Source organism: Stomoxys calcitrans, chromosome 2 (assembly GCF_963082655.1).
Source record: "Stomoxys calcitrans chromosome 2, idStoCalc2.1, whole genome shotgun sequence".
Classification (NCBI taxonomy): domain Eukaryota; kingdom Metazoa; phylum Arthropoda; class Insecta; order Diptera; family Muscidae; genus Stomoxys; species Stomoxys calcitrans.
In genome coordinates, this window is record NC_081553.1 from 56,359,636 (window position 1) to 56,503,814 (window position 144,179).

At 39.0% G+C, this 144,179-nt stretch overlaps 13 protein-coding genes across 13 annotated transcripts in view; 5 read left to right on the forward strand and 8 right to left on the reverse strand.

Annotated features, from left to right (window-relative positions):
• The first annotated feature begins 8,058 nt into the window (after window positions 1–8,058).
• On the forward strand, window positions 8,059–14,366 carry LOC106096212 (D-beta-hydroxybutyrate dehydrogenase, mitochondrial). The gene is made up of 4 exons (XM_013263855.2): window positions 8,059–8,269; window positions 13,162–13,561; window positions 13,627–13,988; window positions 14,052–14,366. Exons 1-4 carry the CDS (start codon window positions 8,166–8,168, stop codon window positions 14,197–14,199), a joined length of 1,014 nt encoding a protein of 337 aa, XP_013119309.1. The 5' UTR covers window positions 8,059–8,165; the 3' UTR covers window positions 14,200–14,366.
• Window positions 14,367–21,725: 7,359 nt separating this feature from the next.
• LOC106096246 (zinc finger protein-like 1 homolog) lies at window positions 21,726–23,218 on the reverse strand. Its single transcript, XM_013263894.2, has 5 exons — window positions 22,939–23,218; window positions 22,734–22,845; window positions 22,471–22,664; window positions 22,166–22,397; window positions 21,726–22,083 (listed from the first exon to the last, which is right to left on the reverse strand). Exons 1-5 carry the CDS (start codon window positions 23,038–23,040, stop codon window positions 21,782–21,784), a joined length of 942 nt encoding a protein of 313 aa, XP_013119348.1. The 5' UTR covers window positions 23,041–23,218; the 3' UTR covers window positions 21,726–21,781.
• A 2,792-nt stretch (window positions 23,219–26,010) lies between these two features.
• LOC106096247 (probable DNA-directed RNA polymerase III subunit RPC6) lies at window positions 26,011–29,589 on the reverse strand. The gene is made up of 4 exons (XM_013263895.2): window positions 29,464–29,589; window positions 26,817–27,213; window positions 26,511–26,762; window positions 26,011–26,306 (listed from the first exon to the last, which is right to left on the reverse strand). Exons 2-4 carry the CDS (start codon window positions 27,207–27,209, stop codon window positions 26,070–26,072), a joined length of 882 nt encoding a protein of 293 aa, XP_013119349.1. The 5' UTR covers window positions 27,210–27,213; window positions 29,464–29,589; the 3' UTR covers window positions 26,011–26,069.
• On the reverse strand, window positions 28,018–29,134 carry LOC106096248 (uncharacterized). Its single transcript, XM_013263896.2, has 2 exons — window positions 28,440–29,134; window positions 28,018–28,372 (listed from the first exon to the last, which is right to left on the reverse strand). Exons 1-2 carry the CDS (start codon window positions 28,845–28,847, stop codon window positions 28,106–28,108), a joined length of 675 nt encoding a protein of 224 aa, XP_013119350.2. The 5' UTR covers window positions 28,848–29,134; the 3' UTR covers window positions 28,018–28,105.
• On the forward strand, window positions 29,308–30,244 carry LOC131994902 (uncharacterized). Its single transcript, XM_059362022.1, has 2 exons — window positions 29,308–29,542; window positions 29,696–30,244. Exons 1-2 carry the CDS (start codon window positions 29,453–29,455, stop codon window positions 30,068–30,070), a joined length of 465 nt encoding a protein of 154 aa, XP_059218005.1. The 5' UTR covers window positions 29,308–29,452; the 3' UTR covers window positions 30,071–30,244.
• Window positions 30,121–31,727, reverse strand: LOC106096245 (26S proteasome regulatory subunit 4). The gene is made up of 3 exons (XM_013263893.2): window positions 31,620–31,727; window positions 30,581–31,552; window positions 30,121–30,513 (listed from the first exon to the last, which is right to left on the reverse strand). The coding sequence occupies exons 1-3, from the start codon at window positions 31,620–31,622 to the stop codon at window positions 30,169–30,171; spliced, it is 1,320 nt and encodes a 439-aa protein (XP_013119347.1). The 5' UTR covers window positions 31,623–31,727; the 3' UTR covers window positions 30,121–30,168.
• A 581-nt stretch (window positions 31,728–32,308) lies between these two features.
• LOC106096244 (signal recognition particle 14 kDa protein) lies at window positions 32,309–38,574 on the forward strand. Its single transcript, XM_013263892.2, has 4 exons — window positions 32,309–32,417; window positions 32,474–32,546; window positions 38,156–38,256; window positions 38,320–38,574. The coding sequence occupies exons 1-4, from the start codon at window positions 32,394–32,396 to the stop codon at window positions 38,449–38,451; spliced, it is 330 nt and encodes a 109-aa protein (XP_013119346.1). The 5' UTR covers window positions 32,309–32,393; the 3' UTR covers window positions 38,452–38,574.
• On the reverse strand, window positions 38,560–67,722 carry LOC106096243 (endoribonuclease Dcr-1). Its single transcript, XM_013263890.2, has 10 exons — window positions 66,986–67,722; window positions 58,458–58,899; window positions 50,367–52,142; window positions 49,751–50,287; window positions 45,638–47,030; window positions 42,311–43,662; window positions 39,966–40,092; window positions 39,255–39,892; window positions 38,946–39,187; window positions 38,560–38,881 (listed from the first exon to the last, which is right to left on the reverse strand). Exons 1-10 carry the CDS (start codon window positions 67,609–67,611, stop codon window positions 38,716–38,718), a joined length of 7,299 nt encoding a protein of 2,432 aa, XP_013119344.2. The 5' UTR covers window positions 67,612–67,722; the 3' UTR covers window positions 38,560–38,715.
• A 1,046-nt stretch (window positions 67,723–68,768) lies between these two features.
• Window positions 68,769–70,632, forward strand: LOC106096213 (uncharacterized). Its single transcript, XM_013263856.2, has 2 exons — window positions 68,769–70,425; window positions 70,490–70,632. Exons 1-2 carry the CDS (start codon window positions 68,830–68,832, stop codon window positions 70,550–70,552), a joined length of 1,659 nt encoding a protein of 552 aa, XP_013119310.2. The 5' UTR covers window positions 68,769–68,829; the 3' UTR covers window positions 70,553–70,632.
• Window positions 70,633–73,627: 2,995 nt separating this feature from the next.
• Window positions 73,628–78,676, forward strand: LOC106096263 (twinfilin). The gene is made up of 4 exons (XM_013263918.2): window positions 73,628–73,889; window positions 73,977–74,054; window positions 74,160–74,935; window positions 78,471–78,676. The coding sequence occupies exons 1-4, from the start codon at window positions 73,865–73,867 to the stop codon at window positions 78,615–78,617; spliced, it is 1,026 nt and encodes a 341-aa protein (XP_013119372.2). The 5' UTR covers window positions 73,628–73,864; the 3' UTR covers window positions 78,618–78,676.
• Window positions 78,677–83,135: 4,459 nt separating this feature from the next.
• On the reverse strand, window positions 83,136–84,303 carry LOC106096215 (RPII140-upstream gene protein). The gene is made up of 5 exons (XM_013263858.2): window positions 84,040–84,303; window positions 83,810–83,975; window positions 83,657–83,745; window positions 83,318–83,588; window positions 83,136–83,255 (listed from the first exon to the last, which is right to left on the reverse strand). Exons 1-5 carry the CDS (start codon window positions 84,222–84,224, stop codon window positions 83,163–83,165), a joined length of 804 nt encoding a protein of 267 aa, XP_013119312.2. The 5' UTR covers window positions 84,225–84,303; the 3' UTR covers window positions 83,136–83,162.
• Window positions 84,304–87,329: 3,026 nt separating this feature from the next.
• LOC106096251 (DNA-directed RNA polymerase II subunit RPB2) lies at window positions 87,330–91,542 on the reverse strand. Its single transcript, XM_013263901.2, has 5 exons — window positions 91,364–91,542; window positions 90,987–91,210; window positions 90,002–90,923; window positions 88,920–89,942; window positions 87,330–88,854 (listed from the first exon to the last, which is right to left on the reverse strand). The coding sequence occupies exons 1-5, from the start codon at window positions 91,383–91,385 to the stop codon at window positions 87,515–87,517; spliced, it is 3,531 nt and encodes a 1,176-aa protein (XP_013119355.1). The 5' UTR covers window positions 91,386–91,542; the 3' UTR covers window positions 87,330–87,514.
• A 21,021-nt stretch (window positions 91,543–112,563) lies between these two features.
• Window positions 112,564–144,179, reverse strand: part of LOC106096216 (uncharacterized) — a 205,290-nt gene continuing 173,674 nt past the window's right edge. The window contains exon 2 of the mRNA XM_059361341.1: window positions 112,564–113,137. Within this exon, the coding sequence (XP_059217324.1) occupies window positions 112,694–113,122 (429 nt within the window). The 5' untranslated portion in view covers window positions 113,123–113,137 and the 3' untranslated portion in view covers window positions 112,564–112,693. The remainder of the gene's footprint in view (window positions 113,138–144,179) is intronic.

Consider the following 144,179-nt stretch of genomic DNA (forward strand, 5'->3'; position numbering starts at 1 on the left):
CCTTTTCAACCTTGCTTACCGTGCGGGAGTTTCCCGGCTAAGGTTAGAAGGTTGCGAACGTTCAGTCCATCCGCAAAAAGGGTGGGGCGAACAACCCTGCGAATCACCGGCCAATTGTGATATGCTCTGCGCTCTCCAAGGTTATGGAGAGTATGGTTAACCACCATCTTGTCAGATACAGATACTTTGAGCCCAATGGCCTTCTTAGCGACAGACAGTATAGGTTTCGTAGAAATCGCTCTACGGGAGACCTAATGGCATTTTTGTCGGAACGATGGAGTCTCTCTATCCACTAGTTTGGTGAGACCATGGTCGTGGCTCTGGATATCTCCAAGGCATTTGATAGGGTCTGGCACGGTGCACTTTTACCGAAGCTTGTCGCTTTGGAGTCGGTTATAACTTCGTTCGATTTATATCGAGCTTTCTCAGATATCGCACTATACGAGTTATTGTATAGATGGGTTCTCATCAGATGAGTATACATTTTTCCCCTTCCCTTTTTCTTATTTTCATTGACCATCTATTGGATCTATTGGTCGAATCCAGTCTACTCATTTGCCGATGGAAAAGTCTGTGTAATTCATATTCATTCCACCATAGGCCCAGTCCTTAAGAAATTGTGGACAGAAGGTGCATTATGGATGAGACGCTCTGCCAGGATTTTTTGGCCATTTTAGGGTGGGGTAGAATGAGCAGACTAGACTTTAATGCACAGAGGACGCAGTGCTTTTGTTTGTCTCACAAGCGATTCAGTGACCCACTTCAATCGTCGATATCTATCGACGGTATAGATATCGAACAGTCAGATGCTCTTGATGTTCTGGGCATGAAGATACAGTGTGATGTCCGTTTGTCAAAACACGTATCACATTCAAGTGTTTGGGCTTTCTTAAGCGGTGCAAGAAATATTTCACCTTTTCTGAGCTTCTCAATATCTATACTACCTACATCAGGCCGAGGATGGAATATAACTCTAATATATGGGCAGGAGCTGCAAAATCATCCTTGGAGCTACTTGACCGGGTTCAACGGAGAGCGATGGTGTTGATTGGGGACAGTAGGGTATCCAACTCTATTGCTACTCTTGAACATCGTCGGAATGTGGGTAGCGTTGTATTGCTCTATCGTTATTTTCATCGGATGTGTTCGAGGTATATTCGTCTTCTTATCCCTGTCGACTTAACAGGAACTCACACCCGATTGTAATTGATTGGTCAGTAGACCGAACAATGCATTACCGAGAAAATTCATTTTTCGTCTGAACTTTGTATGTGGAATCGACTTCCGGCTAATGTCTTTCCCACCGACATTGCCGTTCAGAAATTTAAGACGAATATCAATATACACTACTCCCTCTTTCCCCCCTCCAACCCTTAACTTTCCTAATTGCCAACGTAATGCACTGCATATATAGGGGACATCCCCTGCGTGTTGGTTACGTGAAAAAAAAGACTTAAATAAAATGTTTAACATAAATTCATGTTTTAATATTTCTGCAAACAAATAACTAATTTTTATTCACTTTAAGTAACAGCTTCTTACGAAATGAAAACATTTTTTAAAGAATTGACTTTATTTCGCACAACCTAAAACTGGACTTTTTGTGGCAATAGTGCTTTCTTGCGAAATATCAGAACACGTTTGACATTTTCGTAATGGGAATTGTTTTAACAGTGTATATGCAATAAAAAATTGCTATAAAGCATAAACTAAGCTTTTATCTTACGCGCTTTAGAATCCTTTATTTGTCTGTCCAGTCGCTGCCGCTATTTTTTCGCACACAATTATAGTATGTTTACACAGTAGGATTAAAAGTGGAGAATTTAATGTATTGCAAACGGAATGACGAAATGGGCAACGTTACGATAGTGGGTATAAATACATAGACCGCATTTTTGGCTTTTAAACATTTGGTAGGTTTTGGTCGGGTTAAGTAGGATTTTTCTTAAATTTTGGTAGGAAATAATTTTCTTGAGTGGCAACACTGGTAGGGATATATTTAAAAAGCATAGAAAAATATAAAAAGAAAAAAATTTTTTTTAGAAAAAAAAATTCTAAATAGTTTATATTTTTAGGTTAGTTTTAGATACATGCATGTATAAAGCTGTAGCAAACATTTGTTTTAATTGGTTATATTGGGTTGCCCAAAAAGTAATTGCGGATTTTTTAAAAGAAAGTAAATGCATTTTTAATAAAGCTTAGAATGAACTTTAATCAAATATACTTTTTTTGCACTTTTTTTCTAAAGCAAGCTAAAAGTAACAGCTGATAACTGACAGAAGAAAGAATGCAATTACAGAGTCACAAGCTGTGAAAAAATTTGTCAACGCCGATTATATGAAAAATCCGCAATTACTTTTTGGGCAACCCAATATTTCCTTCTTATTATTTCAATTTGTATCAAGTACCCTTAAAACCTATATTGTCTTTAGGGGGAAATGACATTTGTATCAGCAGGGGGTAATCAAAACACATATAAACGTCTTGCCACTTAAAGGATCTCTCCCAATATGTATTCTTACTTTAAACTAAATACAAGGATAATTACACTTGTTTTGCATACACATTTGTATTCTACAATAATTCTATTTTAAACACTCTTGTATGAGAATAATGTTTGTTCTTTACATGGGTTTCAATGTTTGAAGCACACACAGGTAATCAAACACACAGATTACTATACTTCAGAGTGTATTCTCTGGTGTAATGTGAGACCACTTAAAAAAGGAACGCCCCCATTCATTTCAACACACATGACGACGTTTTGAGTTTTTTTTTTTTTTGTTGGTTCCCCTTAGACTCCCAAGTCAATGAGTAAAAATATTTTTGTATCACAGACCGGATTTCGATCCCGAATTTTTTTTTAAAATATTCAAGTGAATGTTTGTACAAATGTTTTAGGGGAGTAGCAAAAACCCAATAAGACTAAAATGCGAACAGCTAAACGTTCATGGGAAAATGATTCATTTTTTGTTTTATTCCAAAAGTAACAGTCAAGCAAAAAAGTTTAAACTTATTTGTCTTATTAAAAGATCAATTCTGACATGACATGATTTTAGAGTCCCCCCTGACCACTGCAGTGTGTATCGAGAAGGGGACCTTGCAATTAAGGAGGTGGTGGAATGGCTCAGATATAATGTCATTACGACAATTGGCATAAATATCTTCTCAGACAGTCAGGCAGCCTTTAAATCCCTGGAGAACGTATTTCTGAACACAAAAACCGCTCTCAACGAGATAGCTGAACAGTTCAAAATTCACCTGTTCTGGGTGCCGGGCCACAGAGATATCCCAGGGAATACTGAAGCGGACAAGCTTACGAGACTAAAAACTATCTTACACATTCCAGGGATACTGGAATCTGTGGGTATGCCTCTAGCTACACGTAAGCTTAGTTTTCAGGACCAGGCCCGGAGGGCAACGAATAATAGATGGTCACAAAGAGGGGGCTGTGAGCATTCCAAAAATATGTGGCCTCATCTAGACTTGAAGAGGTCTAGTGTTTTGCTGTCATTGGCTAGAACAGACGTCATCTAGACTTGAAGAAGTCTAGTGCTTTGCTGTCATTGGCTAGAACAGACGTCTCAGGCATTGTGTCCGTCATGACAGGTCACTGTCTAATCGGAAAACATGCTGACAGACTGAAGATTGCCTGCAACAATTTTTACAGAAGCTGTGGGGACATCGAGAAAGAAGAGACTACAGAGCACCTCCTGTGTGTGTGTGTCCAGCACTAGCAGTTAGAAGGAGTTCCACTTTAGGTTCTCATTTCTTTGAGAACCTGCCTAATTTAGCGGATGTGAAAATTCGCAAGTTACTGGGCTTTTTAAAGCGATCTAGATGGTTCAAAGGTAGGAACTAGAAGGCATTTCCTTCTTCTGTTCCTGTGGTATCACAATGGACGAAAACGTCTAAGTGAGTCTGATGATAGACTGCCACTTAAACCTACCCTAACCTAACCATAGTCTCAATAGTATGGATTTATACCAATCTCTTCATTCCAAATATTACCCAACCATTGAATATGGCTCCCATATATACCTATCCTCTCATTTGACCTGTTGAGCCCCTAGAAGCCTAATTTATTATCTGATTTGTTGTCCAAATAGTACACTTAGATAAATGGAAAGATGAGATGTTCAGGAGTCAGATATGTTCAACAGTCAGAATGAAGTTCGAAAATGTTCTCAAAGCATAAAACATTAAACCGATAGCTTTGATACAGGCACTCCTCCTGCAGAGAATTATAGTAACTTATACAGTTATATATCGTGGTTAGGATAGGTAAAGAACTTTTTTCCGAGCTGCTGGTATCCGATCGTGGTAGTGACGTGGATACCTTAGAACAAAATCCCAGATGGTGGTTTTGAATGTTTACCATCTAGTAAGTCAGTGAGCGACTGATGAACAACAAGGCAGTAGGAGCCGATGGGTTGCCGGCTGAACTGTTTATGAACTGTAGACACACACACACACCCGATGATTGTAAGCTCAGCATACTACGTTTCGTACACAAGAAACGAGACACAAAAACCACAGAGATGGTGGTTTTGAATGTTTACCATCTAGTAAGTCAGTGAGCGACTGATGAACAACAAGGCAGTAGGAGCCGATGGGTTGCCGGCTGAACTGTTTATGAACTGTAGACACACACACACACCCGATGATTGTAAGCTCAGCATACTACGTTTCGTACACAAGAAACGAGACACAAAAACCACAGAGAAATAAGCCTTCTTTCCATCGCATACAAGAAAATTTTAGTTGTTGTGTGGTAAAACCACCATAGACCCAATATTCACAAAACGCCGTATCCTATAAAGATCCAAGAAAAACAGATAGAAACTTACCATATTTTCGTCGACTTAAAAACCGTCTTCGAAAGCCCTATTTGTTCAAAGGTATGTCAAGGCATCTCTAAGTTTGCCAAAACTGAAACGATTTGCAGAATGACGCTAGCTGACGCACGTTCCTCAGTTAAAATGGAAAGGACTTCACCGAATCGTTTAATACCAAACGGTCTGACATGTGAACCTGGGCGAACAAAGTAAGTTCGGAACTAGAATTTGAAAAAAAGTCAGAGCCACAAAGACACCAGTTTTGAAATATGACTAATAATAGATGTTACTTTGGATTAAGCAGGCAGACCGAAAGCCACGCCATCTCTCGAAAATTATACTATAATCATAAAAAGCCTGATAAGTTCGGCCGGGAAGGCCGAACCAAGCACCCATCACCATGGATTATGCAAAAAATATCCACAAATGAACTTAGTTGAATGGCAAATGAGAGCTTTGTAAAAAAAAAAACCTTCTCACATGTCTATGAATTTTGTCCTATCCAAGTTTAAGCTCAATGATAAGGGACCTCCTTTTTATAGCCGCGTCCGAACGGCGTGCCGCAGTGCGACGCCTCTTTGGAGAGAAGTGTTTTACATGGCTGTCATACACCCAGAGAAATTAGTTTGCTGATATCAGCAAACACTGTCTGCTGATATTAAATTAAAAATTTAAAACTTTAAAAAAAAAATAAAAACCCATACAAAAGTTTTGAACTTCTAAACAACAGTTGAGGTATTTGCTATATATTAAAAAAAAAATTGTTGTTAGTGGCTAATTTTTTGTTAAAATCGCACACTCAGAGAAATTTGTTAGTTAAAACAGCACAAATATTTGCTATAACAACAGAAATTCTGCTGAAAATGTGACATCAGTAATTTGTTGCTAAAGCAACAAACATTTTCTGCTGTTAAAAAAAGTTAAAAAATGTCAATTATTAATTAAAAAAATTGCAAGTTGTAGAAAATTTGGGAAAAGTTTGCGTTATATGCTTGTAAGGTTTGTTGAGTTTTTTCTTTATGAAAATAGCAAAAAATGTTTGCTATTTTAGCAGCAAATTACTGCTGTCCCATTTTCAGCAAACTTTCTGTTGTAACAGCAAACATTTTTGCTGTTTTTACTAATAAATTTCTCTGAGTGTACTATTTTTTCCAATGGCCTAGTTCCTCACAAATGTCGCCAGCATTAAGAAGGGATAACCACAGCCAAAAATGTTTCTAATGTTCTCGCCAGGATTCGAAACCAGGCTTTCAGCGTCATAGGCGGACTTTGTATACCAAATTTCTACAAAATCAGGAAAAAAATTAAACTTCTATGGAACTCAGAAGACAAATCAGGAAATCTTGTTATAGACCATGGATGTTGGAAGTTGTAATAAAACAACGCATGTAAAATTTTAACCAAATCGGATAACAATTACGACTTCCAGGGGCTCAAGATGTCATATCGGGAGATCGGTTTGTATAGGAGCTATATTAGGTTAACGACGGATTTGAACCGTACATGGCACGGTTGTTGGATGTCGTAACAGAACACCATGTGCAAAATTTTAGCCTAATCCGATAACAATTTCAGCTTACAGAGGCTTAAGAACTAAAATCAGGAGATCGGTTTATATGGGATCTCTATCGGGTTATATTTACATCGATTTGGACCTCACTTACCGTAAATGTTGGAATTCATAACAAAATATTCTATGCAAAATTTCATCAAAATCGGACAAACATTGAGCCTTCTAGGGGCGCAAGAAGTTAAATCGAAGGACCACTTTACATGGATCTATATCTAAATCTAAACCAATATCGCCCATTTGCAGCCCCGAGCGACCTAAACCGATATGATGTATATGTGCAAAATTTCAAGCGGATATCATTATTCATTCTAACGTCCGTCCGTCGGTCCGTCTAAATTTCGAAAGACGGACGGATAGACATGCTAGATCGGCTTTGAATGTCAAGACAATCAAGAATTATATATAGTTTATAGGGAGGCCACCGTAGCGCAGAGGTTAGCTTGTCCGCCTATGACGTTGAACGCCTGGGTTCGAATCCTGACGAGACCATCAGAAAAAATTGTCAGCGTTGGTTTTCCCCTGCTAATGCTGGCAACATTTGTGAGGTACTATGTCATGTAAAACTTCTCTCCAAAGAGAAGTTGCGGCACGCCATTCGGAATCGGCTATAAAAAGAAGGTCCCTTATCATTGAGCTTAACCTTGAATCGGACTGCACTCATTGATATGTGAGAAGTTTGCCCCCGTTCCTTAGTGGAGTGTTTATGGGCAAAATTTGCATTTATAGGGTATCCGATCAATATTTCCGGGTTATACAAATAGAATAGACTAGGTTGGAGAGCAGACAAGTTAGTATTTGGAGTATTTGAGAGAAAGATTCTTCGTAGAATTTATAGTCCAATCTGCTAGAATTCTAAAAGTTAATGCCTTGCCTTTACATGTATCTCAAAAGTTTATAAGTTTCCACTTTTTGGCGTTTTGGACTACTGCGCGTTATTCTAATTAATTAAATAATTATTTTTTCTCAAGCTTAAAACACTCATAAGAAAATAAAAAATTAAATAAAATTTTCAGTTTTTTTTTTCGAGTGTATTTTTGAAGAAACATTCTTGAAAAACAAAAAAATTAAATTACAAATTGAAATATAAAACACGAAACGAAAACAGAAACACAAAACCAAACCGGTGTTCATTACACATTCTGAATAAGATATGGGGACGAAAACTAAAACACCAAAATCCAACCACAGCGACCCAACCCACACGCTTTTCTTCATAAATCTCAGATGATTGATGGCAATTGAAATCCTTTGGATGCATTTCTTCAATTTAAAAAAAAGTCACAAAAAAACCCCTTCTCAAATCGCAACATGAGTGAAAGTATGAGTGAGAAAAGACAACGAGAAATGAGTCAATGATAAATGATGCTCATGACTTGGGATTTTGTTTTGTCCGCAATAGGGTCCCTGACAAGTCGGCCTATAAGACATCTGTCACTGTGGTTGTTGCTGCTACAGCCACTGCTTCTGCTGCTGCCCTTTTTAAATGGAATTGATGGTCTATACTGTTTGGATTTTCAGTCAGTTCAGTATGCAAGTTAGACATCCACTGATAAGAACGCGACGTATTATTCAGCTTGAAAAATACCTTTTACCCAGTCATCAAAAATAAAGTCACCAAACAAAGATACATACGTACATACGTCGTTCGTTCGTTCATTCTCCAAAAGAAAAGTTCAAAGGCCTTTTGCACGATCTGAGTTATTGCGCAAAAACTCTTCAGAATAGATCAAAAATATTCCGATTAGTGAACTATTATGCTGCGCCATGCTATCAAACGTTTACTGGGTTGGGGTGCACATCAGGTCAAGGTTACACCTCGCAATGTCATATTAATTACAGGCTGTGATTCTGGCCTAGGGTAAGTTTGTGTTCTGCTTCAGTTTAAAAGGGATCAACAAAAAATAAAATAAATAAATAAAATAAAAGTTTATATAGAATATGCAAAAATAACTTCAGAAAATGAAAACAAAACAAAAAATACAATACAAAAATTTTTGTAAAAAAAAAAAATTGTTTATGTGAGAAATGTTTTTAAAAAAATTCATAGATGTTTAAGAAAGTATTTAAAAATACAAAAAATGTACAAAAAAATTATAAAGGGTGATATTTTAGAGCTAAAGGGAAGTTTTTCGAAAAAAGCACATAACAATTAAAAAAAAAAAAAAAACAAAACACGAAACGTGCGTGAGCTGTTAAAACCAGTGTTGCCAAAAAGATCAAGGCTAAAAAACCCCCCTTTATTTGGCAGATGTGGGTGGAACACCAGGAACACAAATCTGAAGTCCGTTTTTGGGGCAAAGGCCCGTGAACCTCCCTAGTGGCCGAACACTCCCCTTCGATGGGGAGTACTCAAACCTAGGCAATGTGCACATCCCTTGACCATGGATTCTGCTAAAATATAGGAGCTATATCTAGTTATAGACCAAATTGGTACTGGGTTGTTGAGAGTCATAACGGGAGTCATGGCAGTTGTTGGAAGTGATGACAGAACACTATATGCAAAATTTCAGCCAAATCGGATAAAAATTGCAACTTGTAAGGGATCAAGAAGTCAAATCGGGAAATCGGTTTATATGATAGCTATATCAGGTTCTTGACTGATTTGAACCGTACTTCGCACAGTTGTTGAAAGTCATAACAGAACATTATGTGCAAAATTTCAGCCAAATTGGACAAAAATTGCGGCTTCCTGGGGCTCAAGAAGTCAAATCGGGAGATCGGTTTATATGAGAACTATATCAGGTTCTTGACCAATTTATACCGTACTTTGCACAGTTGTTGAAAGTCATAACCGAAAACTATGTGCAAAATTTTAGTCAAATCGGACAACAATTGTCGCTTCCTGCGGCTCAAGAAGTCAAATCGGGAGATCGGTTTGTATGAGAGCTATATCAGGTTCTTGAACGATTTAGACCGTACTTCGCACAGTGGTTGAAAGTCATAACAGAACAAGAAGTCAAATCGGGACATCGGTTTATATGGTAGCTATATCATGTTCTTGACCGATTTGAACCGTTTTTGGCACATTTGTTGGAAGTCATAACGGAACACTGTATACAAAATTTCAACCAAATCGAATGAAGATCGCGGCTTCCTGGGGCTCAAGAAGTCAAATCTGGAGATCGGTTTGTATGAGAGCTATATCAGGTTCTTGAACGATTTAGACCGTACTTCGCACAGTGGTTGAAAGTCATAACAGAAAACTATATCGAAAATTTTAGCCAAATCGGACAAAATTGTGGCTTCCTAGGCTCAAGAATCAAATCGGGAGATCGTTTTATATGGGAGCTATATCCAAATCAGAACCGATATGGCCCATTTGCTATCCCCAACGATCTACATCAATATAAAGTTACTTTACAAAATTTCAAGCGGCTAGCTCTACGCGTTCGACCGGTATCGTGATTTTGACAGACGGACGGACGGACATGGCTAGTTCGAATCAGAATTTCAAGACGATCAAGATATATATATATATACTTTATGGGGTCCTAGATCAATATTTCGAGGTGTTACAAACGGAATGATTAGATTGGTATAACCCCATCCTATGGTGGTGGGTATACAAATTTGAAACATCTTTTTTTTATACCCTCCACCATAGGATGGGGGTATACTAATTTCGTCATTCTGTTTGTAGCTCCTCGAAATATTCGTCTAAGACCCCATAAAGTATATATATTCTTGATCGTCATGACATTTTAAGTCGATCTAGCCATGTCCGTCCGTTTGTCTGTCGAAAGCTTACTTTCGAAGGAGTAAAGCTAGCCGGTTGAAATTTTACACAAATACTTCTTATTAGTGTAGGTCGGTTGGGATTGTAAATGGACTAAATCGGTCCATCTTGACTTCTTGAGCCACTCGAGGGCATAATTCTTTTCTGGTTTGGGTGAAATTTTGCATGAGGTGTTTTATTATGACTTCCAACAACTGTGCTGAGTATGGTTGAAATATGTTCATATCCTGATATAGCTGTCATATAAACCTATCTGGGTTCTTGACTTCTTGAGCCATTAGAGAACGCAATTATTATCCGATTTGGCTGAAATTTTGCATGACGTGTTTTGTTATGACTTCCAACAACTGTGCTAAGTATAGTTCAAATCGATCCATAACCTGATATAGCTTCCATTTAAACCGATCTGGGATCTTTACTTCTTGACCCTCCAGAGGGCGTAATTGACTTCTTGAGCCACTAGAGGGCGCAATTATTATCCGATTTGGCTGAAATTTTGCATGACGTGTTTTGTTATGACTTCTAACAACTGTGCTAAGTATGGTTCAAATCAATCCATAACCTGATATAGCTGCCATTTAAACCGATCTGGGATCTTGACTTCTTGACCCTCCAGAGGGCGTAATTATTATCCGATTTGGCTGAAATTTTAGTACAATGGTTTCTCCCATGAACTTCAATATACGTGTCAAATATGGTCTGAATCGGTCTGTAGCCTGATACAGCTCCCATATAAACCGATCTCTCTATTTTACTTCTTAAGCCCCTAAAGGGCGAAATTCTTACTCGAATTAGCTGAAATTTTACACAATGGCTTCGACTATGGTCTCTAACATTCAATTCAATTATGGTCTAAGTCGGACCATAACTTATCCTTTGTTTGCCTAAAAAGAGATATCGGGAAAAGAACTCGACAAATGCGATCTATGGTGGAGGGTATATAAGATTCGGCCCAGCCGAATTTAGCACGCTGTTATAACAAGGAAATAGTTACAATTATTTAAAAATTGTTTTTAACCCACCACATAGGAAGGGGGTATACTAACCTAGACATTCCGTTTGTAACACCTCGAAATATTATTCTACGACCCCATAAGACCCCATAAAGTATATATTGGGTTGCCCAAAAAGTAATTGCGGATTTTTTAAAAGAAAGTAAATGCATTTTTAATAAAACTTAGAATGAACTTTAATCAAATATACTTTTTTTACACTTTTTTTCTAAAGCAAGCTAAAAGTAACAGCTGATAACTGACAGAAGAAAGAATGCAATTACAGAGTCACAAGCTGTGAAAAAATTTGTCAACGCCGACTATATGAAAAATCCGCAATTACTTTTTGGGCAACCCAATATATTCTTGGTCGCCTCGATTTTATGAGTCGATCTAGCCATGTCCGTCCATCGGTATGTTGAAATCACCATAGCGATCGAACGCGTAAAGCTAGCCACTTGAAATTTTGCACAGATATTTAATATTGATGTAGATCGTTGGGGATTGTAAATGGGCCATATCGGTTCGGATTTGGATAAAGTGCCCATATAAACCGATCTCCCAATCTGACTTCTTGAGCCCCTGGAAGCCGCAATTATAACCTGATTTAGCTGAAACTTCGCATGCGGTATTCTATTATAACTTTCAACAACTGTGACAAGTACGGTCCAAATCGGTCAAGAGCCTGATATAGCTCCTATATATAACCGATCTCCCCATTTGACTTCTTGAGCCCCTGGAAGCTATAATTTTTGTCCGATTTGACTGAAATTTTGCACATATGGTTCTGTTAAGTCTTTTTACAATTGTGCCAAGTTCGGTCCATATCAGTCAAGAACCTGATATAGGTCCCATATAACCGATCTCCCCATTTGACTTCTGGAGCCCCTGAAAGCTGCAATTTTTGTCCGATTTGTCTGAAATTTTGCATATAGGGTTCTGCTAAGAATTTTTACAATCGTGCAAAGTTCTATCCAAATCGGTAATAAACCTGATATAGCTCCCATATAAACCGATCACCCGATTGGGCTTCTTAAGCCTCTGGAAGCTTCAATTTTCTTCCGATTTGGCTAAATTTTTGCATATAGTGTTTTTTTATGACTTCCAACAACTGTGCTAAGTATGGTTAAAATCGGTCCGTAACCTTAGATAGCTCCTATATAAACCGATCTCCCGATTTGATTTCTTGAGCCCCTGGAAGCCACAGTTTTCATCCGATTTGGGTGAAATTTTCCATTAGTGTTTTGTTATGACCTCCAACAAATATGCCAAGTGCGGTTTAAATCGGTCCGTAATCTGATATAGCTCCCATATAAACCGATCTCCCGATTTGACTTCTTGAGCCGCTGGAAGCCGCAATTTTTGTCCGATTTGGCTGAAATTTAGCACATAGTGTTCTCTTATGATAATTGTGCCAAGTACAGTTCAAATCGATCAAGAACTTGACATAGCTCCTATCTCTATCACCCTTGTTCGGTTCCTAGAGCTTTAATTTTTGCTGGCTTGACAGAAGTTTGGTATGTATTGGGTTGCCCAAAAAGAAATTGCGGATTTTTCATATAGTCGGCGTTGACAAATTTTTTCACAGCTTGTGACTCTGTAATTGCATTCTTTCTTCTGTCATTTATCAGAAAAAAAGTGTAAAAAAAGTATATTTGATTAAAGGTTATTCTAAGTTATTATTAAAAATGCATTTACTTTCTTTTAAAAAATCCGCAATTACTTTTTGGGCAACCCAATAGAATAAAACTATGCCCTTCAACTAAAATTATTTTGTATAAATTTTTGGCAGAATCCATGATGGTGGGTTCCCAAGATTCGGCCCGGCCGAACATTCCCGGCTTTTACTTGTTTAGTTTATTTTGTCACATGAGATAGCGCAGATGGAGTTCCATAAACAAAACGGCAAAATTTATTTATTACATTTTAAAGTACGCACTGTTTGACCATTGGTATTCTGAGTTCTTTTTTTAAACTATTTGTTATTCGTCATTTTCTATATAACAAAAATCTGCCTTTCAGATTCTCCCTGGCCTTGTACTGCCATTCTCTGAATATGACCGTTATCTCGGCCTGTCACAATGTCAACTCTGCAGGCGCGAAAATGTTACAGCACCTGAATGATCCCAAACGTATGATAACCATAGAATTGGATTTACTTCAACCGGAAAGTATAGAACGTATTCAAACCTATTTGGAGGAGATGTTGAGTGGAGAACGCAACGATTATCAATTCACAGCGCTGGTGAATAATGCGGGCGCTATGTGCTTTGGCGAATATGAATGGCAAACATGGCAACAAATTGAAATGCAAATAAATGTAAATTTATTGGGGACAATGAGATTGACCAAAGTATTAATGCCACTCGTGCGACAGCATCAGGCTCGCATCATAAATGTAACAAGTCATTGTGGTTTACAGGTAGGTTTATGAATTTTGAAAAAAATAAAATTGTATAAAAAACAATTTTCATTTTTTATGTAAAGGCTTTGCCTGCCTTATCACCATATGCTGCCTCAAAAGCTGGTTTACGCTGCTGGACCGATTCCTTGCGCATGGAAATGAGCCAATATGGTGTGGAGGTCATCAATTTCATACCTGGTTCATTTGTAACATCCAGCAATATATCGGCTCGCCAGCAGGAACATGCCAAAGCCATGTATGAAGCATTCAACCAGGAGCAACGTGAATTCTATGCCCACTATTTTAAGCGTTTCAATGATTACTTAACTGTGATTTCTGGTTTTAAACCACCAAATGCTGTCAATGATTTGGATTTGTTAAACAAATTTAAAGACTCCTTGACCAGCAGTCAACCTAAGGCGATGTACATACACGAGCCTTGGCGGTAAGTTGCTATTGGAGAAAAAAATTTCCAATCTCTTATTGTTACATATGTTCTTCGTTTAAGCTATAAATTTTATCGCTTCTTATTCCGAGTCTGTCCCACTCCTTTGGTGGATTGGTTGTGTGTGAAATTCTGTGCCATGCCTACCTATCGTCAGGTACAACAAGAATTGCAATCATCTGCGGAAAAGAACTGTCTGCAAAATAATTAAGAAATTACTTTTTCATACACATTGTGTTTTTTTTTTCATTATTTTTTTTTAATATTTGTTTTATTATTTTTGCGTTTTAGTTGTATAAATATGTACGTTTGTATCTAGATTTTAAGAACAATTTTTGGGAGTAATAAAAACGAAATTATACTCATATCTAAAAACAATGATAGTATAAAAATAATCAATATAAGCGGGGGGAAAAGCTTAAACATTCAATGGTTTGAGTGAAGTGTGGCTCATTTATTTTATTAGAATAGATCGGAAATTGGTGTCTTTTTGAAATATTGAAACTTTCCAAGGAACTAAACAAAAAAAAAGTATCTACTACTCAATTTTCCATGCTCTATAGAAGCGTGATTAGACCAATACTTATATACGCCTCAGTAGTTTGGTGGACTGCTATGGAGAAAAAGTGTAACATAAGGACCATACAACAGGTTCAGAGAACATGTTATCTTGGCATAGGCGGAGCGATGAGGTCCACGCCCACTAGGGCACTGGAGATTATTCTAAATATCCGACCCATAGAAATACAGATTAAGTGTGAGGCAGCCACTGCGGCTATGAGACTTCAGGCGATGGGAGAATGCTAGCAGCTCATATCATCGCGGTATAATCGAGGCGACGATAGTAAACCTGGAAGGAATGAAAGAGGTTTCCGATCGGATACCCGAGATGAACCTTGAAGTCGGGTGCGAGGCATTGCTTCCATCGGCACAGTGTTGGATTGACGGAACCCTAGTATTGCCATCTGGAAGATCATGTTACACGGATGGATCAAAGCTAGAGGACAGAGTGGGCCTGGGGGTCTCCATTGAGAACCCAGGGACTGAGATCTGTTTTAGACTGCCTAACCATAATACGATCCTGCAGGCGGAGATCCGGAATGCGTGAAGTGGTGCGGTGCTTACGCGAGAACGTCGAGTGTGAACATCTTTACCGAGAGTTAAATTGCCATAAGGGCAATAACAAGCAGGACGGTAAGGTCACGAAAAGTCTTGCAGTGTAAGAAGGAGATTAACGCCTTCTCTGAGGATGTCAAAATCCGCATCGTTTGGGTGCCGGGCCATAACGGAGTAAGGGGAAATGAAAGGGCAGACGATTTGGCGGTGAAGGCCAGAGGACTGCCGTCAATAAACTTGGTTAACCCGAAGCCTTTCGGCTGGACGCAGTCCGAGTTAAGGGAGTGGCCAACGAATGCGCATGCAACATTGTGAAACAGCAAAACGGTCGTTAGGACGGCGAAAATCCTATGAGGGGATCCAGATCGTGAGAAGATGAGGCTATTGCTGAAAGGAAGCAAGAAGGAGATCAGTATAGCTATTGGTATCATGACGGGACACATAAGACTACGAGCTCACTTATGCAAACATCGGTGCGGCAAGTGATAGCATGTGTAGGGCATGCGGGGAAGATGATGAGACGTTGGAGCATTTCCTTTGTCATTGCCTGGCTTTCGCGTCTAACAGATACCGGCACTTAGGTGGAGACACAATACCAGACATGAACCAACTTAGGGGAGTGGCATGGAAAACAATTAGCATTTTGTAAGTAGCACGGAATTCCTAGCTTGAAATTTTCTGTTTTAGAGATTACTTTATAGTTGAGGCGGATTAATATCTGCACCCTCTTTTCAACCTAACCTAACCAAAATTTTCCATGAACATTCCATTTAGGTACAGGGAATACTTCTCTCATACCAATAAGTGCAGTCAGATTAAAGTTTAAGCTCTATGATTAAGGGGCCTCCTTTTTTTGCTAAGTCCGAATGGCATGCCGCTAGCAGCACAACTTTGTAGAAAAATTTTAACATGGCAGGATATCTCACAAATGTTGCCAGCATTAGTAAGGGGATAACCACCGCCTATAATTATTATGAAGTTCACACCGGGATGCGACACGGTGGCGCCAAAATAACTATCACTGCCAAGCGATAGCAAGGCTGTAGAAGTCTATGGGTTACTAGATGAACTTTGTATGACAAGAGACGACACGCTAAAAAGGTATATGCAATATTCACCCTTATTCCTGTTGTCGAAAATCGACAGCAGTCATAGTCGAAGGCGAATATCGCATTTCATGGTATAGAAAAATATTGTGGTAAATAAAAACAAGTAAAAGCGTGCTAAGTTCGGCCGGGCCGAATCTTATATACCCTCCACCATGGATCGCATTTGTCAAGTTCTTTGAATGACATTTTCATAGAAAAATACCAACTCCAAAATTTTAGGCAAATACAGTAATAATTGCGCCCTCCAGAGGCTCAAAAAGTCAAACTGGGAGATCGGTTTATATGGCAGCTATATTAAGTTATAAACCGATTTAGACCATACTTTGCCAAATCGGATAAGAATTGCGCCCTCTAGAAGATCAAGAAATCAAGACCCAAGATCGTTTTATGTAAATTGCAAATTTTGCCCATGAACATTACACTAAGGAACAGTGCCACATATCAATGAGGGCAGTTCAATTCATGTTTAAGCTCAATGGTAAGGGCCCTCCTTTTTATACCCGAGTCAGAACGGCGTGCAGCAGGGCGACACCTCTTTGGAGAGAAGTTTTACATGGCATAGTACCTCACAAATGTTGCCAGCATTAGGAGGGGAAAACCACCGCTTTTTTGATGGTCTCGCCAGTATTCGAACCCAGGCGTTCAGCGTCATAAGCGGACATGCTAACCTCTGCGCTACGGTGGCCTCCGTAGATCGGTTTATATGGCAGCTATATCAGGTTATGAAACGATTTAAACCATACATAGCACAATTGTTGGAAGTCATAACAAAACACGTCGTGCAAATTTTAAGCCAAATCGGTTAGGAATTGTGCCCTCTAGAGGTTCAAGAAGTCTAATAGGGAGATCAGTTTATATGGCGGCTACATCACATTATGGCTGATTTAGACTATACTTGGCACAGTTGCTGGGAGTCATAGCAGAACACTTCATGCTAAATTGTGCCCTCTAGAAGCTCTAGAAGTCAAGACCCAAGGTCGGTTTATATGGCAGCTATATCAGATTATCCAGATTATCAACCGATTTAGACCATACCTGGCTCAGTTGTCAAAAGTAATACAAAAACATCACTTGCAAAATTTCTGCCAAATCGGATAAGAATTACGCGCTCTAGAAACTCAAGAAGTCAAGACCCAAGATCGGTTTATATGGCAGCTGTATTAAAACATAGACCGATTTGGCCTATTTACAATCCCAACCGACCTAAACTAATAGGAAGTATTTGCGTGCTTTCGACAGACAGACGGACATGGCTAGATCGATTCAGAACGACGAGACGATCAAGAATATATATACATTAAGGGGTCTTAGACGCATATTTCGAGGTGTTACAAACGGAATGACGAAATTAGTATACCCCCATCCTTTGGTGGAGGGTTAAAAATAATATAAAAATAGGTTCCATACTCTTTCGATAAACATACGCGATGTAGTTTATATATCGATCGGTTTTCGTCAAATTTGACAGTCGAATTCGATTTATGTGATACCAAAAATGTAAACGAATTTTCGTCTTCGACAACCATAATACCATTTTGTAAAAATTTCGACATTCGACTACGCCATCGCCAACCGGAATAAAGGGATTTATGTTTATAGAATATGTCGTTGCCTAGAAAAACGCACACCCTATTATTGGAACTTCAGTATATAATGAGCAGTGTACAAGAGGATAGCCAATTACATTTTTTAGAAGCCACCAAAAGCATTTGCTTCTGAATTTTTTTGTTAAAGAAAGTTATTGGTGATGGAGATCAAGCGTAATAATAGAAAATCACAATCGGCTATTGTTGACAAAGTTAAACACCTCAAAGCGAAAAAATGTTGGTTATCGCATTATAAATCGTTATAATGACACTGGTAGCGTTGCCAAACGCAATGGTGGTTGTCCAAAAAAAAGACTGTAACAACACCGGAAATGGTTGGCTTTATTTTTTACCAACTCCACGCCATAGTGGCGGTCAAATGGCTGAAAATCTCAAAATGTCCAGTAAAACGCCACAAAATATTTGGAAAAAGGGTCTCATGGTAAAGCCTTACAAGCTCCAAAAGGCACACGATCTTGCACCAAAGCAAAAAAAGTTCGACTCAAAAGAGAAAGGAATTGCTGCACTTGCACGAGCGTGGTAAATATGCGAACATCGTGTTCTCCGACGAGAACAATTTTCCAATTGAGGAATTCTTAAACTTCCAAAAAGATTGTGTTTACTTAACCGAGCGCAAGTACAAAAATTTGAGCCTACGAACGGCCACACGAGTAATTTTCCATATCAAGTGATGATATGGGCAGCTATGATCGCCGATGGCCGCTCTCCCACCGTTTTCATCGAGCCTGGCGTTTTGGAAGCTGGAGTTGGAAAATTCTTCGTGTCAGCTACCCTGTAAAGTGTGGAAGGAGAATTATTTTTGGACCATAGAAAAATTTTCTTCAACCTCTTCGGAAGGGCCAACTGAAACAGCTACATCGAGTGCGTTGTCGTAAAGCTGAGAATCATAATTACCAGGTTTAATGATAAGATGGAGGTTAATTGGCAGCGAATTTGATGTAGAAGCCAAGTTATACTATCAGCCCAATACTGAAAAATCTCAGGGAATAAATTTCTCCCTCGAAAAAATTTTTTAATCCTAGGCCTGTTCAAGTACTTTTCTACTAAAAATTTGCAGGAGACTAGGAACAGCCTTTACTCTTTTTTGTTTTTTTTTTCAATTAAAGAGCGGAATTTCATAAAACAGCTGTTATATGCTGCAAATTTCTGCTGGTAAAAAAGCCTCCAGTAGATGTTTGCAAGCTCTCAATTACCAAACACTCAAAATTATGCTCGCTCTCACGCACTCTCCCACTCTCTTCTGCTGGCAAATAAAGTACGCGAACGACTTCCAGTAACAATTTGTGCAAATTTTCACAAATTCTGATTGAATGGGGAGAGGAAAAATTTGGGAGAGGGAATTTCGAATTTTCAAAACAGCTGTTTTCAGCTGTTTTATTTTGGCTAAACATTTGATTATTACATTTTGAAAAGAAGAACATAAAATGGAGAGGGAAAAAATGGAGTAGGGAGTAAACTTCCAGAGAATTGTTTTTCAGAATAGGACTATACATCGCAGCTTTGTTCAATTAAAGAGCGGAATTTCATAAAACAGCTGTTATATGCTGCAAATTTCTGCTGGTAAAAAAGCCTCCAGTAGATGTTTGTAAGCTCTCAATTACCAAACACTCAAAATTATGCTCGCTCTCACGCACTCTCCCACTCTCTTCTGCTGGCAAATAAAGTACGCGAACGACTTCCAGTAACAATTTGTGCAAATTTTCACAAATTCTGATCGAATGGGGAGAGGAAAAATTTGGGAGAGGGAATTTCGAATTTTCAAAACAGCTGTTTTCAGCTGTTTTATTTTGGCTAAACATTTGATTATTACATTTTGAAAAGAAGAACATAAAATGGAAAGGGAAAAAATGGAGTAGGGAGTAAACTTCCAGAGAATTGTTTTTCAGAATAGGGCTATATATCGCAGCTTTGTTGATAGAATTAAAGATCCTGTCGTTGGTTGACAGTCCCCTTAATAATATTAGACAACATAGAAGGGAATTTGAGGATGGTCTTCCTGGGCGTAGAAAGGTCTTTCAATAAAGTTTGGTCCATACATACATGCGACATGAGCATTAATACGATGTTGAAGGGCAGGATAATCAACACATCCACAGTAGAGGACTCGATAAGGACGATTGTGAAAACCAAGAGCCACAAAAAATAAAATAAATTGGATTCTCAGATCTTTTAAATTGAAAAAGTTGATGGTGCCGCCCGGCCTCTTACTGAGACTCTCCGCTCGATATATCAGATTGTCCGCAATTGCCGTTGCAGCCACTCCGTATGGAGCATTCCGTTATCCGAAACCTGTGGGGACACGACCGATAGCTCGCAGCTAAGCTTTTCGTGACAGCAATGAACACCACACAGATCGGACCCCAATGTTCCAGCCTGCGTGGTGCACACAGCTGTCCCGTGCCGGGCTGATGACATTGTCACTGTGCTTGGGTGGCCGCTTTCTCTCTACTATTAAAATCCTTGTTCAGAAAGATTGTGCTTTGATGCTATTCACCAGAGAAAAATATTTATGTGGTTTCAGGGGAACTGTTTTGCACAGGGTAGAGCTAAAACTTTCACGAGAGAAAAATGGGGACGTAAAAACGGAATTGAATGCGCCTAACTTCTGTCGCAAGGCTTTAGGTAAATGTTAGAGGCTTAAGTTGGGAACCGGTAGGTAACCGGTTAAGTAACCGAGATGGTAGCGATCTTCGACAACCAATGCGGAGGTCGTGAGTTCGAACTCCTAGTCCGTCGCTGCAGTAGTATCACAATGGACTAAAATAGTCTATGTGAGAAATATATACTGTCAGTCTAACCTAAACTTACCTACGTCGGAAAAGATGTACAGGATGTTTAAGACGGTAGTTCGCTTTCTTACTGTACAAAAGGTTTAAGGTATAAAAGAAATGTTCATATAGAATGGGTAAAAAGTCTTCCTAGGAATCAGGGAGTCATTAAAGCTCTTGGACAGGTGTAGTGTATTTCAGGCAGAGATTTTGGCGATCTGAAAGGTCCAGGAAACAATTTTGATGTCAGGGCCAGTGGCTGATTCGACTATAACGATATACGCGGACAGTCAAGCGGCGCTGAAGAATCTGGCGTCGGGCCATGTGAGGTCATGACTGATAGGAGTCCAATGAGTTATTTCTTTGCTTGGTATTTGACGTCGACGCTATACACAGGAATAGAGGGGTTTCTGTAGCGGTTGTGACAAGGAGCGTAGAGAAAGCAAGGGACCAACAATATTTCCCTGATTTCTCTTCAGGCACACAGCCCTCTCGTCGCTACTGTGAAGGCTTAAAATGTCTGACTGGAGGAAGCGCAGCCTAATGAGCTTCTATCGTGTTAAGGAGGCGCTGCCGCAGAATAGGTTTAACTGAAAAGGCCAACGGGGTTGGATTTGTAGTCCGGCAGTAGTCCCAAAATACATCATCCCAAAATATTGAGGGTGTAACTTTTACAATAAGGAATACCTAAACAGTTTGCTCAACTTCTCATTAAATAAATTCACCTCGTACAAAAACCAGATATCAAATAAATTTGTTAAAACAAATGAAAACTCCTCAGCGCTCTGAAAATTGTCACAATAAGAAAAAGAAAAGTACAAATTCCATATGTCATTACACTAATTGTAAGTCGTCAAATTATTCTATTTTTAAAGCAACATTTAAAAATACATTTGCAAAATGTTGGTATACGAATTAAAAAAATTTAAAACGAATTTGCAAACAAAACATTTGTTTAACGACGAATATATATGAATTGAAAACCTAATTTTTTAAGAAACAAATCAAGGGTAAGGTCTCTAAGAATTTCCATTCTAGCATCACGATTTGCATTTGATAACTTTTACACACAATTCACAAAATATCACTCAAACCATCTCCCTCTGGGAAAATAAGTGGAAAGAATAGAAGCCGATATTTAAAAAATAAGGATATTGTATAATTTTTTCTCAATGTAAATGACAAAATGGCATTTACTCATAATGAAGAATTTTCTGTGGTTGTGGATTGGGATTTTCCCAACCACTATCCATTGAGTCTTGTGAACCTCCACGACCAAAGACTGCCATTAAATAGATGAGTACCACAAAAGCTAAGACACCACTTAGTACTAAGAACCATGTGCGTCTCCAAGGAGGTCGAGACGAGGGTGCATAGAATCTTCTGGACCAACGGGAGAAGATTTCCGCTGGCGTGCGTCTGGCATATTTATTTTCATCCCGATCCGAGCCTCCTATGGGCGATTGCCTAGGCAGCAAAGGGCGACGACTGCTGGCTGTTTATTTGATGTAAAATAATTTGGTATTTTCTTAAGTTCATCTGGGTGGTGCTATAATCCGATATTCAAAAAAACTTACCATGTATATCATTGCCTGAAGGCGGGTTAAATGCATCCATAAGCAAAACGGAATGTGGACTATCATTTTTCATTGTGGTGTTGGCAAAAACTCCACCATTATTAGCTTTGGAACGTTCTACCGAACTGTTACTGCTATTTTGATTACTGTGATGGACTTTTGTCATGCCGGGTGGTATGGAGGATGAGACATTGGAAAGGATTTTAGGATTTGATGCAGATTCATCGCTTAACTGTGAAAAAAATAAATGAAAATTAAATCAATACTTTTTCTTTAAATATAAAAAAAAAACAAACGCCACCTACCAAAGCCAAACCTAGGCCATTGCGACCCCAATTTGCTTGAGATAATTTCTGCTTAAGGGCTTCTGCAATGGGAGAAACTAGATTTGAAGTCGGAAAAATCTCAGTATCACATACAGGGCATTGATGTCCCCGAGGCGCTGTGTTTGCCGGTAATGCACCCTGACGGGCATTTAAACAGTCCCAATGAAATACATCTGGAAAAAAAGCATAGAAAAGATTAACAGTCTGAGCTTTAACCATATGAGATTCCTGACGATACTTACGATAACACACCAATCGCACGCATTCACCTTCCTCCAAACCCGTGGAGCATAGAGTACAATTGGACACATAATCACTATCTCTGAGCCACTGCAGATATGACTGGACTATGCACTGCAAAAATTATTACAATTTCGCATAATTATGAGCTCACTTTCAAATGGAATGTTAACTTGGGTGGGTGTGGTGGTATAGTTGGCCCCTTACCTTTGGATGACTCTGAACCATACAATGTTCGCAAACATTTACTCGATGTTCAAAACAAAACTGATTCGTAACTTGTCTTTTTGGACACTTGCACAAACCCATTTTAAATACACTTTTTTCGTTTCTCTATACCTTAGTTGTTCAATACTTATTAACACATTGATAGTATTACTAGCGAGTGAGTTGTTATTGAATATATTTTTGCTGTAAATGTTGTTTTCGTTTTAATTTTTAATTAATAAAGGAAGAAAAATTGTCTTTCTTAAAGAAGTTTGTCATTTGTAAATGACAGGCCACGTCAAGATAAAAACAATGAGTCAATAAGATAATTAGTTGAATACGTAACGCATGTAAACGCACAAGAGAGATTCTTCATAAGCCCAGTAGGAACAATGTTTAACTAGAGAAATTTACAACTTTTTTCTTTTGAAAAAACTTAATTATGTTATAATTAATAAAAATAAGTATTCAATTTGAGCTTGGGTTTTGGACGTTGCGTTGAAAAATGCAACTCTGCAAAAATTCCAACAAATGCAAAGAATTAAACGTGAGGTGGTGTTTAGGCGTCAAAATTGAAAATAGTTTAATATTTGCGCCTTGCTTTTGTGGGACTTGTGAGCAAGATCGTTCTGGTCCAAGGGACCAATCGCCGCGGACACATGATGGCCATTGGCTATTTAAAGGCACCAATAACTTGCCTTGTCACATCGAGCATCATATTTATAGTATTTAGTGCCGCTCGGCTCCTAGAATCTCCGCTCGATACCGCTCATTTTCGCAACTGCCGTTGCAGCTATGGAGCATTCCACTATCCACAACCTACGTAGCTCGCAGCTTAGCTTCTTTTGATAACAATCAACACCACAGGGAGTACTGTATATTGATATTCGTCTTAAATTTCTGAACGTCAATGTCGGTGCGAAAGACATTAGCCGAAAGTCGATACCACATACGAACGGTACGAGCGAAAAATAAATTTTCTCGGTAATGCATGGTTCGGTCGACTGGCCAATCAATTACAAACGGGTGTGAGTTCCTGGCAAGTCTTGTATTTCTGGTGAACATCCTAACGTCAGTGATAAGAAGATGAATATCCCTGGAACACACGCCATGAAAATAACGATAGAGCAATACAACGCTACCCACATTCCGACGATGTTCAAGAGAATCAATAGAGTTGGATACCATACTGTCCCCAATCAACACCATCGCTCTCCGTTGAACCCGGTCATAGATGATTTTGGAGCTGCTGCCCATATATGAGAGTTATATCCCATCCTCGGCCTGATGTAGGTAGTAAAGATATTGAGAAGTTCAGAAGAGATGAAATATTTCGTGCACCGCTTAAGAACGCCCAAACACTTGACATCACATTGGATCTTCATGCCCAGAACATCAAGAGCATCTTACTGTTCAATGTCTATACAGTTGATAGATATCGACGATTGTTGTAGGTGAGTGAATCGCTTGCGAGACAAGAAACAGCACTGCGCCTTCTGTGCTTTAAAGTCTAGTCTAGTTCATTCTACCCCATTCGAAAATGGCCAACAAACCCTGAGAGAACGTCTCATCCATAATGCGCCTCCTGTCCACAATTTCTGAAGGACTAGGCCTATGGTCGAATGAATATGAATGGCACAGACTACTGTCATCGGCAAATGAATAGACTGGATTCGAAGTCTGATCCAATAGATCGTCAATGAAAATAAGAAAAGAGAAGTGGAAAGGACAGAGCTTTGTGGCACACCTGCGGACAATGTATACTCATCTGATGAGAACCCATCTACAACAACTCGTATAGTGCGATCTCTGAGAAAGCTCGATATAAATCGAACGAAGTTATTACCAACTCCAAAAACGACAAGCTTTGATAAAAGTGCACCGTTCCAGACCCTATCAAATGCCTTGGAGATATCCAGAGGCATGACCTTACTCTCACCAAACTGGTGGATAGAGCGACTCCGTCGTTTCGACAAAAATGTCATTAGGTCGCCCGTAGAGCGATTTCTGCGAAACCTATACTGTCTGTCGATAAGAAGCCCATTGGACTCTTAGTATCTGACAAGATGATGGTAAACCATGCTCTCCATAACCTTGGAGAGAGCACAGAGCATATCGCAATTGGCCGGTAATTGGCAGGGTTGTCCACCCCACCCTTTTTGGGGATGGACTGAACGTTCGCAACCTTCGAACGCGCCAGGAAAACTCCCGCACGGTAAGCAATGTTGAAAAGGTTGCGTAGTAGACGAGCAAGCGTCGAAGAACACTTACAAAGGACAAGTGTTGATATACCGTCCGGGCTCGGAGATTTATTAACGTTAAGATCTGCAAGGACCCTTTTGACTCCACGTGTTCGAAAGAATATCTGAGGCATCGAACTAGGTACACTATCAATCACGGCGAGTGGTTGATTGCTAAACGGCAAGGAAGAATTTCCTGTAAACATTTCAGCCAGTAGATAAGCCTTATCAACCGGGTCAGTGAATACCGGATCGTCCTTAACAAGAGTTGGGATTGTCGATGGGTTGCCCTTTACTCTTTTTACGAATGACCAAAAGCTCTTACTTCCCCTCGGAGAAGCAATAACTTTAGCATGAAGACGCTGTTCGTAAAGAAAATTTTCGTGCAGGATATCCATCATACAACTTTAACCAATGCGACTTCATCGTAAAGACGAATATTGTCCTTGGTGGAAGCCAACCACCAAAAGCTGTTGACGGAAAAGACCTACCTAGAAAAACCAAAGCTACTCTGGCCCAATTAATGTCTGGATGGTGAAGCAAACTGAATATATATTGCTCAATTTCAGAATTATACCACCCCCAACGACACCAATCACCCATTTATATGTCCGTAGAATTTAGCCAATCGGACTGCTCCAATTAAAGCTACCAGATTTTCGAAGCTGGATCTAAAAACAGTGGCCGTGTCGGAATAATCTTAGAATGTATCAATCTGCATACTTATAGTGAATGTGACTACAACAACAACAACAACGCCAGAAAGCTGACACGTTCTTCTACATTTATGTTACTTACGTTTACGAGAACCTTTAGTCTTGCAATTGTCTAATTTTCATTTCATTTGTTACGAATATTTCGTATATTTTTTATGTGAATCTAACCAACTCTTTAATCAAGCCATTCCCTCATGTATTGGCATTTAGTAGGAGTAACATCGCCAAACGTTGAACAATTCTTAATAACTGGGCATATACCACATGGCATTTGCACTAAACCGGGAGGAGCCAATGGAGAATTTATGGCTCTATATACTCGACTACCATCAGACATTAAAATTCTTTCAGCATTACCATCATAGACCACTGTTTTGAGAATAGTTTCTAAATCGTCCTCATCCAAATTAACCTAAAAAATACAAAAAGAAAAGTTGATAAGCCTGCATTCTATGGAGTACTTAAAAACCCCACACAGTGGGATGGATGGAACAAAACGTAAGGGAATATGAATATGTCTTTAATGCTTTAAAAATGAACCTAGTTCCATTATCATCACAAAGTATGTTGTTTTGGCAACATTGATAGCCTTTTTTAGTCTCGAAAAACCAATTACCTTACTAATGCCCAAATCAGATATAAATTTGTGAACTTCTTTAACCGTGCAGCATGACATCTGTTTAAATGTCAAAGGACCTTCACGTTTCTTTTCGGCATTATCACGTTTCATTTGTAAGAAACGTAGACACTGTTGATTTAAAACATCAACAAACTCAGCTTCAAAATCTTGGTCCTGATACCAAGCTCCACCGGTCACCGAACGATCCGGTTCAAGGTTGTAAAGCATATAAACTTTCTTTTTACTTGCCTAGGAGCATACAATTTGTAGTGAAATTTTTTTTTTTATAAAATAACAACTTACGTTGACTGATTTCACAGCTTTTATAAGTTTCTTGGTTTCCAAATTTTTCAATATCTTATTGAGTTGCGTCATATTTAAGTTGGATTGTATGCGTATGTCTCGAATCCATATGCCTTTACTGCCACCTTCTTCAATAATGCCATATACGATCTTCTCTTCATTGTCAGCATCCTTTGGTAGAACGCTCTTCTTGGGATCCTTCGACCTGTAGACAAGTTTGTCACCCTTCTTCAACACTTCTATGGATCCTTGTTTAAGAAGTTTATTTAAACCTTCAACACGGATGGCAGCTGTAATGTCGGGCAATTGTTTTTCCAAATCCTCGTTGGTGGCGCCAGCTGGAACAGCTTGGATGACAGCCAAAATTTGATGAGATACATCATCACCAGACATAATACTACAACGAGATGATAAACATATACCAACAATGATATTTAAAAACTAGGTTAGGTTAGGTTGAAAAGAGGGTGCAGATATTAATCCTCTCCATGCCACTATGGACATACACCTAAGCTAGTAATCGGCTTGTTGTGCGCTCTAAAAACTATAAAGTAACCTCTAAAAAAACCTCGTCTTCTCACGATCTAGATCCACTCATACGTCTTACCGACCGTTTTATCGGAACCGACCGGGAGACCACCGTAGTGCAGAGGTTAGCATGTCCGCCTATGGCGCTGAACACCTGGGTTCGAATCCTGGCGAGACCATCAGAAAAAATTTTCAGCGGCCCATCGCTCCGCCTATGCCAAGACAACATGTTCTCTGAACCTGTTGTATGGTCCTTATGTTGCACTTTTTTTCCATAGTAGTCCACCAAACTACTGAGGCGTAAGTAGGTATTGGTCTAATCACGCTCCTGTATAGCCAGTGGACTATCCTCGGAGTCAGGCCCCATTACGAGCCTACGGCCCGTCTACATAATGCCCAACATCTGTGAGCCTTCACAGTACGCTCCTGAATGCCACCCTGTGGCGTGCCCTGTGACACTTTCTCCCTTATATTAATGCCATGGAACACACAATTTATCCACCTGTTCCTTAGCATATGGTTTATCCAGTCTCTAAGGATCGGGTCAACCTGGGTTTTCATCGAAAGCCTCAACATGTCCTCCGTCTCTGCCCTCACTCCCATGTCGTCTACTAAAGTTTCAGTTTGGACATGGGTTTTTGAGAGAAAATTTTTTTTTATCTTGGCGGCGTCATCTACTTAAATATGAAACTTTATTATAATTAAATTTACAAATAGTTAGTTCTATGCTAGTTAATTGAAGTAGTTCCTCAATTATATTTCTAAACGGAGCTATTGTTATTGTTATTATGATTCAACTGTTCTATTTCGATTTTTATCTTTTTCGCCTGTAAAGCTGTTAAAAATTTTTGTAACTTAAAATAACCGGCCTTTTGGCGGTAATATTCAGCCTCTGCAGCCACAAGTTCATCATCTAATTTAGTTTTTCGTTTGTTCTTTGAGGTTACGGAAATGTTTGGAGGATCCCAGGTATCATCATTATTCGGATCATGCAAGAGCTCATCCTCACACATATATTCCTCGAAGGGCTACACAAACGAGAAATAATATCTTAAGGAATGCATTTAAAACAAGAAAGCCTATTAACATTTGTACCTCTTCCACCGGTAGAACTGTATTTGTTGCAGTTGGTTTTACAGGTACATCGCTTGTATCTTCTTCATATGGGGTTATTTTATATGCTTGAGATTCACCGAGAGAATTTTTATTTGAATAGCGACGTTCAATTTTTATTTCAGTTATTGGAATGGTAAGTGAGGCCACATTATTTAATAACAATCTTAAACGTTCCTGATTTTTCGGAGATTGTTGTCCCTTAATGGTGGCGTCCAGTTCATGTTTAGATTTCAAGTGGGCTAAAATGTTTCCAGTGGTTCCCTGATAATTTTGTTCATGGCAACACATGCGGCAGCGCACACGAGTGCGACTTAGCTTTTCGAAAAAGTGCCAAACCAAGCTGCGTTTTCTTGGCCGCAGGCAGTCATCATAATCATTTTCACTCATTTCATTAAAAATAGTGTTGGAAACAATGGAAAGCTGCAGTTTTCAAAAAAAAACTTTGTTTACAGTCGTTTACTGAAATCTCTGGAAATTGAACCTTCAATCAAGCAAAGTTTAGCACGCAGCATGAGTTATTGAAAGTTAATTTTAGTAACTTCAGTTATGCCAAGTTATAGTTATATACAATATAAATAAAAATATATCGCCAATCGAATATTTCTAAAATAATTGTTTGTTTACTAATGAGATGTCAACAAAGGAGATGCCAGATGTTTGCCTATAAACGCTTCTAAATGTCTTAGGTATTCTGGATATTCCCAACAAAAATAATTTATCAATTAATCGAATGAAAAAAATAATTTTTGTTACCATTATCCTGAGTTAAATGAAGTGTTTGACATATAGCAATTGATATCTATGTAGTTTGGCTTTGGTAAAAACCAACAACTAGGACTTTCCTTCCGAAACTTAATTCAAACGAACCATGTGGCAGTACTGTTTTGGTAAACCTTGAAATCATATGTTCAACAAAAAAAGTAACAAACACGCCGCCGTCAACTTTTGATAAAGCAATTACTATTACCCCATTGATAAACAATTGTAATAAAATGCCACTTACCGATGATGAAGTGGAATCTGGAGAAAAGTTAAATGTCGGCGAAAATAGTTTTAAAAAAATTGAAGATAAAGCCACCAAGGTAAAAGTTTAAAATTACACTACCCCCACAACAGTGATTAAAACTATATTCGGGTATCCATACATAAAGTTGCCAATGTATTATATTCGGATGCCGAAAACGGCAAGCTTTGGGGAAAATCCAAAATACACAACAGCTACTTTTTAATTTCAGATCGGCTATGCAGATGGAGTTGCTGGTGGTCGAGATAGCGTTTTCCAAAAAGGTTTCGATTTAGGCTATATGGATGGACTCAAAACTGGCTTTGAAGTTGAAAAAATTCGTAATTTTTTCAAAACTCTAAACTTGGATAAGTTATCTGAAGGACACAACATCAATGGACTGAAATCCGAAAAAGACCAATTTGAAAAGCTTCAAGTCGAAGAATCGAAATCCCAAAATCATTTTCAATATCTACATCGCAAAGAGGAAGATCTTAAAATTGTATCACAAAGACAACATGAATATGTTAACAAAATGATGGATCAATTTGCGCTCAAAATACCAATAACTTTTGCTTTATTAAACGCGCAAGAGAGTACAAATTAGTTTTGTTTTTAATGGGATTTTTAAATTTTCCATTTTAATAAAAATTATAATTTAAAGTTAATTAGTTATATATTTGCATGTAAGGGATGACAAGACATTTATAAATAAAGTCCTTCGGGTGTGCCTTCTTTTTTACGATAGAGCACGCTTTCTTTCGATTTTTTGAAATCTTCATTGGTGACTTTCATACGACGTTCACGCAAAGCCATCAAACCAGCTTCTGTACAAATAGCCTTAATATCAGCGCCGGACAGATCATCTTTTGCCATAATTAATTCACTAAGATTCACATCCTCGGCCAATGTCATGCGAGAAGTGTGTATATTGAAAATGCGACGTTTTGTTTTCTCATCGGGCAGGGGAAATTCAATTTTACGATCAATACGTCCAGGACGAATAAGAGCTGGATCCAAGGTCTCAATTCTGTTTGTTGCCATAATAACCTTGAAAATATTACAAAATTAAAATTTAGTATCATCGAGTACATTCTGAATTTTATTATCTATATACCTTAACATCACCCCTAGAGTCAAAACCATCCAATTGGTTCAACAGCTCCAACATAGTTCTCTGAATTTCGCGCTCACCTCCTGAATTTGAGTCGTAACGTTTTGTGCCCACAGCATCGATTTCATCAATGAACACAATGGAAGGAGCATGTTCTTCAGCAACACGGAAAAGTTCTCGTACCAATTTTGGACCATCGCCAAGGTATTTCTGAATCAATTCCGACCCAACAACACGCAGGAAAGTTGCCGATGTCTGATTGGCTACAGCCTTGGCCAATAGAGTTTTGCCTGTACCGGGGGGACCATAGAGAATAACACCCTTTGGTGGCTTGATACCCATTTCCTCGTAGTATTCAGGATGTGTTAATGGCAATTCGACGGATTCCTTTATCTCCTGAATTTGCGTATCTAAACCTCCTATATCAGCATATGTTTCTTGTGGTGCCTTTTCCAACTTCATCACAGTGACCATGGGATCTGTGTCATCGCTTAGAACTCCCACAACAGCATGCACTTTGTGATTTAATAGAACAGAGCAACCAGGCTCCAATTGATCTTTATCAACAAAGGACAATATGCTTACATAGTGTTCTGAGCCAACACTGGTTGACACAATAGCATGATTATCATCGATTATCTCTTCCAAGTTGCCCACAGACATGGGAGTACCTCTCAAATCATCAACCTTGGAGCGTTCTTCCTCATTCTTTTCGTCTTGAGGCTTCAGTCTTTCTTGATTGCGAATGAACTCATCCTCCATCATCAGATAATCCTTGATACGCTCCAATTTGAGTAATTTCAAACGACATCTTGTATGGGGAGTTACTTGTGGCAATTTCATCGCCGCATCTGGACCCTTGGAACGCTTCTTTTTCTTTCCGACGCGTGTTGGAATTGGTGGTTCATACTTCTTCTTTTTGTCTTTGTCATCTTTTTTGTCGCCCGAGCCCCCTTGGGCTGATTGGTTTTGACCCTAATAGTTAATAGATACATGTACAAATAAAAGTTGCTATTAAATTATGATAAATTTTAAAACATACCATTGTGCAAATTTATATTCTGACAAAAAAAAAGAATGTATTCTATCAATTTAGTTTAGCTGCAATGTTTAACTTGCAGAATCTTCGGCTTGCTTGCGCTGTTTTTCACTAGTCACTCTCTTAATCGATTGCAATAACCGATTATTTATTTTTTATATCGATTAATAGCCCAGAGAGAACGATTAAATAAAATGTGTAACGATAACTCAAAGTGCCGTTGCCATATGTTAATTTGCATTATGGTTCGTTTACATTTCAAGATTTATTGCTGAGATTTAAACCTCTTAATCAGATGAAGTTAATGTAATCCGATGGAGGAAAATTATATAAATTAAAGTAACAGCGGTCAAACACTCCAGCTAAATATTAAATTTGTTTTAGTTTTGCATTTTGTGAAAAATATTTTTGTTCTTTAATTTACCATTTAGGCTTTTATCACACGATATTTATTTTTTTTTTGTATTTTCAAAGTTAGCAGCTCTGAAAGTTGAACCATTGTGTGGTGTGTACGAAAAAATATATATAAAATATGGATGAAAATCTTTTGAACACAGAAAGTGACAGCACATATGTAACCCACATAACGTGTGATAGCAACTTCGCTAAAATAAATTAAGGCTTCTTTCCCCTTAAAGATTTGAAAACTATACTGCGTTTCATATGCTAATATATTTTCCTCTTCATGAAAAGGTGGCAATAAAACATCTTGCCACCTTTGTTCACTTCTGTTAATAAAAAGAAGAAGAAACAACCTCAACCTGCCAACGTATTAAAATGGTTTTGCTAGATAATTCATTGGTATTTTACAATATTTTAATAAATAATATTTTTTTTAATGAAAATTTCTATTTTAGTTCATAATTCGTTTGGAGAAGCTGGCCTCTTCGGCGAAGTCAACATCTTCATTTACCGTCACATTCAAAAGATGTAAGTTTTTTTGGTTTGATCTATAAAAGATGGAAAACATAGGGTTATTAATTGCTTTTGCTGTCGTATGCATCTAATAAGCATAGTTACGATCTAAATATGGCGTCAGAAGTGAACAAACCTTAATTTGGAAGGATTTTATCCTTGCCAAACGTATTATGTATTACTTAGGATGAAGGTCGGCGGAGACAACAACAAAATCATTTGCTGGTCTCTTGGGGTGAATTACAATCTCTTCATCCATTGGCTGGCAATGTCCATCAAGAAGACCGGAAATGTTTGTATTCAGACGGTTCGCTAGACCAACAGGTCGCCATTGCATTGCAAAGCATAATGCATGACTACAATTACGGCTTCTAAATCCTTTTTTTTACAAGTCACAGCACCTGATTTATATTGCAGTGTTTCCTAAGATTCCACCCTCTTTGCAATTTGTGTTCCAACCATAGCCAGTATATGGCAACCAACAGGCACTTTATTGCAAAGAAAAGTGCACAGCTACAATTTCTGCTTCCACAGCCTTTGTTTGACAAATGAGTCACGACATCCGACTGATAATGCAGCATCACCCAAGATTACACTCTGTATGCAATTTGTGTTCCAACCAAAGCCACTATATGGGGGAGAAGCCTAAGATCAAAGAGTAAGGGGCTTGATGATATCCGTTTTAGCAGATAAAAGTAATCGATTTCGACCCCAAACACTCCGTGACTACAGTTTAAGCTCAGGGCATAGTTGTCAATCGTATGTCATGCTCAATTAAGGGAAAATAAGTTTTAGGTGGATTGTGGTTCTGAGTGCTGTGGCTTCAAACTTAGTTTGTTTACTGGATTCTGTTTAATATCCAGATCTTGAGTGGTGTGAGTTCAAAGTCAAATAAGATTGGTAGGTGATACTTGATGTGTGGTTATTGTTGTTGTAGCAGTGTGTTGTACACTGAGGCGGCAGCTCTTGGCGATGAACCCAGCGGGTCAATTCGGTACGTACAACCGGCTGGGTCGTCGTGTGTTCGCGATTATAGGTGGAACGCAAATCTAGCACGTTATCCTCAATACTAGCCCAATAGGAATTTGGTTCGGCTTCATCTGCCGAAACGTAGTTGGGATAGTTTGCCGAGGGAATTTAACAGCATCGTATGCTAACAACGTTAGATGGTGATTCCAGAATGATCTGGCAGTATGTCGAGTAGGATTGACTGGGCTGTTGAATAGGTCCCGCGTGTTGTGTGATCCCCGATTAAAAGCGAGGTACACATATAGAAATTGAGACTGCTGACTTTGGCGGAACGTAGCTGAGTTGTGGTCGTTGTAGCCACATTTTCATGTGGATGTGGCGATCCTCGTTAAGTTGCTGTCGAAAGGAACGATCGCCGCGGGAACTACGTAGCTGACCTAGAACTATTCTGGAACTAGGAGGAAGGTAACCTTCATCATGAACTATTGCCGGAGGTTGGTATCTATGAACACGAATTATTCATTTGCTGTTAGCTGCTTTCGCTACCATATCCTTTAGCATGCTATTTAAACCAGTCTGATACAGTGCTTAATCTGGAATATTTCTCTTCTTACATTGAACCCGACTATTTAAATTAGCGGTGGGCAGATATGCATAGTATATACCGGGTTGCTCTGGTGTATAGAACCCTTCTCTGAGGGAAACCCGAAACGATGATCTACAGTTCCCCGAATATGATACCAATCTCTATGCCATCTGTGGGAGTGTAATAGAGAATAAGCAGTGTTAAACAATAACGGAGATAAAACCGGAACTTGGGAAACTTCCTGTTTTGCATCGAAAGTCATGATCCATTAGTATCATCCACCGTCAAGCCGTCCACGGCTTGATCAGGTTGGGATCTCTGTGATGAAGTGAAAGCAGTCGTGCTATGCAATTTACGAAACCTTTGCTGCTGCTAAGCACTATAAGAGACCACCCGACTTCATAACCTCTGAGCGCTGGACGTTTATCAATCAGAAGAAGGCCGATTGGTCTAGCTTCAGAGGATATACCAATCGCCGCTTCAGTGAACTGCCACCTCTCTCGAATGTGGTAGTCACCGAGAGGAAATTCCGAAACATCATTAACGCAGCCGCTCGCTTTATACTAGCCGATCGATTACCCCTAGTGCGGCCCAATTTCCTGGCGCAGGCAATGGTATTCGCAGACGAGCGTGATGGGATTCGTATAGACCCCACTAACCCCAGAATCTGAAAATTAACAGGGTAGTCAACGAACAAAGCGGAATTTGTGGCTGAAACACTTGGAGCAATGTAACTTAGGCAACGGTTTAGGCAAGCTGTGGTCTACTGTGAAGGCACTCTCGAACCCCGGTAGACGGGATGATTGTGCCTCAGTCACTTTTGGCGAAGTGCCTCCGGCACTGATTAACTTCTACCTATCCTCCATTCCACCCCCTCCAGACGGCCCCACCCATTGTTGACATCAGCGTAGGTTGGCCTATCTCAACGAACTTGCCTCATATTTCGCTGCAAGAAACCTGATGATATCTGCCACAAATCTTTAGCCACATTGTTCACTGCAAATACGCGTGAGGTGATGACTGTGATGGTCGATGGAGAAATGATTCCGACCATCAAATGTCCCAAAATACTTGGCGTCACATTTGACAGCTCTTACACATTCTCCCCACATGCCACAGGAATTTGCGATAAAGTCAAAAGTAGAAACAAGGTCCTCAAGTCACTTGTTGACCACGTACAAAGCTATTGGCCGGTCTGTGGTAAGTTATGCAGCGCCAGTGTGGTCTCGTCGACTTTTTGACACGCAGTGGAATAATATTCAGATCTGCCAGAATGCCGCCCTCCGAACTATGACGGGCTGTCTCCGCAGTTGTCATGCAGACCACCTCCATCGGGAGACAAAGATCCTACCAGTGCAAAGACATAACTACATGCTGTCTGGGCAATACCTTTTGAGCTTTTATCGCAGAGACCATCCAATTCATTATCTTGTGGATAGATATCCACCACCCAGAAGCCTTAAGTTAGATCTACGTAATCTATAGCGTGAGGTTCAACGCTACAAGAGAGAACCTCTAGATCGAGCCGCATATCAAGCAGGTCTAGACAACATTTATGCAGACACAGTAGCAGATGCGGTAAATCGCTAACGGCTGAATGGAGAACGACCGCCTCCCATTGCAGCTGAAGAAATTGACCTCCCCCGGCAAACCAGAGTAGCTCTGGCTTAATTACGTTCAAGTAGATGCAGCCGCCTCACCTCCTACAGAGTAATGATTGATGCCGACGTGCAAGATGTATGTCCCGATTGTAGCCAGGGACCTCACGATACACGTCACCTGTTTAACTGCCCAACCAGACCCACTTGACTCAGACCAAGATCCCTGTGGAGGCAGCCCATCTTGGTCCCAGAGTTGCTGGGTCTTGACACTCAACAGAATCGAGCAGACGAAAGACAGAACAGAACAAACTGCTACAACAATAACTTAATAAGATAAGAAAGATCTGTTCACACGATTCTCCCTTTCTAGAATAATTTTTCATTTTGGTTAACGGTATCAATGCAAATTTGCCCATGAACATTGCATTAAAGAATAGGGACAAACTCCTCACATATCAATGAGTGCTGTCCGATTCAAGTTTAGGCTCAATGATAAGACACCTCCTTTTTATAGCCTTTTTGGGGAGAAGTTTTTCCATGGCAAAATGAGATAACCATCGCTAAAATCTGCGATAGTGGCCAAAGACAAATTGAGAACTTTGGTTAGAGATCGCAAAGGTAAAGTTGAAAAGCAGTTTGTGGGTTAGACCCGAATTTCCCTTTGAAGAAAAAAATTTTACATATTCATATCCTTATTATACCCACCACCGTAGGATAGGGGGTATATTCATTTAGTCATTCCGCTTGCAACACATCGAAATATCAATTTCCGACCCTACAAAGTATATCTATTTCGGATCGTCGTAAAATTCTAAGACGATTTAAAGATGTCCGTGTGTCTGTCCGTCTGTTGTAATCACTTTAGAGTCAAAAAATTGAGATATTGAGCTAAAATTTGGCACAGATACGTCTTGTTGATGCACACTGGTTAAGTTCTTGAACGGGCCAAATCGGACCATATTTGGATATAGCTGCTATATAGACCGATTTTCCGATAAAAGTTCTAATGCCCATAAAAACTTTATTTTCCATCCGATTTCGATGAAATTTGCAACAGTGGGTTTTTTAAACCTCCCGAAATTTGACCTAAATATGGTTCAGATCGGACTATTTTTAGATATAGCTGCCATATGGACCGATCTTCCCATAAAGGGTCTGAAGGCCATAAAAGCTTTATTTTATATCCGATTTCGCTGAATAGTGCGCAGTTTTAAGCTTCCCAACATTGGATCCAAATATGGGACTATATTTAGATATATGGTCATATAGACCGATCTGCCTATAAAGGGTCTGAAGCCCATAAAAGCTTTATTTATTACCCGATTTCGCTGAAATGTGCAAAAGTGCGTTATTTTAAGCCTCCCGCAATCTGGCCTTAATATGATTCAGATCGGACTATATTTAGATATAGCTGCCATATAGACCAATCTTCCGATAAAGGGTCTGAAGGCCATAGAAGCTTTTTTTTAGCCGATTTCGCTGAAATTTAAAACAGTGGGTTATTTTAAGCCTCCCGAAATCTGATCCATATATCGTTCGGATCGGACTATATTTAGATAAAGCTGCCATATAGGCCGATCTTCCGATAAAGGGTCTGAAGGCCATAAAAGCTTTATTTTTTGTCCGATTTCGCTGAAATTACGAATAGTGCGCAGTTTTAAGCATCCCAACATCGGACCGAAATATGGTACAGATGGGACTATATATAGATATAGCTGTCACATAGACCGATCTGCCGATAAAGGGTCTGAAGCCCATAAAAGCTTTATTTTTTAACCGATTTCGCTGATCCAAATATGGTACAGATGGGACTATATTTAGATATAGCTGTCATGTAGACCGATCTGCCGATAAAGGGTCTAAAGCCCATAAAAGCTTTATTTTTTAACCGATTTCGCATAAAATTTGAAACAGTGCGTTATTTTTAGCCTCCTGACACCCGACCTAAATATGGTTCAGATCGGGCTATATTTAGATATAGCTGCCATATAGACCGATCTGCCGATAAGGGTTCTGAAGCCAATAAAAGCGTTATTTTTTAACCGATTTCGCTGAAATTTGAAACAGTGAGTAGGTTAAGACCTCGCAACATCCGACCTTAATATGGTTCAAATCGGTTTATAATTGGATATATCTGCTAAATAGACCAATATTTTGTTCTACAGAATTGAATAGTGAAATATATATTAGACCACTCAATGTCCGTGCCGAATTTGGGTGCTTAAGTTATCCAATTTTCACCGGATTGTGACGAAATGGGGTTTTCATATATAACCGATGTGGTGGGTATGCAAAGTTCGGCCCGGTCGAACTTAACGCCTTTTTATTTGTTTTCTAATACATTACATATGTATGCATATAGAAACTTTCAAATTGTCGAGCTTGTTATGAATCTTAATAAACGTAAACCAAGACATGTTACTATTTCTAGCAAAAATTAAATTTTGATTTAACTATTCTTTTTATAGATAATGGCCATGACAGACCAAAACCACGCGAAGGAAAGCCCGCCTTACCAGAACCAGAAGAATACATGTGCCTCATGAGAGCTCAATCAAAGTCAAAAAAGGTACTTCAACTTGAATTCGTTTTACAATTATGAACTCGTTGTACAACTTTTGTGCAATTACAGATATCCACAGTTGTTAAACATGAAGATGTACCAAAAATGATGGCTATGTATGCCCAATTTATGAAGAGTAATATGGATGGCTTAAAGCGAGTAAAGAAAGTCAAGAGTAAAGCAAAAGCAGCCAAGGGCTAAATACCTTTAGCCATTGAACTCCCTAATAGTTGGCATTAAATTTTAAATTTAGCGCATTTATGGTAATTCATTTTTGTTTTCTACGGCACATGATAAACGGCATTTGATTATAAATATGAAAAATCTGCAGTTTTATTGACAAAACCAATTTAAAAAGATCTAGACAAATGACAAAGTTTATGTGTACACAATCTAACTACATAATACACTCACAAGAAAATAAATGTATGCACAATTTAAAATTTAGATAGAAGAAAGGGACATCTAACGTTTTTCAATTAGCCCCTTTTTCTTTAATTGACGTAGAGCACATTTGGCAGCAGTACATTTGGCAATGCGATAGTTTCTACCTATGCCACGATATGTACCCTTGCAAAACACTTCGACTGTGACACGAACACGGCGGCCATCAGCAAGTTTTTCAGGTTTGCTAAAATCGAAATAATTTAATTAGAGAAATCTAAATACGAATACACCATGCACCATTAGCTTACCCAAATTTGGCAGTTTCAGGTTCAAGTTCCAGCAATTCTCTGATGGGTGATTTTGGCACTGAATTGCTGAACTGTTCTATTTCTGGTCGCATCATATTGTAATATACATGCCACACAGCATCTAAGGACATATTGGAGTCCAAAAATATAGCGCCAGCTACAGATTCGAAAACGTCACCCAAGGCTTTGGGTACCTCCACATCTTCGGCATCGTCACATTCTTCTTCCGATAGTAAATAATACTAAAACAACCAAATAATGCTTAGAAAATATCATATAAACCATGAAAACTCACCATCACCTACATACCTCTTCGCTTATACTATGACCATTTTCGGTTTGTATACGCACAAATCGATCTATAACCTCATTTAGGCCGGGAGATAAGTGTCGGAAATATTTATGGAAGCCATGTCTTACAGCCAACGAAGCGAATATGGTGTTATTAACTAAAGCTGAACGTAAATCTGTCAGAGCTCCTGGTGAATGTTGCCTGGGATCCTCATACAAATGCCTGGTAATTAGATAGTCCAACACCGCATCGCCCAGGAATTCCAAACGCTGATAACAATCGGTCAATCGATTTGGTGTATATGAGGCATGCGTCATTGCTTGTAGCAAATACGAACGATCTCGAAATGTGTAACCCAAAATATTCTCAAATTCTTCATAGCCTTGCAGCAGAGCATCAAGTGCATCTCTTGCATTGGGAGTGTAGTGTAGTAACGGTGATTTGGGAGGAGTCCATGCACCGTACACTGTTATCATATTATCGGCATCGGGCAAAGTGCTACCTGGAACTCGAGGCATTTTGGGATCATAAGGCACTCGTTCAAATGGTATAACTCGTATACCCAGCCATGCCATAAACAAAAGTGCTCCTCGCAATCCACACTCAATGAGATAGGCTCCTATCAAGGCTTCCACACAATCGGCAACAGATTTATCTGCAATAAACACATTTTCCTTGTCAGCATGGTTTTGGGGAGCAAAATTTAGAAAGTATGAACAGCCACTTACCTGGGATGCTATGCTGAGACACCAAATTGTAGGGAATGAAGCAGGAAAATTCATGTGGTAGATTTTTCGGATCATCCCATTCATAATCTAATTTTGAACCATTTATATCAGCTGAGTCATCGGTATCCTATAAAGAGGAAAAGTTGTGTAAACCGAGGTAAAGTTATGACTTTATATGTAAAGCAACAGCAATGGGTGGTTTGACTGCAGAGTATAAGACCAAAAGGATGAGACACATAGGTAACACCGAGGAAGTAGTAGTGTTTGTATCGGCTGTTAGTTGGAGTGTCAATAGTTATTTGATGGAGTCATTTCTCACAACCAAATCTACGATAGGTTGATTTGTACCGTCTCCAAAACTCTCCTGTTAGGCCTATTGACGTGCTAAGGTTTGTAGTCAGCCTCCAACCAAAAATTAACAACGATTTCTCTTACCGTCCGCATCAAATCAACCTGAAAGTTTACTTCCTACACTGTCTACAGTCAGAGCGTTCGAAAACGAAACACCAGCTGCTATCTCACAATAATCGCCAAGATAGGAGTTAACCTACTCCGGGACGTTGAATAAAGAGCTAACTGAGCTAGCGAACCGTCTTCCAGTCTAGGCAGACTTAAGTCATGCATTAGACTGGTCGTAGAGAGTGTTTTAGTGAGCATTATGGAGGATTTAACATTAGCGGATGAAATTCTAGCGATCTCTATAATGCATATGCCATCTTTGGCAAGATCAACACCAAGAAATCAGGAAAAATGGGAATTTTATCTATAAAAATGTATGTTACCGCCATGCGAGACCTTAATGCATCGACCAAGGGCAACCGGTTGCTCGGAAACTGGAGACTCCGTCCCCACAAGAAAGATCCATTCCACCACCCTGTTCCTTGGTGGAATGGATCTGAACATTCCACAAAGGAACAGGGGCAAACTTTTCACATGGGTGGGGGGGGGGTTGGTGTTTTGGGGCTGGGGCGGCCACCGGCAGTTTGCATTGAAAAAATATATCAAATTCGTTCTTTATTCCCTACGGAAATGAAGTTCAGCTTAGGGGGTGCTTAAGGTCGTACCCCAAAACACTTGGCTCCAAAATTGGATATCAAATTCGTTTTCTACTCTCAAATACCTTTCATTTGAGTGCCATATTGTCATAATGGGTCAAAAACCCCTTTTGATGTATCTTTAGGAGGAAAAGCGCCACCTAGACTTGAACGCAAATTTTAATGTCATACTCGTAATCTACTCCCTAATACCTTTCATTTGAGCCCCATATAGCCATGGTCGGCTAATGTGCCCATTTGGGGGTGGGCAACCTCCCATTACTTGGACCTAATGTTTTATGCCATATTTGTAATCTACTGCGCAATACTTTTCATTTGAGTCCCATATTGACATGAACTTCGAATATATCTGCTTCTTTCTGGTCTCCAGTACCTTTCATTTGATAGCCTTATCGTGCACCACTTATGGATATTGATGGCGTTTTTGAGGTAAGGGGTGGTTCCGTCTCCATCCGATATCTAAAAATTATATAGCCAATATATTTCCTTCCACTTTTGATTTTCGGTTGTGTTTTTGACATAAGGGGGAGGGTCCGTCCCCCTTCCGATACCGACAAATTATATAGTCTATGTTTACTTCCAGACCAACCTACACAATATGCGAAAATTTCGAGAAAATCGGTTCTGCCGTTTTTCAGTCTGTACGGAACAAACAAATCGAGTCCCATATATCCGTTATTGTCTAATGTGCCCATTTTGGACGTTTTTGTGGGGATAGGGTGGCCCCTTATACTTCGACATGAATTTGTGCCAGATTCGTCATCTACTCCCGCATACTTTTTATTTGATGGGTATCAAATGTCCTTATCGGTCCACTTTTGATTTTGGGTGGTGTTTTTGGGGTAACGGTGGAGGGTCCGACACCTTCCGTTATCAATAAATTATAAAGCCTATTCCTACTTTCTGACCATATTCGTAATCTACTCCTGAATACCTTACATTTGAGTCCCATATTGTCATGATCGTCAAATAAACCTATTTTAGGGGGTTTGGGGCTGGGTCCAAGATTCTTGGACCCAACTTTTATTGTGAAATTCGTACTCTACTCTTCAATAGCTTTCATTTGAATCCCATGGGTAGTACTTTTGGTGTAAGGGGGAGGGTCCGCCCCCCCTCCGGATATCAAAAAATTATATAGCCTATGTTTCCTTCCAGACCAACCTACACAATCTGTGAAAATTTCAAGGTAATCGGTTCAGCCCTTTTTGAGTCTATACGGAACAAACAAACAAACCGACAAACAAACACAAATGGAATTTTATATATAAGAAGAAGATAAACTGAACTTACCGCAATATTACAACCCCACTCTTCGGCCTTTTGCCGCACCAACTCACATATCTCGGCATTTGTTAGTTTTTTTATATTCACCAAATTCACCAAACTCCAATAGTGTGGTGGTATTTTGGCTTCAATCAAAGCCTTTTCCAACTCTTTGGGCACATAATAGCAGGGTGGCAGCCAGTTATCATTGGGTTCAAATTTTGTTGCAATCATATATTCCCCCAATTGTTTTCGCCTTCCCAAACGGTAAAGATTTAAATTCGCCACTTGTTTCGAACGTAGATGACTAAGTTTGCCCTCGTGCACATTGTCATAGGTTATATAGAGGTAAGTGGTAATGGCATATTTTAGGAAGGAATCCCCAATACATTCAAGTCTTTCTAAATTAATGCCATCGTTGGCATTGGACATTGTGAGGGCAGTTAAAATTATACTGGGACTGGGACCGGGATGCGTCAACAGGTCTGGTTGATAATCAAAACTAAAGTTATGGGCAGGATATTGCTTCGAGATCTTTGCTTCGTATTTGCACAATTCCACGTGATATTCCTTTCCTTGGCTATCAAAGTCTAATGCAATGCATTTTTCACCATTTTCTCCAACCTGCATATTGATGATGTCATTGAAACTATCGAATACATCTCCACAACCTTCCACAATGAACACTTCATTGGGATGTTCTTGGGTATAGATTTTATTTAAAGCTTGTAGAGTTTCCACATCCAAAAGATGTTTTGCTGTGCCTTCCTTTAGAATTTCTTTAATTTTTAATTCATTCTCATGGATATGGAGTATAAGTCTTTTATATCTTTCCAAACTTAGTTCAGGCATTTGGGGCGACTCCTTTGAGGGGCCATTTGCCATTTTTTTCTCAGGCAATTTAATTGACTGATTGTACTCCACCAGCATACCCGAACTCTGTATATCCTCTATAAATTGTTTAGTTGATTTTCTAAAGTCTTTGATGGAATCCCTTAGCTTTTCGGCGATTTGTGCTTTTACCTCGGGAAAATTATAACCCACCTGCAAGTTTTTGGTTTCCTGATAGTTGCGTTCATTCGCTTTGGTATCTTGTATTATGGACAATTGTTTGTTCAGTTTTTCTATATCTTTTTCTGTTTCTATGGTTTCGGCTTCATTTTTAGAGGTCAATACAATATCATCAACATCCATCCATATGTCTTCGTCCACACCAAAATCATCATCCATCATTTCAGCATCGCTAGCAAAACTGGACTCGGCATACGATTCATCGGAATCGTAATATTTAAACTGTGGCGATGCATTTTCGCCATTATCTTCCGCATCTAATTGAATGTCAACGAATGTTGGTGAGGTTGCTCTTACAGATTTTCCACCTATAGAACAAAATTAAGAGAAAATTAAAGTTTCATGAAGCTAAAGGAGCGAATTGCCATCGATATGACATCCAGGAACAGAGTTTTCCGCTGATAACAGTGCCACCCCTTTCGGACTTGACAAAAGATAAGGACCCTAATAACTGAGCTAAACTTGAATAAAGTAATGTAAACAGACTAAAACTTTTCTCATCATCTTCAACTATAAAATTGTATTGAATTAGACGATCTTCGAGCCTGTGGTTTATTTTTAAAATTTCAATAGGTTATGGACCTTTCAATTGATATCCATATTGCCTAGGTTGAACTACTTCCCACAAGGGAGGTTTATGGACCCTAGGGCGGTCCACGGGCCCGAGCCCCAAAAACGGACTTCATATTCGGGTTCCTGGGATCAAAATTAGGGGGTATGAAAAAATTAGATTTTATTGCGAACTACCCCGTAAAATACAGTTTTGCCAGATGGTGCAATTGCTGTCCGATTTGGCAAGTAGCATTTTGCTATGATTTCCAACAACTGTGCCAGGTATGGTGCAAATCGATCAATAACGTTTTATAGCTGCCATATAAACCGATCTCCCGATTTTATATATTAAGCCCCTAGAGGGCATAATTAATATTCGATTTGTCGAAATTTTGCGCGTAAGGTGTTTCTATGACTTTCAACAGCCATGCCAAATATGGTTTTAATCGGTTCTTCACCTGATATAGCTCCTTTATAAACCGGTCCCTCGATTTTACTTTATGAGCCTCTAAAGGGCTCCATCCGATTTGGCAGAAAATATAAAAGTTTGTGTACTTTCTAACAGCCATTACAACTATGGTCCATTTCGGTCCATACCTTGATATAGCACCTTATTTATTAAAAAAAAGTGATTTAAAGAACTTGTCAGTCCATGGTGGAGGGTATAAAAGATTGGACCCGGCCGAAATTAACGCGTTTTTACTGGTTAGACACTGGACCCGAAGGCTCGTGGCGAATCTAGTGGTGATCTCAATACTTTTTAACTCCCTCCAAAGACCTATTCCCTGCAATCCCATGGCAGCCGGTTGTACGTACAGGATTGACCCGATGGAGTTCTTCATCGACAAGTGCTGCCGCTTCATTGTATAACACACTGATCCAATAACAACAACCTATTCCCTGCTATTGTATTGGTGTTTGTGAAGTCCAGTTTGCATGCAGTAACGTCCTAGCGCGCGTTGACACCAGACCTTATAAATACAAGTATTGAGAGCCAGGTCCGGCAATAATCTGAATTATATTTACGAGCCAAAGAGCGTTCTTTAAGCCTTGTAAGAGCTTTAGTCAGCCGTTGGATTGGATTTCAAATTAATGCCACTTTTAGGTCATCAATTGACAGAACACCATGGGTGTCAGTCATAGCACAAATTCAAATCCGTTGTCAGAATCATATTCCAGTGCATGCGTCAGGTTTTAGATTCATCTGATTTATTAATCTTAGGGCATTGGAGGCATCCATTTGTCATTCACGAAAACGTCGTACTGTATTTTTTTGTATAATGTGTCCGTTCATCCAGTTATCCGAAAACCCGACAGTAGCCTGAGCTCGGTCCTAACATATGGTACCGTAGCCTTACTAATACATATTGAGATATATGGATTTATACAACCTTACCCGAATCCAAGTGCAAATCAGTCTACAGACATTTGCCAACTATTTTATATGGGCTACTTTGGGTTCAAATCCCCGCGTGAAGATCAGAAAAATTTTCCCCTTATAATGCTGGCAACATTTATAGGGTGCCTTGCCATATTAAAACTTCTCTACCAAGGGGTGCCGCTATGCGGTACTCCATTCGGAAAGGAGGCCCCTTATCATTGATATGATAGAAGTATCCCCTGTTCCTTAATGGAATGTTCTTGGAGTTCATTCATTTAGTAGTAGTTTGTCATATTTAATTCAGTCACAGATTTAGAGCTAATCTCTATTATGTTGTCTTAAAAACTTACACAGTTTTACTTGGGCTGGTATAATTCCATCTAATAGTTCATCATATTCATCTTCCTCACTATCTGAATTGCGATATTTATATTCAAGGTTCATCGCCATATCATTTGACCAGGTACCGATTTCAACAAAGCCAGCACCTTCCTCAAGAAGCTTTCGTTCAGCATCTTCGACAATTTCATTCACAGTTTTGGCACCGCCAAGATTAAGGACTTCTTCATCATTGCTTTGAGTTGTTATAGTAGTCTTTTTTTCATCGGCAGTCGTTTCCTTGTCTTTTTTCGAGGCCTCGCATTTCACTTTCTCCTCTCCAGGAGGTGGAATCTTTTGAATTTTGGACCTTTTTAACACATCACTGAGACTCCAACCAAAATCCAGCATAGGCCATTCCTTGTCTTCTGGTAGTTCTGGTTTACCAAGACCCATGTCCCTGACCACCTTTTTACGTATATCGTCTGCCAACAACAAACCATTGATGCGATATAAAATGCAGGGTAAACATACAGCAGTGCGCCACAAAGAGGCAGGAAATGGATGAACAGTACAAAGTTCTGGCACCAGTATTTGTTTCAATTCTAGATTTTCACGCTTTGCCCTTTTTGTGGCCTCCGAACTGGTAGGCAGTGCAACGCCCTTGCGGTTCACATAGCGTGGTGTCAGAAAATTTAAACGAGCACTTGTGTGATCCACATCTAAGAGCGGCTGTTTGGGATGTATCTTCAGTCCATATTTTAAATAGTAATAATGCATGAATGTTTTATACTTTCGACTTGGAAATATACTAAGTGGCGATAGTTGATGACATATTTCGGCCACATAGAAATAGTGGGGTTGATCTTGATTACGATACCAGGGCATAACAACAGCATCCTTGAATTTGTCTGCTGAAAACTTGGTTGCATGACGTGTCTCCTCTGGCACCGGTGTTGGCATCATATTAGCATTTTGCTCTATCAACTCTAAAAATTTCCAGTCTATAACTTTGCCACTGTTATCTTCGGTTTTCACAGTGGGCACTATGAAAACACAATTCTCCGTCGATTCGGGATCGAAGAGCATCAAAAATTTCTTCAGTCTCAAGACTTTGGTGAATGTGTAATTGATGAATGTATTGATGCAAGCTATGTTCGCTTCGGTTAGCACTACCCGTTTGGGATGCAGCACCAATGAGACTTTAACCTCTCCGGAACGAGTGAATATGGGAAACGAACTAACTTTAGGTATTTTCTTTAAAGTTAAAATACCAAAAGCTTGAAAGGCATCCTCAGGTGGATATATTTTACGTCCTCTTGTATTTTGTTCTTCAGGTATGGGACACTGCAGGGTGAGATCCAACAAATAGAGAAAACATTCCAAACCAGGCGTTGGGCGGCAATCGCAAAACTCTGAAGCAATCTGAAAGTAGTTTGAGAATAAAATAAACCTTAAATTATGCTAGGTGATTTTTATTGCTATGAGATAGGAGTAGATAATATCTGGGAACATTAATTCCCCACCAAACATTGTCTGATAATGAATTGAGCCTAATTTAAGGTGATCATAATTTCAAGTAGCCTAAACAAAAGAGTGCCTAGTGTCTTCACAAGTCAGTAACTAAAGTGTGCAACGAACAACAAACAACTAAGACCGCTAACACTTCAAAATACCCTGCATGAAGTTTGGAGTAAATTAACCCCTATTAACACAAATTACCAGTCATATCACCAGTCATTCTAGTCCATTGCGTGGCTGCTTTGGCTTATTTTTCTTTACACAGAATAAACCGGTGAATACACCCGCATAAATTTGTCCATTAACACAAATTATCGGTCAGATCACCAGTCATTTTAGTCCATTGCTTGTCTACTTTGGCGTTTTCTCCTTTCACAGAATAAACTGGTGAATACACCGCCTTAAATGTATCTATGTTGGGGACAGTTCGTTTTTTTTCTTAGGTACGCATTCGTTGTTCTTGGTGTTTTTGTTGTTGTCACACATCGTACGAAAAGAAAACAACAAACAATCACGTTGTTTGTTGTACACACATCGTACGAAAAGAAAACAACAAGCAACCACGTTTTCCTGTGTGAGTTTTTTTACATACCAAAAAAAAAAAAACAACAACATAAACCGTTACCTGTGCGCAATAAAGTTGAATATTTTTATTGTTTTGGCTTCAATTTGAGAAATTATTTCAGTCTGTGTTTTGATTTTTAACATTTAATCAAAAACCATGGCAGCCGGTTGTACGCACCGGATTGACCCGATGGAGTTCTTCATCGGCAAGGGTTGCCGTCTCAGTGTATAACACACTGCTACAACAACAACAACTGATTTTTTGAAACCGGTGAAGTGGTTGTTTTTTTTTTAGCAGGGAAAATGACTTATTTTTCAAACCAGTGACTTTTTAAAACCGGTGAAGTGACCGAGTCTCCTATAGGCATGATGGGTCATATGCCCATTTGGGGCGTTTTTGGGGGGTGGGGAGACCCCCTACACTTCGATCTGATTTTGTATGCCAGATTCGTAATCTACTCCCGAATATCTTTCATTTAAGGCCCATATTGATATGGACGACCAATTTGTCTGCTTTTAGACATTTTGGAGTTAGGGCGACTTCCTGGGTACTTGGTACTTTAATACCATATTCGTATTTTACTCTTCAATACCATTCATTTGATATCCATATTGTCTTTATCGGTCCACTTGTGATTTTGTGTGTATTTTTGGGGTAACGGGGAGGGTCTGCCCCCTTCCAATATAAACAAATTATAAAGCATATTTCTTCTTTTTGACAATATTCGTAATCTACTCCCGAATACCTCTCATTTGAGTTCCTTATTGCCATGCTCGTCCAATGAACCTATTTTAGGGGGTTTTGGAGTTTGGGCGGCCCTCCAGTAATTTGGACCCAATTTTTAATATGAAATTCGTATTGTACTCCTGAATACCTTTCATTTGAATCCCATATTATCCTGATCGGTACACTCTTATTTTTGGGTGTAACTTTTGGGATATTGGAAGGGGGAGGGTCCGCCCCCCTTCCAATATCAAAAAATTATATAGCCTATGTTTCCTTCCAGACCAATCTACGCAATCTGTGAAAACTTCAAGATAATCGGTTCAGCCGTTTTTGAGTTTTTATATAACTTCTATATAAACCGATTTTGGCTCTTGACTTCTTGAGCCTCTAGAGGGCGCAATTCTCGTCCGATTTTATTGAAACTTTGCATGTAGTATTCTGATAGCACTTCCAACAACTACGCTTAGTATGGTTTTAATCGGTCGATGTTTTGATATAGCTGCCATATAAACCGATTTTGGCTCTTGACTTCTTGAGCCTCTAGAGGGCGCAATTCTTGTCCGATTTAACTGACATTTTGTACGTGGTGTTTTGGTACCACTTCCAACAGCTGCGCTAAGTATTGTTCAAATCGGTCCATGTTTTGATATAACTTCTATATAAACCGATTTTGGGTCTTGGCTTCTTGAGCCTCTAGAGGGCGTAATTCTCGTCCGATTTGACTGAAATTTTGCACGTGGTGTTTTGGTATCACTTCCAATAACTGTGCTAAGTATGGCGCAAATCGGTACATAACCTGATAGCTGCCATATAAACCTATCTGGAATCTTGACTTCTTGAGCCTCTAGAGGGCGCAATTCTCATCCGATTTGGCAAAAATTTTGTACAACGGCTTCTTTCGCGACCCTCAACATACGTGTCTAATATGGTCTGAATCGATCAATAGCTTGATACAGCTCCCATATAAACCAATCTCCCGATTTTGCTTATTGAGCCCCTACAAGGCGCAATTCTTATCCGAATGAACTGAAATATTACACAATGACTTCTACAATGTTCAGCATTCATTTATGGTCCGAATAGGACTCTAACATGATATAGCTCCAATAGCATAACAGTTCTTATTCAATATTCTTTGTTTGGCTAAAAAGAGATACCACGCATAGAACTCGACAAATGCGATCCATGGTGGAGGTTATATAAGATTCGGCCCGGCCGAACTTAGAACACTCTTACTTGTTATATATAAGGTTCCTTATTTTCAAAAAAAAAAATAATAATAATAATTTTGCTCCACAGTGTTGTGATAAAATTGCCCTCTTTCAATATTTACCCGTTTGTAATAATACTGCCGTCGCTTGGTCGTACCCGGTCTGGGTTCTGCATTTTCTTGTACAATTTTTTCATCCTGCTCCTCGAGATCAAAATTTTCCCAATCTTCTTCGATTGGCCGAAAGCCCTCCTTACCAATTGGCTGAAGATTGTTATCCAGTTCACCGGATTTATGCAAAGCTATGCAAGCCTGTAGGGCCGTCATTCGTCGTGCCAACACATGCGTTGGCATGGGCAAGCCGATAATATCATATTTCAGGGGAGAATTAATGGGCAGCCTTAAAGTGTACTGAAACATGGTGGTGCCATTGCGTACGGTATGCGCACATCGCCACAAAGGAGTAAGTTTTGTAAATGTATCACTTGGTAGTTTGGCACAATACTTATTCACTAAGGCTATGGAATTGCTGAGATCAACATAGGCTCCAGTTAGTAACTTGGCCAAAGGTTTGTAGGGTTTAATGCAGTTATTAAATACATCGGCTTCTTTGTGTTCATTGTCGGCAGGTTCGGTATTGGCACAGTTTTGTAAAAGCATCTGAAATGAAATGAATGGTGGAATGCAAAATCAAACCAAACCGAAAGCTAAAGCTGGTATTCAAAACACATGTACATACCTTTTCAATTTCTCGATATTCGGCCATTTGTTTGACAATAGCATTCGTAGTGGCTTTTACATTTTCTAATCTATACATTTCATCTAAGCTATTTAAATATCCAGAGTCTTGTATCTCCGTTTCTTGGTCATGCAGTAAACATTGGAAATATTTTTGTTCTTTGATCTTTTTTGGAGAGTTGTTCATTTTTTCATCTTGTTGGGGTTGCCCACCAGCGACAATAGGTTCTTGCTTTTCGCTAATCTTGTCGTCTTTTAAGAGTTCATTCAAATCAAAAACTTCAAAGTCCTTTATAACTTTAGATACCTCTTCTATGGTATTTTCTTGCTGTTTGTTGGCATTCAAAACCTGGCTGCTCTCTTCTACATTAGAATCCCTCATGCTGGGCATTTCTTTTGTTACTTCGGACACAATTTTAGTTATATTTTCTATATTTGTTGGATTTTTCTCTTCAAGCAGCATATCTAAATTATACACTTCATAGTGTGCGTTCGATTCTATCACAGATTCGGTGGAAGTGTTATTGGAATCTAATTCCGGTTCATTAATTGCATTATTAGTGGCTTTGTTGGGTTGTGGTTCCCGCTCAAAGTGGTTTTCAGTTGTACTGCCGGCCGACTTCATGGTTTCTAGCTCTTCCACAGGCTTTAGAGATATTTCCCCATTACCAACGTTTTGTATAGCTGGTGCAATTTCTTTAATCTCCTTTAGAACAATATTGCTGCCAGCGGAGGGTTTGGAAGGATGTTTATTGGTTATCACTTCGGGATTTAAAATTTTTATGGTTCCCTTACTTGAGCCGTACACAAATTTTTGCTTAGTGGAAACCCCATTGATTTTTCTGTCGTCATCATTATCCTCATCATTTGATTGTTCCGTATCGGTTAGCAGACTCTCTTGATCTTGTGGCAGACCACATAGCAATCGATGACTTTTGTCTGTCAATTGTTCGTTAATGGCTTGTAGATTATGGTTAGTAAGATCTTCATCTGCGGCCACCAATACCACATGGTAGGCTGGTACAGCCCTCGCTCTTCCCTTGCACTGTACATAACTACGATAGGTGGTGGGAGGATCCCAACGTACCACCAAATTACATTTGGGCACATCAATACCCTCCTCCAGAACTGAAGTACCAATTAGCACATTACAATCATGCATGCGAAATCGTTTGAGCACCTCTTCTTGACGTCTATGCTCTGTCTCCGCCTCTTTGGGCTCAGTTATGGGGTCAGCCACTCGATCAGTAGTGAATTGACATTTTATAAATTTCAAATCAGCATCATGTCTGCTCATTTCTGCCAAAAGCTCAAAAAGCACTCGAGCTGTAAAACTGGAATTACAAAATATGATGGAACACAATGTGTCCACACCATCGTTGTGATCACGATTATGACGACGAAAAGGTCTACGTTTTTGACGATTATGATTTGAATGACGATGAGTAGTACCTGCTGCAGAGCTATTGATTTGGGACGCTTCATCAACTTTTTTGGAAGACATTTGGGTTTTATTTTCATTTTCACTCAAATCTGCACTTAACTTGGCTTGGAATTCCGGCTTCACTATGGAATCCAAATTCTCCACTATTGAACGACTTTCCAATTGTTGCTTCTCCACAGCTTGTTCAACGCTATGACATTTAGTCTCAAGTATCCGCGATAGTTTTTGAAAGTCCATTTGATCCAGTTCTATACTTATTCTTTTTATGGTGTCATTTTTGCTGGAATTGTCTTCAGGTTTGAAGAGACGCAATACCTCCAATAGTCGTAATACCTGAATGAAAAAAAAACGAAATGATTAATAAATGATGCATATAAAGGGAAATGACCCGTGGCCAGATAAAGCCAATCACAGACAAATAACAGACCATTGGTAGACGTTTCTGAGTTGGTTAAGCTCTTATCAGTGGTATGCATTCCAATCCTTAGGCAAGTACTGGAGAGATTGAAAGGGCAAATTGGCAAAGGGCACGCCCCAGTGGGGTGTAGAGTAAAAGTGTAATGGTGTGTTGAGTTACTAAGTTTTTTAAGATCTGCTCTTAGTCGCCGATTGGTTTGATTCTCTCAAGCACTTTTTAGGAGGGGCCGAATGAGAATGTAGAAATGATACTTCTTAAGTCCAATGACAAAATCAGTATAGTCTTTAGTTCAAATCATACAACTATTCTGGTCATTACAATATGTTCTTAGCCTTTCGTTAAAATTGCTGTGAAATTAGGAATAGCAGTATTGTTTTTTTGGGTCAATTGGTAACTGCTCAAAAATGCTAACGTTTCTTAAAGTATATTGGGACGATAATTGCAAGCAAAGGTGTTGCTATCCGCAATATTTCTTAAACTGTATTGGAACGATAATTGCAAGCAAAGGTGTTGCTATCTCCTAATACGTCATTAGAAAACCGAGAGCACTTTAAAACTCATGAGTTTCGTTTGCATCTTTGTAAACAAAGGGAAAGACACGATATGCTATGTAGGTGATCATAAGACAAACAGACTACAGGGGCATAAATATTCTACTACTGATAAAGACTAAGGCGGAATTTGAACCCGTTTGCTGCGCAGACGATGTTATAATACTTCTAAGGGCAAGCAATCCGAATCAGCTATGAAGAAAGGGTCTTGGAAATGGCATACGATTGGGCTAGACCAAGTGGTCTCAATCAATGCAAAACCAAAGAAGACGGATATCTGCCTGTTTACGAGAAAGGCGAATGTGGGTTTATTTCAGATGCAACGTTTCCTCAAGAGAACGATGTCGATAGCCGACAGGGTCAAATACTTGGGTATAATCTTGGATGGGAAATGGAATTGAAAGTGTCACAACCAGAAGCTATCTGAGAAGGCGCACAGATGTTGGATATATGTAGACAGGCCCTAAAATCGAAATTGGAATTCGAAGATAGTCAACTGTCTCTATAGGAACGTGATAAGACAAATACTAATTTACGCTTTACTAATTTGGTGGAGTAAAGTGCAGCATAAGGACTTAACAAAAGGTTCAGAGAACAGGCTGGCTAATGAAGTGCAAGTCTACTAGGACACTGGCGAGAGATTAAGTATGAGGCAATCCTTGCATCTACGAGAGTGGATAGAGGAAAATTGCAGCTATAAGGCATCACGATATAATCGAGGCGACTATGGGAAACCTACATAGAATGGAAGAGATTTTGGAACGGATAACCGAGACGTCACTTGAGGGAAATCACGCAATGCGTGGTGTCTAAGCGAGGATGTCAATTATGAACATCTTTACCGACCGTAAGATGGCCATGAGGGCAATCTTAACTTAGAAGATTAATTCCTGGCCTAGATCTCTTCGGGGTTTCTTTTCTGACATAGAGCGCACAACAAGCCGTTTACTGTCCATAGTGGCATTGAGCGGATTAGAATCCGCAACATTTTTCCCACCTAACATAACCTTGTGGTCGGGATTGTTACACCATCGACAAGATATGTGAGGTAGACGTTTAAAACATTGCAAATGTCATCAACGATCGTACAATCGTCTACATTCGGTCTCGATTCCGTCTGGAGGGAGCGGAATAGACGGAGGTGGGAGGGTTAAACAGTTCATGAAATATCACCCCACCTTGGAAACTGTTTTCATTTCACCCAACGGAGCTTCAACTTCTAATCCCTAAATTCCACATACACATAAATTATGCACGATGCAACGTTTGATGCGTAGCAGCAGGGACGTGATGACGATGTTTTCAAAAGGCGTGCTACGACTGACCGCATAGGAAGAGGCAAGAAATACGTCCCATGACAGCTATGTGCAATAATAATGGCGTAAGAAGCAGTCCAGCAATTCGAAATCCATTTTGACGCTCAACCTATGAAAATTCTCCAAGAAGGCAAGCGTCTTAACCACTGGCGAGAGAAGGGAATCTCGTTCTGAACGATTTTCCTTAACTCGATTATGTGCGCAGAGATACAGTCTGAATTTTTGATTTCATAATTTTATAATAAGGCACATTGGTCAACAAAAAAAAATTTAGACCGATTTGGATCATTTCTAGCATTGATGTCGCAGGTCATAATAGAAGTCATCATGCAAAATTTCACCCAAATTGTTTAATAAATACGCTCTTTAGAGGCTCAAGAAGTGAAATCGAGAGATCGGTTTATATGGCAGCTATATCAGTTTATGGACCGATTTGGACCAAGCTTAGCAAAGTTGTTGAAAGTCATAACAAAACATCATGTGCGAAATTTCAGCCAAATCGGATAACAATTGCCTTTTAGAGATAAAACAACACAAATCGGGGATCGGTTTATATGGGAGCTATATCAGGTTATATACCGGTTTGGATCATTTTTAGCACGGATGATGGGGGTCAAAGCTGAATGAAAAATTGCAGGCAAATTAGATAAGAAGGGCACTCTTGCCCTATACACCTGCAAGAGAGCCATTGGCAAAAGTTGGGGGTTTAGACCGCGTGTCATGCATTGGGTATATACTACAGTTGTCAGATTTATAATGCTATATGGTGTTGTGGTCTGGTGGACGGCTCTTCAAAAATCCACCTACTGCTCAATACTTAACCGGATCCAAAGGATGGCTTGTTTGTGCGTCACAACCGCACTGAGGACGACACTGAATTTAATGCTACATCTTATGCCTCTGAACATTGTGGCTACCCAAGTTGCAGCGACCACTGCCGTGAGGTTAAGGGAGCTTTCTTATTGATCATATGGGGGCTACGGACACTGTGTCATCCTTGATACAATATACGATGTTCCAGGCAGTGTGGATTAAACCCTACCTGAGCCGCTTTTTGATAAAAATTACTGTACCTCTATTCCTGAACTACGATATCCCTGATAACAGAAGTTACATAGACTTCTATACGGATGGTTCCAAACTAAACGACCAAGTGGGCTTTCCGGTTGTACACTAAAGATCTAGAACTGGTCACATCGAAAAGGTTAACCGACCCCACTGCAGTGTGTATCAAGCAAAGATCCCTGCAATTAAGGAAGTGGTGGAATGGCTAAGATATAATGTCATTACGACGATTGGCATAAATATCTTCTCAGACAGCCAGGCAGCCATTAAATCCCTGGAGAACGTATTTCTGAACACAAAAACCGCCTTCGACTGTCGCAGATCTCTCAACGAGATGGCTGAACAGTTCAAAATTCACCTATTCTGGGTGCCGCGCCACAGAGATATCCCCGGGAATTCTAAAGCGGACAACTACCCTACACATTCCAGGGACACTGGAATCTATGGGTATGCCTCTAGCGAAATGTAACTTAAGGTTCTCATTTCTTTGCGAACTTAAGGTTCTCATTTCTTTGAGAACCTGTCTGATTTATTTATTGGTCTTTTTAAAGCGATCTGAATGGTTCAACGGTAGGAACTAGAAGGCGTCATCATTCTTCTGTTCATGTGGTATCACAATGGACGAAAACGTCTAAGTGAGTCTGATGGCAGACTGCCACTTAAACCTTAGCTAACCTAGATAAGAATTGCGCCCTCTAGAGGCAAAGCGCCGCTAGATTGGTCATATCAACCACTGTGCATAATTTCGTACAGGCTAATTTGTGAAGATTATTCATCATCTTGGACACCAAGGATACGACAAATGGGTCTGCTTCTCGACCTATCACTCTTGAAATGCTCAATAAATTGACAGCTTAAGAGCACAACTTGCCAAAACGGCAGTGATTAAGGTATTTAGCGGCGCAGCTCGTGATTAATATACATTACGGGGTTTAGAAGTTTTGACGGATGGTCTGTCAATGGGGAGTATATCGGGGAGGTGGTCTAGTCCCAATGGCGCAATGCAAATGTCTGGCGATCTATTGGAATCACACCTAACTCGTATGGGAGCATCATCATTTACTTTGCTAAAGTGAAACCATCAAACACTTGTGCCAAAACCATGTCCCTCTGAAAACTGTGTCTCCATAGATTGTGCCCAATTGTGTCTGATTCCATTTCTTTATCGCATAGCCTGCGCAAATTTGCTAACATGATTGAGTGGTTTGATGTCAAAGTGTGATGTCTGAATACTGACTCAAATCCGAAAATGTTCCTTGTGGACTGCCAGTAAGCCATCTCAAAACAGTTTATCCTATAGTCTGCGGTAATTTTCTTCCATGTTGTAGGAGTTTTGATGTCACAGTGTGTTTTTTGAATGCTGACTGAAATCTCCAAATGTTCCTTTGGTAGGACATTGCGTGTAAACTATGAACAGCCCATAAACCATCTTAAAACATTTTTTCATGTTCAGGTAATTCCTCATTCTCAATGACATTTTACATTTATTTGTTGCGCTTACATATAAATATTTTATACTACAAACTACGGGGCGTTCCCACAAATAGCCGACCTGGCATATAGATGGCGGTATTGGTATTCAAAATAAATACTTTTGTGAAAAGTGGCATCTTTCTAAGTTCGATGCTGCCATGGTTGATGTTGAGTATCGAGTATCGAAAAGCCTTACATAAGTCACAGTGTCAAATTTCAGTAAATCGGATAATAAATGCGCCTTTTATAGGCCAAGACTTTAAATCCAGATATCGGTCTAAATGGCAGCTATATCCAAATCTGGACTGATTTGGGCCAAGTTGCAGAACAATTTCGAAGAGCCTAACACAACTCACTGCCCCATACATTGGCGAAATCGGACAATAAATGCGCCTTTTGTGGCCCCAAAACCTTATATCGAGAGATCGGTCCATATGGCAGCTATATGTCAATCTTGATCGATCTAGGCCAAATTGCAGAAAAATGTCGAGGGGCTTAACTTAACTCGCTTTAAATCGAGATATCGGTCTATATGGCAGCTATATTCAAATCCCGACTGATCTTGGCCAAATTAAAAAAAAAAACAATGTCGAAGGGCCTAACACAACTCACTGTGCTAAACTTCGGCGAAATCGGACAATAAATGCGCCTTTTATGGGCCCAAAACCTTATATCGAGAGATCGGTCTATATGGCAGCTATATTCAAATCTGGAATGATCTTGGCCAAATAAAAAAAATGCCGAAGGGCATAACACAACTCACTGTCCCAAATTTCGGCGACATCGGACAATAACTGCGTCTTTTATGGGTCCAAAACCCTAAATCGAGAAATTGGGCTATATGGCGGCTATATCCAAATCCGGACCGATCTGTGACTTATTGCAGAAAGATGTCAAGGGGCCTAATGCAACTCACTGTCCCAAATTTCGGCGACATCGGACAATAATTGCGCCTTTTATGGGCCCAAAACCTTATATCGAGAGATAGGTCTATATGGCAGCTATATCCAAATCTGGACCGCCTTTTATGGGCACTAGACCTTGAATCGAGAGATCCGTCTATATGGCAGCTATTGTATATCCAAATCTGGGCCAAATTGAAGAAGAATGTCGAAGGGCCTAACACATCTCACGGTTCAAATTTCAGCCAAATCGCATAATAAATGTGGCTTTTATGGCCTTAAGATCCTAAATTGGCGGATCGGTCTATATGGGGGCTATATCAAGATATAGTCCGATATAGCCCATTTTCGAACTTAACCTGCTTATGGACAAAAAAATAATCTGTTCAAAGTTTCAGCTCAATATCTCTATTTTTAAAGACTCTAGCGTGATTTCAACAGACAGACGGACGGAAATGGCTAGATCGTTTTAGATTTTTACGCTGATTAAGAATATATATACTTTATAGGGTCGGAAATGTATATTTCGATGTGTTGCAAATGGAGTGACAAAATGAATATACCCCCATCCTTCGGTGGTGGGTATAAAAATTGGAGTTCGAATTACTTCAGCACACACCTTATTCATCAGATTTATAACCTTCGGATTATTTTTTGTTTCCAACCGAAAGAAAAGGCTCAGTGGAAAAGAATTTGCTAATAATAAAGAGGTGAAAGTTGCGGGTGATGCCTACTTTGAGAGCTCTTACTACAAAAAAGCTATCCAAGCTTTTGAAAAACTTTGGAAAAGTGCATCAAGCTAAAAGGAGATTATGTTGAGAAATAAAAAAAATATCCCCAAATTTCTTGTATTTTCTACTACTACTACTTCCGGGAACGCACTCGTATTTTCTTAAAAATTAAAAAAAAATCCTCAAACTCACCTTTGGACTCGAATGGGACTCAACACAGTCTTTATGATTATTCTTAAATTTGCGAAAATTTTGCTCACATATGGAATGTACTTCTAACAAAGCCGTATTAACCAAACATAAGAGTATATAATGCCGCTCATGTGGTGTTTTAATCTTTTGCTTCTCTATTCTTTGGTACATATTAAACGCAACACGATCTGCGGACCAGGGACCCATTTCTCTTAAGACCTGCAGCATGGTGTCGAGAAACTCAAGAGGCTCTTTTTTAGGATCTGGAATGTCTTTGAGTTCTTCAAAAAATTCATCGGTACAATATATTTCAAATGGATCATAGCGATGGTCATTGAGAAAAGCTTTACGTGTCAGCAACACATCCTGCAGCACATAGCATAGATCATCTTGATTGTAAGGGGCACATTGCACTATATATTCAAAAGGTTTTGCACAGTACCTGAAAAGCAAAATGAAAGAAAATTTAGAAAAAAAAAATCTACAGAGAATTTAAGACTAAAAGGATTAATTTTTGGTTTAGTGTAAATATTTGATATTTGGTTCAACATTTCACAAATTTAGTCATATGTAATATCTCGATTGATCTACATATATAAAGCGAATTTACATGTAGCAGTGGATGATGAAAGCCAAATAATTCAAACAATTCCTACACACAAAGTAACATATGTATCGAATGCATCGCTGGTCATTGGGAATAAAGACCGCTATTAGCGATTTTAATGGTAAAATAGAGCAAATTCTACAAGACCTTGAAGGAACCACATCTTATTTTTTAATGACATATGTAATTGTGCAAGGAATGAATGCTTCAAACGCCTGCAGACATAAAGGGTGATTTTTTAGCTATATCTTTTTGGCAACACTGGTTTAAACAGCTCACGAACGTTTCGTGTTATGTTTCACTATCAAACATCTTCAGTTTGGAACAACGCTTGCAAATTATTGATTTTTTATACCCACCACCGAAGGATTGGGGTATAGTCATTTTGTCATTCCGTTTGCAACACATCGAAAATCCATTTCCAACCCTATAAAGCATATATATTCTTGATCAGCGTAAAAATCTAAGACGATCTAGCCATGTCCGTCCGTCTGTCTGTTGAAATCACGCTACAGTCTTTAAAAATAGAGATATTGAGCTGAAACTTTGCACAGATTATTTTTTTGTCCATAACCAGGTTAAGTTCGAAGATGGGCTATGTCGGACTATATCTTTATATAGCCACCATATAGACCGATCCGCCGATTTAGGGTCCTAGGCCCATAAAAGCCACATTTATTATCCGATTTTGCTGAAATTTGGGACAGTGAGTTGTGTAAGGCTCTTCGGCATCTTTTTTCAATTTGGCCCAGATCGGTTCAGATTTGGATATAGCCTCCATATAGACCGATCTCTCGATTTAAGGTCTTGCGCCCATAAAAGGCGCATTTATTGTCCGATTTAGCCAAAATTGGGGACAGTGAGTTGTGTTAGACCCTTCGACATCCTTCTTTAATTTGGCCCAGATCGGTCTATATTTAGATATAACTGCCATATAAACCGATCTTTTGATTTAAGGTTTTTGGATCCATAAAAGACAATTACTTTTTGGGCAACCCAATACAAGAAACATATATGCGAGATCATATGCTGTTAGAGTAGCGAGATGCTGGAACCGACTGCCTCATGAGTTACGCATCTTTTCCCATTTCAACAACGTTTTTCATTAAAAACTTCTTGATTTTTATACCCTCCACCATAGTATGGTGGTATACTAATTTCGTCATTCTGTTTGTAACTCCTCGAAATATTCGTCTAAGACCCCATAAAGTATATATTTTTTTGATCGTTATGATATTTTAAGTCAAAATAGCCATGTTCTTTCGTCTGTCTGTCGAGAGCACGCTAGCTTTCGAAGGAGTAAAGCTAGCCGCTTCAAATTTTGCACAAATACTTCTTATTAGTGTAGGTCGGGATTGTTAATATATCGGTCCACGTTTTGATATAGCTGCCATATAAACCGATCTGGGATCTTGACTTCTTTAGCCGCTAAAGGGCACAATTCTTAATAATAAATAAAGCTTTTATAGGCTTAAGAACCTTAATCGGCATATCGGTCTTTATGACAGCTATATTTAAATGCAGACCGATCTACACCATATTCGGTGGCTTAAAACAAATGACTGAATAAAATTTCAGAGAAATTGGGTAATAAATGCAGCTTTTATGGGTTACAAACCCTTAATCGGCAGATCGGTCTATATGGCAGCTATATCTAAATATAGTTGGGTCTGAAACATATTTGGGATGGATGTCGGGAGGCTTAAACCAACTCACTGTTGAAAATTTCAACGAAATCGGATAAAAAGTAAAGTTTTTATGGGCTTCAGACCCTTTATCGGCAGATCGGTCTATATGGTAGTTATATCTAAATATAGTCCGATCTGAACCATATTAAGGTCGGATATAGGTTGGCTCAAAACAACTCACTGTTTTAAATTTCAGCGACATCGGATAATAAATAAAGCTTTTATGGACATCAGACCCCTTATCGCCAGATCGGTTTATATGGCAGCTATATCTAAATACAGTCCGATGCAATCCATATTTAGGTCAGATATCGGGTAGCTTTAAATAACCCACTGTTTCATTTTTAGCGAAATCGGATAATAAATAAAGCTTTTATGGGAATGAGACCCTTTATCGACAGATCGGCCTATATGGCAGCTATATCTAAATATAGTCCGATCTGAATCATACTTGGGTCAGTTGTCGGGCATTAGACCCTTTATCGGCAGATTGGTCTTTATAGCAGCTATGGTCCGATTTGACCCGTTCAAGAACTTAACCAGCGTGCATCAAAAAGACTGTAGAGTGATTACAACAGACGGATAGACGGACAGGCACACGGACATCGTTAAATCGTCTTAGAATTTTACGACGATCCGAAATATATACAGCCCAATTCTGAAAACTCCCTGGGAATAAATTTCTCCCTCGAATACAATCCTCCTATTCTGATTGAATGGGGATAGAAAAATTTTAGGAGAGGGAATTTCGAATTTTCGAAAACAGCTGTTTTGCTTCAGCTGTTTTATTTTGGCTAAACATTTGACTGTTATTTTTGGGGAAAAAGAACTTAGAATGGAAAAATAAGCAAAAAGTAGTTATAAGGGTTGCTAAAAAAATTTAAAAACATGTGACTTTTGTAATGTTTATTTTAATTTTTGTATTTTAATAGTGCACAATTGTGGCCTACAGCTTGTCACCAGCTTGCCTGCGTTGTGATAACATCTTTCCGTCTTCATCCAATGATCGTTGGCTAAATTAGATGCTTCCAGAGTGGTCTGGACAGATAAATAGATTTTGTCGTGTTGTCCCTGGTTAAATACGGGACACACATCCTGCTTGTTGGCGTTTTTCCTTGCCAAAAGGAGTAAATGTGGCTGAATTGTAATATAGCGGTCTGCTTCTCCTTCGTCATCATAAATGCTGTGGTGGTCTGCCTGATACGCCGCTCTATCTAAATGCCTACTTTTATGGAGCTAGAACTTGAGGATCTAATCGACATTTCTGGCCGGCGGCCGCTTATCTTGGTAGTTGGGACGGCTGTTGGACATAGTGCTGCCGAAAAGTGACTTATGGATTTATTTCTACTCCTGTAGAGTAAATGCTGCCAAATGTGGCGCCAAGTATCTTTGAGTGCAGCCCGATTCTACTTTAAGCTCAATGATAAGGGACCTCCTTTTAGTATCGGACTCAGAACGGAGTGCTAATAAAATTGAAAAACTTAAAAAAATCTTCTATGGTGAGTACATGACATATTTAAACCGGGAGAACCTAACAAAATTTGCACTTGATTTTTATGAAAAAATTAAAAATAATTTCCATACATTTTAAACTGTTCGTAAATAATAAGTGGTACCCTTTTTTTATGAAAACAATAAAATTCATAATTTTTAAACCTAATTCCCTTTCATTTGTTTGTGGGAGTTTTTCCCAAATTTTATTGTCTCATTATTCGTTTTATATTGATTCAGAAGATATTTACTTTTTTCGAAGTGTGTTTAGAATAAGGGAAAAGGGACTAGGGAAAAACTCCCAGTAAATTGTTATTCAGAATAGGGGAAAAGGGAGTAGAGAATAAACTCCCAGGGAATTGTTATTCAGAATAGGACTGATATAATTTGTAGGGTCAAAAATTGATATTTCGATGTGTTGCAAACGGAATGACTAAATGAATATACCCCCTATTCTACGGTGGTGGGTATTAAAACATTATGGTTACCTTCTTGTGGATTATCTCTTTTGGTTCGTACATTTTGCATATTTTTTGCATAAAAAATTAATATGCACACAAAATTTGTTTTCTTACGTCTAATTATATGTGATAAAAATTTTGTTCAAAATCGGCCCATAAACAAAATGTGCATATATTTCCGGTCTCTACTTATTAGTGTGGGAGATTGTAATGTCTCGATTGACAACACTGATTCTAAGTATTAGCGAAGAAATGTTTTCTATGTTATTAACATGACTATATTTTTAAAAGCTTTTATATCACAATTTTTTTCGAGATATCCAATCAGCACTTAGCTATCTATCGTATAAGATATTGTTCCCTTTATTTATTCCTTTTATTTGTTGTTGTTATTCTAGCAGTGTGTTACACACTGAGGCGGCAGCCCTTGCCGATGAAAGACTCCATCGGGCCAATCCGCTACGTACAACCGGCTGCCATGGGATTGCCTTTTATTTGTATTGATAATAAATGAAATTTTATAATGTTTAAATGCGTATATCAATTCTTGGAACACCTACGACGATACGAAAAGTGGTGCTTATTGATTTTCGTTTTAATTTTTATATATCATAATTGGTGGGAAAGATACTTGCCGGAAGTTGATACCACATACAAAATAGCAAAATTTTTCCACTAAGGAACAGGGGCAAACTTCTCACATATCAATGAGTACAGTCCGATTCAAGTTTAAGCTCAATGATAAGGGGCCTCCTTTTTATAGCCGAGTCCGAACGACGTGCTGCAGTGCGATACCTCTTTGGAGAGAAGTTTTACATGGCATAGTACCTCACAAATGTTGCCAGCATTAGGAGGGGAAACCCACCGCTGAAAATTTTTTTCTAATGTCTCGCCAGGATTCGAACTCAGGGGTTCAGCGTCATAGGCGGACATGCTAATCTCTGCGCTATGGTGGCCACCATACGAAATATACGGAGGAGAAGAGAATTTTGTTGTCATTGTTGTTGTAGCAGGGTGTTGTACACTAAGGCGGCAGCCCTTGCCGATGAAGGACCTCATCGAGTCAATCCGGTACGTACAGCCTGATGCCATGGGATTGTTGTTCTTTTTATAGCAGTGTGTTGTACACTGAGGCGGCGACCCTAGCTGATGAAGAACTTCATTGGCTCAATCCGGTACGGATGCCTGGGAAGAATTTTCTACAGTGATTTTTCCGCTCTGCGGGCCAATCAATTATAAAAGGGTAGAATTCCTGAAGAGTCTTGTGTTTTTTACAAACTGCCTTGCATCAGCAATAATAAGGAGTGATATCTGCGCAACAGACCCTTTAAAAGTATAACTGACCAATAAGCTTGAATACTGTCTCGTATCAAAGCCATCGCACCATTTTTGAATACAGTCTAGTAACTCTAATGGGTCGATTATAGACTGCAAACACAACTTCAGTTGGGTTGCCAAAGGGAAAATTGTTTTCTAGAAATGTCCATTTCTGTATTCAATTGCATATGTTTTTGTACCCTCCACCATAGGATGGGGGTATTCTAATTTCGTCATTCTGTTTGTAACTACTCGAAATATACGTCTGAGACCCTATAAAGTATATATATTCTTGATCGTCGTGACTCTTTATGTCGATCTAGCCATGTCCGTCCGTCTGTCCGTCCTTCCGTCCGCCTGTCCGTCCTTCCGTCCGTCTGTCCGTCCGTTTGTCCGTCTGTCTGTCGAAAGCACGCTAACTTTCGAAAGAGTAAAGCTAGCCGCATGAAATTTTGCACAAATACTTTTTATTAGTGTAGGTCGGTTGGGATTGTAAATGAGCCATATCGGTCGATGTTTTGTTATAGCTGCCATATAAACCGATCTGGGGTCTTGACTTCTTGAGCCTCTAGAGTGCGCAATTCTTATCCGATTTTAATGGAATTTTGCACGACATGTTTCATTATGATATCAAACAAATGTGCCAAGTATTGTTCAAATCGGTTCATAACCTGATATAGCTATCATAAAAACCGATCTGGAGACTTGATTTCTTGAGCTTCTAGAGTGCGCAATTCTTATCTGATTTGAATGAAATTTTGCACGAAGTATTTTTTTTTTTTTGATATCCAACAACTGTGCAAAGTTTGATTCTAATCGGTAATTAACCTGATATAGCTGCCATATAAACCGATCTGTGATCTTGATTTCTTGACCCTCTAAAGGGCGCAATTCCTATCCGATTTGCCTCAAATTTTGTACGACGGATTCTCTCATGACCATCAACATACATGTTTATTATGGTCTGAATCGGCAACCCCCATATAAATCGATCTCTCTATTTTACTTCTTGAGCCCCCAAAGGGCGCAATTCTTATTCGAATTGGCTGATATTTTACACAGGTCTCCAACATACACTTTCATTGTGGTCCAAACCGGACCACATCTTGATATCGCCTTTTTTTTGCATAAGAAGATAGCCGGGAAAAGAACTCGACAAATGCGATCCATGGTGGAGGGTATATAAGATTCGGCCCTGCCGAACCTATCACGCTTTTACTTGTTATAATTTTCTTAGTAGCTGGACGCTCAATACTGATATTGAATGAAACTGAGGAAAATTTCCAAATTTTAACCGATTTTTATTTCATGGTTTTATCTTCCGGCAACGCAGCTATAGTTGAGAGACTCTCCATCAGTCTCACGGCAGCCGGTTGTACGTACCGGATTGGCCCAATGGAATCTTTCATCGGCAAGGGTTGCCACCTCAGTGTATAACCCACTGCTACAACAACAACAACAGAGACTCTTCATAATCGAACCATAAGTGTGCTCTGGGATCAACTGCCCTAACGTGTGAGACATATTCCATTTTCGGCTTAATGTGGGTACAATAAATGTAAAGATCGGGTGAATTGAGTTGGTATCAATTCAACTGGCCATCTAGGTAAGAGTGGCAGTCCCAATTCTTCTCATTGAGGCAATTTCTGATCATTGCTTTACCACAGTTGCGACAGGCCGAAGCCGGCACGGGATGACTATCAACACCACACGGGTTGGAACTGTGAGCTCTGATTTGAGTGGAGTTCATCGCCACCACGAGAAGATCAGCAGAAAGAGGTACGCTTCGTATACGGAGTAGCAGCAATTGCAATTGCGGACAATCAGCGATATCGAGTGGAGAGTCCCAGCTATAGACCGGGCGGCTCCGTCTCTTGCTTAAATACTGGGTGCCTATGATATGACAAGGCGAGTTATTGGCGCCTTTAAATATCCAATGGCCATAACGTTCCCGCGGCGATCGGTCCTATGAACCGGAATAAGCTTGTTCACACATGGAACTTGACGAGGATCGCTATATCAACCTACAAGAATGTGGCAATCCCTTGGCAGCCGGTTGTACGTACCGGATTGACCCGATGAAGTTCTTCATTGGCAAGGGCTGTCGCCTCAGTGTAAAACACACTGCTACATTAATTATTGTTAATGAATTATTGATTATTGATTATTAATTTTTATTGCTAATGTAATTAAAATTAAAGCCGAACTTAATGATCCCTTTTGTTAGAATAACGATTCTAATCACATACTGTAATTATAAGATTTTAAATCTTGTTGTATGTGAAACCAAATAAATAAATAAATAAAATAAAATAAAACAACAACAAGAATGTGGCTACAACAACAACTGAAGGTTTCGGCGAGAGATGAATCCACAACTCATGCGCTGGCCTACCATACCCCTTACCAAATCAGCTATTAAATCGCATTCAGTAGATACCCCTTGCCAGCATTAGGAGGGAAAAAAACACTTCTGAAAATTTTTTTGATGGACTCGCCAGGATTCGAACCCAGGCGTTCAGCGTCATAGGTGGAAATGCTAACCTCTGCGCTACGGTGGCCTTCTTCAAGTACAATATATAAGTTAAAGCCTCAGTGCCTTAAATTGGCATACCCATCTACTCACCCATCGACATACTCTTTCAGTTTTGCAATAATAAATAACCTCAAAAGGCAGCGTTTGTTGTTGTTGTTGTATCAGTGTGTTGTACACTAAGGCGGCAGCCCTTGCAGATGAAAGACTCCATCGGGTCAATCCGGTACGTACAACCGGCTGCCATGCAGCGTTTGGGAAATGGCCCGATGATGGATGATAAGTTTTAATTATCAAGCATGACAAAATAGTTGATAATATATAAAAAATTAATATTATACGGAAATAACCATAGCCAACACCTATAGGCGTCAAATACATTTGCATTGATATTAAATTACATGTATGTATCCACTAATGAATAGAATTACCTTAACACCGTCACAATATCACTTGCTGTTTCCGTTCTGCATTGTACCGTCTTCTCCAGGCTATTGAGCATAGCCGACAGTTCTGCTAACTGGCAGCCAGCACTATGCAGGGGACCTGCTAAACCCAATACTTTTGGCATTTTGGACAAACAATTGGTTTTGTAAAACTCTAGAAATATATGGCGTATTTCCTTATGGACACTATCCTGATGGCAATCTTCCAAAATCATAAGAAATATTTCGTTGAGCTTGAGGTTGTCTTTCCTCAACAATCGCAGACATGTTTTCGGGTGTAAAATGTAAACATTGAATCCTTGTGTCAACTCTTCAATAACATTCGTTGTGGTTTCCTGAAACACCTTCAAGTCGGTTAGGTGCTGTAGCATGGTAAACATTGCCGGTGCATTATTGGAGCTGAGATAAACACTTATTTTGTTATTGAGCGAAGAGCGGCGTTGTTCTCGTCTCAACTCTTGCAAAAGTTTTAACGCAATAAATTCTTTGGCAGATTTGTGGCCCAAACAAATCATTGTGTTGCGTTCGAATGCTGCAGCCAGTAGTTCTATTTGATAGTCCCGAGGACTAAAAACTGCTGTATGCAGATTATCACACCAGTGGAAGGACATGGTGGATCCAATGGAATTGTTAAATGATCACTAAAAACTTGAAAATTGACAAATTGCACTATTTTCGGGTTGTTTTGGATCAATGAAATATGACGACTGAACATAAACAAAAAAATGCATTCTTCTTCTTCTTCGACACTGACACAGCTGTCAATGTGCCAGTACCACCAAAGTGGATAAATTATGGTTGAATTAAGAAGGTTGGCTCACTTGCCCAGCTGATGGAATTATTCAACTCCAGAGTTATTTCAAAATCCCACTAGAAAGTCAAATGTTTGGTTTACTAAGGGGGGAAATACATGTGAGCGAGTAAATACATGTGAGCAAGATCACTAACACTAGCAAAAACTTAGTTACAATTAGAAGTTTGGCGATATCGTTTATTTTACGTAAGAAAAAGACTTGTTGCGCAGCGACAGTGGTTGTGCTCTTATTGGGTGTCGTGAAATGTAAATTTCCCCTAGATGAAAAAACAAGTTATGACGAAATGAACACTTTTCATCAATATTTTCCGCAAATTTTTTTCTATATGGAGTTTTACTGCGAAAACCGAATATATTACGAATCTTTAGTGTGGATTTTAAAATGTTTTCTCATTTTGTTCCTTTTCCACATTTTAATTGTATTAATTTATAATTTACACGTTTTTAATCATAACTTGATCTTGTGGCTGCTACTCATGATAATGCAAATAAAAACTAAAATGTCAATTTGACAGTGTACAGAAGTTTGACAGCCAAGTGGGAATTTGCGCCATCATCCCCATAGGGTTGTATCGTTGATTTCGTTGTTATTTGGCTTATGAATTTACCTTTTAATGGTACTTAAGACTAGGGCCATTACTGTGAACAGTTTTCTGAGGTTGTCGCCAGAGTATGAACCAAGAAGTTCAGCTTGGTAGGTGAATATGTTTTGCTATGTGTCACACGCTTGATACAATTAGTTGTACCAAGATCATAGGGCAATTTGGGTTTAGTTCTCCGGTATCCCGTCACTTCAGCCCAGCAGAAGAATTATTTTGTCCATGAAATTACTACGCCAACGCTAAGGGTTTAGTTCATTTATTGGCATTTCGATTAAATTGTTTGTTTAAAATTTTTCCCAAGTTTTGCAGATTTTCAATGGCAATGGCAACACTGCTCACAAACAACTGAGAACAACTATTGCGGGCAATATTTTATTTTTAAAACGCAGTAAATTCATACGAAATCCTTGATAATGAGGCGCTCCAAAGCTCCTTCAATGGTTAGTAAAAACAAACGTTTCTGCAACAATCCCGAAAACAATAAGGATTCCGAAGAAACTCATGGTTCTGATCCAGAAGATGAATCATCGCTTAAATGGGGCTCTAAAAACAATCCACCTGACTTGGGCAGGAACAAGCGTGTCTTTAACATAGTGTGGCGTGATGTTACAAACAAAAAGCATAAAACATGGAAGGGAGATGGTTCATTGGAAGTTAATTTAGCCACCATGAAGGCTGTTCTAAAGGATGAAGACGGAAAATACTTGGGATGTACTACAAGATTTAAAGTAGCAGATTTGGTGGAAGACTTTCAGCTGGTGGTGAGTGGAAAAGAAATTGAAATACAAAATGAGATAACAGATGAGGAGGAACTTTACGAACTTCGAAAAAGAGAAATGAAAAATCGTAATTGGGGAGCTGAAGAATGGATGTCGCCGGAGGACAAGGCGGAGGAGGAGAAAAAACCTAAGGGAGGATTCTACTTTAAACCAGTGCTAGTTTTGAAATCACCAAAAATAGCAAAGGCAACGATGAAAACCTACGATACAAAGCAAGTATATGAAAATGAGACTTGGGGATCCACAAAGCAAGGCTTGAAAAAAGTAATAGAAAGTTCCCTTGGTAGTCAGAACTGTAATTTCAGAAACGATATGCATGCTTCCACTTCCAACATACGCTTAAGCAAAAACCCAAAAGCTTACAAACATCGCAGCTATATATGCTTTATTAAGCCCTCCGAGCTACAACAATACCTATTCCATCAAATAAACGAATACTACTACCAATGCAAGCAAAGTCATGATGGTGATTTAATAAATGCCACTAATTTATCACACGTTCTTGAGCAAATTTGTAATCACCCTTCATTTATAAAACACATTCCCAGCTCCAATGATATTGTACAATATCTAGCACCGTTGTTACCTGTTTGGTCAGAAATGGGCCCTTTCGACTCGGGGAAACTAGAATTTGTACAGTACTATCTGCAGCCTTCAGCTGTGCAGGAAAACGACAACATTGTTATGATCTCTAAAAATGTGAATGCCTTGAATATGTTGCAAGGATTGTGTGATTTTATGAATATTAAATGTTTAAGATTAACTCACCAGGACACAGAGGCTAGCAAAACGCAAATATTAAACGACTATAGGTCTGAAGGACAAGGAAGAAAAGTATTGCTTACAAACAAGATACTCTGCCTGAAGGAAGGCAATTTCAGCTATAAAAAGCCAAACATAATTGTTTTTGATAATATTGCAGAAACTATAAAGGAGCTTAAGCTTATGAATAATTTGAAACTAGCAAATATTTACTTTTTGGTAACAGCTTTTAGCATTGAGGAATTTTTAATTTTTCCGAAAGGGCAGGAACGAATTAATGCTACACATGTTGAAGAAATATTAAATCTGTACAACACAGATTTTAATGATACAGTCTGTTATGTACATTCTAAACTGGATTGTAATTGCTTGGAAGGGAATACCTGTTCTAATTCTAACAGCAAAGACTTGTTTGATTTTAATAATTGGCAGCATATGATGACACCTTTTGATGGACAATTTTTAAAGGTATAAATTGTAACATAACACTTTGATATACTTTATATATTCTCTTCCACGATTTCTTTTTCAGGAGTCCTGTTTAGAAAATCCTTCGGAGAATCTTGTTACCATATTCTTTACCATGGAACACTGAATAGACAGACCCAAAATTTTTGGCTATATTAGAAAAATTAAGTTCAGTATTTATGTATGTTAAATATTTTGGAAATAAGATTTTTTTGTGTTCATTTACAAATATAACGTCAAGGTAAGATCTAATTTTCCGGCATAGGCAAACTAAAACAATGATGCGGTCAACAAACAAACAAACTTTTTGGCTGGATCACGATGCACGGTTATTTAGATGGTTGTTGTTGTTGTATCAGTGTGTTGCGTTCTATCTTTCGCTTCGACTTGATTCTATTGAATGTCCGGATCCAGGAACTCTGCGACTAAGATGGGGTGTGTCCAGAGGGATCTGGGTCTCAGACGAGAGGCAGTGAAAAAGGTGACGTGTGTTGTGTGGTCTCTGATCACAATCGGGACATACATACTGCACGTTGGCATAACTCCTTGCTCTGTAGGAATTGAGGCGGCTGCATCTATCGGATTGAAATTGAGCCATAACTACTCTGGTTTTCCGGGGGAGATCAATTTTTTTATGTGCAATGGGAGGCGGTCGTTCTCCAAGGACCACATTCATCAGGTAGCTATTCACCGCATCTGCTACCTCGTCTGCATGAATGTTGTCTAGGCCCACTTGATCTAGATCAGGTAGATCTACCTTAAGCTTATGGGCGGTGAATACCTATCCAGAAGATGATGGTTTGGACGGTCTCTTGTTGTTGTAGCAGTGTGTTGTGCACTAAGGCGGCAGCCCTTACCGATGAGGGATTCCATCGGGTCAATCTGGTACGTATAACGGACTGACATGGGTCGGTGCGGTGGTGTTAAAGGTATGTGTATTCACTCTCGAATAACAAAAAAAAGTATTTTCCGTTGCATTTTAGGAAGTGATCATGAGCACAAACATAAATCTCATATTTTAGCATATGTGAACCATGTTGGATCTAAATATGCAAATTTTGCCCATGAACATTCCACTAAGGAACAGGGGCTAACTTCTCACATATCAATGAGTGCAGTCCGATTCATGTTTCAGCTCAATGATAAGGAACTCCTTTTTATAGTCGAGACCGAAAGGTGTGCCGCAGTGCGACACCTTTGGAGAGAAGTTTTACATGGCGTAGTACCTCACAAATGTTGCCAGCATTAGGAGGGGAAATCCACCACTAAAATTTTTTTCTGATGGTCTCGCCAGGATTCGAACCCAGGTGTTCAGCGTCATAAACGGAAATGCTAAGGTGGCCCCCATGACCCTTATACAGAGCGCTTTTCGCAACAAAAAATTTAATATAAAACTTCCTAATTTTTCAATTAAATTTTTGATTGATCCAATTAAAAAATTAATTGGATATTTCGGAAATTTCAATCATAAATTGAAAATGTCGATAATTTTTTTAATTGAATACTTTTTTCAAAAACTGTTATTTATATTATCATCTTGCAGTTGCAATTAAAAAAAATAATTGGATCAATTAATTTTGTGATTAAAACCGATTTTTATCTTTTGTATGTTGTAATCAGGAGACACACGAAACACGCCACCTGCCCAGTCAATCCTCGGTTTACTGCTCACACATGGTGTACTTCAGTAAAATAACTGGGTTCATAAAATTAGGGATGGAGACACTAAGTACTGTTAAAACAATAACAACCAACATTTGGAAAAAATGTCGTTTGAATAAATATTTTTTTTTTAAAGCAGGCTACTCTGTTTTTAGTTGTAGAAAACATCAACAAAATATCTTAAACCCCGTTTACACTGCTCTATAAATCCGGATTTAATGGCTCGTTCATCTGTTTTCCATTTAAAAACTCAGCTGACTAGAGCCTTAAATCCGGGTTTAATGAGCAGTGTAAACGGGGTTTTAATCTACTTAAACATATTTACGGCAAGTTTTCTGCATCCTGCCATCATATTACATCATATTCGTGAGTCGTGTGTGTCTCGTGAGTCGTGGTTATCACGCGAGTTGCGATTATCACGTGAGTCGTGATTTTTCTTGTGTGTCGTGCTTGAGTAAAATTGTTGATTATTACGTGAGTCGTGGTTATCACGTGAGTTGCGATTATCACGTGAGTCGTGATTTTTCTTGTGTGTCGTGCTTGAGTAAAATTGTTATCTCGTGAGCGTGCGTGAACGACATAAAAAAGTCGTGCGTTAGTAAAATTTTTTTCTCGTGAGTGAGAATTTACTCTCGTGCACATCGAAGGCCAAAGCAAGACCATTTCCGCTTTCAAGACACACTAACAATCATAGAGTATTTCGTTAAAAAATACAACATTGTATGAGATTTCAGTGAGTGCATGTTATGAAATGCATGTATTGCATTTTGCTTCAGATAAAGTATTTTTCTTGTCGTCTGCTTTCGTAGTACGAAGGCAACGTGGTTGATTTGGCAAAAGCATAGGTAAACACAAACACATACACAACTTGTTCGTTTTACTCTATCTTCAGTGTCTTGCTCTACAATAGTCTTAAAATAGAACATTATGTGGGGTTAGCGTTCACGATAAGATAAATTCAATTACAGGTAGGAGCAGTTGGCCAACAACATAAAACCGAGTACACTTTCTGTCATAATCAGTGATTAGTGCAACTCTGATTTTGAATAGGTTACTTGTTCGCGCCATATTTCGTTAATTGTGTGTGTTATGGCTCTTAACTGTAAGGCACTCATCCAAACGAACGTTATGAAAACTCGTTGATAGGTGGTGTACTCCTCGAAAAAAAATGTACTCAACTGTTGGTTTTGTGCAGGTCTTTGTCGCACACCTCTAGTATCAACCCCAAGGGTTGGGGTTGGTACTGTTCCCCTTTTAATGCGAAAAACCATCAAATTCTATATAAAAAATGTATGAGCTAATAATCCCGGTGCAATATGTAGGTAAGATTTAAAGTAATTTTGTTCAAAAAATCGTATTTTGTTACAGCAACTTGTACGAAAGTTGAACAGAATACTCTGCTTAAGTTTTTGTATATAACTTCGCCTTTACTCACATTTCCCCCACTATTCTATATTCACAGCTACGCTATGGTTCTACGCTACTTGTGTTGCCATATTCATCGAATACTTTGAATCAGCTGTTCCCATATATATTAAGTATTGTAAATCCGCGGGGGAAGAAGCTGTCAAAATTTCTTGTATTATTTTCTCCATTTGTTGTTAATGTGCTTGTTGTTGTGCATCCAACCGCGAAAGGAGAGTGTGAGTAATATACACATATACCCTAATTTATACCAAAAAAGCACAAAAACCATCGAAAATCCCGAGCAAGAAGTAAAATTATCAATCAATTAGAAATTTAGTTAGAATATAATTTTTTGTGTTAAAAATAGAACATGTCTCATCAAACGGGTATCAAAGGTAGGTGCAGTTAAATAAATTGCCTCCCAAGAGCTATTAAAATTGGCAAATTGAGTGTGTGTGTTTTCTTTTTTTGCCATTCAACAGCCAATGAAAAATTATTGAAAGTCTTTGGAAAAGCGAAGAATGGAAAATTACGTGTCATAAAAGTATCTATAGAAAATGGTAAGTAGCATACATATGTGTGCGAATGTATGTATGAATGAAAGCGCCAGCCGCGGCGGTGAATAATCTATGCTGATATGTATGTTGATCTTGTTGTTTTTCCAGAGGAATTGTCAGTCTCCGATACAGCGGAAGTAAAAAAAGATTGGGAGAAAGACTATGATAAACTTGTTGCTCCACTCATTGAGGAAAATGTGCCGTGTTACATTTTGTATCGTCTGGATACGAAATTGCAAACCGGCTATGCCTGGCTTTTGATGAGTTGGGTACCCGACTCGGCCACTATACGACAAAAAATGGTTTATGCTTCCACTAAAGCAACGCTCAAACAGGAATTTGGTTCTGCTCATATCACAGAGGAAATACATGCCACCAGCCGCGATGAAACCTCATTCGAGGGTTATCAACGTCACAAAAGAGCATTTGCTGCCCCGGCACCCTTGACCACACGCGAAGAGGAGTTGGCCGAATTGCGTAAGACAGAGGTGAATACGGAAATTAATACCGATACTCGACACCAGACTTTGGGGGGCATTGCATGTCCCCTGTCCGAGGCCACCAAACAAGCTATAAACGATATGCTCAGAGGCTCCTATGATTATTTGCAATTTCGCATAGACTTGGAAGGCGAACTAATACATGTGTCACATGCCGCCGTGGTGGCCCTTTCTGATCTTCCAAAACAAGTTCCAGACGATCATGCTCGTTATCATTTATATATGTTTAAGCACTCGCATGAGGGTGACTACTTGGAATCCTATGTCTTCATATACTCTATGCCGGGTTATTCATGCTCCGTAAGGGAACGGATGATGTATTCCAGCTGCAAAGCACCATTCCTAGATACTTTGCAGACACTGGGCATAAGTGTAGCCAAAAAGGTAAGCATGCTTAATGTAATTTTTATATCCTCCACCATAGGATGGAGTTATAACTAACTTCGTTAATCCGTTTGTAACACCCCGAAATGTTGGTCTCAGTCGATTTAGTCATGTTCTTCGATTTGATTTGTCATTGGAACACCTGTAAAAAGAAATTCTTATCCAAACATGAAAAATCTCTGAGAATTGTTATGACATTGGAATATCCTTTGTAATTCTTAGTTTCTGTCTATAAAAAGAAATCGTGCAAAAAACTTGACAAATGGGATCCATGATGGAGGGGGTATATAATATTCGGGCCGGCCGAACTAACTAGGGCCATCCCAAACGAAATCGACCCAAAGCTGAGTATTCTTTGCAGATTTTCAAGCGGAATGCTGTCAAACTCTATATAAAAAAATCGTCGGTGAAACGTTGGCTACAAATAGTAGCCAAGAAAAGTTGTACTCTGCTTATAGTGAGGCAAAAACATTTGAAACCACTGCCGGCATCATTTTTGTATGCTTTATTCATTAGTTCGTTTTTCTTTTTTTTTATTTATGAAAAAATAAATTAAATAGAGAAAAATATAAGTGCAGATATAAAAACGTGTTTTGGTACGGAAGCAAAAATATTTGATTGCTGTCAAAATCTGCTCGCGGAAAAAAATTTCGTTGACAATTCCGAAAGCAGAATAGAATACCAACCCTAACATATAGATGGCGGTAGCTGTATGAAAAAATAAATACTATACCTTCGTGAAAAGTGGCAACCTCCTAAAATATGCTCCATACCAAACGTGTTTTGGTATGGAAACTAAAATATTTGATTGCTGTCAAATTCCGCTCGCGGAAAAATTAAAAAATTTCCTTGACTATTCCGAAATCAGAATAGAATACCAACCCCAAATATACATAGATGGTGGTAATTGTGTGAAAAAAAGAAGAAAAAACGAACCACTGAAACCACAAAAATGATGTCAAGCGTTGCCACTAAATTTTTTTTCCCGATGTTTTTTTTTATATGGAGTTTAACAGCATTCCGCCTGAAAAGCTGAACAGTGTACTCATCTTAAACGACCACAGTGATTATGTTGATATGGAAAAAAATTTATCTCCGATATGTAATACAAAGATGCAAATGTGGATACAACAACAATACTTTCATTTGAAAGGTCTCAGTCCAACCTTTGTAAAGCTAGGGCTAGATTTTACTTTGAGGAAGTCTGAGCCTTCGTTTACTGATACAAAATTTTGGTTGGCTGTATTTAAACGGTTTGTTAGAGCTGCCGTGACGAACACGGTAAAGTTCGACCTGTTAAGTTCCCGGCTCGAGATATCTGTGAGCACAACACAGGCTGGAAGTTTATGGTCCGATCTGTGTGGTGCTCATCGCTATCACGTTCACAGGTTGCGAATAGTGGAATGCTCCGTACGGAGTACCTGCAGCAGCAGCCGTTGATAATCAGCGGTATCGAACGGAAAGTATGAGTGAGAGGCAGGGCGGCTCATGCTCTTGCATACATACTGAGTGCCGAGAATGCTCGATATGACAAGGCGAGCTATTGGCGCCTTTAAATAACCAATGGTCATCATGTTCCCGTGGCGAGGCAAAACTGTATTTTACGGGGTAGTTCGCAAAAAAAATCAAATTTTTTCCATACCTCCTAATTTTGACCCCAGGAATCCTAATATGAAGTCCGTTTTGGGGCTCGTTCCCGTGGACCCCCCCCTAAAGGGAGGTCAGGCGACACCGGCTCTTGCACAAATACTGAGTGCCTATGATGCTCGATATGACAAGGCGGGTTATTGGCGCCTTTAAATTTACCCATGTCCAACCTGTTTGGGGTGGCCGCCATAGCGCAGAAGTTAGCATGTCCGCCTATGACGCTGAACGCCTGGGGTCGAATCCTGGTGAGACCATCAGAAAACATTTTCAACGGTGGTTTTCCCCTCCTAATGCTGGCAACATTTGTGAGGAACTATGCCATGAAAAATTTCTCTCCCAACAGGTGTCGCACTGCGGCCCGTTGTTTGGCCTCGGCTATAAAAAGCAGATCCCTTATTATTGAGCTTAAAACTTGAATCGGACTGCACTCTTTGATATGTAATAAGATTGCCCCTGTTCTGAAATGTTCATTGGCAAAATTTGCAAATTTGCGATTTGCACCCTGTTCCCGCGGTGATCGGTTCTTTGGACCGGAAAGAGCTTGCTAACCTACATGAGCTTGACGAGGATCGCCACATTTTTTTCTTTGAGTGTCGCGCTTTTACAATTTTTTTTTTATACCCACCACCGTAGGATAAGGGGTATGTTCATTTAGTCATTCCGTTTGCAACACATCGAAATATCAATTTCCGACCCTATAAAGTATATATATTTCGGATCGTTGTAAAATTCTAAGACATTTTTTTTTTTGTGTATGTCCGTCCGTCTGTTGTAATCACTCTAAAGCCTTCAAAAAGTGAGATTTTGAGCTGAAATTTGGCACAGATACGTCTTTTTGATGCATGCTGGTTAAGTTCTGGAACGGGCCAAATCGGACCATATTTGGATATAGCTGCTATATAGACCGATTTTTCGATAAAGGGTCTAATGCCCATAAATGCTTTATTTTTTATTCGATTTTGCTGAAATTTGAAACAGTGAGTAGTTTAAGGTTAAGTTAACATCTGACCCAAATATGGTTCAGATCGGACTATATTTAGATATAGCTGCCATATAGACCGATCTCCTGATAAAGGATTTGAAGCCCATAAAAGCTTTATTTATTACCCGATTTCGCTAAAATTTGGAATAGTGCGCAGTTTTAAGCCTCCCAACATCTGACTTAAATATGGTTCAGATCGGACTATATTTAGATATAGCTACCATATACACGGATCTCCCGAATAAGGGTCTGAAGCTCATAAAAGCTTTATTTATTACCCGATTTTGCTGATATTTGCAACAGTGTGTTATTATAAGCCTCCCAACATCTGACATAAATATGGATTAGATCGGTCCATATTTAGATATAGCTGTCATATGGACCGATCTCCCGATAAAGGGTCTGAAGCCCATAAAAGCTTTATTTATGACCCGATTTCGCTGAAATTTAAAACAGTGGGTTATTTTAAGGTCCCCGCTATCTGACTTAAATAGGGTTCAGATCGGACTATATTTAGAAATAGCTGCCATATAGAAAGGTCTTCCGATAAAGGGTCTGAAGGCCATAAAAGCTTTATTTATTTCTGATTTCGCTGAAATTTGAAACAGTGAGTTTTTCTGAGCTTCACGATATCCGACCTTAATATGGTTCAGATCTGTTTGTAATTGGATATAACTGCCAAAAGGACCAATATTTTGTTCTACATTTAATAGTGATATATATATTAGACCCCTCAATGTCCGTGCTTAATTCGGGTGCTTAAGTTTTCCAATTTTCAGTGGTTTGTAACGAAATTGGGTTTACATATTCACCCGAGATGTTGGGTATCCAAAGTTCGGCCCGGCCGAACTTAATGCCTATTTACTTGTTTTATTTTTTTTTATTAAATTTTCCTTCTTTTTTTAGCTGGAAATAGATAGCGGCTCTGAATTAACCGAAGAATTTCTACAAGAGGAACTACATCCCAAGAAAATGCTCCACCGACCGGCTTTTGCCAAACCCAAAGGACCACCGAATCGTGGCGCCAGACGTTTAACTAAACCACAAGAATAATCCTAATTTATATATACAAATTCTACATACATACATATATATACAAACTATTTTTTGTTCCATTCACTTAGCCTTAGCTATTATTTTTGATTTAATATTACAAAGAAAAGAAAAAAACTATAATTCTTCTACTTCTTCAGCAGTAGAGAAGAATGTTGTAGCAACGAATGAAATTTTAACAAACAAAAACAAAAAACCATGCAGACTGCGTTTTGTTTTCATTAAATAAATTATTTTTATATCTATTTATGTATGCTTTTCTTAGCCTTTTTTTGTATAAAGAGAATGTATACACTTTTGATTTACATTTTGAATAGAGTTTTGTTTTTGTTTTACTAAGTGTGAGTGCATTAATGTTATATTTTTTTTTTGCCTAAATAAAAACCATGTATTATTTTCTTCACACTGATTTTCGTTTTTAGACATCTTTACATATTGGAGACTTATATATTTATTTATTTATGATATATAAATTTGTATTCAAAAATGTTGATGTATTGAAATAAATATCTTGACATTACTGGTCAATTTAATAGTGATTGGTCAAGTTTTGACAGTGGCATGTTGTTTCTTAATTGCGAATGATTACTGATATGATGATTATTTTAATGCAATTAATTTAATTTTCTTTGATTGGTTTGAAAAATAAGGTCGACTAAAGTTTGTCTTCCCTTAAGCTCTTTTCGATTTAGAATGCTTGAGTTCTTTAGCAAAGTTTTTGGGTATTTGAATAAAAGTCATACTTTCACCAAAACACCAATAACAAATTTTTAATATAATAGAAGTTTGGCAAAACAAAATCCCAATAGAATATTGTAGTGAAAATTTAAGCGGTATATATATTAGACATACTTATATACTATATTACATATCTAGTTGCAATGGAAAATTCTTCCTTTTTTTAATTAATTGAGAAAAAATAAAAATAAAAAATTGTAGTGTACAAACCATTAAAGGAAAAACAAAATTGTTGCAAATTTAAGGGCTTTAAGTCAGACTTCGGCTTGGCACTAACTTCTTGGTGGACCAGAATTGGAGAATTTCTACGCCGTCAGCTAACACCCTGCCTAGACCAACTCGCCGAATACATTGGAGCCCTTTTTTGTGTAAAATTTTTATAAAAAATCACGAAAGTTATTTTTTCATTACTTTGAGAATTCTTCTAGGGCGCAGTTTGAAAAACAATTTTTTTTTAAATAGCCCAATTTTTTTTTTTGGAAAATTATTGTATTATTTATCCGCTTAAGTTCGAAAAATGTCCCAGCAGCGTATTCTCGGAAAGTTTTTTTTAAAAAACCCGCGATAATAGTTTGGTGGCTTCAAATTTGGAAAATACAAATCCAAAGAATAATAACTCGGAACAAATTTTCCAAATTTGTTTCCTTATATTCTGGGGTCTAATTCTTGCATCCGTTATTGAGCGAGTTTTTGCTCGAAGATTAATTCCGTTCCATAAGTACCAATTTGATCATGGCTAACGATCGTAATTTGTCGAAAAGTTATCGATTTTGGAAAAGAAAAAATCGATACGCCGAACATATTAGCTGTGGAAGTCACTCGCGTACTTTATTTGCCAGAAGAAGAGTGCGAGAGAGAGAGCAAATTATGACAGTTAGAAAATAGAGAACCTGCTATTTTTTGCCAGCAGAACTTTTTTTGCCAGCAGAAATTTGCAACTTTGAACAGATGTTTTGTAAAGGTCAGCTGTTTTATGAAAGCAGTCGCTACATGAAAATACAAAAGCTAACGCCAAAATGGATCAAAAAGGCAGAGGTTAGTAAAAATATAAATATTGTTTATTGGTATTTATTAAAAATTTTTTAATTTTTATTTACTTTTGAATGTTCCTTTGAATTTGTTAAGGAGGGAAAATGCTGTGTCTAGCTGGGCCGTTAAACAAGTGACGCAAAGTGGTATCAGAAAAAATTTGCAAATTTATTTGCCAATTGTGAACGGAGACAGATATCTTCAGTGACAACAAAGTGTCCATAGCCGCCACATGACCAAATAGAAAGCTCCCTTAGCCTCACATCAGTGGTCGTAGCATTTTATGTAGCCACAATATCCAAAAGCATGGTTAGTCCAAGGTATTTTTGTCAGCACAATAAGTGTACTTTTGTATACGGTGATGGCATGCTAAGCAGTTGTAGTCCTATGCAGTCTATGCATTTAGAGGTAGTGGCAGTTGCCACACAAACAAAATATTGAGTGCACTATCTGTCAAAATCAATGATTAATGCAACTCTGATTTTGAGTATGTTACTAGTTCGCTCCATTTTTCGTTGTTCGTGTGTATTATGGTTCTTAACTATAATACACACACACAACCAAACTCGTTGCACTTCGCGAGAAAAAATTATATTCAGCTGTTAACGGTACACTACCATGTAATTATGTCATGTATACTGCTAATGCTCACTCACTCTCACGAGAAAAAGCGCGCTGTATAGGGCGCACCCTTGATTTCGATGCAAAATGAAACAAAACACCTCCGGGAAACATTTCTACAGAATATGTTATAATTAGATCGATGGTAATGAAGCCGTCATTCCATTAAAATGAATATTTTTATAAAAAAATTTTGAATTGCGTCTAGAAATTCAAAAAAAGTAGTCAAATGACTTTTTGTGGGGGAGTTTTATCTTCTATATACAGAATGGATTTATCAAATTCAATAAAAAGATTATTGATTCAATTAATTTTTTATTTGGATACATTTTTTTTTCAATTAAATTTTTAATTGGAAAAAAATTTTGTGATATTTTTTTCTGTGTATCAACCCTGAATAAGCAGTTATTTGATTCTTTCATATGTATGCATCTGCCAACAGATTCACACGTTAAAATACCGTATGAATTGAGAGCATAAACAAATTTTATTTTTCGCGAGTGTTGGGTGTCGCGTGAATCGTGAGTGCCGCGTGAGTCGTTAGTGTCGCGTGATTCGTGATTGTCGCGTGAGTTAGTGTCGTGAGCATGATTTCACTCATTCACACTCACGCACGAAGAATTTTAATTTAATCACGGTCACGCACGATCTCGTGATTGGATCTTACGAATCAAGTGACTTACGCGTGATACGACAACTCACGATTGGCACGACAACTCACGCATGACGCTCACGTGCACAACTCTCCTGCTGACCCCGGAATCAGAGGGAACTGCATCTGAAATCAATTGGGTGGTATAAACCATGTCATAATTATAAATATATCTTGGTACCATCAACGAATGCAATGACATCTTACGTTCAAAATTATCCCTAATAGACTTTTCCAAAAGCTGTACATTTACCTATTGTATGTCTTTGGGCATGGCTTTCGATAACCATCTGGTAACACTTTTTTCAGAATGTAAACAAAAGTACTGTTATTTGAAAAACGCGTTTAGGAAGCAGTAAACGGCGGGAATTCGTGAGCTTGTGATGTAAATCAATATGTTGTGAAGTAAAATTAAAATGTTTAGAGGTCGAATAGATTAAAAATATCAAAAACTGTAGTGAGGACATTGCGCGCAACGCATATGCATTGAGAAATACGATATTGCAATATACCCAAGGAGCATACGTCCTTACTACAATGCGTGAAGTGTTAACTTAAATTTTTTTCCCTTCGGAGTAGTGTGGAATGTTTCGTAAATCTTACGCGTCGTCGAGGACATTATATCGCAAGTCGGATATGTTTCAAAAATAAATTTTGTGCTGTGTTAAAAATATTCTAAATATTTTTAACGCGACTATTGTGATATTTAAGATCGTAATATGATAATCCAATATGTGCTTAACAAAACATCGGAAATGTTGCCAGTGTGCTATATGTGTGTACGCCGTGCAAATTGGGACAGCACGACATACTTCAACTGTTCATGTGCCCGGCCAAGTTTAATCGACTTACTATTTACAATGTCCGCTGAACGAACCCGACCCAACCCGTAGAGTGCCTCGATCTAGACACTAGCAGAATTTAGCAAATGGATAATTGATTAAGCTCAACATACTATTAAAACAACAACAAAAATTCATTTCCTGTGTAAATATAACGGACTTAACAAACATACACCACCGCAGTTTCCGCAATCCCTGGCAGCCGGTTGTACGCACTGGATTTACCCGATAAAGTCCTTCAGCGTACAACAAACTGCTAGAAAACCAATAACAACAACCACTGTCACCACTATGTATTGGTAAATCAACGGTTTTGCCAGCGCCGATGCTGGTAAGGTGGCCGCGTATTTTCAGACGTGAAGCAGGTCTTTGTCTGAATCGATCTAGGGTAGTAGATCTGGTTCATAAAACCTACTGTTCAACTAATATCAATGATTATCCTAAATAACAAAAAATTAATGTTGTTACAAATTTGCTTAGTGTTATAACAATTAGACAGAGACAATCCTTAATGGACACCGGTGGAATTGAGTAAACACTCGGAAGTTTCAATTGGCTACTTGAATGAAAGTTATGGCAATAATGCGCTAATAAACTCTAGGCGTTTCGTTAATTTGTCTGACATTAAAAATCGGGTTTCGTTTTTTAAAGCCTAACAACAATTTATTTAATATTTTCTAAAGTGATTTTTTCTCCCACTTTGGCATCGTGGGCCTTCATAATATCTGGTGTGGGTTCATCTTGCTCGGCAGCCAACTGTGATAAAACAAAAAAAATCTAATAATAAAAAAAATATCTAGTGCTAAAAAGTGCTTTACCTTATATGATTCTTCAACGGCTGCATCTCTATCCGTTCTCCATTTATATTGCCAATAACGTACTTCCTGCATAGAGGTGCCGGACAAAGACATTATCAGCAGTGATACAGCTCCACCCATGCCTCCGAGAAAGCCACCTATAATACCACCAGCAGCCATTCCTCTTAGGCCCATGTTGAATTTGTATAAGGCACCTGACAAGGTACCGGCTGCTAAGTATTCGTAAATGGAGGATTTTTCTCGGTATACTGACACCAAAGTGACAATGCCGCTGTAAATGATCAACAGAAGAATATTTAGTGGTAAGTACAAAACATTTTCATTTCAATGACTACTTACTAGTATGATGTTGTAAACAGCGCCACACGCCATCCCCATTTCAAACCACCTTTGGCAAAGCTCATAGTGAACTTGTCTTGCAATTTCCTCTACAAAAACAAAAAGTATTTTGTAGAACTGGTATTTTCAAAACTTTAACAAATTTATTATTACCTTAGCATCCAAATGAGATTGAAAGGCTGTGGCCTGATTGTTTTCCATAAAATCCATGTACGATACACGTGATTGTATAATACCGCCATAGATGGCTCCCACTAAAAATCCCAAGAAACCGGCTTGGTAAATGGAATTAAGTTCAGGCGATATGGAACCAAATTCACTGCAACGGATAGGTCAATAAGATCCTACATGATTTTGATATCTTGTAGTATGGTTATACTCACTCAACTTGAAAGATTTCCTTTACCCTGTCCCAGCCAGTTTCATTTGTTGGTGGTCTTTGCACAAATGATTTGTAGGTTTTTGTTTCTTTTGACACATTGTCATTTTCATCTGAATGCAATGGAAGAACGCCTAACAGCAACCATTTGCCTGGTCTACGTAAAGTGGATAAAGTTTGTCTTAACATTACTTTTAACTAAAAAAAAATATACGCCTGCCTAAAAGTGTCTTAAAAATACAAGTGAACACAGCAGCTGATTGATGTTCGCCGAAACATATGATGAGTTTGCCAGTGAGGGTAAAATATATGACAGATACTAAAAAAGATTTTGCGCCCAATTTCCATATGGAGGAATTTTGGTACAAAGCTTTAGAAGGGAAAAACATTTTATATGCTTTTTTGTGTAAATTATGTGATGGGGATATATCAAATATCAATGTCTTAAACATAAATCTGCTGAGTAGTTTTGGGGAACACTCTTCGATGATTACTCTGAATAAGAGATCATAGCCTGTTTGGTGCAACAAGGACCTTACTCAGACAAACAACATGGCGAAACAATTAAAGGTGGTCTCTTTTGTACAACAACTACCAATCACAAGAAGGCGGAATATCTTGTCATCAAACTGATCGACGTTTTGCCAACACACACAAAGAAATTTGTGTTTATACGTGTGTGTACATGAGCAGAGAATATGCGAGAAAGAAGATAACAAAAAAGAGAATGCAAACAAAAATCTGACATCTTAATACCGTCAAACTTGGCCGGCTGTTTACAGCTGTCGCGTGAGACCACCTTTTGAAATCCGCTTTGGGCAAACAATAAGTAGGCGCTACTAATCAGGCAAACCAAATTAAGCTTGGTTAACTATTGTGAGGCAATGAGGGACGTCGAAATGATTTCTATTTAAACACTTTCCAATTGTCAATGACGCCAATAATAAGACATTGTCATCATGGTAGATGAAAGATTTTTCTCACCTTCCCAGAAATTTACCATACATTTATAGATGCAAATCGGCCGAAAGACCGTCGAAATGCAGGCACCTCAGCTCTAACAGATTTTTTACTATTTTTGTACAAACCACCTAAGGACGGGGGTATATTCATTTTGTCATTCCGTTTGTAACACATCGAAATATCCACTTCCGACACTATAAAGTGTTTATATTCTTGATCAGCGTAAAAATCTAAGGCGATCTAGTCATGTCCGTCCGTCCGTCTGTCTTTTGAAATCACGTTACAGTCTTTATAAATAGACATATTGAGTTGAAACTTTGCATAGATTCTTTTTTGTCTATAAGCAGATTAAGTTTGAAGATGGGCTATATCTGACTATATCTTGATATAGCCCCCTAATAGACCAATCATCTGATTTAGGGTCTTAGGCCCATAAAAAGCCACGTTTATTATCCGATTTTGCTGAAATTTGAGACAGTGAGTTGTGCTGGGCCCTTCGACATACTTATTCAATTTGGACCAGATCGGTTCGGATTTGGATATAGCTGCCATATAGACCGATCTCTTGATTTAAGGCTTTGGGCTCATAAAAGGAGCATTTATTCTCCGATGTCGCCGAAATTTTGAACTGTTGAACTTTAGGCCCCTCGAAATCTTTCTACAATATGGCTTAGATCGGTCCAGACTTGGATATATGCGTGATATAGACCGATCTTTCGATTTAAGATGTTGGGCCCATAAAAGGCGCATTTATTGTCCGATTTCTCAAAAATTTGGAATAGTAAGTTGTGTCAGGCTATTCAAAATTTTTATGCAAATTAGCCCAAATTGGCCCAGATTTGTATGTAGCTGCCATATAGACCGATCTCTCGAGTTAAACTCTTAGCCCCATAAAAGGCGAATTTATTGTCCGATTTCATTGAAATTTAACACGGTGACTTATGTTAGACTTTTCGACATCCGTGTTGTATATGGTTAAGATCGGTTAATTTTTAGATACAGCTACTAAAAAGACCAATTTTTCGTTATACACAATTGAACAATGCCTTGCAAATGCAAATTTGCCCATGAACATTTCATTAAGGTACAGGGGCAAACTTCTCGCATATCAATGAGTGCAGTCCGATTCAAGTTTTAAGCTCAATGATAAAGGGGCCTCCTTTTTATAGCCGAGTCCGAACGGCGTTCCGCAGTGTGACACCTCTTTTGAGGAGAAGTTTTTACATGGCATAGCACCTCACAAATGTCGCCATCATTAGGAGGGGATAAACACCGCCGACAATTTTATGATGGTCTCGGCAGGATTTGAACCCAGGCGTTCAGCGTCATAGGCGGACATGCTAACCTTTGCGCTACGATGGCCCACAGGCTATATGGCAGCTATATGCAAATATGGTCAAATCTTGCCCGCATTTTCCAGTAACGTGTAGGAAGAAAAATTCTCCTTTTATGGGCTTAACACTTTTAATCGGAGATCGGTCTATGTGGCAGTGGCAGTATTCAAAATGAGGTGTCGAGTTCTACCAAAACTCACTCTGCCAAATTTGATCGAAATGGTATGAAAAATGCTTCGCTTATGGACTTAAAACTCTTTTGTGGGAGATCGGTCTCGGTGGCTGCAATATGCACATATGGTCCGACCTGGAACACATTTCGCAGGAATGGGTAGGAGTCTTCCAGAACTCGCTGTGCCTAGTTTTAACGAAATCGGGTAATAAATGGATCTTTTTTCTGGCCTTAATAGCCTATATCGGTAGATCGTGTGGTCGTTCTACTATATGGCAGGAAGCATGGTCGCCATTGGTTATTTAAAGGTGCCAATAACTCGCCTTTTCATATCGAGCATCATAGGCACTCAGTATTTGTGCAAGACCCGGTGCCGCCCGGCCTCTCACTGAGCCTTTTCGCTCAATACTGTTTATTGTCCGCGACTGCCGTATGGAGCAAGTCACTCCGCAACCTTTGGACGCCCAGTAGCTTCTCGTGATAACGAAGAACACCACCTAGATTGGAGATCAAAGTTTCCGCTATACCGTGCCGGGTTGTGTTGTTGTTGTAGCAGTGAGGTTTACACTGAGGAGGCAGCCCTTGCCCATGAAGAACTTCATCGGCTCAATCCGGTACAACATCTCGATTTGTCATATCGAGTATCACATTCACTCAGTATTTTATGGATCGATTTTTGATTGCAACCCAACTTCAATTGCCAACGGCCAAATTTTGTTATAGAATTTTCCATTTTTGAATTAATTTGCATAAGTTTTTGCAATTAAAAAAAAGCTTAGAAAAAAACTTATTTTAAATTTTGACAACGAATACACAATCTCAAACTTTAGGTATAGACCATGCATCCATTTCCAAAATAAATATTGGATATCATTTTTTTATTAGGACATTTGTCATAAATTATAAAATACAAAATCATTATCATTACTACTTCTACATTGATGAAGCGAACAATGCCACTTCCATTTTATCCTTCTCTCCTCTTAGAGCATTCGTTATCCCCCTCTGCTTTAGACAACCATTAAACGTGGCGCAATATTCATAGACATCAGTTCTTGGAACAAGAGTTTAGCAGCATACGGCAAACGAATTTGGGATATTTGTGTCTTATTCTTACAGCCCTTACATTCAAAGGTGTTGTTGCGCAAATTGGCTATGGCAATTAGGCCACAGAAATTACAAACATGTATACGATAGGGATCTGAGACCTCAAACAGACGTTCTCTCAGAAATTGTGCTGCACCATGGGATATTTGACAATCACGTTCCATCTCACCGAAACGCAAACCACCATCACGAGCTCTGCCCTCCATAGGTTGTCTTACAAGAATTTGCACTGGTCCTCTTGCTCTGGAGTGAATTTTGTCGTCCACCATGTGCTTAAGACGTTGGTAATAAGTGGGACCTAAGAAAACTTGAGCATTAATTTTACGTCCAGTGTGTCCATTGTACATGACCTCATTGCCACGCAAATGATAGCCATACTCTTGCAGGAAAGTTGAAATTTTCTGTACGTTAACAGCATCATTGAAGGGTGTAGCATCACCAATTTCTCCCTTGTTGGAACCCAGTTTGCCCTGGAGGCATTCAATTAAATGGCCAATTGTCATACGAGATGGAATAGCGTGGGGGTTAATGATAATATCGGGAGCCAAACCTTCACAGGTAAATGCCATGTCCTCTTGACGGTATTGAATACCGCAAGTACCCTTTTGACCGTGACGTGAAGCAAACTTATCACCAATTTGGGGAATACGAACAGATCTCACACGAATCTTACAAAACTTGTAGCCCTCACTGTTCAAGGTCAACATGACTTGATCCACAATACCAGTTTCAGAATTACGCAGGAAGGTGGAAGCATCTCTTTTGGTAAAGCGTTTCGTGGTGCTATCAAGTTCATCATCATTTTCGGGTAAAGTCATGGTTTTTCCAATAACCACATCGTCGCCGGATACACGAATGCCGGGAGCAATAATACCATCATCATCCAATTTGTCGTAGTGAGCATTACGCATACCCTGGCAGGTTTGGCGATTGGGTTTCTCAAAGTTCTCTTCTTGGTCACCAATGCGTTTGTTTTCTGAATCCTTATAAGAACGGTAGAACACAGAACGGAAATAACCCCTTTCGACAGCTGAAGCATTCAAAATGACAGAATCTTCCTGGTTGTAACCGGTATAGCAGAGAATGGCTACAATGGAGTTAATGCCGGCAGGCAATTCTCTGAAACGCAAGTATTCCATGGAACGTGTGGTGACCAAGGGTTTCATGGGATAGTATAAAACGTGAGCCAAAGTGTCCATCCGTACGTGGAAATTGGTGATATAAACACCCATAGCTTGCTTACCTAAAAGGGGAATGCAAAATATTGTAAGGGCTTCAAGATGCTTTATAGTGAAGACGCCTACTTACCCATAGCACTTTGATAGGTATTACGGGGCGACTGGTTGTGATCAGGGAAGGGAATAATGGAGGCACAAACACCCAATATCATGGCTGGGTGAATTTCACAATGCGTATATGTGGTACAATAGGCATAATCCTTGTCGTGCTTCAAATCATAGGGCGACATGGCAATCATAACAGTTTCCTCCTCCAAGGTATCAATATATTCCACTACACCAGAAGCCACCAACACTTGCCAACTGTAGTTATTGTAGTCACGTTCCTTTAACATTTCAACATGAGTTTTCTTAAGTAGCAAGGAGCCATTCTCTACGATAAGCAGAGGGCGACAAATGCGTCCAGCATCAGTGTATATACGAATTTCACGATCACGAATATCTCGAATCATAGACACCTCCGAGACAATGATATCCATCTGTCTTCTCAATTTTCTCAAAGTAGCCATCAATTGTTCGGGATCGCGATGTATGCCCACCCAACAGCCATTGACAAATATCTTGGTGGCATCTGCAATGGCAGATGGGGCAATTTCTTCCAAATTTTCCATAGACCATTCTTCCAAGAACTCCAATATAGGTGAGGGTTGTGAACCGACAGAGATATAGGCCATAAGAGCCAGATTCTTTACAAGGCCGACAGCAGCTCCCTCTGGGGTTTCGGCAGGACATAACATACCCCACAAAGTATTGTGCAATTGACGAGGTTTGGCCAATTTACCGTCACGACCAATGGGCGAGTTGACACGACGCAAATGTGACAATGTGGAGGCGAAAGTTAAACGATTCAATACCTGAGACACACCAGCACGAGCCTGATGGGCCTTTTTCTGATCACCCCAATTGCCAGTGGCCAAGGAATAACGTAGACCATCAGTGATGATATTTGTCTTAATGGCCAATTCCAAATTGAAATCTTTGCCGCGATCAATGAATTTCTGAGTGTACATGCGAACCTCTTTCAAGAGATTTTTGAACAAACCTCTAAACAAGAAAGCCATCAAGGGACCAGCCAAATCCAAACGTTTGTTACCTAAGGCGAGAAAAGCAATTAAGCTGGGAAACAATTTTTGACACTATGGTTATATATACCGTAGTGATCCCGATCATCCAATTCTCGGCGACCCAGAGAAGCCAATAGTAGACGATGTACCATATAACCCAAGAAATAGGCCTTCTTTGTCTCACAAAAGTCTGAAACACCCACATGAGGCAACATTTCTTTCTGCAAAATTTCCTTAGCGTATTTAATACGCTTGTCTTTGGTCACACCAGGCCGAGCACCTCTTGTACCAATGAAATTCAAGGCGACATTTTGTTCCTGTACCACAAAAGCTTCATCCAAAGAGGGTTTAACCATTTCCATCATTTCGGGATCATCAAAATCATAAATAATGTGCTCCAGAATATCACGATCTGCCACAAAACCCAAAGCACGGAATACTATCATTATAGGAATTTCCTGTTTGATATATGGCAAAATGGCAATAATACGTTGACCAATAGCCGATTTTTTGATATTCTGCGAACCTCGAGCCATCATATTAACCCAGAGTGTAGAAGTGGGACGTGAACTGTGCTCCAGACAAGAACGAATTTCAGCCTTGTAGGCATATTTGCCATCCTTCATGCTGAAGACATACACGGTATTTGTGGCCATTTTCTCCTGAGCAATTAACACCTTTTCAGAACCGTTAATGATGAAATAGCCACCAGGATCCAAAGGGCATTCATTCAATTCTGTTAAATCACGATCAGTTAACTGAGAAAGCAAGCAATAGGTTGAGCGCAACATAATGGGAATTTTGCCAATGAAAGTCTTTTGATGTTGTGTCTCCACGGGAGCTTGGCCTTCAACAATTTTCGATTTTGTAATGTCCACATACAATGGGGCGGAATAAGTTAAATTTCTTAAACGGGCTTCGTTGGGCATCATAGGACTAGGCGAGCCATCCTTTTCCCAATGTGTGGGTTTGGAGAGATAAATTTGTTCAAATTTCAAAAGAAAACGTGGCTAAGGGGGTATACAGCAAAATGTTAAAATAGGTTTGTGGGTTAAGCAAAAGTGGCTACCTACCGGGGTCTCAATTTCACCTGAGGTATGCTGGGCCTCTGCTTGCAAATCAATAGCCGGCGAGTCTTCCACTATACGCTGTACAGACATCTGAATAAACTCATCGAAACTGTCCAATTGTTGTCGCACAAGACCTTTCTCATCAAAGTAGGCGTTAATCACAATCCAACAGGCCTCCTGCCACAATTCGTGAGAAATCTCCTCAGCATTCTCCTCCTCGTACAATTCTGGAAAAAATTATTAAAATATACTAATATAAAATGTACTTTTCAACATTATTGTATGTGGATAACAGCTTTCCAGACGCCATATTTTTTCTTTCTTCGTGCGTTTGAGCAAGATTTTTTTCTTGCTCAAATTACTCCTTTTATTTTACTTACGGTCATCATTATCGTACATCATCTTGAAGAATTTATCTTCGTAATCCTTTTCGTTTTTATATTATTCAATTCTTTTTCTATTTAATCTCTTTTTTTTTGTAAAAAAATAATTGTGAAAATTTCACCAGAAAAAATACCATGCAAAACCCACCAATCTGTTCGGCGGTGTTTTGCGGCTGTGTGTGTGTGTGTCGAGATGACATTTGTTTACTTGCCGTGAGAGACGTTGCCACATTGTAAAACCGGGTGGTTAGTTAGTCGCCATCGTAACGTGAATTGGATATTCAACTCGAACGGCTGAAATAAAAAGAAATGTTAATTGGAGAAATAATTATAGATAATCAGTAGGCAATTACATTATTTGAAAACCTCAGCATTCCCTAATATCCTTTTTTAGACATAGGTTCCTATACTCCCGGGCACCTCACCATCCTGGGCGAAAAAGGACCCCAATCTACGTAATATGGGTTGCAAATTAAAGTTATTGGTTAGTGGATTCTTAGGAAAAAATTCACTTTATAGGGCGCAACCCCGAATTTTTTAATTTTTTGCACCCCCTCCGCCCCTGATTTGGACCCTAGGACCAACGAATATGAAGTTGGGGCAAAAACACCCCCCATAGGCAAAATGGGTATCAAATGAAGAGTATTGTCGACTCGAATATGATAATGAAAAAACATGGCAAAAAATTGGACCCGGGTAGGACCTATGGGATCTTGAGAATTTCTAACTCGCATTACTTTTGACTGAAGAATCGAATTTCAAAACGTGATACAACAAAATTATTTAAAAATTTGTAAGTAATCTGTCTATAAGTTAAAACCGGTTTAAAAATGTCTTCGCAAATCGAAAATACGTGGTCAGCCTATAAGATTTTTTGTCACCTCCGGAGGTATTTTTCACCTGAGGTTAACAATATTTAATAATAAATATCGACACTATCGTGATTTTTCCATCACCTATATTTCAAACAAAAATGAGAAATAAAAATCAGGAGATCGATTTATCGATATCAATGCACAGACCAAAAAAAAAATAAGGTTAATAAAGTCAATTGGAAGTCATGAGAGAAATCATTGTACAAAATGTCAGCCTAATCGTATGAAAATTGCGCCCTCTATAGGCGCAACGATTTTATAGTATACATTCATTGTCGGATTGCTTATTTTTCAGTCAAAAATTAAATAACGATAATCGATAGTGCCATCGATATTTTGTCAGCTCTACTCAGAATCATTTTCTAATTCGATTTAACTATGTCCGTCTGTTCATGTTAATTAGTGTAGCAAGTAGAGGTCGCAGTTTTCATTCGAACGTATTCAAATTTGGCACAAGGATTTTCTTGGGCCTAGAGACGTATTCTATTGAAATTGGAAAACATCGGTTCAGATTTGGATAGAGCCCCCATATAGGCCGAATAACATGCCTGTACCAAATTTGAAGACTATCGGATGAAAACTGCGACCTGTAGTTTGTATACAAACTAACGGACAGACGGACAGACAGACAGTCAGACAGACGGGCATATCTAAATCGAATAAGTAAGTGATTCTGCATTATTACTGTAAATCGGATGAATATATTGGGTTGCCCAAAAAGTAATTGCGGTTTTTTAATATAGTCGGCGTTGACAATTTTTTTCACTGCTTGTGACTCTGTAATTGCATTCTTTCTTCTGTGAGTTATCAGCTGTAATTTTTAGCTTGCTTTAGAAAAAAAGTATATTTGATTAAAGTTCGTTCTAAGTTTTATTTAAAAATGCATTTACTTTCTTTTAAAAAATCTGCAATTACTTTTTGGGCAACCCTATATATGGAAGCTATTTCCAAATCTGAACCGAAAACATGCCTGTACGAAATTTGAAGACGATCGGATGAAAACTGCGACCTGTAGTTGGTACACAAATTAACACGGACAGACAGACAGACAGATAGCTAATTCGAATCAAAAAGTGATTTTGAGCCAATCGCTATACTTATCAATGGGTCTATCTCTCTTCCTTTTGGGTGTAACAAACAAATCCACTAAGTTAAAATACCCTGTACTACGGTAGCGGTGTAGGGTATAAAGAGATTCCACAACAGGGTTGAAGTCTTAAAACGAGATTTTTGCATAACACAAAAGAAAATAAATAATTAATTCCGATAAACTTTTGAACATTGAATTAATTTTTACAATGTGCGAATTATGGCATACAGGGTGGCTGATGAAAGCCGCTACCAAAAAAAAATGTAATAACTTTTTTTCTATTTAATAATAATAATTTAATAATTAATTTAATTAATTAATTAATTAATTTAATTAATAATAATTTAATAATTAATTTAATAATTTAATTTAACATGAATAAAAGAAAAATTTATTCCATACACCGAAAAAAAAATGTAGCAATATTCATCATTGTAGCAATATTCATCAGCCACCCTGTATAATCAGCCATTGTTGTGGTATAAATAAATAAATCACAGATTACAAAATGTCTTAATAATGAATTTAAACTTTTTAAAATGTAGCATAAGTTAACGGTGGTTATAATTGGACCACAATATTCAAATGAAAAATGTTGTATAAAAAACCGGCATTCGGAAGCGACTCACTCCTCAGCTTAGTTTTGGTCTATGAAGAAATGTATTCCATTGGCATAGGAATGATGTATTACTTACATACGCAACCACTGACCACGACCTTGTGAAGTGCCGGCAAAGAGATTTATTCGCATAAATATTTTGCAGATGTGAATTTTCAACGTTGTAGAAATATGTACATAGATTATTTTATGTAATCTTGCAATATTGTCTCTCGTTGACGAGCTCTGCTTTTCTCGGACAAAGCAAATCGTCATTGAATTTAATTTTGCTTCAAATAATTACACCACAGGTTGGAATTATTTATTAATGACAAAAAAAAGTTGTATATCATCTCATGGTAGTTCTCACCATTCACATTTACGTTACGATTCGCATCATCTTTGAAGAAGTACGGTCCAATGATGCCACCAGCCCATGAACCGCACCAAACTGTGACTTTTCCTGGAGTCCTTGGTAGCTCTTGCAATGCTTCTGGCTGATCTTTTCTCCAAATTCGACAATTCTGCTTGATTACGTACCCATTGAGCCAAAAATGAGCTTCGTCGATGGAATGGAAGAAGCGCGAGGTGAACTTTCTTAACAGAGCACGCATTTTGATCATAAAGTTCAATAATTTTCAAGCCTTGTTCGTTTGCAGGACTATTCATGGTTAAACTGAAGATGTTGGACAGTGAAACAAAAAACGAAACGTGCGTGAGCTTTTTAAACCAGTGTTGCCAAAAAGATAAAAGCTAAAACATCACCCTTTACAATCACCCAATTCAATATATAGATAAAGAATTTCAACTTTACACATAGATGGAGATGAGATTCTACCGGGTAAATATCCAATGCTTGGGTATTTATTGGGTAAATACCCAATGCTTGGGTATTTATTGGGTAAAAACCCAAGCATTGGGTAAACACCCAAGCATTGGTAAATACCCAATAAATACCTTTTTTATAACCCCCACCAAAAGGATGGGGGTATATTCTTTTTGCCATACCGATCTCTCGATATAAGGTCTTGGGCCCATAAAAAGTGCATTTATTGTCCGATTTAAGCAAAATTTATGGACAGTGTTCGGCCCCTCGATGTCCTTCGTGAAGATGGCCCAGATCGGATCAGTTTTGGATATATCTGTCATGTAGACCGATCTCTCGACTTAAGGTCTAGGGCCCATAAAAGGCGCATTTATTCTCAGATTTCGCTGAAATTTGGGACAGTGAGTTAAGTTAGGCCCCTCGACACCTTTCTTCAATTTGGCCCGTATCGGTCCAGATTTGGATATAGCTGCCATATAGACCGATCTATTTTATTACGATTTTGAGCCCATAAAAGGCGCATTTATTGCCCGAAGATTTGGGCAAAATTTGGAGCAGTGTGTTGTTTTCGGCCTCTCGATGTCCTTCGTGAAGATGACCCAGATCGGTCCAGTTTTGGATATAGCTGCCATATAGACCGATCTCTCGATTTAAGGTCCATAAAAAGCGCATTTATAATCCGATTTCGCTGAAATTTGACACAGTGACTTATGTAAGGCTTTTCGACATCCGTGTCCTATATGGTTCAGATCGGTCTTAATTTCGATAAAGCTGCCAAAAAGACCAATATCGCACCAAAATGGAACAGTGGCTTGTATTTACAAGACCACTCGAATGTCCGTGCCGAATTTTTTCCAAATCCGATCATGTTTGGATCTAACTGTTATGGGTTCATAAATAATGCATTTTTCACCTAATTATGACGAAAGGTGTTTTACATATATACCAGAGTTGGTGGGAATCTAAAGTTTGGCCCGGCCGAACTTAATGCCTTTTTAATTGTTCTTCCCTATTTAGGCAATAACTTCCTATTTTGGCCAGAACAATTTTAATGTCAAGGGCGGGAAAGCGGTCATATTCTCTTTGTAGGCGCTCGTAGAAAATATCCTTGGTCTGTTCGTCGGGGCATGGGCGCTAATAAGGCTGATGCTGAAGAATTTGGCCATTATGCGGATTGTGGCTAGGATGTGGCTGGATGAGAGCCCCCTGCGTAAACCTGGCGGCAAGATGTTTCAGTCTACGACTAACCACAAATCCACAGCCAAATTGATGCCTGGTTTCATGGCAGCTATAATATAGGGCGTTACCTTTCGTTATTGTTTTGGGGCCTTTTCCGAGCCATTGCACCTCCTGCATGGCTGTAATGTCTGCCCTGTATTTCTCAAATACATCCCTCAGTGCGTATACTGCACCCTCTCTATAAAGAGTGCGGACATTCTAGTTGCAGTTACGCAAATCATGGTCCTTAAAACGGGGGTTGTCAACATAGGGGAGCCAATTGTTCATCTTCTTTGTTTTTTTCAAAGCAAACTCTTCAAGTTTTTCGGATGATGGGCTACTAACCCGACGCCTCAACTCATCTTTTTATACACACCACCATAGCATGGGGGTATACTATCCTAGTCATTCCGTTTATAACAACTCGAAATATTGATTTAGGACCCCATAAAGTATATGTATTCTTGATCGTCTCGACATTCTGAGTCGATCTAGCCATATCCGTCTGTCGAAATCACGATAGCGGGCGAACGCGATGTAGTTTGTTTGGGATTGCAAATGGGCCATATCGGTTCAGATTTGGATATAGCTCCCATATAAACCGATCTCCCGATATGACTTCGGGGGCCCCGAAAAGCCGAAATTTTTGTCTGATTTGACTTTTGGGGAACACGTGGCACATTTTAACTCACTATCTTTAACGGATGTTACAGGTAGCTACCCAGGTGACACCGCAGGAAGGTTAGTGTTCACATTTGAGACCAAGAAAGACCACAATAAGCCTGGATTCTGCCATCGGAAATATATATGCGGATTATAAATGCGCCTTTTACAGGGCCAAGACTTAAAATCGAGATGTCGGTCTATATGGCAGCTAAATCCAAATCTGAACCGATCTGGGCCAAATTGCAGAAGTATGTCAAGGGGCGTTACTTACCTCACTGTCCCCAATTTCGGCGGCATCGGACAATAAATGCGTCTTTTATGGGTCCAAAACCTTAAATCGAAAGATCGGTTTATATGGCAGCTATATCCAAATCTGGACCGATCTGGGCCATATTGCAGAAGTGTGTCAAGGGGCTTAACTTAACTCACTGTCCTAAATTTCGGCGATATCGAACAATAAATGTGCCATTTATGGGCCTAAGACCCTAAATCGGAGGATCGGTCTATATGGCAGCTATAACCAAATCTGAACCGATGTCGGCCAAATGTACGAAGGATATCGAAGGACCAAAGACAACTCACTGTCCCAAATTTCAGCAAAAACGGATGATAAATGTGGGTTTTGTGGACATAAGTTCCTAAATCGGAGGATCGGTCTATATGGCAGCTATATCCAAATCTGAACCGATCTGGGCCAAATTACCGAAGGATATCGAAGGGCTCAAGACAACTCACTGTCCCAAATTTCAGCAAAATCGGATGATAAATGTGGCTTTTGTTGACCTAAGTTTCTAAATCGGAGGATCGGTCTATATGGCAGCTATATCCAAATTTGAACCGATCTGGGTCAAATTACCGAAGGATATCGAAGGGCTAAAGACAACTCACTGTCCCAATTTTCAACAAAATCGGATGATAAATGTGGCTTTTATAAGCCTAAGACCCTAAATCGGAGGATCGGTCTATATGGCAGCTATATCCAAATCTGAACCGATCTGGGCCAAATTACCGAAGGATGTCGAAGGGCCTAACACAACTCACTGTCCTGAATTTCAGCAAAATCGGATAATAAATGTGGCTTTTATGGGCCTAAGTTCCTAAATCGGAGGATAGGTCTATATGGCAGCTATATCCAAATCTGAACCGACCTAGGCCAAATTAACGAGGTATGTCGAAGGACCAAAGACAACTCACTGTCCCAAATTTCAGCAAAAACGGATGATAAATGTGGGTTTTGTGGACATAAGTTTCTAAATCGGAGGATCGGTCTATATGGCAGCTATATCCAAATCTGAACCGATCTGGGTCAAATTACCGAAGGATATCGAAGGGCTAAAGACAGCTCACTGTCCCAATTTTCAGCAAAATCGGATGATAAATGTGGCTTTTATGGGCCTAAGACCCTAAATCGGAGGATCGGTCTATATGGCAGCTATATCCAAATCTGAACCGATCTGGGCCAAATTAAAGATAGATATCGAAGGGTCTAAGACAACTCTTTGTCCCAAATTTCAGCAAAATCGGATAACAAATGTGGGTTTTATGGGCCTAAGACCCTAAATCGGAGGATCGGTCTATATGGCAGCTATATCCAAATCTGAACCGATTTGGCCCAAAATAACGAAGGATGTCGAAGGGCCTAACACAACTCACTGTTCCGAATTTCCGCAAAATGGGATAATAAGTGTTGCTTTTATGGGCCTAAGACCTGATATCGGCCAATCGGTCTATATGGGGGCTATATCAAGATATAGTCCTATATAGCCCATCTTCGAACTTAATCTGCCTATAGTTTCAGCCCAATATCTCTATTTTTAAAGACTGTAGTGTGATTTCAACGGAGGCCACCGTAGCGCAGAGGTTAGCATGTCCGCCTATGACGCTGAACGCCTGGGTTCGAATCCTGGCGAGACCATCAGAAAAAATGTTCAACGGTGGTTTTCCCCTCCTAATGCTGGCAACATTTGTGAGGTACTATGCCATGTAAAACTGCTCTCCAAAGAGGTGTCCCCAGGCGGCACGCCGTTCGGACTCGGAGGGCCCCTATCGTTGAGCATAAAACTTAAGTCGGACTGCACTCATTGATATGTGAGAAGTTTGCCCCTGTTCCTTAGTGGAATGTTCATGGGCAAAATTTGCATTTGCAGTGTGATTTCAACAGACAGTCGGACAGACGGACGTACATATCTAGATCGTCTTAGTTTTTTCCCCTTATCAAGAATATATGTACTTTATAGGGTCGGAAATGGGTATTTCGATATGTTGCAAATGGAATGACAAAATTAATATACCCCCATCCTTCGGTGGTGGGTATAAAAACACATCTCGAAACAAGGTGTCAGAAAGTTTTAATAATTACCACTAAAGATAAAAGTTCATTGAACTTTTTCTCTTAACATCAACTTAGATTTGCTAATTCCACATTTTTATTTTATCTATTCGATAACTGCAAAAACCGTTGGCTCCATATTTCTCCATCCCCAGATAGTCAAAAAATTGTTTGCCTACGACCATATTCGTGTGGACAAATGCCCTCTGACATTTATTGATAAGGCAAAACACTTTCCTGCTGTTTAATTAACGCTTTTCACTTCAGTTCGTGTCAGTTTCACTAAAATCAACATTTCTGATGCACAACAACAACAACAACGACTAAAACATAGCCAAACTTTACGCTGATTTGTGCATTTGCATGTGACAGATTTGAAAACGTTTTTATTATGCATAGCAAGGCATACCATTTTGTGCTAATTATGTGTTTTATATAAAAGATTATTAATTGATTGTTAGATTTTTCCTCAATCATCAGGCGGAGAAGAAGGGGGAAAAAACCAAAAACTGGTAGCGGCTTCTGTTTTGCTATGAACAACTTTTTATGCGTGATTCGATGGCCGTAATTAATTAAAATATTTCACATAAATCTGTATAAACGGTAGTGCATATGGTTGTGAGAGAAACCGTTAAATGCTTAACTAATTAGTTGTAAAATGCTTTGTTGAAATGTGAAACGAAGAAGAAAAAAAGATAACACCAATAGAATTAATCGTTTGATAATCTAATTGATAAGGGGATAAGTTTATAGGTTTTAAAACTATTTTAAATCCTGACCACATTGTTTTCCTAAAAGAAGTTCGTAATTATATAAATAACTAGCTGAACCGTGCCCGCTCCGCTGCGCCTTCTTTTACTTTATATAGAACAAAAGTTTCTTTGGAATATTTATTTTCGACAATTAAAGATGTTTTAGTCAAATACCATGCTAACTTGACTAACAATTTAACAATATAAGTGCCTTTACCTGAATCCCATATGATCTTTATTGGTCTACGAATTTAAGTTTGGATGTAATGTGTACTTCATTCTTAAAATACTTTTTTTCAGCCCGATATTCTCATGATGTCTGAATTAGGGGTGTTTTCTGGGGTGAGGTGCTCTCCCAGACACTTGGCCCTGAAAAAATACCAGCATCGTGCTCTTCTCTCAAATACCATTTATTTAAACCCCCTTTTGCCTTTAGCTTAGGAGGAGTTTACAGGATGAGGCGTCCCCCCAACACATGGCCCCAAAATTGGTTATCAAATTCGTTTTCTAATCTCAAATACCTTTCATTTGAGCCACATATTTAGCAGGGTCGAAAAATTTTTACTCTTTTGGTGGTGTTTTTGGGTAAGAGGTGATGCCCTAAATACATGGTCCTACATTTGAATATCAAATTCGTATTCTACTCCCAAATACCTTTACTTGAGCCCCATATTGCGATGGTCAGTAAAAAATTGCTGTTTGTGGGATATTTCGGGAAAGGGGTACCAGAAAATTGGTCCCGAAAATGGGTATCAATTCTTGCTCCACCCCCCAATACCTTCCATTTAAGCTCCACATTGATATGGTCGGTAAATATGCCCGATTTAGGGGTGTTTCGGGGATTGGGGAGGGCCCCCTAAACAATAAGCCTGGAAAATATATCAGCAACGTGCTCTTTTCTCTATATATATCTATATATCATTTATTTGAACCCCATATTGCCATTGGCCTCAAAATTGTACATCGAATTCGTTTTCTAATCTCATTTTAAATCCCTATTGCAAAAGTCAGCTTATATCTCCGGTTTGGGGTATTGGCCCTAAAAAATATAAATATTTAGTTCCACTCTCTTTAAGACCTAAATTGCCTTGGTGAGCAAATACTTCCTATATGGGGGTTGTTATGGTGGTGGTTCATCCCCTAGACAGTTGGTCCTTTATGTTGATATCAGATACGTAGTCTACTCGCAAATACCCTTAATTTGAGCCCCATATTTCCATAGTCGGCAAACATGATCGGTTTGGGGGGTGTTTTGGAGGATGGGCGGCCACTCAGTGAGTTGGCCTTGAAAATATATATCGATTTCGTGTTCTACTCTAAAACCCCATTTATTTGAGCCTCATATTGCAATAGTCAGCAAATACTTCCTATTTAGGAATATTGATATCAGATATTGATATCAGATTTCCCGAATATTGATATCAGATTCGTGCTTTACCCCCAAAGACCTTTCATTTGAGCCCCATATTGCTATGGTCGTACATTTGTCCCCTTTGGGGGATGTTTTTGAGAAGAGGCGGCCCCCAAAACACTTGGTCCCATATTTGGATATCAGATTCGAATTCTACACTCAAATACCTTTGATTTAAGCCCAATGTTCTCATGGCGAGTAAATAAGTCCTGTTTGGGAGGTGTTTTGGGAAAGGGGTGGACCCCCATAAACGCGGTCCCACATTTGGATATCAGATTCGTATTCTACTCGCAAATACCTTTCATTTGAGTCCCATATTGCCATGGTCGGTAAATATGTGCGATTTTGGGGTTTGGGGTAGCCCCCCTAGGTACCCCATCCGATATTTGGATACCAAATTTTTATTTTTAGGGTACTATATGAGAGCACAAAAAATTTTGCTTATATTGCACCACCCATCTCCGAGATCTGGCGTTTCTGAAAATTAGGGTAAGGGGGAGGGTCCGCCCCCCTCTATCTTCTTTAAGATAACAAGTAAAAGCGTGCTAAGTTCTGCCGGGCCGAATCCTGGCAATCCACCACCATTGATTCTGCTTAAATATGGGTGCTATATCAGGTTATAGACCGATTCAGACCGTACTTGGCACAGTTGTTGGAAGTCATAGCATAACACTATGTGCAAAATTTCAGCCAAATCGGTAGAAAATTGAGGCGTCCAGGGGCTCAGGAAGTCAAATCAGAAGATCGGTTTATATGGCAGCTATATCATGTTCTGGACCGATTTGACCCGTACTTGGCACAGTTGTTGAAAGTGATAACAGAATACTACGTGCAAAATTTCAGCAAAATCGGAGAAAAATTGCGGCTTCCAGGGGCTCGGGAAGTCAAATCGGGAGATCGGTTTATATGGCAGCTATATCAGGTTATAGGCCGATTTGGGCCGTACTTTAAACCGTTGCTGAAAGTCACAACAGAACACCACATGCAAAGTTTCAGCCAAAACGGACGAAAATTGAGGCTTCCAGGGGCTCAAGATGTCAAATCGAGAGATCGTTTTATACTTACTTACTTTAATTGGCTACGACAGAATATTTGTTCCACTAAACGAACGTAGAATAGCGTTCCAAGCGCCTCGATCTTCTGCGCTCATTCAAAAATCTCTGACACCCAGTTTCGAGGTGTCTCCCACAACTTGATCTTTCCATCGAGCTTTTGGTCTTCCCGGTTTGCGTGTACCACCGTGTTTGCCTTCAAAAGACTTCTTTGCTGGAGCTTCTTTATCCATTCTGACAACATGACCTAGCCAACGCAGTCGTTGTATTTTGATGCGTATAACTATGCTATCGTCGTCATACAGCTCATACAGCTCGTGGTTCATACGTTAACGCAAACTGGTCCATATATTTTACGAAGAATCTTTCTCTCAAATACTCCAAGCACTGCCTCATCTGCTTTCACAAGTACCCATGCTTCAGAACCATATAACAGCACGGGTAGTATCAGTGTCTTGTATAGTGTAATTGTCGTCTGTCGAGAGGTGGCCTTGGTTCTGAACTGCTTACTTAGTCCAAAGTAGCATCTGTTTGCCAGTATTATTCTTCGCTTAATCTCAAAACTGGTGTCATTCGTTTCGGTTACGGCGGTGCCGAGGTAGATAAAGTTACTGACTATCTCAAAGTTGTGGTTCCCAACTTTCTCCATGTTCTTTATCTGCTCGGTTGTACAAGGCTTTTTGGGAGTGGAGACCATCCATTTCGTCTTATCTCCATTTACAGCCAGACCCATTTTCACTGACTCTCTTTAGATTCTTTCAAAGGCTGCAGTTACTACTTCCGGTGACCGACCAATGATGTCGATGTCGTCGGCATAGGCGAGTAGCATGTGTTCTCTTGCGATTAGTGTGCCATATCTATTCACATCTGCATCTCGTATAATCTTCTCCAGCAGAATGTTAAAGAGATCACACGATAGGCATGTCTGAAACCTCGTTTGGTATTACATGGTTCGGAGAGATTCTTTCCTATTCTTACTGAGGAACGCGTATCAGCAAGCGTCATCCTGCAGAGTCTTATTAATTTTGCAGGGATACCAAACTCAGACATGGCTTGAAATACCTTTGAACGTAAAGGAGTATCGAAGGCGGCTTTGTAGTCAACTAAGAGATGGAAGGTGTTGATTTGTCCTTCTGGGGTCTTTTCCAGGATTTGGCGCAGTGTGAATATCTGTTCCAGGGTGGATTTACCAGGTCTAAAGCCGCATTGATAGGGCCCAATTATCTCACTGACTTTAGGTTTCAATCTTTCACACAGTACGCTCGAGAGTTTTTTGTATGCGATGGGGAGAAGACTTATTCCTCTGTAGTTGGCACATTCCGTCTTGTATCCTCTCTTGTGTACGGGACATAGTATGTTGGGGTTCCAATCCTCTGGCATGCGTTCTTCTAGACAGATTGCGCAGATAAGCTGATGCATACGCCTTATCAGCGTGTCGCCTCCGGTCTTAAATAGTTCAGCGTGTAACCCGTCGGCTCCTGCTGCTTTGTTGTTCTTTAGTTGGGTCACTGGTACTTGGACCTCGTTCTACCTAGGAGGTAAACATTCTATACCATCATCAGGGATTGGTTCTGCGGTATCCTCTTCGCCGCCAACATCGGACACTAGCAGTTGGGTAAAATGTTCTTTCCATATCCTCATCATGTTATCTGTGTCAGTTATCAGATTTCCTTCTTTATCTCTGCAGGAGGATGTGCCTGCACTAAAGCCATCGGTTTGATGTTTAATTCTTTGGTAGAATTTCCGGACTTCATTCTGACTCCTGTACATCTCAATTCGCTCACACTCACGTCGTTTTATATGGGAGCCATATCCAAATCTGAACCGATATGGCCCGTTTGTAATTCCCAACGACCTACATCAATATTAAGTATCTGTGCAAAATTTCAAGTGGCTAGCTTTAAGCGTTGGGCCGCTATCGTGTTTTCGACAGATGGACGGACACGGCTAGTTCGACTCAGATTGTCGAGATGATCAATAATATATATACTTTATAGGGTCCTAGATCAATACTTCGAGGTGTTACAAACGGATTGACTGGATTAGTATACCCCCATCCTATGGTGGTGGGTATAATAAGCACTATCGACAGAAGCAAAACACGATGCTGTTTGTTCGAAAAATAGACTGTACTTGTTTACCTTTAGCCGAGCACGTTATAAACAAGAGCTTGGCTGAGTTGGTAGCGCATATGGCTAGGAAACGCAAGGACCCATGTTCAAACCCCACTGGCGGCAAAAAGTAAAGGTGACACTAATATGAAAAATTGGTAGAATGTAAGAGTTTAATAAAAAACAACAAAATTTAAATGCAATATAAACAAGTAAGAGTGTGCTAAGTTCGGCCGGGCCGAATCTTATATACCCTCCACCATGGATCTCATTTGTCGAGTTCTATGCTCTGTATCTCTTTTCTTTAACAAAGAATATTGAGTAAAAACTGTTATGATATTGGAGTTATAGTCCGATTCGGACCATAAATGAATTGTTCAGCATTCATTGTAGAAGTCATTGTGTAATATTTCAGTTCATTCGGATAAGAATTGGGCCTTGTAGGGGCTCAAGAAGCAAAATCGGGAGATAGGTTTACATGGGAGCTGTATCAAGCTATTGATCGTTTCAGACCATATTAGACACGAATGTTGAAGGTCATGAGAGAAGCCGTTGTACAAAATTTTTGCCAAATTGGATGAAAATTGCGCCCTCTAGAGGCTCAAGATCTCAGATCGGTTTATATGGCAGCTATATCAGAGTCAGGTCTCAGGGGGACCGTTACGCCTCATAAAAAACCCAAACGGACATATAAACCGATTGGGGCAATATGGGACTCAAATGAAAAGTAATTAGAAGTAGAATACGAACCGGATATTAAAATTTGTCGCCAAGTACAAGGGTGGCCACCCTACCATATAAACTATTGCAAAAACCCTCACCAACGACTATGAAGTCCGATCGGGACAATATGGGACTCAAAGGTATTTGGGAGCAGAATACGAATCTGATTCTCAGGAGAGTCGTTCCTCCCCCAAATGCCACCACTACCCCCGAACGATATGGGATAAGAACGATATGGGTCTTAAACAAGTAAAAAGGCATTAAGTTCGGCCGGGTCGAACTTTGGATACCCCCTTTTGTCATAATGCCGTAAAAATTGGATAACTAATGCACCAAAATTCGGCATGGACATTGGGAGGTCTATTAAATATAAGTCACTGTTCAATTTTGTAGAACAAAGTATTGGTCTTTTTGGCAGCTACATCCAAATATAAACCGATCTGAACCATATATATAGCCTAAAATAAGACACCGTGGCAAATTTCAACGAAATCGGATAATAAATGCGCTTTTTATGGGGCGTCTTAGATAGAAAACAAAGATTTTTCTTTCGGCTCCATTAGCCTATGTTGTCCCATCATGGCGCTCCTCCCCGCCAGAATTTTCTCTGATGGGCCAAATGATAACACAGAACCAACTGTCCTACTGTCATCATATCATGTCTAGGCAGCTGACTATGTTCGGCAATTGTCCGTTAGATGGAGCTTTGAGGGACAACAAGGGGCACGCTATCGGACAAACATTGAGAGAGCTGGGGTGACCAGATTAATTAATTTGTATCGCTTTCAAATATGGCTGTCCCAAAATTTCCTTTTGAAGGGTAAAAAGGTGACGAAATAAGGAAGGTACTAAAACATATATACAATAGTTGACAAAAAATATGAAAATTTTTTTTAGTGGCTTTTTTTGGGATTGCCTCATATGTCAATTAGTCTCTCCAAAGTTTTAAAATTGAGGATGAGAAACTTATTGGCCTGTAGTTCTTGGGCAGAGAATAGCTCGGTTTCCTCCGCTTTCGAGATAAAAACCACTCTAACCTCCCGCCACCCAGTCGGTACACAGCCCAGCAAAATGCAGCTCCTAAAAATCGTCTCAAGGAGTCGAGGATATACTGACGAAGACGCATTTTCCGTGCGTTCAGGAAGGGGTCAAGATATCGTAACATATTTATATGAGGCCTTAGTGGATGACCTCATCAGGGAAATCGCTGACGAGAAGTCGATTGTGTGAGCAATCCGTAAATTCCGCCCATTTAAATCGGCCGAACCTAATGGTATTATCCCGAACTTCTGCAGGAGTCTATTGGAGTCACCCTACTCTGGGTAGAACGGATTTTCCGGGTGAGCCTAGCATGGTCCCACATACCAAGAGCATGGAGAAAGGTCAGGGTGGTCTTTATCTCAAGGCGGGAGAAATAAACCACGGCAAAACGAAGGATTATGGGTAATTAGCCTGTTATCGTTTTAACTCAAAACTCTGGAAAGGCTGATAGACTTGAGAGTGAGAGAGGGACTGACGCTGGAGAATTTCAGTGCATAACACGCATACCACCAAGGCAGGTCGATGGAGATGGCCCTCCGCAAAGTGGTAGGAGAGGTCGAGACGTCCCTCCGGTTGAAGGAGTAAACATATATTGAGGAGGCCTTCAATAACGTGGAGATGGATTAATAGTCGCCACACTGGTCAGGAACCCGCCCTATTATCTCCCAGCGGTGTAACAATATGCTTTGTGGCAAGATTATTAATGTGAACCTGGGAGAACGTTTGGTAGGAATGCGGGTGACAACACCCTAGGGTGGGGCGTTCTCGACGATTGTATGGAGCCTCTTGATGAATGGAATCCTATTGAATCTCGGCGGAGATGCCACGAAGACAATCGCATATACGGACGATGTCGTGTTGCTGGTCCGAGGCAAGATTCTGTCGACGATTAGTGATATCATGGAAGGGTCACTGAGGAGGTTGTCGCGATGGGCTACCAGAAATGAGTTGAGGACCAACCCAAGGAAGACGGAGCTGGTGCTCTTCACTCGCAGACACAAGATAACAGAGATCTGAATTTACTCCTTGAACGGGATCACCCTGCAGCTGTCGAAGGAGGCGTAGTACCTTGTCCTGGATTCGAAGCAATGAAGCAATCCTGAAAGAGGAATACAGAGGAAAGGAGTCGTAAGGCACTGTGCACTTTTTGACCATGCAAGAGTATGTTCGGTAGGAAGTTGAGGGTAAACCCCAAGATAATTTTTTCGAGGTATATGGCCATTGTGAGGGTCGTGGATCAGAGGACTCGCACGAGGGAGTTCGAGAAGGCCCATAGATTGTCCTTCGTTGGAGTCAATTCTCAATACCCCTGTGAGATATGTATCGCAGGCAGGTCTGTAGACAAGGCTGGATATGTAGCCCATTGGCGGCTATATTGAGAAACGCAAAGAAAATATCTACCCTCTATTTTTACTAGTTTTTTTTATTTTTCTCTAACTGTGGGTCGGTGGCAAGATGGGACTCAGCGGATTGTTGCCGGATCGCTAGGCCGCTCTAGCCTGTCGTCAACAGAAGGAAGACGAAGGAGTTGCTGGCGTTTAAAAAGATGTCACTGAGCACATTGGCAGGGGTAAAAACCAGACATTGTGCCAATGACTTCTACAGGAGTTGTCTTGATGAGGATGAGGAAAAGACTATCGATAACTTGTTCATGTTTATGTCAGAATCCGTAGGGAAGCAGGCTCTCCTTTAAGGGAGGCGGTTCTTCTGCGATCGGGGTGATCTTACCAATGTACCTTTGGGATGTCTCCCGAGATTTGTGAACGGAACAGGGTAGTTCCGACGAAGGGTGCGATAAGATGCGGCGTGAGGGATAGTCGTCTTCATCCCCCGCTCTGGTGCTCCATTCTTTCTATTTCTTTTATTTGTGTATAACCTCTGCATATAGTCCGAGGTCTCACATCTTTTTCTTTGTAGGATATCACAATAGACCAAACTGACTCACCTATGGTGGGCGAACCTTACCTAACCTAAATATACAAAAAGACCTTTGTGTATAATAAAAAAAAATTTGGGTGTGTCATAAATCACTTGCTTTACACACAGTTTCACAATTTTGTACTAGCTTGCTCTTGATTTATCTATAAGCTTTAGCGTAGAGCATACCACAACTTACTCATATCTGCTTAGGCTGAGGTCATTGACATGTTGCAGCTAATGACCTCTCTTTTTCTATTTTATGTTATCTTACTTCTTCTCAGAAGAAGAAATAAACGATTGAAATGCAATTTTAAATTAAAAAGTGCCTTAGATGTGTTAGTCTCTAAAGACTCCTACTAATCAAATGTATACATCATTGCTGATTGAAGTATTATGCAAAATTAAATTGTGGGAATTCATTTGCGACAGGAAGTTGAAAATAATCAATAATGACAATTTCGATTTCAAATATAGCCAAATTCATAATCATCGCATAATGGCCCACCAAGTATACGTCATGTTACTACTCGACCAAGGTACTTTGCCATGATATCGATATCGAAAAGTTTCAAAACATAAACATAGAACGATCCAATTTACTTATGTCACACTGGAACGGAGCTATACAATTAATACATCATTAATATTTGATTGCCATTGGTGGCTGAGAACAAAGAAAAAGTAGCTCTAAATCAGCTTACAGTTTTCTCAAAAAAAAAAGAGAAAAAATAAACAAACATTGAGGTGAAGTTAGACAAAACGCCGCAGAAAAAAAATCATAAACTTCACGACAATCAATTTTGTCATTATTGGCCCCAGACATCAATAACAAACTAACCAGCCAACCGTGCAAACCATTAGCCTGGCTATGCAGACATTGGCATTGGCTACTGATGGTTAGCTGCTGTGCCTAATTATGGTCAGATATGTTGTTTTTTTAATCAAAGAAGACGCAGAAATCCACACGGTATCCATTTTTTTGAAGTGAAGAGCAGGAGGTATGAAGAAAAAAATCCCACCAAGTCTATGATTGATAGTGACGTCTTCATTAGCAACCAATTACCAGATGTTTGAGTGGAGATAAAATGCCCCTCCAAAACTTTTAAAGCTTCGTCGACCATTGGTTATTCTGTTCTAATCGTAGACAGTTGTCATCGCTACCATTTGCTTCTTTATTTTTGCGTGCACATGAATGATGTTTATAATCACTTTTTCTTTTTTTTTTTGTGGGTATTTGTGGTTTCTGTTAATTTTTTTTTTTACAAAACTAGTATATCTAATTAATCAATTATGCTAAGTTTGTATGCATTATTAAGATATGGTTAAGATATATTCGATGCAGTGTATATACAGTGAAACGGATATTGATTTCGGCACCATTTGAAAATGTGCTACAGTTTATTATAAAAGAAGATTCAACTTCATTCAACAACATGCAAATTTGCCCAAGAAAATTCCATTAAGGAACAGGGGCAAACATCTCATATATCAATGAGTAATGGCCGATTCAAGTTTAAGCTCAATAATGAAGGGCCGTCTTTTTAAAGCCGAGTAAGACACATTTTTGGGGAGAAGTTTTTTTTTCGAAAGGAATTATAATAATAATTAAGATTGTCAGATGAATTTCTTTCGGTTTATGAATATTTTATACCATCAAATGTATATTCCATATTGATGAAATGATTACAGCATATACATTGTTCGATTGCAAATTGCAAATTTTGCCCATGAACATTCCACTAAGGAACAGGGGCAAACTTCTCACATATCAATGAGTGCAGTTCGATTCAAGTTTTTTTAGCTCAATGAGTAGGGGCCTCCTTTTTATAGCCGAGTCCGAACGGCGTGCCGCAGTGCGACACCTCTTTCAAGAGAAGTTTTACATGGCATAGTACCTCTCAAATGTTGCCAGCATTAGGAGGGGAAAACCACCGTTGAAAATTTTTTCTGATGGTCTCGCCAGGATTCGAACCCAGGTGTTCAGCGTCATAGGCGGCCATGCTAACCTCTGCGCTACAGTGGCCTCCAAATTGTTCGATTATGGACCTGAAATATACTGCCTTCAAGGAAGGAAGATTTCTACTTCTTACTTACTGAAGTAGATACTACAAGACTTTAAGTATGAAGGATATTAGTTCATTCAGTCTTGTTTCTTTGGCTCGATATAATTACTGGAATCTAAATTTTTAATTTGTAGTCATCTTTTTTTGTATGCACATACTCTTTTAGCAACAGCGCAATGAGGAGTCCGCGGAGGGACACCTCTTTTTGGAGAAGACTGAAGTATACGTCATAGATGGGCATTATAGTCTATGCGCCACGCTGGCTCCCAATTTAAGGAGATATAAGCATTTTAAGTTATAATAAAAAGCAAAAAGGGTGAAAAAGGAGATATGAGCATTTTAAGTTATTAGGAAAAGATAAAAAAGGAGATATGAGCATTTTAAGTTATTGAGTAATCTTCAGAAACGCATTCCCAAGGAGATTGTGCAGAGGACACTGTCCTCTTTTGTCACCAAATATTTACAAAATTACGTAGTAATTGTTATAGTAAAAGTTTGTGTTTGTATAAATGTGCATATATTTCTGTAGCAAGAATATAGCGACACCTTTTTTGGAGAGACAGGAGTTAGGATTATAGATGGACATTAAAATCTATGCGCCACGGTTGCTCCCAATTTAGGGAGATATGAGCATTTTAAGCATTGGAGACCACCGTATCGCAGAGGTTAGCATGTCTGCCTATGACGCTGAACGCTTGAGTTCGAGTCCTGGCGAGACCAACAGAAAAAATTTTCAGCGATAGTTTTCCCCTCCTAAAGGCAACATTTGTGAGGTACGATGCCATGTAAAATTTCTCTTCAGAGAGGTGTCGCACCGCTGCACGCCGTTCGGACTCGGCTATAAAAAGGAGGCCTCTTATCATTAAGCTTAAACTTGAATCGGACTGCACTCATTTATATGTGAGAAGTTTGTCCCTGTTCCTTAATGGAATGTTCATAGCCAAAATTTGCATTTTCATGAGCATTTTAAGATATTATGAAAATGCCACAAAAGAAGAAATAGTTTAGCTTATTATGAAAATGCCACAAAAGAAGAAATTGTTAAAGGAGATATGAGCATTTAAATTTATTGATAAACCTTCAGCCTCGCATTCTCAAGAAGATTGCGCGGAGGATTCTGTTTCATCTAGGTACAACAATATTACAGAAAATAACGTTGTAGTTGACATAGTAAAGGAGACGCTTAGTGCTGAAACGTGATCAAGATGGGAGTCTTCTAAATTTTTCAAAAGCTTTCGTTCAATAATGGCATTCATAATCCCTCAATAAAACGATTTTACTTGTTTCTGTCCGTCCGTCCCTCTGCCTGTTGAAATGAAGCTGCAATTTTGCACAGATTTTTTATACGCATCACCGAAGGATGGGGATATATTCATTTTATCATTCCTTTTATCGAAATATCCATTTCCGACCGTATAAAGTCGATCTAGCTATGTCCATCTGTCTGTCTGTTAATATCACGCTACAAGGTTTAAAAATAAAGATAATTAGCTGCAACTTTGCACAGATTCTTTTTATGGTCCTAGGCAGGCTAAGTTCGAAATGGATATAGCCCCCATATAGATCGATCTGCTGATTTAAGGTCTTCGGCGGGTTGAAATCACATATATTATACGATTAAGCTGAAATTTGGCACAATTTGTTGCGTTTAGCTCCTTGACATTCATACCAACTATGGTGAAGATGAGGCTATATTTGGATATAGCTGCCATATAGGTCCATTAAATGTGCATTTATTAACCTATTTCGCTAAAATCTGAAAAGAGCAATATTGAACACGGATATGGAAGAGCCTATATCCGTGTTCAATATGGCTCCCATATAACTAGATCTTCCGTTTATACTTTTTGAGCCTGATATAGCACCCATATAAACCAACCTCCCGATTTTACTTCTTGAGCCTGATGTAGCACCCATATAAACCAACCTCCCGAATTTACTTCTTGAGCCCCTATAGAGCGTAATTCTTAGCAATTTTTGCATAATGACATCTCCTTTGGTCTCAAACATCCAAGCCAAGTATGGCCCGAATCGGTCTATAACCTGAAAAAAACTCTAATAACGTATCAATTCTTATCCATTTTCTTTTGTTTACCTTTTAAGAGATAATGGGAAAGAAGTTGACAAATGCGATCCATGTTGGAGGGTTTTTGAGATTCGGCAGTTTTTATTCGATATGGCCGAAATTTTAGACATAATGCCCACATAAAAACCACTTATCTGTCATTAAAATAGTTGTTCAAAAAACTAATAATGCCAACCATGGTTGAGGTAGAAAAAAGGATTCGGCCGAACCTGTTCTAACTACATAAATTAGTCCTTCTCTTATTACATACAAAGTTTCATACTCTAGGTTCTTTTGCCAAGGCAAATTTTATTTTCGAAAAATATGTATAATACAAAATTATTTATTTAAAATACTAAACTAATCAAATACATAAAAAATTAAAGAAATTCTTGCGAAAGAAATTCTATTAAATTTTTTAACTCTGCTTGCAAAGGGTTTATGTTTTTCTAGACACAGACATTAACACACCAACAAATCCTGCAACACTTTTAACTTATGAATAAATTATTTGCAACATACATAAATAGTTATGAGTTTTCTATGATTGTGATGCCTATTATATTACAAATTCTTATATCACTATTTTACGCCCTAGACGACTCTAATAGATCTCCCTTTTTATACACATTTATCGCATAGAATTCCGGCAAACGATACACCTTTAAGCGATTTGTACTAAATTGACCATTTGTTGCCGCCTTGACATAGAAAATATCCTTCATGGACAATTCCCGGAAACCATTTTCACGAGATTGCAAATTTCTGGGTCTATAACCTTTGCGATCCAATAGTTTGACATAGACTATATCGTTATCCTTCAGTAGATTACGTCCCTGATAGGGTAAGGCATTTCGTGATTTTGGATACACCAACAGCGGTTGTATGGGAATTATATCATTGGGTATGGAGGGATAGAAGTCACTGTCCTCGAGCAGTGCTACATTTGCTGGATATATGGCAGCCATTGTCAGCGAACAAAGACACAGGACGCCGCCAATGATGTGTATGGCCATGGGTTTATTTGAGATCTGCAATGAAATGGAAATTAATTATATTAAATATATTTTTAATTTTATAAATAAATAATTAATGAGGCGCAATTGAAGTATATGTAGTAATTATGGTTTTAATGTAAATAAACAATTTTTTTTATGCAATGTGTGCTTAGGTTTTATTAACATTTTCGTGTGTACAGTCGAGTTTGCTTAATTGAAAACAGCAAAATATATGAAATTTCTTTCAGTTAATCGAAGTATTCAATTATCAAGTCCGGATAATTGCAATACGTTTCAAACACGTTTCAATTGTCTGTATAGACATGAGCTTTAACATAGCCCCACAAAAAATATTCTAAAGGCGTTAAATCGCACGATCTAGGTGGCCAATTGACCGGTCCCGAACGTGAAATAAAATGTTCACCGAACTCGCCTTTCAATCAGTCCATTGTTACGCGTGCTGTGTGGTATGTGGCACCGTCTTGTTGAAACCATATGTCATGCAAGTCGAGCTCTTGTATTTTGGGCAAAAAAAAAGTCGGCAACGCTCACCATTCACAGTTGCGTTACGATACGCATCATCTTTGAAGAAGTACGGTCCAATAGTGCCACCAGCCCATAAACCGCACCAAACTGTGATTTTATTCAAGATGCATTGATAGCTCTTGCAATGCTTCTGGCTTATCTTCACTCAAAAATCGACAATTCTGCTTGTTTACGTACCCAATAAGCCAAAAAAATGAGCTTCGTTATAAAATGGAAGAAGCGCGATGAATTTTCTTAACAGAGCACCCATTTTGATCATAAAATTCAATAATTTGCAAGCGTTATTAATTTGTAAGACGATTCATGATTAAATTATAGACCAAATTAAAGATGTTTGACAGACATGAAACGGGAGTGAGCTGTTTAAACCAGTATTGCCAGAAAGATAATAGTTAAAAAAATCACTCTTTATTGTACACAAGTATAAAAAATCTTGATCGTCTTGACATTCCGAGTATATTTAGCCATGTCTGTCCATCTGTCTGTCTATCTGCCTGTCTGTCCGTCTGTCTCTCCGTCTGTCTGTCGAAGCACGCTAACTTTCGAAGTAGGAAAATTAGGCGCTTGAAATTTACACAAATACTTCCTATTAGTGAAGGTCGATTGGGATTGTAAATGGGCCAAATCGGTTCATAACTTGATTAAGCTGCCTCATAAACTGATCTCGGATTTTGACGTCTTGAGCCTCTAGAGAGCTCAATTCTTATCCGATTTCCCCGAAATTTTGCATGTGACGTTTTGAATTTTAACATATGTGCCAAGTATGGTTCAAATCGGTCCATAACCTGATATAGCTACCATATAAACCGATTTTGGATCTAGACTTCTTGAGCTTTTAAAGGGCGCAATTCTTATCCGATTTGGCTTAAATTTTGCATGAAGTGTTTTGTTTTGACTTTCAATAACTGTGCCATGAATGGTCCGAATCAGTTTATAACCTGATATATTTAGTTCCTTGCCTACGTCCCTAGCTCCCATATAAACCGTCCTCGGATCTTGACTTCTTGGGCCTATATAGGAAGCATTTCTGTTCCCTTTAAGCTGAAATGTTGCTCGTGGTGTTTTGTTTTGTCTTCCAATAATTGTACCAAGAATGGTTTAAATCGGTTGATAACGTCATATAGCTGCCATATAAACCCATCTCAGATCTTCACTTCTTGGGCATCTCTAGGACGCACTTCTTATCCAATTTGGCTAAAATTTTGCAGTGGCTGTCGAAAGCACGTAAACTTTCGAAGGGGTAAAACTAGGCGTTTGAAATTTACACAAATACTTCCTATTACTCTATGTCGGTTGCGATTGTAAATGAGCCAAATCGCTTCATAACTTGTCATATAAACCAATCTCGGATCTTGACTTCTTCAGTCTTTAAAAGGCGCAATTCTTATCCGATTTCTTGGAAATTTTGCAGGTTACGTTTTGCAATGACTTCTAACATCAGTGCCAAGTAGAACCTGATATAGCTGCCATTTAAACCGATCTCGGATCTTGACTTCTTGAGCCTTTAGAGGGCGCAATTCTTGAAATTTTACATGAATTGTATGTTTTGACGTTCAATAACTTTGCCAAGAATAGTCCGAATCACTCCATAACCTGATATAACTCCCATTTGGCCGAAATTCTGCACGTGATGCTTTGTTTTGACTTCCAATAACTGCCAAAAATGGTCGGAATCAGTTCGAAACCTGCCATATAAATCGATCTCGAATCTTGACTTCTTGACCTCTATAGGACCCAATTCTGTTTCCATTTAGATGAATTTTTGCTCGTGGCACAAGTTGTTTTTGCTTGACTTCCAATAACTAACCCAAGAATAGTTCAAATCTTGAGCCTCTAGAGGGCGCAATTCTTATCCGATTTGGCTGAAATTTAGCATGAGATGTTTTGTTTTTCTATTCACTAACTGTGCCATGAATGGTCCAAAATCCGTTCATAACTTGATATAGCTGCCATATAAACCGATTTTGGATCTTGACTTCTTCATCCTCTAGAGGGCGCAATTCTCGACCGATTTGGCTGAAATTGTGCATGAAGCTTTTTATTTTTCCTTATAATAACTGTGCCAAGAACGGTCTAAATCGGTTCATAAATTAATATAGTTCCCATATAACCCGATATCGGATCTTGACTTCTTCAGCCTCTTTAGGGCGCAATTCTTATACGATTTAGCTGAAATTTTGCATGAAAAATTTTGTTTTGACTTCCAATAACTGTGCAAAGGACGGTCCAAATTGGTTCATAAATTGCTATAGTTGCCATATAAACCAATATCTTGAGCCTCTAGAGGGCGCAATTTGTATCCGATTTGGCGAAAATTTTGCATGAGATGTTCTATTTTTCCTTCCAATAACTGTGCCATGAATGGTCCAAATCGGTTCATAACTTGATATAGCTGCCATATAAACCGATTTTGGATCTTGACTTCTTCATCCTCTAGAGGGCGAAACTGTCAACCGATTTGGCTGAAATTGTGCTTGAAGTATTTTGTTTTTCTTTATAATAACTGTGCGATGGACGGTCCAAATCTAATTATTACTTTATATATCTGTCATATAAACCGATCTCGGATCTTAACTTCTTAAGCCTCAAGAGGGCGCAATTCTTATATGATTTGGGTGAAATTTCGCACAAATTGTTTTGGCTTGAAATATCTATAAACTAAAATATCACCCATAGACTATATTAGTTTATAGACCCAGTAGGCCACCGTAGCGCAGAGGTTAACATGTCCGCCTATGACGCTGAACGCCTGGGTTCGAATCCTGGCGAGACCATCATAAAATTTTCAGCGGTCATTATTTCCTCCTTCTGCTGCCGACATTTGTGAGGTACTATGGCATGTAAAAACTTCTCCTCAAAAGAGGTGTCGCACTGCGGCACGCCGTTCGGACTCGGCTATAAAAATGGAGTCCCTTTATCATTGATTATAATTTCTTGGATTCCTAGAATGTGTGTTTTTATAGAATTTCCTCCGAACTTCATCATTCTCTATCTCCACAAATAAAAATACAACCCCTAATTTTGATACGGCATGTTCAGGTTAGGACCATCTTAAATTGTGTAATTGATACCTGCATATCGGAAGTGGGAATGTTTTTAGTGAGATCATACCTTTGATTATAACACAACAGCAGGTTCTAATTATTTTGCCTTGGGAATTACTTGTGCTTGAATAGTAACATTGAAGACTTCCAAATAATTGATTGATAATAGATGTCCTAAACTTTGTTAATGCAATTTGTTATGCCATTTTGGCTAGTAGAAGTGCTGCCATTGATGTTTACTTACTTGGAATTAATTATTGGGTATTTTTCTTTTTTTATACAAACAAAAATCCACACATTGCCATAAGAAAAAGTGAGAATATATCTGTTGGCCATAACGAAAGCGTTTCGAGCGTAAGTTTCGTTTTTATGCTATGATGTCTCCCTCAGAGCATAAAGATCAGACACCAGCTCCCTCTTATAAAAGGGGTGACGACCCCACGACCAACAAGTTTAGGGTTAGTATACACGTCATGGCGTTGGCCATTTAATAGCTGAAGTGATTTGGCCAAATAGCCACAAACACTTCCCTAATTAAAATATTCTTAGTATCGAACAGAAGGAGAGATTTCTTTTCCATATGCTGTTCTGTTCTTCTTCAGTCTGTTTGTGTGTTTCGCATAAACACCAACCACCACTATCCAATCCAGCAACATCGATCACATGGAAATTATTAATGGCGCTGTGCTGTAAATTAATCTCAATCTCAACCTTAACCTTGACTCCAGGCTTAGACTTAGCCAAAGTACGAAAGCCAAAAAACCAATAGAAAGTAAATAATGACAAGTAAGAGCGTGCTAAGTTCGGCCGGGCCGAATCATATATACCCTCCACCATGGATTGCATTTGTCGAGTTCTATGCGCAGTATCTCTTTGTAGGCAAACAAAGAATATTGAATAAGAACTGTTGTACTATTGGAGCTATATTAAGTTATAGTCCGATTCGGACTATAAATGAATGCTGAACATTGTAGAAGTCATTGTGTAATATTTCAGTCCATTCGGATAAGAATTGCGCATAGTAGGGGCTCAGGAAGCAAAATCGGGAGATCGGTTTATATGGGAGCTGTATCAAGCTATAGATCGATTCAGACCATATTAGACACGTATGTTGAAGGTCATGAGAGAAGCCGTTGTACAAAATTTCTTCCAAATCGCATGAGAATTTCGCCCTCTAGAGGCTCAAGAAGTCAAGATCCCAGATCGGTTTATATGACAGCTATATCAGGTTATGTACCAATTTCCGCCATACTTAGCACAATTATTCAAAATCATAACAAAACACTCCATACACAATTTCAGCCAAATCGGATAGGAATTGCGCCTTCTAGAGGCTCAAGAAGTCAAGACCCAAGATCGGTTTATATGGCAGCTATATCAAAACATGGACCGATTTAAACCATACTTTGCTCAGTTGTTAGAAGTGATACCAAAACAATTCGTGCAAAATTTCAGTCAAATCGGATAGGAATTGCGCCCTCTAGAGGCTCAAGAAGTCAAGACCCAAGATCGGTTTATATGGCAGCTATACCAGACTATGAACCGATTTGAATCATACTTAACACAGTTGTTAGAAGTGATACCAAAACACTTCGTGCAAAATTTCAGTCAAATCGGATAGGAATTGCGCCCTCTAGAGGCTCAAGAAGTCAAGACCCAAGATCGGTTTATATGGCAGCTATATCAAAACATGGACCGATTTAAACCATACTTTGCACAGTTGTTAGAAGTGATACCAAAACTCTACGTGCAAAATTTCAGTCAAATCGGATAGGAATTGCGCCCTCTAGAGGCTCAAGAAGTCAAGACCCAAGATCGGTTTATATGGCAGCTATATCAAAACATGGACCGATTTAAACCATACTTTGCACAGTTGTTAGAAGTGATACCAAAACACTTCGTGCAAAATTTCAGTAAAATCGGATAGGAATTGCGCCCTCTAGAGGCTCAAGAAGTCAAGACCCAAGATCGGTTTATATGGCAGCTATATCAAAACATGGATCGATTTAAACCATACTTTGCACAGTTGTTAGAAGTGATACCAAAACTCTACGTGCAAAATTTCAGTCAAATCGGATAGGAATTGCGCCCTCTAGAGGCTCAAGAAGTCAAGACCCAAGATCGGTTTATATGGCAGCTATAGCAAAACATGGACCGATTTAAACCATACTAAGCGCAGTTTTTGGAAGTGATACCAAAACACTTCGTGCAAAATTTCAGTCAAATCGGATAGGAATTGCGTCCTCTAGAGGCTCAAGAAGTCAAGACCCAAGATCGGTTTATATGACCGCTATATCAAAACATTGACCTATTTGGCCCATTTACAATCCCAACCGACCTACACTAATAAAAAGTATTTGTGCAAAGTTTCGAGCGGCTATCTTTAATCCTTCGAAAGTTAGCGTGATTTCAACAGACAGACGGACGGACGGACATGGCTCAGACGTCTCATACGCATATTTCGAGGTGTTACAAACAGAATGACGAAATTGGTCTACCCCCATCTTATGGTGGAGGGTATAAAAATACAAATACTGTTATTGTAATAAATATACAATTGACGAAAACGTTATAAAGGCCTATTTTGGCTACATTAAATGTATGACATGAGGATAATCCAGAAACCGGTTTATATGGAAGCTATATCAGGTTATAGACCGATTTTAACCGTACTTGGCACGGTTGTTGGAAGTCGAAACAAAACACCGCATGAAATATTAAAGCCAAATCCGTCAAAACTTGCGGCTTATAAGGACTCTAGAAATCAACTCGGGAGATCGGTTTATATGGGAGCTATATCAGGTTATAGACCGCTTTGAACCGTACTTGGCACAGTGGCTGAAAGTCATAACAGAACATTATGTGCAAAATTTAAGCTAAATCGGACTAAAATTACAGCTTCCAGGAGCTCAAAAAGTCAAATCGGGAGGTCGGTTAATATGGCAGCTATATCAGGATATAGACCGATTTGAACCCTACTTGGCACAGTTGTTGGGAATCACAACAGAACACCATGTACAAAATTTCATCCAAATCGGACGAAAATTACGGCTTCCAGGGGCTCAAGAAGTTAAATCGGAGATCGGTTTAAATAGGAGCTATATCTAAATCTCAACCGATATGGCCCATTTGCAGTCATCATCGACCTACATCAATAAGAAGTGTCTGTGCAAAATTTCAAGCGACTAGCTTTACGCGTTCGACAGCTATCGTGATTTCGACGAACGGCCGGACGGACATGGCTAGACTGATTCAGAACATTGAGACGATCAAGGATATATAAACTTATGGGGTCTCAGACGAATATTTCGAGGTGTTACAAACGGAATGACTAGACTAGTATACCCCCATCCTACGGTGGTGAGTATAAAAATAAAATTAAGTAAGAACTACATAAATTACTAGCTGGCCAGGGCCCGCTCCGCTGCGCCTTCTTTTACTCTCTAATTTTATTTGAGCCCTATACTGGCACGGTCAGAAAATAAGTCCCGTTTTTGGGGGCTACTGATACGGTCTTTCATATATCATTTTAGTGCTCTACTCCCAAATACCTTTTATTTGAGCCTTTGTTTGCTGTGTTCGGTAAATATATCCGGTATGGGGGTATTTTTGGGGTGAGGTGGACGCCCCATTATCAGATTCATGCTCTTGTCTCAAATACCATTCATTTGAGCCCCATATTGTCATTATTGGTTTATATATCTATTTGGCGGGTTTTGGAGGTGTTGCGGCCCCCTAGATATTCCACCCTAAATAAGGAGGATACCAAATTTCAATTTTTGAGTTATTATAAACAAACTAAATTTCGCTTATATCACCCCGCAAATCTCCGAGATATGGCATTTTTGAATATAGGATAAGGGGAGGGTCCGCCCATTAAAATTTGGATTGATTTTGGAGGTGGGGTAGAGTTGCCAAACCCTTTTCCCCGAAAGTGGATATCAGATTCATACTCTTCTCCCAAAAATCGCATTTAAGCAACATATTGCTATAGTCGGTATATATGTATGGTTTATGAGGTGAGATGTCTCTGAAATACTTGATCATAAAACAGTTATCAAATTTGAGCCCCTGTTTGCCATAATTCACAAATATGTCCAGTATGAGGGTAGGGAAGGCTGGGACGACCACCCACGCTCTTAGCTCTGAAAAAATATCAGCATCGTGCTCTACTCTCAAAGTTATTTTATTTGAGCCCCAATTGCCATTGGTTTAGTGGGAGTTTATGGGATGAGACGACCTCCAAACACTTGGCCTCAAAATTGGATATCAAATTCCTATTTCTAGTACTTGAGCCCCTTATTGCCATAGTAGCTAAACATGGACGATTTGAAGGGAGTTAGGTAGAGTATAGGGGGCGGACTCTGAAATAAATTCAACTCGATTTGGTGTAAGCCCTATAATGTCAAGCGTTTTAAAAGTGGCTACCAATATATTCTCGTTCAGATCCACAGTAACTATTTTTTTTGTATTGATTATCTACATTAAAAATCCTATTTCCAAGTTACCACCTGGGACACCACATTTTTAAAGATCCGTAGGTCCCCTTGTGTCTATCCCAATTTGACGGTAAAAAGTGTACTCTACTACACAAAGACCTTTTATTGCTGTCCTATTCCATCCCGATCGGCCTTCATATATTATTATACCCACCACCGAAGGATGGGGGTATATTCATTTTGTCATTCCGTTTGCAACACATCGAAATATCCATTTCCGACCCTATAAAGTATATATATTCTTGATCAGCGTAAAAATCTAAGACGATCTAGACATGTCCGTCCGTCTGTCTGTTGAAATTACGCTACAGTCTTTAAAAATTGAGATATTGAGCTGAAATTTTGCACAGATTCTTTTTTTGTCCATAAGCAGGTTAAGTTCGAAGATGGGCTATATCGGACTATATCTTGATATAGCCCCCATATAGACCGATCCGCCGATTAAGGGTCTTAGGCCCATAAAAGCCACATTTATTATCCGATTTTCTGAAATTTGCGACAGTGAGTTGCGTTGGGCCCTTCGATATCCTTCGTCAATTTGGCTCAGATCGGTCCAAATTTGGATATAGCTGCCATATAGACCGATCCTCAGATTTAGGGTCTTAGGCCCATAAAAGCCACATTTATTATCCGATTTTGCTGAAATTTAGGACAGTGATTTGCCTTAGGCCCTTCGACATCTTTCTTCTATTTGGCCCTGATCGGTTCAGATTTGGATATAGCTGCCATATAGACCGATCTCTCGATTTAAGGTTTTGGCCCATAAAAAGCGCATTTATTGTCCGATGTCGCCGAAATTTGGGACAATGACTTGTGTTGGGCCCTTCGATATTTGTCTTCAATTTAGCTCAGATCGGTCCAGATTTGGATATAGCTGCCATATAGACCGATCTCTCGGTTGAACAATGACATGTACTTATAAGCATTTGGTCTAAATCGGATGATATCTATAGAGCTGCTATGGGGCATAAGGTATGCATTTTTCACTGGATGTTGACGAAATGTGGTTCACATATATACCCGAGGTGGTGGGTATCAAAAGTTCGGCCCGGCCGAACTTAACGCCTTCTTACTTGTTTTTACTTCCTTTTTTTTGGGTAGAATAGGGGGAGGGGGATTGTCCTCTGACACATCCTTTCATTTGAGTACAATATATATACTCGGCCGTCCTACATGACAGTTTGGTGTTGTGTTTATTGGGAAACAATTTATTTGGGTCCTTTATTGTCGCGATATACATGTCCTGATGCAGATTCTTGAAACCTTATAACAACATTAGATTCGAACCAGACTGATATAGACCTTTCACTTAAACAACATATTATCCCGCTCGAACTACACATCCTATTGAAGGGTATTTAGTGGATGGGCTAGTCCCAGACTCTGTCCTAAATGTGTGGGGAGGCCCCGTAGACACCTTGCATCAAATTCTTATAACAGATGTGTACTGAACTTCCAAACATCTTTCATTTGATATCCATATTGTCCCAATTGGTATGTATGCCCACCTATCTATCCGTCTGTCCGCCTGTCCATGTTAATTTGTGTGCAAATTACAGGTCGCAATTTTCATCCGATCGCCTTTAAATATGGTACGGGCATGTTTTTCGGCCTTGGAACGAAGCCTATTGAAATTGGAAAAAATCGGTCCAGATTTGGATATAGCTCCCATATATATGTTCGTTCGATTTGCAGTAATACTGCAATAAAATGGACATTTGTTAACCGATTGTCTCGAAATTCGCCACGAAGGATTTTCTTATGACTCTCGAAATTACTGGTGAATTTCATAGAACATGGTACAGATTTAGATATTCAATAGCTCTCATATCTTATATATAACAAGTAAAAGCGTGCTAAGTTCGGCCGGGCCGAATCTTATATACCCTCCACCATGGATCGCATTTGTCGAGTTCTTTTCCCGGCATCTCTTCTTAGGCAAAAAAAGGATATAAGAAGAGATTTGCTCTGCTATTAGAGCGATATTAAGATATGGTCCGGTTTGGACCACAATTAAATTATATTTATGTTGGAGACCTGTGTAAAATGTCAGCCAATTCGAATAAGAATTGCGCTCTTTATGGGCTCAAGAAGTAAAATAGAGAGATCGATTTAAATGGGAGCTGTATCGGGCTATAGACCGATTCAGACCATAATAAACACGTATGTTTATGGTCATGAGAGAATCCGTCGTACAAAATTTCAGGCAAATCGGATAATAATTGCGACCTCTAGAGGCTCAAGAAGTCAAGATCCCAGATCGGTTTATATGGCAGCTAAATCAGGTTATGAACCGACTTGTACTTTATTTGACATAGTTGTTGAAAGTAACAATAAAAAACGTCTTGCGAAATTTCAGCCAAATCGGATAGGAATTGCGCCCTTTAGAAGCTCAAGAAGTCAAGTCCCCAGATCTGTTTATATGACAGCTATATCAGGTTATGAACCGATTTGAACCATATTTGGCACAGTTGTTGGATATCATAACAAAACGTGCCAAAATTCATTCAAATTGGATAAGAATTGCGCCCTCTAGAGGCTCAAGAAGTCAAGACCCAAGATCGGTTTATATGACAGCTATATAAGGTTATGGACCGATTTGAACCATACTTGGCACAATTGTTGGATATAATAACGAAACACGTCGTGCAAAATTTCATTCCAATCGGATAAGAATTGCGCACTCTAGAGGCTCAAGAAGTCAAGACCCAAGATCGGTTTATATGGCAGCTATATCAGGTTTATATTGCAGCACCGATTTGAACCATACTTGGCACAATTGTTGGATATCATAACAAAAGACGTCGTGCAAAATTTCATCCCAATCGGATAAGAATTGCGCACTCTAGAGGTCAAGAAGTCAAGACCCAAGATCGGTTTATATGGCAGCTATATCAAAACATGGACCGATATGGCCCATTTACAATACCAACCGACCTACACTAATAAGAAGTATTTGTGCAAAATTTCAAGCGGCTAGCTTTACTCCTTCGGACGTAAGCGTGCTTTCGACAGACAGACGGACGGACGGACAGACGGACGGACATGGCTAGATCGACATAAAATTTCACGACGATCAAGAATATATATACTTTATTGGATCTCAGACGAATATTTCGAGTAGTTACAATCAGAATGACGAAATTAGTATACCCCCCATCTTATGGTGGAGGGTATAAAAATCAATTTGTGTTTGTTTGTTTGTATGCTCCTTATAGACTCAGAAACTGCTGAACCAATTTTCTTGAAATTTTCACTGATGGTGCATAATGATCCCGTGATGAAAATAGGGCACTGCATTTTTTGATATTTGAAGGGGGAACGGACCCTCCCCCTTATCCTAATTTTCAGAAACGCCAGATCTAGGAGATGGATGGTGTGATTTAAGCAAAATTTTGTGTGCTCTCTTATAGTAAATAAAAATTTGGTATTCAAATTCTGGATGAGGTACCTAGGAACGGCGCTCCACCCCAAAACCTACCAAATATATATATATATACACCAATCACGACAATATGGGACTCAAATGAAAGATATTTAAGATTAGAAATCGTATCTGATATCGTATTGTCGGACCACCTCAACCCCCAAAACAACCCTAAATCGGACATATTTACCGACCATGGCAATATTGGACTCAAATGAAAGGTATTTGCGAGTAGAATACGAAACTGGTATGCAAATTTGGGGCAAGGTTTCTGGGGGTCCACTCCTTCCCCAAAACACCCCGAAAACAGGACTTATTTACTGAACATGGCAATATGGGGCTTAAATAGAAGGTATTTGAGTGTAGAATACGAATCTGATATCCAGATGTGGGACCAAGTGTTTGAGGGGCCGCCCCGAGAACATCCCCCAAAGAAGACAAATTTACGACCATAGCAATATGGGGCTCAAATGAAGGGTCTTTGGAAGTAAAGCACGAATCTGATATCAATGTTCGGTAAATGTGTCTATGGGGCCACCCCACCCTCATGGCACCACCCAAATAGGAAGTATTTGCTGACCATTGCAATATGAGGCTCAAATAAGAGGTATTTTAGAGTAGAACACGAATCTGATATATATTTTCAAAGCCAAGTCACTGAGTGGCCGCCCCATCCCCAAAAACACCCCTCAAATTGGTCATGTTTGCCGAGGAGCTCAAATGAAAGGTATTTGGGAGTAGGACATGATATCAACATTAGGGACCAACTGTCTAGGGGACGTCCCACCACCATAACAACCCCCATGTAGGACGTAGTTGCTCACCAAGACAATTTCGGTTTTCAAGACAGTGGAGCTCGATATTCATAGTTTTTAGGGCCCATACCCCAAACCCGAAATATTCGCTGACTTTTCCACTAAGGAGTTTAAGAGAATGGTATTTGAGATTAGAAAACAAATTTGATATCCAATTTTAAGGCCAATGGGAATATGGGGTTAAAATATATGAGAATAGAGTACGTTGCTGATATATTTTCAGGGCTTAGTGATTATGGACCAACCACCTCCCCCAAAATACTCCTAAATCGGGCATATTTACCGACCATGTCAATGTGGGGTTTAAATTAAAGGAATTGGAGAGTAGAGCAAGAATTGATACCCACTTTCGGGACAAATTTTCTGGGGCTCTTTTTTTACTCTTTTTTACTGACCATCGCAATATGGGGCTTAAGTAAAGGTATTTGGGAGTAGAATACGAATTTGATATCGAAATGTAGGACCCCTTACCCAAAAACACCCCCCAAAGAGTAAAAATTGTTCGACCCTGCTAAATATGTGGCTTAAATGAAAGGTATGCGAGTTTAGAAAACGAATTTGATAACCAATTTTGGGACCATGTGTTTGGGGGACGCCTCATCCCTCAATACCAATGGCAATATGGGGTTTAAATAAATTGTATTTGAGAGAAGATCACGATGCAGATATTTTTTCAGGGCTAAGTGTCTGGGGGAGAACCTCACCCCCGAAAACACCCCTAAATCAGACATCATGAGAATATCGGGCTGAAATAAAGTATTTTAAGAATGGAGTACACCTTACTTCCAAACTTAAATTCATAGACCAATAAAGATCATGTGGGATTCAGATAAAGGCCTTATATTGTTAAACTGTTAGTCCAGCGATATACTATTTTCGTAGCATGGTATTTCACTAAAAGCTCTTATGCCCAATTTTCACTGCTAAAGCCATTGCAAGCGCATATATTGACCAATCTTCTCAAAATGTTGTACAACGCTTTCTGTGACGATTTTCACAAATCCATAAAGTTTGGTCGAAATCGGTTCAGATTTAGTTATAGCTCCCATATATATGTTCTTTCGGTTTTTAATGCAATAAGGTGCTCATTTGTTAACCGAAATTTGGCAGGAAGGATTTTCTTATGACTTTCGACACTACTGGTCAAAATTTCATAGAAATCGGTTCAGATTTAGATATAGCTCTCATATATATATATATATATATATATATATATATATATATATATATACAGGGTGGCTGATGAAAGCCGCTACCAAAAAAAAATGTAATAACTTTTTTTCTATTTAATAATAATAATTTAATAATTAATTTAATAATTTAATTTAACATGAATAAAAGAAAAATGTATTCCATACACCGAAAAAAAAATGTAGCAATATTCATCATTGTAGCAATATTCATCAGCCACCCTGTATATATATATATATATATATATATATATATATATATATATATATATATATATATATATATATATATATATATATATATATATATATATATATATATATATATATATCGCCCGATTTTCACTCCTAGAGCCACTGCAAGAAAATTTGTTGACCAATCTTGCCAAAATATTGCACAACGCTTTCCTTGACGACTACCAAAATATACATAGAGTGTGGTCAAAATCGGTTCAGATTTAAATATAGCTTCGTTCGTCCGATTTGCAGTAATAACGCAATAAAATGGTCATTTGTTAACCGATTCTCTCGAAGTTTGGCAAGAAGGATTTTCGTATGACTCCCGATATTAGAGGTGAATTTCATAGAAATCGGTTCAGATTTGGATATAGCTGTCATATATATGTTTGTCCGATTTGCAGTAATAATGCAATAAAATTGTTACTTTTTAACCGATTTTCTCGAAATTTGGCAGGAGGGATTTTCTAATGACTCTCGACATTATTGGCGAATTTCATGGAAATCCGTTCAGATTTAGATATAGCTCTCATATATATAAATCGCCCGACTTTCACTGCTAGAGCCACAGCAAGCGCATTTATTGACCACCCACCTTGCCAACATTTTGCAAAACGCTTTGCTCGATGACTACCACAATATCTAGGGAGTTTGCTAGAAATCGGTTCAGATTTAGGTATAGCTCTCATATATATGTTTGTCCGATTTTGAGAAATATTGCAAAAAAGTGCTCATTTGGTGCCATCCCTCCCCTAAAAAGCACTTCTCAATACCCTGATTTAAAAAAAAAAAACAGAAACCGAGCAAGGGCAAACTTCTCACACTTCAATGAGTGCTTTCCGATTCAAGTTTAAACTCAATGATAAGAGACCTTTTTATAGAACCGAGACCAAATCTGAACCGAATTTCATAGAAATCGGTTCAGATTTGGGTATAGCGCCTATATATATGTTCGTCGGATTTGCAGTAATAATGCAATAAAATTGTTACTTTTTAACCGATTTTCTCGAAATTTGGCAAAAGGGATTTTCTAATGACTCTCGACATTACTGGTGAATTTCCTAGAAATCGGGTCAGATTTAGATATAGCTCTCATATACATATCGCCCGATTTTCACTCCTAAAGCCACAGCAAGCGCATTTATTGACCCACCTTGGCAACATTTTGCAAAACGCTTTCCTCGATGACTACCACAATATACATAGAGTGTGGTCAAAATCGGTTCAGATTTAGATATAGCTCCCATATATATGTTTGTCCGATTTGCAGTAATAGTGCAATAATATAGTCACTTTTTAACCAATTTTCTCGAAATTTGGCAGGAGGGATTTTCTAATGACTCTCAATATTACTGGCGAATTTCATGGAAATCGGTTCAGATTTAGATATAGCTCTCATATATATATCGCCCGATTTTTACTGCTAGAGCCACAGCAAGCGCATTTATTGACCACCCACCTTGCCAAAATTATGCAAAACGCTTTCCTCGATGACTGCCGCAATATATGGGGAGTTTGCTCGAAATCGGTTCAGATTTAGATATAGCTCTCATATATATGTTCGTTCGATTTTGAGAAATATTGCAAAAAAGTGCTCATTTGTTAACCGATTCTGTCGAAATTTTGCAGGAAGGATTTTCTTATGACTCTCAATTCAACTGGCGAATTTCATAGAAATCGGCCCAGATTTAGATATAGCTGTCATATATGTATATGACCAGATTTTCAACTGTAAAGCCACTGCAAGTGCTTTTATTGACCAATACTGCCAAAATTGTGCACAACGCTTTCCTCCATGACTACCACAATATCTAAGAAGTTGGAACAAAATCGATTTAGATGTAGCTCCCTATCAGATTTTGCGTAATTTGCTGTCATTTGTCAACCGTAGTTATAACATTTTGAACACATTTGCGCAATTTGATCCGAGGTCCATCAAAATTGGTTCAGATTTAGATATAGCTCCCACTTTGTATTTGTAGGGTATTATAAAGTCCGCACCGCCCAACTTTGGCCTTTCCTTACTGGTTTTATATGGGTTGCCCAAAAAGTAATTGCGGATTTTTTAAAAGAAAGTAAATGCATTTTTAACAGAACTTAGAATGAACTTTAATCAAATATACTTTTTACACTTTTTTTCTAAAGCAAGCCAGAAGTAACAGCTGATAACTGACAGAAGAAAGAATGCAATTACAGAGTCACAAGCTGTGAAAAAATTTGTCAACGCCGACTATATGAAAAATCCGCAATTACTTTTTGGGCAACCCAATATGTTTCTGTTAAATGACATATGTCCCACTTTTCATTTCACTCTAATTGTTTTGATGTGTTTCTCTAGTTTTTTGCTTCTCTTATATATGTGAATTCGAAGTTATGATCTTTAAATAAATTTGGGTTTTTTTTCTTTTTAGGATTATCAAGGATTTGAAATAAGGTAAGTTTTACTTATATTTTTTGACACTTAGTTTAAACACTTCGAAAAAAAGACTTGTTGGCCCTAAACCAAAAGATCACACATTAATATTTCATTTACTTTTACAACATTTTTGTTTTATTGTGCAAATAATCCAATATTTCGCACTAAAAAGTAAAACTCTTTTGATTTTTATTTACCATTTTCCAAAAAAAAAAAAAAATATTTTTTTTACACTTCAAAACAAAATAAATAAAACGTAAAAACGCGTCAAATATCTCGATAAGTGATAAAAAGGTGCTATTAACAGCGGATTACAACGATTCGCGCGATAGCATTCACACCGAAGCCCATCAAACAACTGATTCTGCGCAAAGGCCAACACAATAACTTCATTCGCGGCGAATCGACATAACCAACTTGGCCATTATCAACATCGCCACCCTAAACGGCGTGATGAGGTGACAAATGAGCCAAAACAAAATATAAACAACGACGCTGAAGACAACGATTATAGCCGCCAACTATACAGCCAGCCACATCCCAGACAACAGGTGGAGTAATTTGGACAGACAGATAGACAAACTGAAAAGAAACGAAGCGAAAAATCAAATCGAAATAACAATGAAATGAATAATGAAGAGTGAAATAAAACCAATAAATAAAGTCATCTCACAAAAACATAAATGCTAAAAATTACACAAAATTTCTTTATTAGACACCCAAAAAAGAAAAGAGACCCCATAACCGGCAGACAGACTTAACGAGACACTAAACGATGCAACTAAGCCACAAAATGAATGCACATAAATAAATACTTAATAATTTAATATTTGGGTCATCTTTAAGCTATAGTTATACAATTTTGTGGAATTTTCACAATAGCTGCTGCTTTACTTGACATTTTTTAAAGAAACCCACTGACGCCACTTTTTATTGCTTGCATGCAGTGGGCTAAGGACATATTGTTGTAACATTTGTATGACTAAGGCGTTTAGTGGAGGCCTTTTTTTTTGTCACCTGTTTTGTTGTTCGCCTCACTTATGTATGCCATTAATCTTTTCTTTCTCTTATGCAAAATTAGCTTTGGCCGCCTCCTCCTCCAGTCTACGCCTCGGCCCCCTCTATAATTGAATTTAATTGAAGATTTTATTGTCAGCTACTAAAACTAATAATGATTGCGTGTTTACTTGCTTTTTTCAGCACCTTTGTTTATTTCATGACAAATGTGAATATCTTTAAGTGTATTTGCTTATCAAAAAACTGTTCAAAGATTCCTTTCAATAATTTTAGTATTTCATATTTTTAGAAGTACACCCATGGAAAAAAGTCTGTTAAAAGAAAAAAATTAAAAATTCGGTTGGGCCGAATTTTGGAAATAGATGGGCATAATTTTACTCTACATACCAAATTTCCGTCAAACCAGCAAAGATTTAAGCTTCTAGGAACCGAACAAGTATGATCGAGAGACTGCTTTATATGGGATGTATATCAGGTTATAGACCGATTTGGACCGTACTAGGGCGAGTTGTTGGAAGTCATGACAGAACACTTTGTGCAAAATTTCAGCCAAATCGAACAAAAATTGCGGCTTACAGGGGCTCAAGAAGTCAAATCGGGAGATCGGTTTATATGGGAGCTATATCGGGTTATAGACCGATTTGTACCAAACTTAACACAGTTGTTGAAAGTCATAACAGAACACTATGTGCAAAATTTCAGCCTAATCAGGCAAAAATTGCATCTTCCAGGGGCTGAAGAAGTCAAATCGCGAGATCGGTTTATATGGGAGCTATATCAGGTTATAGACCGATTTGAACTGCGTCTTCCAGGGGCTCAAGAAGTCAAATCGGGAGATCGGTTTATATGGGAGCTATATCAGTCTATAGACCGATTTTTACCAAACTTAACACAATTGTTGAAAGTCATAATAAAACACTACAATCTTAATTTCAGCCAAATTGGACAAAAATTGCGGCTTCCAGGGGCTCAAGAAATCAAATCGGGAGATCGGTTTATATGGTACCTATATCAGGTTATAGACTGATTTGAACCGTACTTGGCACAGTTGTTGGAAGTTATAACAGAACACTATATACAAAATTTCATCCAAATCGAACAAAAATTGCGGCTTCCAAGTGCTCAAGAAGTCAAATCGGGAGATCGGTTTATATGGGAGCTATATCAGGTTATAGACCGATTTGGACTATTCTTGGTACGAGTGTTGGAAGTTATAAAAAAACACTCTGTGCCATATTTCAAACAAATCGGGCAAAAATTTAAGCTTATAGGGACTCAAGATGTCATATCTGGGGATCAGTTTATATGGGGGCTATACCAGGTTATAGACCGGTTTGGATCATACTTGGCACGAGTGTTGGAAGTCATAAAAACACACTCTGTGTCAAATTTCAGCCCAATCGAAAAACAATTGCGGCTTCCGTGGGCTTAAGAAATAAAATCGGGGGATCGGTATATATGGGAGCAATATCAGGTTATGGAGCGATTTGAATCTTACTGGGCACGAGTGTTGGAAGTCATAACGAAACACTCTGTCACAAATTTTAGCCAAATCGAACCGGCTTTCATGGGCTCAAGATGTCAAAAAAGGAGATCGGTTTATATGGGAGCTACACCAGGTTATTGACCGATTTGAGCCATACTTAGCACGAGCGAAGGAAGTCATAACAAAACCCTCTTTGCCAAATCGGATAACATTTGCTGCGCCCATGGGCTCAAGAAGTCAATTCGGGAGATCGGTTTATATGGGGGCTATACCAGATTATAGACCGATTGGGATCATACTTGGCACGGTTGTTAGGAGGCATAACAAAACCCTCTCAGACAAATTTCAGCCAAATCGAACAAAAATTGCGGCTTGCAGGGGCTCAAGGAGTTATATCTGGGGATGGGTTTATATGGGGGTCATATACAAATCTAAACCGATATGGTCCATTTACAATCTCCAACGACCTACATCAATGAGAAGACTCTGTGGAAAATTTCAATGGTTATCCTTATTCGTCCGACCGCTATGGTGTTTTTGATAGAGGAGGAACGAACGGACGGACATGGCTAGTTCGATTTAAAATATCAAGACGATCCAGAATACATGTACTTTATGATGTCACAGATCTATATTTCGAGGTGTTACAAACGGAATGACTAGGTTAGTACACTCTCCCATCCTATACTTGTGGGTATAAACAAAATTTTATGTTTAATCAATAAAGTGCTGTATAAACGTGCAAAACAGACCACTTGTTGCAGGATGCCACATAAATAAACATTGAAAACCAATTGAAAAAAAGGTCATAAAGCAAAACAAAAAAAGATCAAATACCACCAAATTATTTTAATCATATACCCATGACAATAAAACAGAAATCAAAAACAACCATAGCCAATGATTTGATCAACGGTAGCTGCAAATTAATATTTCAGAGTCTAGTTAGCTAGGTACACCCCACTTGAAGGCAGCACATAGTGTGCACAACAACAACACAAGGTGTGAGCGAGTTGCGCATGCGCAAAAGCATAAAAGTCGCTGCTGAATCAATAGCTTTATTTATATGAATGATTACACTTAACTAAATGAGACTTGAGTTGTTTTGTGAACAGATATTTCAATTAGGTGATAAAGCTTCCCATTAAATACTCGACTGCCTGTATTAGGTTGCTGCATAATTATGCTCAAGGCTAAAAGGTGATGATTTCGAGGTTTTCTTGGATGGAGCAGTCAATGTGCCTATGATTGGCCCCTAGCTAATTGTTGATCTTTATATGATTAGCTTTTTATTGGTGACATAGCCTTATTGAGAAATTAAAACACGCGCCGCCACTACGTTAGTCCGTCCCTCTTTTTTTTGTTTCTTTCAAAAGAAATTCTTTTCTCTTTTTACAACTTTGCTTCAAATCGACTCTAGACACTTTGCAATGATTAAAAGTCTAGTCGGGGAAGCGCGATTGCTGGTTTTTATTTTTTGCATAATTTATAAACTGAATGCTTAAACGAAAGTACATAAACGCTAATTCAATATTTACTTTCGCTTAAATCAATTGTTTTCTTGTTTTTTGGGCTATGAAGTCTCGAACGGAGAATAAAGCACAAAACACTTAAAATTGAAATCACGTGGATCAAAACACCAGCATGATGGTCGGAAAGAATATTTGATCAAAAGTGACACCACTGCTCTTTGGCATACCTTAGAGAGACTTGGGGTTTAGTAACAAAGGTTAAGCTGGCTAAAGAGAAAGAAGAAACAAGTAAAAGCTAAGTTGCTAAGTTCGGCCGGGCCGAATCTTGGGAACCCACCACCATGGATTCTGCTAAAATATGGGAGCTATATCTGGTTATAGACCGAATTGGACCGTACTTGGCGCAGTTGTTGAGAGTCATAACAGAACACTATTTGCAAAATTTCAGCCAAATCGGAAAAAAATCGCGGCTGGTAAGGCCTCAAGAAGTTGAAATCGGGAGATCGGTTTATAAGGGAGCTATATCGTGTTCTTGACCGATTTGAACCGTACTTGACATAGTTGTTGGGAGTCATAACAGAACACTATTTGCAAAGTTTCAGCTAAATCGGATGAAAATTGTGGCTTCCAGGGGCTCAAGAAGTCAAATCGGGAGATCGGTTTATATGGGAGCTATATCAGGTTATAGATCGATTTGTACCCTATTTGGCACAGTTGTTGAGAGTCATAACAGAACACTATTTGCAAGATTTCAGCTAAATCGGATAAAAATCGCGGATGGTAGGGGCTCAAGAAGTGAAATCGGGAGATCGGTTTATAAGGGAGCTATATCAGGTTATAGACCGATTTGGACCGTACTTGGCATAGTTGTTGGGAGTCATAACAGAACACTATTTGCAAAATTTCAGCTAAATCGGATGAAAATTGTGGCTTTCAGGGGCTCAAGAAGTCAAATCGGGAGATCGGTTTATATGGGAGCTATGTCAGGTTATAGACCGATTTGAACCCTACTTGGCACAGTTGTTGAGAGTGATAACAGAACACTATGTGCAAAATTTCAGCTAAATGGGATAAAAATCGCGGCTGTTAAGGGCTTAAGAAGTGAAATCGGGAGATCGGTATATATGGGAGCTATATCGAAATCGGAACCGATATGACCCATTTGCAATCCCCAATGACCTACATGAATATAAGGTATCTGAGCAAAATTTCAAGCGGCTAGCCCTACGCGTTGGACTACTATCCCGATTTCGACAGACGGACGGACATGGTTAGTTCGAATCAGAATGTCAAGACGGTCAAGAATATATATATACTTTATGGGGTTCTAGATCGATATTTTTAGGTGTTACAAACGGAATGACTAGATTAGTATACCCCCATCCTATGGTGGTGGGTATAAAATTAAGTTCATGGGTTATAGTTGAAAGTTAAACAATAGTGGTTTATGGATAAACATGGTTGTCTACCTAAAGATATCAAAATATAAGCTTTAATTATACCCACCACCGAAGGATGGGATCGAAATATCCATTTCCGACGATCTACCCATGTCCGTCCGTCTGTCCGTCTGTCTGTCGGAATCACGCTACAGTCATTAAAAAGAGAGATATTGAGCTGAAACTTTGCACAGATTCTTTTTTTGTCCATAAGCAGGTTAGGTTCGAAGATGGGCTATAACGGACTATATCTTGATATAGCCCCCATATAGACCGATCCGCCGATTTAGGGTCTTTGGGCCATAAAAGCCACATTTATTATCCGATTTTGTTGAAATTTGGGACAGTGAGTTGTGTTAGGTCACTCGACATCCGTCTTCAATTTGGCCCTGATTCGTCCAGATTTGGATAAAGCTGCCATATAGACTGATCCGCCGATTTAGGGTCTTAGGTCATAAAAGCCACATTTATTATCCGATTTTGCTGAAATTAGGGACAGTGAGTCGTTTTAGGCCCATCGACATCTTTCTTTAATTTGGCACAGATCAGTCCAGATTTGGATATAGCTGTCATATAGACCGATCTCTCGATTTAAGGTTTTGGGCCCATAAACCGCGCATTTATTGTCCTATATTGCCGAAATTTGGCCCCGATCGGTTCACATTTGGATATAGCTGCCATATAGACTGATCCGCCGATTTAGGGTCTTTGGGCCATAAAAGCCACATTTATTATCCGATTTTCCTGAAATTAGGGACAGTGAGTTGTGTTAGGCCCATCGACAATTTTCTGCAACTTGGCCCAAATCGGCCCAGATTTGGATATAGCTGCCATATAGATTGATCCGCCGATTTAGGGTCTTTGGACCATAAAAGCCACATTTATTATCCGATTTGGCTGAAATTTGGGACAGTGAGTTGTGTAAGGTCACTCGACATCCATCTTCAATTTGGCCCCGATCGGTCCAGATTTGGATATAGCTGCCATATAGACTGATCCGCCGATTTAGGGCCTTTTGGCCATAAAAACCACATTTATTATCCGATTTTGCTGAAATTAGGGACAGTTAGTTGTGTTGGGCCCATCGACATTTTTCTGCAACTTGGCCCAAATCGGCCCAGATTTGGATATAGCTGCCATATAGACCGATATCTCGATTTAAAGTCATGGCCCCGTAAAAGGCTCATTTATAATCTAATTTCACTGAAATTTGACACAGTGACTTATGTTAGACTTTTCGACATCCGTGTCGTATGTGGTTCAAATCGGTTTATTTTTAGATATAGCTACTAATAAGACCTATATTTTGGTATACACAATTGAACAATGGCTAGTACTTATTAGTATTTGATTCGCTCCGCTGCACCTTATTTAACTCTCTAATATCTTTTTAGAATGGGTACACTTCGCCCTGAATGTGGATATCGAATTCGTGTCAGCCTATGACGCTGAACGCCTGCGTGCGAATCCTGGCGAGAACATCGGACAAAATTTGAAGCAGGGGTTTTCTTCTCTTAGTACTGGCGACATTTGCGAGGTGCCATGCTATGCATGATCATGTACAAAATTCTCCCCAAAGAGGTGTCGCACTGTGGCACGCCTTTCGGACTCGGCTATAAAAAAGCTTCCTTATCATTGAGTTTAAGCTTAAATCGGAAAACACTAATTGATGTGTGAGAAGTTTGCCCCTGCTCGATTCCTGGGCAAATTTTCACTCTACTCTCAAATGCCTTTCTTTTGAGTCCTATAATACCGTATTAGTAAATATTTCCAGTTTAGGGGGTTTTTCGGGCGTGGAGTGGCCACCCAGACAGTAAAGTAAATAAAAGTTTCGTGCTCTACATTAAAATCCATTTTAAATGAACCCCATAATGGCATGATCGGTAAATAAGTTCTGTTTGAGAGTGGGGTGGACCCCAGGGTCTTTGTCCCGAAAATTAGTATCAATTTCTCAAAAATCAATAAATGTTCACCTCCAAATAGATTTCATATAATTGGTAGGTAAAGGGTGATTTTTTTGAGGTTAGGATTTTCATGCATTAGTATTTGACAGATCACGTGGGATGTTAGACATGGTGTCAAAGAGAAAGATGCTCAGTATGCTTTGACATTTCATCATGAATAGACTTACTAACGAGCAACGCTTGCAAATCATTGAATTTTATTACCAAAATCAGTGTTCGGTTCGAAATGTGTTCATTCACCGTAACGTTGCGTCCAACAGCATCTTTGAAAAAATACGGTCCAATGATTCCACCAGCGTACAAACCACACCAAACAGTGCATTTTTCGGGATGCATGGGCAGTTCTTGAACGGCTTCTGGTTGCTCTTCACTCCAAATGCGGCAATTTTGCTTATTTACGTAGCCATTCAACCAGAAATGAGCCTCATCGCTGAACAAAATTTGTCAAAATTTGAACACATTTCGAACCGAACACTGATTTTGGTAATAAAATTCAATGATTTGCAAGCGTTGCTCGTTAGTAAGTCTATTCATGATGAAATGTCAAAGCATACTGAGCATCTTTCTCTTTGACACCATGTCTGAAATCCCACGTGATCTGTCAAATACTAATGCATGAAAATCCTAACCTCAAAAAAATCACCCTTTAGCATGGAGACCAGTTTGTATGACAGCTACATCATGTTATATACTGATTAAGACCGAATTTAGCACAGTTGTTGAAAGTAGTAACAGAACACCTCATGCAAAATTTCAGCCAAATCGGACAAAAATTGCGGCTTCCAGGGGGTCAAGAAGTCATATCGGGAGATCGGTTTGAGTTAAGCAGATTCACCTGAGGTAAAAGACCTTTAATTTGTTGTAAAACCAAAAACTTGTTAATGGCAAAAGTGATTCAATCGAAGCAAACGATTATTTGTGTACCGGACCAATAATTTTTCTCTTGTGTCTCTCCTAATAGGTAGAATGAGTGAGAATTTGAGTGTATAAACCAGTGGTTGTCAAAAATACTCACACTATTGCACACAACTTTGTACATATACAAGAAATCCCGAGCAGGCCCATGGGACTGCAAATAATTACAATTGTGTGCTCTTCACAATTTTTTCCCCTTTTTTGTTTTTACTTACTCGGTCGAGTGCGCATATGGTAAACTCGGAAAGTGACAAACTCGCCTTAATTCCAAAAACTTTGGTATCTCCGATGACAAAAAATTATTAATGAGATAGACAAATGGCTGCCAGGTACACAAGAAATACCCATCCCAAAGTTGGTATTTACATGTGCGAAAACAACAACTCCCATAAGTAATTTTTATACCCACCACCATAGGATGGGAGTATACTTATCTAGTCATTCCATTTGTAACATCTCGAAATATTCATCAAAGACCCTATAAAGATATATATTCTTGATCGTCTCGACGTTCTGAGTCGATCTTGCCAAGTCCGTCTGTCTGTCCATCCCTCCGTCTGTCGAAATCATGATAGCGGTCAAGCGCGTAGAGCTAGGCGCTTGAAATTTTGCACAGATACTTCCTATTAATGTAAGTCGTTGGGATTTGCAAATGGACCATATCGGTTCAGATTTGGATATAGCCCCCATATAAACCGATTCCCCAGTTTTACTTCTTGAATCCCTAGGAGCCTCAATTTTCATCAGATTTGGCTAAAATTTGAAATAAAGACCTAAGCTATGACTTCCAACATCCATGCCAAGTATGATGTCAATCGGTCTATAAACAGATATAACCCCCATATAAACCGTTCCCCGGATTTGATTTCTTGAGCCCTTAGAAGCCTCAATTTTTATCCGATTTGGTTGAAATTTGGCCCAAAATCTATTATATGACTTACAACATCAGTGCCAAGTATGATCCGAATCGGTCTATAGACAGATATAGCCCGCATATAAACCGATCCCCGGTTTTGATTTCTTAAGCCCTTAGAAGCCTTATTTTCATCCGATTTTTCTGAAATTTGGAACGAAAACTTGAGTTGAAAGTCGTCAACATCCATGTTAAGTATGATCTGAATCGGTCTATAAACAGTCAATATGGTTATATATGCCCCCGTAAGTACCGATATGACTTTTTGAGACCCAAATAATTCAAAAAAAATCAGTTAATATGGGTAACTTTTTAGCGGAATCTATGTGGATTCGGCCCGACCGAACTTTGCACGCTTTTACTTGTCATTATTTAGAACATTTTTCAAAAATTTCGCTTCTATTTTTGACTATGCCCAGATAAAAATTCAACAAATTTAATCTAAGGTTTGCGATAGAAAAATCATATTCCAGGCTATAGTTGGTGCCCAACACCTCCTACGTTTCCCATCAATTAAGGTTATCTGTTTAAATTTTCCAAATTCCTTTCAAGCCTCCATAAATTTGCCAAATAATTATGATTTCAATGTGCGATCTAATCTCTCCACAAATCCAATTAATTGAAATCAATTGTAAAGATTCAATTTGAAGATAAAACAACATAAAAAGCTTAAGATAAGCCAGCGCCAGAACATATGCTTCACTAATTATCCCTTATCGTCAGAGACCTAAGAAACGTTTAAAATTTACATAAAGGCACTTCATAAAAGATATCTCATACTCATTGCTTAAAATTGCTGCCACCACAATTTTTGTCAGACATGTGTTGTCTCTCGCGCCTTTGCTTATCTCTCAGGTCAGGGTTAAAGAACAAAACGTTGTCATTATGTCACACGTACGTTACGTACCACAGCCATTTGAAATTATTTGACTTAATTTAGAATTTCATAAAACAAATCACGCAAATGTCAAACATTCTCAATGGCCTCTTATTGTTGGTAAGAATAAAAAACATCTCTCTCTTTGACAAATACTCTCCCCCTCTCTCTCTCTCTCTACCCATATGTGTGGAAATAAACATTTAGATGTGAACATGTGTCACAATGTGAAATGTCTGTGCCATAAGGAGGGCTCTTGAAAGAGAGATAGGGAATTATTATTATGATTGATCCCTTGCAATGATGACATATGTAAAATATATCAAAACTCTGTGCACTGTACACAATTTTTAAGCAAATAAACGTGATGGGAATTTTGTTTTTTTTTTTTTTATGGTGAGCAAATATTCGCATATCAAATATGAATTGCATGGATTAAATTAGACAGACACACAGATTGTTATGCTGATATCGTGGCATATGCTAATGGGCGCCTACATGATATGCTTTTAATTTTTTTATATTTTTTTTAACACACACATATCATAAAGCATACATTTTAAAACATTGACGGCTATTGCATACTTTTAGGATTATATGTTAAATATATGACTGTTTTTTTTTTTTTTTTTTTTTTTTTTTTGTTTAACTTCGGTTATAAACTCAAGCTGAAGCAAAAACCTAATACTACTCTGTGGTATTTTTATGTCATCTCCCAATCTCTATTGTTGGCTTTTTTATATAGTTAAGTTTTTTGCTTTGAAAACTATTGTATGGTTAGTTGGAATGGAAAAGAGCTTAACTAAAATCATTAAAAGTAGGTAACACATAGTTTCTAGAGGTTTTTATTTAGCTGACCTTTACACCAAAAGGTATCAGATGATTTTTTGGTTGGAATTCCTACTTCCATTCCCACGACATCTACCTATCTTATGTAGACATTGTATTTTGATACGCTTAACTATGTCAATGTCGATGTACAGCTGATACAAGACATGAAACATACCTTTATTATCCGCAGCTGAGTTAAAAATCGAAAGCTCAATTAAGATTTGAGATCCATGGTTTCTAGGTTTAGATTTTCTAAACTTTGTAGTAATTACCAACTGCAGACTCAAATTTGCCATGAACATTCCATAAAGGAACAGGGACAAACTTCTCACATATCAATGATTCTTTTTTTAATTGGCAATGACAGAATATTTGTTCGACTAGCCGAACGTAAAATAGCGTTCCAAGCGCCTCGATCTTCTGCGCTCATTCTAAAATCTCTGACTGCAAGTTTCGAGGTGTCTCCCACCACTTGATCTTTCCATCAGGCTTTTGGTCTTCCCGGTTTGCGTGTACCACCGTGTTTGTCTTCAAAAGACTTCTTTACTGGAGCTTCTTCATCCATGCGGACAACATGACCGAGCCAACGCAGCCGTTGTATTTTGATGCGTGTAACTATGCTATCGTCGTCATACAGCTAGCGGTTCATACGTCGCCTATATTCTCCATTAACGCAAACTGGTCCATATATTTTACGAAGAATCTTTCTCTCAAACACTCCAAGCACTGCCTCATCTGCTTTCACCATTACCCATGCTTCAGAACCATATAACAGCACGGATAGTATCAGTGTCGTGTATAGAGTAATCTTCGTCTGTCGAGAAGTGGCCTTGTTAAAAACTCAACTGCTTACTTAGTCCAAAGTAGCATCTGTTTGCCAGTATTATTCTTCGCTCAATCTCAAAACTGGTGTCATTCGTTTCGGTTAAGGCGGTGCCGAGGTAGATAAAGTTACTGAATGTCTCAAAGTTGTGGGTCCCGACTTTCTCCATTTTCTTTATCTGCTCGGTTGTGCAACCATCCATTTCGGGAGTTGAAACCATCCATTTCGTCTTATCTCCATTTACTACTAGACCCATTTTCACTGACTCTCTTTTGATTCTTTCAAAGGCTGCAGTTGCTACTTCCGGTGATCGACCTATGATATCGATGTCGTCGGCATAGGCGAGTAGCATGTGTTCTCTTGTGATTAGTGTGCCATATCTATTAACATCTGCATCTCGTATAATCTTCTCCAGCAGGATGTTAAAGAGATCATGCGATAGGCTGTCACCTTGTCTGAAACCTCGTTTGGTATTAAATGGTTCGGAGAGATTCTTTCCTATTCTTACTGAGGAAGGCGTATCAGCAAGTGTCATCCTGCAGAGTCTTATCAATTTTGCAGGGATACGAAACTCAGACATAGCTTGAAATACCTTTGAACGTAAAGGGGTATCGAAAGCGACCTTGTAGTCAATAAAAAGATGGTAGGTATTGATTTGTCCTTCTCGGGTCTTTTCCAGGATTTGGCGCAGTGTGAATATCTGGTCTAAGGTGAGTCTACCAGGTCTAAAGCCGCATTGATAGGGCCCAATTATCTCATTGACTTTAGGTTTTAATCTTTCACACAATACGCTCGAGAGTATCTTGTATGTGATGGGGAGGAGACTTATTCCTCTGTATTTGGCACATTCCGTCTTGTCTCCTTTCTTGTGTACAGAACATAGTATGCTGTGGTTCCAATCCTATGGGGTATGCGTTCTTCTAGCCAGATTGCGCAGATAAGCTGATGCATACGCCTTATCAGAGTGTCGCCTCCGGTCTTTAATAGTTCAGCAGGTAACCCGTCGGCTCCTGTTGCCTTGTTGTTCTTTAGTCGGGTCATATATCAATGAGTGCTCCTTTTTATAGCTGAGTCCCAATGGCGTGTGAAATCTCTTTTGGGAAAAGCTTTTACATGACATTCAAAGAAGCCGGGAGGAAACTTATTCCTCTGTAGTTGGCACATTCCGTCTTGTCTCCTTTCTTGTGTACGGGACATAGTATGCTGAGGTTTCAAACATCGGGTATACGTTCATCTAGCCAGATTGCGCGGATAAGCTGATGCATACGCCTTATTAGCGTGTCGCCTCCGGTCTTAAATAGTTCAGCAGGTAACCCGTAGGCTCCTGCTGCCTTGTTGTTCTTTGGTCGGGTCATATATCACATATCAATGAGTGCTACTTTTTATAGCTGAGTCCGAATGGCGTGCGAAATCTCCTTTGGGAAAAGCTTTTACATGGCATGCATAGAAGCCGGGAGGAGACTTATTCCTCTGTAGATGACACATGCCGTCTTGTCTCCTTTCTTGGGTACGGGACATGGTATGCTGAGGTCCCAATCCCGTCGGGTATGCGTTCTTCTAGCCAGATTGCGCAGATAAGCTGATGCATACGCCTTATCAGCGTGTCGCCTCCGGTCTTAAATAGTTCAGCGGGTAACCCGTCGGCTCCTGCTGCCTTGTTGTTCTTTAGTCGGGTCATTTATCACATATCAATTAGTGCTCCTTTTTATAGCTGAGCCCGAATGGTGTGCGACATCTCTTTTGGGAGAAGCTTTTACATGGCATGCATAGAATCCGAGGTTATTCACTCCAAATGTCGCCAGCATTAGAAGGGATAACCACCGCTGAAAAATTTTCTGTAGTTCTCACCAGGATTCAAGTCCAAATATTCAGCTTGATCGGCGGACATGCGCTACGGTGGCCTATTCAATTACTAATTGGCCCACCAGCAATTGCTGGACAGTGACAGACCTATCCCACTCTCATTGCGCCCAGCGCGGCTCACAGTGGGATAGAACCGAAAACAAGTAGTAAAACCAGTAAGGAAGGGCAAAAGTCGGCGATGTTGACTGTTTCATACCCTACACCTACCCTATAAGCGCAAAGTGGGAGCTATATATAATTCTGAATCGATTTTAATGGAACTCAGCGGATGTTTGCAGATGGGTTATTAAACAGTTCGTATCACATTTTGAACAAACTGTAATAACTGCTGTTGACAAATGACAACATTATTGCAAAGTACCCAAAATCTGACGAACATATATATGGGAGCTATATCTACAATAAATCTGAACCGATTTAGACCTAACTTCTTAGATATTGTGATAGTCGTCGAGGAAAGTGTTGTGCAAAATGTTGGCAAGATTGGTCAATAATTGCGCTTGCAGTGGCTCTAGAAGTGAAAATATATATGATGATATGAAAATGTATATGAGAGCTAAAGGTTAATTTTTTGAGGTTAGGATTTTCATGCATTAGTATTTGACAGATCACGTGGGATTTCAGACATGGTGTCAAAGAGAAAGATGCTCAGTATGCTTTGACATTTCATCATGAATAGACTTACTAACGAGCAACGCTTGCAAATCATTGAATTTTATTACCAAAATCAGTGTTCGGTTCGAATGTTCGAATGATTCTGAGTCGATTGGTATACTTATCAATGGGTCTATCTCTCTTCTTTTTGGGTGTTACATACAAATCCACTATGCTATAATACCCTGTACCACAGAAGTGGTGTAGGTAACACCGCTTGCAGATCTCTGATGTAAACCAATCTAGTCCTTCCGTTTCTAACCTCGAAATATTGACCTGATACCCTTTAAAGTAAATATCTTATTGATCGTCTTAACATTCAGAGTCAGTCTAGCCGTCCGTCCTTCCGTCCGTCCTTCCGTCCGTCCTTCCGTCCGTCCTTCCGTCCGTCCTTCCGTCCGTCCTTCCGTCCGTCCTTCCGTCCGTCCTTCCGTCCGTCCTTCCGTCCGTCCTTCCGTCCGTCCTTCCGTCCGTCCTTCCGTCCGTCCTTCCGTCCGTCCTTCCGTCCGTCCTTCCGTCCGTCCTTCCGTCCGTCCTTCCGTCCGTCCTTCCGTCCGTCCTTCCGTCCGTCCTTCCGTCCGTCCTTCCGTCCGTCCTTCCGTCCGTCCTTCCGTCCGTCCTTCCGTCCGTCCTTCCGTCCGTCCTTC

Bases quoted from the DNA above. Each gene is read 5' to 3' on its own strand.
- LOC106096212 (XM_013263855.2), top strand. From the start codon at position 8,166: ATGCTGCGCCATGCTATCAAACGTTTACTGGGTTGGGGTGCACATCAG. The intron at 8,270-13,161 runs GTAAGTTTGTGT...TCTGCCTTTCAG, and splicing joins GGCTGTGATTCTGGCCTAGG to ATTCTCCCTGGCCTTGTACT. The intron at 13,989-14,051 runs GTAAGTTGCTAT...TCTTCGTTTAAG, and splicing joins TACATACACGAGCCTTGGCG to CTATAAATTTTATCGCTTCT.
- LOC106096246 (XM_013263894.2), bottom strand. From the start codon at position 23,040: ATGGGTTTGTGCAAGTGTCCAAAAAGACAAGTTACGAATCAGTTTTGT. The intron at 22,665-22,733 runs GTAAGTATCGTC...CTTTTTTTCCAG, and splicing joins CGTGCGATTGGTGTGTTATC to ATGTATTTCATTGGGACTGT. The intron at 22,084-22,165 runs GTAAGTTTTTTT...TCAAATAAACAG, and splicing joins TTCAGGCAATGATATACATG to CCAGCAGTCGTCGCCCTTTG.
- LOC106096247 (XM_013263895.2), bottom strand. From the start codon at position 27,209: ATGTCTGGTGATGATGTATCTCATCAAATTTTGGCTGTCATCCAAGCT. The intron at 26,763-26,816 runs GTAAGTTGTTAT...GTATGCTCCTAG, and splicing joins AAGCTGTGAAATCAGTCAAC to GCAAGTAAAAAGAAAGTTTA. The intron at 26,307-26,510 runs GTAATTGGTTTT...TGTATTTTTTAG, and splicing joins CTGATTTGGGCATTAGTAAG to GTTAATTTGGATGAGGACGA.
- LOC106096248 (XM_013263896.2), bottom strand. From the start codon at position 28,847: ATGAGTGAAAATGATTATGATGACTGCCTGCGGCCAAGAAAACGCAGC. The intron at 28,373-28,439 runs GTACAAATGTTA...TCGTTTGTGTAG, and splicing joins CAGTTCTACCGGTGGAAGAG to CCCTTCGAGGAATATATGTG.
- LOC131994902 (XM_059362022.1), top strand. From the start codon at position 29,453: ATGCCACTTACCGATGATGAAGTGGAATCTGGAGAAAAGTTAAATGTC. The intron at 29,543-29,695 runs GTAAAAGTTTAA...TTTTAATTTCAG, and splicing joins TTGAAGATAAAGCCACCAAG to ATCGGCTATGCAGATGGAGT.
- LOC106096245 (XM_013263893.2), bottom strand. The intron at 30,514-30,580 runs GTATATAGATAA...AATATTTTCAAG, and splicing joins ACTCTAGGGGTGATGTTAAG to GTTATTATGGCAACAAACAG.
- LOC106096244 (XM_013263892.2), top strand. From the start codon at position 32,394: ATGGTTTTGCTAGATAATTCATTG. The intron at 32,418-32,473 runs GTATTTTACAAT...TTTCTATTTTAG, and splicing joins TTTTGCTAGATAATTCATTG to TTCATAATTCGTTTGGAGAA. The intron at 32,547-38,155 runs GTAAGTTTTTTT...TTCTTTTTATAG, and splicing joins TACCGTCACATTCAAAAGAT to ATAATGGCCATGACAGACCA.
- LOC106096243 (XM_013263890.2), bottom strand. From the start codon at position 67,611: ATGTCCTTCCACTGGTGTGATAATCTGCATACAGCAGTTTTTAGTCCT. The intron at 50,288-50,366 runs GTATGTACATGT...ATTTCATTTCAG, and splicing joins AATATCGAGAAATTGAAAAG to ATGCTTTTACAAAACTGTGC. The intron at 47,031-49,750 runs GTAAATATTGAA...AACTACTTTCAG, and splicing joins GGCAGTATTATTACAAACGG to ATTGCTTCAGAGTTTTGCGA.
- LOC106096213 (XM_013263856.2), top strand. From the start codon at position 68,830: ATGAGGCGCTCCAAAGCTCCTTCAATGGTTAGTAAAAACAAACGTTTC. The intron at 70,426-70,489 runs GTATAAATTGTA...TTTCTTTTTCAG, and splicing joins TTGATGGACAATTTTTAAAG to GAGTCCTGTTTAGAAAATCC.
- LOC106096263 (XM_013263918.2), top strand. From the start codon at position 73,865: ATGTCTCATCAAACGGGTATCAAAG. The intron at 73,890-73,976 runs GTAGGTGCAGTT...GCCATTCAACAG, and splicing joins TCATCAAACGGGTATCAAAG to CCAATGAAAAATTATTGAAA. The intron at 74,936-78,470 runs GTAAGCATGCTT...TTCTTTTTTTAG, and splicing joins GCATAAGTGTAGCCAAAAAG to CTGGAAATAGATAGCGGCTC.
- LOC106096215 (XM_013263858.2), bottom strand. From the start codon at position 84,224: ATGTTAAGACAAACTTTATCCACTTTACGTAGACCAGGCAAATGGTTG. The intron at 83,976-84,039 runs GTGAGTATAACC...TATCCGTTGCAG, and splicing joins AAGGAAATCTTTCAAGTTGA to TGAATTTGGTTCCATATCGC. The intron at 83,589-83,656 runs GTAAGTAGTCAT...GATCATTTACAG, and splicing joins CTGTTTACAACATCATACTA to CGGCATTGTCACTTTGGTGT.
- LOC106096251 (XM_013263901.2), bottom strand. From the start codon at position 91,385: ATGATGTACGATAATGATGACC. The intron at 91,211-91,363 runs GTAAGTAAAATA...AATTTTTTCCAG, and splicing joins GATGTACGATAATGATGACC to AATTGTACGAGGAGGAGAAT. The intron at 89,943-90,001 runs GTATATATAACC...TTCTCGCCTTAG, and splicing joins GGATGATCGGGATCACTACG to GTAACAAACGTTTGGATTTG.